The following is a 139,675-nucleotide window of genomic DNA, read 5'->3' on the forward strand; positions in this document are numbered from 1 at the left end:
CATGGAAGCAGACCCTTTGGTCCAACCAGTTCATGCTGAACATAACCCCAAACTAAAAACTTGTCTCACATGACTGCTCCAGGCACATATCCCTCCAAACATTTTCTGTTCACGGACTTATTCAAAGGTCTTTTAAATGTTGTAATTGTACCCATATCCACCACTTCTTCTGAAAGTTCATTCCACAAATGAACCACCCCCTGCGTAAAACAATTGCCGACATAAACATCCACCAAGCCGTTCGGGGATAATCCACTGATCTTCTGAGAACGCTTCTTATGCCATATGGCCTTACAATATCACTTTGTTTCAAGCAGATAAAGCTATCTCTGACCAATTCCTTGCATCAATTAAGTAATAAAGACTAAAATTGGAGTGGTACTTCACTGGGACTGCGTGTCTATCAATATTGCTGGGAAAAAGAACTGATTTTTTTTATTAGTAAGTTCTTTCAAGCTTGTTACATTTATAGCTTTGTTAATTTTCCTTTTGTGTAATAAAGTTATGTTCTTTTGTTAAAAGTACACATGCAGCCTCTGAATCACCATCACAATAACCAAAATACATAAGTAAAACAAATGTCTATCAAGCTAGGTTTCACTCTAAAATCTAACTAAATTCTATCATCAGCTGAGACCACACATTGAAGAGTCATATTATTGGGCTCAAAACATCAACTGTTTCACTCTCTCCAGATATTGCCAGCTGTGCTATGCCTTCTGTATTTATTTTTGATCTCCAGTATCCACAATATGTCACTTCTATGGTGTAGCAATTGGTTGCCTTCTCCCCATCCAGTAATGCCATAGTTTTGGCTGACATCCCAATGCAATTGCTCAGTCTCATTGATGAGATGTTAAACCAAGGTCACATTTTCTGTTTGGATGAATGTAAAAGATTTCAGAGCATTATTTCAAAAGGAAAGAAGCAAATTCTCTCAGCACCCAATAATTATCCCTTAACCAAGCAATTAAAAAATAATGACCTGGTTATTTACTTCACTTTTGGACCTTGCCGTAGTTAAATTAGCTGCTGCATTTGACGACAAAACAATTAAACGATTCAAAATAATGCATTGGCTGCATTAAAGTAAATTACATCAGCTGTATGTATGTAACATACTTCCTTTATTATGGTAGTTTAGGCAGTCAAGGTGCAACATGACTTACAGTTTCCTTGTTTAAAGAGATTCTCCTCCTCCGGACCTTCAGGTTTCAATGGATTAATTACAGCGGCACTGTAAAAGTGAAAAAAATTAATTTCAGCCTTTAACAGAACATGTTGCGCCTATGTAACAGAATATACTATACAGAACTGGCCATTTGGCTGACTAGGTTGTGTTCATTTGAGCTCCTCACATCCATTCTCATCTGTCAGCATGACTCTCTATTTGCTTTCATTGCATATTGAACCTCTTCCTAGATACAGCAGTCCTATTCATTTCAATCACTCTCTGTGGTAGTGAGTGCCTCACCACCCACTGCATAAAGTTTTCTTCTCATGAACCTCCTACTTAATCTCTTGGCAACTACCTTATATTGTCAGCCTCTTGTTTTTCACTTGCCCACAAATGACAACGTTTGCTCAGTCTCTACTCTATCACAAGCCTTTCATAACTTAAAGTACTTTTATTGGGTTATCCCTCAGCCTTCACTTCAGAGAAGGAACCCAACCTGTACACTCTGATGATGTTATACTCTAATTATCCTAATTTAAATTGTGCTGACTTTTTGTACAACTTCTCTAGTGCATCTTTTCAATAATGACAACCAGAGTATGTTGTATGCCAAGTGTATTCTAAATGAGATTTGATATTTGTTGAGCACATTTTGTCAACTTCTCAATTTTATTCACCTCGAAATAAATTCTGATCCTTATTTTGTTTCTTTTTTAAAAAGAATGGCCATTCTAACTTACTACTTTCTAGTGGTTTGCTCTCCTAACTCCTTTATTTTCTCATTTTTGAAGTAATATGCAACTTTCTTACTTAATAAAATACAACAGCTCATGCTTGTCAACATTGAAATTAATTTTCCAATTTCTGCCCATCCAAGTTTATTAATATCTTCTAGTAAAGTGTTGTATTCCTCTTCATTACAACTGATCTCCAATTTAGTGCAGTCCATATATTTCAAAATTATGCTTTTATTTGCAAAGCCAAAATTATTAAAACAAATAGTTAGCCATCAGTTGTGCCCCTGCACTGACCCTGAGAGGACCCACTCTGATAGCGAGAATTCACTGTGCTTTCTTTTTTTGTAGGATCTCTACAGTGTGGAAACAAGCCCTTCGGCTCAGCAAGTCCACATCCACTCTCTGCTGACTCATTCCATAACCTACACATCCCTGAACACTTTGGGCAATTTAGCTTGGCCAATTGAGAATGTGCAAACTCCACACAGATAGTCACCCAAGGCTGGAATCGAACCCGGGTCCATGGTGCAGTGAGGCATCATTGCTAACCACTGAGCCACCGTGCCCCCCAGCAACTTAATGATCTAATTGGTATTGCAGTGGTAATGTTGCTGGACTAGTAATCCCGTGGCCCAATGCAGTGGTCCATAGATACAGGATTAAGTCCCAACATGACAGCCAATGGAATTAAAATTCAATTGATCAATCGATCATTAAAATACAAAGCCATCTGGTCTTGTCACTGGCCACTTGGGTGTTTCCTTTCTTCCTGGTGGTGGAAATTGAATAAAGATTTGTACACCTGGTGTCCTTCACTGTGTATCACACCTGTACACACACACCATGGGTGCTGGGGAAAATATAAGCACTACCACAGTTAGACGGTGGTGGGGTGGGGGGGGTTTAAAGAAAAAGAAAAAAAAACCAGGAGATTTAAAGTCTCCTCAGTAAAACAAAAGAAGAAAACAAAAGCCATCTGGTTCATTAATGACTTTTAGGGAAGGATATCAACTGTTCTTACCTCATCTGCCTGTTGTCAACCTGCAACTCCAGGCCTACAGTAGTGTAGTTGACTTTTAACTGCCTTTTGTAATGGCTTAGCAAGTCACTCAGTTCAAGGGCAATTAAGAATGAGGAAAACAAATGTCAGTCTTGGCAGTGATGCCACATCTGACAAAAAACAAAGACATTTTTTAAAATTGGTATTCACGTAGTTTGGGACATCTGCACATGAAAAACACCAGCCAAATGCAATTTCGTGCTCTTGCTTGGAATTAACAGGAAGAATTTTATTCACTAAGTGTGTGGTTGTTACATCGCATTGTCACCCAATGGTGCCAATTCTAGCTGCGACTTTGGAATATGAAGGATTCCATTACAAAGCCAAGAACCATTTCAGGAGAAATTTGAGTGGGCTTGTTTAGTCACAAAAAGAGCACGAACAGCTGCACTCTCCCTGGCCAGGGACAAACTGAATGTTCCATTATCCATGTGGGTCAGCGATGTGGCTTTTACACCATAGATCACTAATAGCTTGGCTCCTTGAAATCCCAGAGCCAGTGAATCAAATAACGATATAACAAGCAAGACTGAAAGGTGGAATTTACTGAGATTAACTACAGAAATTGATCTACAAAACAAAATAGATGAAGTGTAATTTTATAGTGAACAGAAAAATGAGCTAATGAAAAGGAAATATGATTGAACATTAGCTCTGTATATGCATAAAGAATAGATATGAGGGGAATGTCACAGGGAATTGAAAAGAAAGATACTGGCTGAAGTGTTCAGGCTTCAAATCAAAAGTCAGAAGTTTAATAGAGTTAGAGGCAACTTGACTGAAACATAAGATTCTGAGGGGTCTTAATAGGATAGCTATAAAGGGGCTGTTTCAGCTTATATGAGAATCTGTGACTAGGGGGTCACTATTTAAAACAGATAGTAAGTCTTTTTTGTGTTTTCAGATGGTTGTGTGTGTTTTGGAATACTCTTCCTGAAAGTCCTTGAGTATGTTGAAGGCAGAGATAGAATTATTTTTATTAAGCAAATGGTTGAAGGATTATCAGGGAAGACGAGAATGTGGATAAGGTTACAATCAGATCAGAGTCGAGAGTGTGGTGCTGGAAAGGCACAGCAGGTCAGGCAGCATCCGAGGAGTAGGAGAATTGACATTTCGGGCAGAGGGGCTTCTGCCTGAAACATCGATTCCCTTGGTCCTCGAATGCTGCCTGACCTGCTGTGTTTATCCAGCACCACACTCTCGACTCTGATCTCCTGCATCTGCAATCCTCACTTTCTCCTTAGAATCAGATCAGCTATCATCTTATTGAAAAGGTGGAACAAGCTCAAGTCACGAAACTACCTACTCCTGCTCCATATTTCTATGTTCGTATATTTGTTGCAAGGGATTCTGATCTGAGCTAAATGGTGCAGTTCTGATCCTCAGGATGAATGCTTATGATTATGAACAGGAATAGGAGTAGACCATGTGGCCATTCAAGTCCACTCTTTCATGGCTAATCTGGTTGTGGTTGCAATGTCACTTTCCTGTCCCCCGCACCCCCGCCCTCGACTCAAAGCTCTGTGACTACAAAAATCTATCTAACTCAGCTTTGAATAAATTCGATGACACAACTTCATTGACTTCTGGGGAAGAAAATTCCAATGACTAACAACTCTCTGTGCAAAAATAGGTTCTCCTCTGTTTTAGATGGGAACACGCCCTTCCCCCATTCCTAAACCATGTCCTGTAATTCTAGTCTCCCCCACATTCTCCCTTTATCCACCGTATCAAGTTCTCTCAAGATTTGCAATAAAAACAAAATGAAGAAACTCAGAAGGTCTGGCAGGATCTGTAGACAGAAATAATTCTGAAGGGGGGTCACTGGACTCAAAAGACTAACTCTATTTTTCTTGCCTCAGGTGCTGCCAGACCTGCTGAGTTTCTCCAGCAATTTCTGATTTTGTTTCAGATCTCCAGCATCCATAATTCTTTGCTTTTTTTTGTCTCAAAGTTGTTTAAGATTCTGTATGTTACAATAAGATCACCGCTCATTCTTCCAAACTCCAATGAATAGAAACCCAGCCTTTCCAACCTTCTTTAATAAGACATCCTGGGCTTATATATTTTGATAGGGTCCCACATAATAGGCTAGTGAGAAAAATTAAAACACACCAGATGAGGGGTAATATAGTGGTATCAATCAAGAATTATCAGACTAGAGCAGAACAAAGGGAGTGGGAATAAATTGATTTTTTCAGGTGGCAGGTGGTAACTAGTGGTGTACTGCAGGTATCAGTGCTTGGTCGCAACTCTTCACAATATATATTTAAATGATTTGGACGAGAGAACCAATGTAATATTTATAAGTTTGCTGACAACACTAAACTAGGTAGTGGGATTGGGAGTTGTGAGGAGGACACAAGGGACCTTCAGGGTGATCTAGAGAAGGCGAGTGTGCAGGCAAACACAATGTCATTCAATGTGAAATCACACATTTTGGGGTGAAAAACTGAAAGGAAGAATATTATTAAACAGAGATATGTTGGTAAATGTGGATGTACAAAGGAATTGACACGTTCTTGTACACCAATAAGAGATGTACAGCACAGAAACAAACCCTTCGGTCCAACTCGCCAAGCTGACCAGATATCCTAGATAAATCTAGTCCCATCTGCCAGCATTTGGCTCATATCCCTCTAAATCCTTCCTATTCATATATCCATCCAGATGCCTTTTAAATGTTGTAATTGTACCAGCCTCCATCACTACCTCTGGCAGCTCATTCCATACATGCATTACCCTCTGTGTGAAATCTTTCCCCTCTCACCTTAAAGCTACGCCCTCCAGTTTTTGACTCTTGCACCCCATGGAAATGATCTTGTCTATTTACCCTATCCATGCCCCTCATGATTTCATAAACCTCAATAAGGTCATCCTCAGCCTCTGACACTCCAGGGAAAATAGCCCCAGCTTATTTGGTCTTTCACTATAGCTCAAATCCTCCAACCCTGGCAACATCCTTGTAAATCTTTTCTGAACCCTTTCAAGTTTCACAGCATCCTTCCTATAGCACAGAAACTAGAATTGCACACCAAAAGTGGCCTAACCAATGTCTTGTTCAGCCACAACATGACCTCCAACTCTTACACTCAATACACTGACCAATAAAGGCAAGCATACTAAATGCCTTCTCACTATCCTATCAACCTATGACCCCACTTTCAAGGAACTATGAACCTGCACTCCAAGGTCCCTTTGTTCAGCAACATTCCCTAGGAACTTGCCCTTAAGTGTATAAGTCCTGCCTTGATTTGCCTTTCCAAAATGCAGCATCCCACATTTGTCTATGTTAAACACCATCTGCCACTCCCCACTCCCCACTCCATTGGCTCATCTGAGCAAGATCCCATTGTACTCTGAGGTGACCTTCTCTGCTCTTCACTACACCTCCAATTTTGGTGTCATCTGCAAACTTACTAGCCATACCTCCTATGTTCACATCCAAATCATTTATATAAATGAGGAAAAGCAGTGGACCCAGCACCGATCCTTGTGGCACACCACTGGTCACAAGCCTCCAGTCTGAAAATAACCCTCCACCATCACTCTCTGTCTTCTACCTTCGAGCCAGTTCTGTATCTAAATGAAGTCAATGAAAGTAAGCAGGCAGGTGCAGCAAGCAATTAGGAACACAAATGGTATGTTGGCCTTCACTACAAGAGAATTAGAGTTCACAAGTAAGAATGTCTTACTGCAGTTATACAGGGACTTGGTAAGACTGCCCGGAATATTGTGTGCATTTTTGGTCTTCCTACCTAAGAAAGGAAGTACTTATCATAGAGATGGAGTTTAATGGAGGCTCATTAAGCTGATACTTGGGATATCAGGAGTGTCATATGTGGAGAGATTGGTTCGATTGGGTCTGTATTCACTAGAATTTTTAAAAATGAGAGGAATATGATGGAAATATGTGATATTCTAACAGGGTTCAACAGACTAGATGCAGGGAGGATGTTTTCCCTGGTTGGGAAACTAAACCAAGAGATCACAGTCTCAGGATACTGAGTAAGCCAGTTAGGACTGAGATTAGATTAGATTAGATTAGATTAGATTACTTACAGTGTGGAAACAGGCCCTTCGGCCCAACAAGTCTACACCGCCCCGCCGAAGCGTAACCCACCCATACCCCTACATCTACATCTGCATTTACCCCTTACCTAACACTATGGGCAATTTAGCTTGGCCAATTCACCTGACCTGCACATCTTTGGACTGTGGGAGGAAACCGGAGCACCCGGAGGAAACCCACGCAGACACGGGGAGAACGTGCAAACTCCACACAGTCAGTCGCCTGAGGCGGGAAATGAACCTGGGTCTCAGGCGCTGTGAGGCAGCAGTGCTAACCACTGTGCCACCGTGCCGCCCACGGTGAGAAGCATTTCTTTACCCAAAAGGGTAGTGAGCTTGTTGATTTCATTCCTGCAAATGCTGTGAAAATCAGGTCACTGGATATATTCAAGAAATAGATAAGTTTTTATATATTAAAAGTAACGAGGGGTATGAGGAGAACGCAGGAATATGGCAATGGGATACAGGATCACTCATGGTCATACCAAATGGAGGAACTGGCTCAAAGACTAATGGTCTTCATCTCCTTCTCTCTATGCCTATGAATGAGTCAAGTAATTGTATCTAATTGTTATAATTCTGAATTGTTTCTAAAGCATTGTGTGCTTTTTAGGCTGGTCAAAAGTTTACACGTTGCTGCAGATAGGGTCTGAGTAAGGTTATGTCCAGCTGCAGCAAAACATCTATACTTTTATATTTGATTCCCCTTGCAATAAATGCTAACGTCCCCATTTGCTTTCCTCAGTAATTGAATGTTAGGTATTTCAATTAATCTCCAACAGCAAAGCTACTTCTGTTTGGGAGATTACCTGGGATGGGTGGTGGGGGAAATAAAAAATGATCAGATTGGCTTCTACCCTCCATATGCCAGGCCAGTCACATCTATGGCCAAACTGAGAAAGAAGAATGTGAAATGGTCTTTAAACCAGCGATGCAAAGGCAGAGATGGTCCAAAGCACATTGCCCACGTTGACGTGGCTCCACTTTAGCTGAAAATTCAGAAATTGTAAGCATCAATGCTCCCTATCTAGCTTTCCAATCAATCTGCCTAGATCAGTCCCAAATGAGGCCAAAGTAGGAAAGAAAGTCTGCCAATATCTAGGACTCCATTCTGTCAGACACTGCATTCTTATATCACTCTTCTCAACCTCAGGACATCCCAATGCAACTGACAGTGACTGAAGTGCTTTTGTAGTAGTTATTCCTCTGACACAACAAGCATTGTAGGTAATATGCACATTACAAGCTCCCACAAATAACAAAATGCTAACAAACAGATCATATATTTAGTGATGGTGATTGAGGCACAAGCATTGACACACTAGGGCTAACCTTCAAAATAGTACTGCTGCATTTTTTTATGGCCAGCTAAGAGGGCCAATACGACCTAAGTTTCTTGACTTAGCTGAAAGCACTGCAGTGGCATGCTGACCTAGATATCAGTGCTCAAGCTGGAACCAATAGGTTCTGCCTTAAGAGGGGAGAGTCACAGCTGATCAAGCAAAGTTAGGATAAGCTACATTGAAAATTGCAGAAATTATCCATTCTCTTTCTTTGATGCTGTCTGGCGGAGACATGTATGATGCCAAGATTCAGTCAGGACAAATATTACCAGGCAGACAAACTTATTTTATGCTTTATGTTACTGCCAAAAGTGAGCTTGGAGACACATACAACATCCAAGGGTTAGAAAGCGTGTTGTTCAACACCCTATCACCTAATCCTCATCTTCTCCCAAAACAAGAAATCACAATACAAATGGCAGCAGCATGCAATACATTTTTCTTGAATGCAAGACACCTAGCTTGTGTTTTACGTGAATTTTTCACAGAAGTGGGAAAAATATCCTTTGGATATGCAGCAGAATCTGAAGTGCAACATTCTGTACATTACATCTTCAGTTTATTGAGAGTTACTTGTGATCTTCAGATGTACAAAGAAAAACATTGCATTTATAGGATGACACTAGAAATTCTGCACAAAATAAATCAAATAACCTATTCTAACTTTTACAGAAAGCAGTTCCAACAATGATTACCTCTTATTTGCAGGATCTCGTGCAACCATCACAAAAGTAGCATCTAAGACAGGATTGTAGACATCATCATGATACTTGAAAGAAAAAAACGCAATTAAATGCAATGCATTATCCAAACTCAGCTGACTGAACTGATTTCATTCTTGGCAGAATGTGTGTTTTCTGACAAGGCTAGATCAATATCCTCAGTGTCTGAAGTTTGCACATATCAGTAAATGACAACCTTTTTGCAGCTAATGGTCAGGCTGTGTCGAGTGGTTGCCCATTTGCATTCAGTGAATAATCAACAATTTGTGATATTTTTAGAATAATTGCTTTAATGCAGAATTACACAAATCAACAACTGTTTGCCCTATGTCTCTGATATTTAACCTCTAATAAAAGCTTCTCATTTTTATAATTTGGTAAGCATAGCATGCATTTTTGAGAAAATGAAGGACTGGATAATCCTCTTTATCAACTGGGATGGACCAGTTGGGTGAGTCACATACAAGAAAATCCAACCAGGAGGACTACATGTCCACAATGCCATCCATCCTAAAAGAGGCACAAGATTGGATGGTTGTACAGCTGTGTAATCCTCCTCACCAGATTTTCCAATATATACCACACACATTCAAAATTATTCATCCAAGCAATGAAGAGATTAATCTGTCTCCTCCATCTGGTCAAGCCAAATCAATATTCATCAAATCATTCAATACTTCGCATGCACATGCGGTTTGTGAACCATATTTGTCCATAGTATATTATTCCAAAATTGTTGAAAAGCCATTCAAAGAGCAGGAAATGAACAATTTCTTGAAATGCCCCAAAGATTATAACAGTTTCATTATTGAGAAGACAAAATTAATATGCTATTTAATATCCAGTGTTATCAAATAGGAGTATGTTCGGTCACAAATACTGCTTAACTTGATAAAACATATGAAAGGGCATGTGATTAGTTAAGAAACTTCAGTCCAGTTTGTTAGCCTTATCAATACTAGTTATTTGCAAAATGGCAGACCACATTAGCTTTGTTTTGATCAGGTTGTAGAGATCCATTCTTTAAACCATGAAAAGAGTTACTGGACCCGAAACGTTAATTCTGCGTTCTCTCCACAGATGCTGCCAGACCTGCTGAGCTTCTCTAACAATGCTGTATTTATGGTCAAAACAATGTTGCCCAGAGCATTTTCAGAAGAAGCGCTTACTCTATACTCATTATTGAGGAATAAAAATGGAATTAAGCTGCTGGTGATAAACAGTGCAAGAAATAGGTGGGATAAATGGACAAAGTCTTTTCCTTGGGGTGGGGGAATCGAGAACTGGAGGGCATAGGTTTAGGGTGAGAGGGCAAAAATATAAAAGAAACCTAAGGGGCAACTTTTTCACAAAGAAGGTAATACGTCTGTGGAATGAACTGCCAGAGGATGTGGTGGAGGCTAGTACAATTGCAACATTTAAAAGGCATCTGGATGGGGATATGAATAGGAAGGGTTTGGAGAGATATGTATATGGGAACAGGTCCTGGCTGGTGGGACTAGGTTAGGTTGGGATATCTGGTCGGCATGGACTAGTCAGACCAAAGGGTCTGTTTCCGTGTTGTATATCTCTATGAATCTAATTTACTGCAAGTTTCCATTCCAAGTATCACAGATGTTGTAAGAGGCTTCACCTTCAGTTTTCTCATCAATCCAGAAGCTATATATAAACCAAACTCCACTTTGTCTTCTGTGACATCTTCACCTGGACACTTACTGTCTGGCATGACATCCCTTGTTTATAAAACACAGAATGCAGAAATTGCCTTTACTTGTTGAATTGGTGTTAGTTGGACCAACAGACAATTTGAGTGATGCCTGAAGAACCAACATCCATTTCAAATCTTTGTGCGCTTAGCAATGATCGTGTTTAATTTCCTGAGGCAATTACTGGTATTTTCTTTCAGAAATTGTGTGCTAACCTGAGATACATGCATCTGGACTTCCATGGAACTTTTCCCAACCCAGGTGACATTACCAGTAAACTTTAGGTCACAGTCTGGCCGTATCATCTTTTTGACGAGGTCTGGAGAGAAAACAAAATAAAAACAGCATTTCAAATGTTTGTACTCCCAACAGAATGAGAGCACAAAAATATTAAGACAACCTGTAAATATCGTACAAAAACAAAACATTGCAGATGTTGAAAATTTGAAATAAAACTGAAAGTGCTGGAAATACTAAAATTAACTCTGTTCCTCTCTCCATGGTTGCTGTCTGACCTGCTCTGTATTTTCAATCTTTATTACAGCAAATCAAAACTGTGATAACCAGTCGCAATATTAGTGTAAGTTTATTGATTCAATGACCAAAACAGCCAAATCCATTCATTTGTACTACTACCCAGAATAAAAGAAACATCCATCAGGCTTCTCAAAATATGAAATGAAAGTCACCGAAGTCCCAGAGGACCACTGACTGTTCTGTCATTAGGGTAGTAGTGAGTTTAACCTGAGGGTCACCATATCTCGAGCAAAGGGCAAGGCTCAGAAAGCAGGGCCTTCACAGTTACCTCAGCCAGGGTAAGAATTGAACACAGGCTGTTAACATCACTCTAGTGTGCAAACCAGCAGTCCTGACAACCAAGACGATCAACCCCAATAAACTAACCTGCCTTTTGTAAACAAAACCCATTCTTAAAAATACACGACGACAGACTAACATCTAAACTGTGATCTGAAATTAAAATTATCTCCTTAATCTCACATGCAGATACATTCAACACAAAAGGACAAGTCTCTGCAGAGACGATGGATTTTTTTAAAAGAAGTGTCTGCTGACATCACCTGCACTGTAATCCGGAAATGTGCGAGCACAAAATTCCAGACCCACTATATAATCACTTCATGACCTCATGCTCAAAGGCCACACTGTGTACATGCAGACAAGCAGCACAATATTGAAATGAGTTTCAACGAGAGCGAAGTTGGGACAGGGTGGAGATAATGAAGGTGCAGCAGGGGAGGAGTGAGGACATGCAAAGGGGAGTGGCGTGGCAGTGGGGCGTGTGGGGGTTTGGGGCAGGGGGGAGGTCCAGGAACACACTTTCTCCACAACCTCCTCCTTCCCAACCATCTCCTCCTCCTTTTCCCTCTCAGCAGATGCTAACCTGTGACATGAACCTATTATTATTTTGTCATCTAGTATTTTATCATCTAATACTTTGACAAATATTTCATTAAAATTATGGATTTTCTTTTTAACATTCAAGGCTATGGACTAAATGGTGGGACTTGTGTAGATTTAGTCTACCTTTGGCTATACAGACTCAATGGACCGAAGGGCCTCTTCTGTATAGTATGATTCTATGATCAACTTGCTACATAACTTCAAGAATTCAATAAGCGTATTCAAGCATGATCTGCTTATGACAAATCTGTACTGATTCACTTTAACAAACTCAATGGCTCTTCAACATTTGATGGCTTTTTTAGTCCCCTCATGTTTGTTGCCTGGACAGCTGATGGATCAACCACCAATGACACTAACTCACCAGAGGCTAAAAGTGGAGAAATGCAGGTATCTAAGCAGTGTAGGGCTGCACAGGGGCACAAAAACAGGGAGGGGCATGGGAAGAGGATTTGAGTACAAGGATAAGAATTTTAAAATTGAGACACAGATTGGCTAGAGCCAAAGTGGGTCAGTGAGCAAAGGCAATGGGTGAATTTTGTGCTGCAGAAACATGAAAATTAAAGCAGTCTTTGCAGACCAATGGACAAGTAAATTTTATACACCACAAAGTTACAAAGCACAAGGAATGGGCCTTTTGTTATCTGTTGGAAATGACTTCAGGTTAGCACTTGATATATCTGAAAGTTAGATCCCCGACCTGACTCTATAATTGGTCCACCATTTTGGCATAATGCCTAAAAGTGACTTTGTATCATTGTAGTATTACTGAAAACACATTGGGCTGATGAAAAGAAAACATTTTATGGGACTTCTACAAAAAATATTCATATTAAATTCCTCTAAGTCATCTGGTGAAGTAACCAAAGCCAGTCTTCAATTGGAATGTACTCATTCACAAAGTGAAACGTTACAGGTACATATCCCCTGACTCCACTCCAGCATAAGTATCTCTTTATACTTTTTTAAAGTAGACCAGTAAGCTGCTTTATTAAAGAAAAACCTGTTAAAGGGTAGCATCCCCTTACAGGTGCTCAACTAAATATCCAGTAAATGCCATCCACATTGATATATTGGTTTCAGTTGATACAATAATCACTAGAAGAAATCAAGGACTGCAAATGCTGGAGTCAAAAAGCATGGCACCGGACAAGCACAGCTAGTCAGGTAGTATTCGAGAAACAGGAGAATCAATGTTTCAGGCATAAACCCTTCATCAGGAATGGAGGGGGGGGGGTCTCAAAGATAAGTAGGAGGATGGGTGCAGGGATGGAGGGGAAGGTAGCTTGGAAGACGATGGGGAGGTGCAAGTGACAGGTGATAGTGATAGGTCAGAGGGGAGGGTACAGCAGATACATGGGAAGGAAGATGGACAGTTCAAGAGGGCGGTGCCAAGTTGGAAGGAGATAAGGAAACTGATGAAGTTGACATCGATGTCGTGTGATTGGAGGGTCCCAAGGCGGAAAATGTGGTGCTCTTGCTCCAGTCGTCGGGTGACTCGGATTTGGCAATGGAGGCGGCCCAGGACTTGCATGTCCTTGACAAAGAGGGAGAGTGGACTGAAGTGGTCGGCCACAGACAGGTGGGGTTGTTTTGGTGCATATGTGCCAGAGATGTTCCAATCATACAATTTTGAGAAAAAAGCAAACATACCTATTTCATCAACAAGAGCAGTGACAATAGAAAAAGGACTTCTAGGGTTATCAGTTTTGGCATGGGTATAGCTAATCAAAACTGTAAAACAAAAAGGAAATGTTAATTATATCACACTTTCTCAATAATTAACCTTCTGAAATATTAACAAGTTCTTACTCACATAGTTATGTGCACAAAATTCAGAGGCTCTGTTACTAGTCTCTAATGTTTCTAGTCTCTAACCTTTCCATTATTGTCAATAAATCCCCAGTTCCTTTATCTTTTACCTTCTTTTCAATTGCCTGATTCAACAGACTTTTCCTTCTGTTCCCAACCCAGAATGGTATCTCCTCCTCTGATGCATTTCTTCAAACTTTTATAAAATATTTCACAGGATGTCGGCATCACTGGCAAAGCCAGCATTTGGTGGGCATCAGCAACTGCCTCAATGTCATAATAAACCACTTTTTTAAACTGCTATGATCTGGATGGTGAAGGTGCATCCACAGTGCTGGTAAGAAGGGAATTTCAAGATCTTGATCTAGTTCCTAAGATTAGATTAGATTAGATTAGATTCCCTACAGCGAGGAAACAGGCCCTTCGGCCTAACCAGTCCACACCGACCCTCCGAAGAGTAACCCACCCCGACCCATTTCTCTCTGACTAATGCACCTAATGCTACAGGTAATTTAACACGGCCAATTCACCTGCCCTGCACATCTTTGTGACTGTGGAAGGAAACGAGAGCACCTGGAGGAAACCCATGCAGACACAGGGAGAATGCGCAAACTCCACACAGACAGTCGGCCGAGGCTGGAATTGAACCTGGGACCCTGGTGCTGTGAGGCAGCAGTGCTAACCACTGAGCCACCGTGCCGCCCCAGAAGAAGTGACATTGATATTTTTCAGGGTTGATAGCTTGAGACTCAGAGGGGCACAATGTAATCCTTTAAAAACTGAAAGGTGGGAAGAATACTTGATACTTGACTGAAACATTCATCGTGAGGTATAGTGGATATATTCACCACATCTAAGCAAACTCATGCAATGTTTTTCACAGTGATGGAAGAGAATTCTTGCAGTGCAGTGGTAGTGTTTCTACCTCTGGCCTGGCAGGCCCAAGTTCAGTTACCACCTTCTCCAGATGTAAGATCATTTCTGATTAGAAAATATCTGCATTCCTTGACTGGATGCAAGAAAATCTCAACCCCAGTTGGTCTCCAACTAATATTTTTCATCACTTTAACTTTCCGTTTCTCTTGCTCAATGCTGCCATAGTCAGTGCTTCTCTGGCTCTTAATGTGCTGGTCCGTTAAAACAGTAAGAAAAAAGATCATGCTGTCTCCTACTCTTAACTCGTTCCATGCCAGGATCCTGAAATATACCACCTCTAGTCTTGCCTTCTTCCCATGTGCACAGAATTTGTAGTCACCCCTTTTTGACTTACTTCAACATTTACTTATTAAAATCCTGGGTTTTTACCTCATACAACTTCCCAAACCAAATAGAATTGTATTCATATACAATTTACTCAACATTGTTCTACAGTAATCTTATGTCCCACATACAAATTAGAAGGAGTAAGCGATTTGGCCACTCAAGCCTCCTCTGCCATTCAATAAGATCACGGCTGTTCTGATTGTTGCCTCAACCTCTCTTTCCAAAGAATAGCAAACCCCCAAACCCTTTGACTCCCCATTCATCAAGAGTAGACCTGCATTGCCTTAAAAACGTTTAACCATTTTAGCTGTGACTATTCTTGAACAAGATGACAAGCTGATAACTGGGATTTTGGACCTGAAGAAACATTGGATGTCATGTACATCAACTTCTGTACAATCGATCATATTGATCATCACTTTTATCATATATTTTACACAAGCTTTGCCATTCTAATATACCTCCCACTGAAGCAAAAATATGTAAGCAGCACTTAAAACAGGTTTAAAATGGCCAGGACTTTACCTCCAAACGAGTCAAGGTCTTCAAGAATCCTGCCAAATCTGCGGGACGAAGACATTTTTTTTTAAGGGAGTTTCAACATGAAAATACTACATGCAAACTGTTTGGTGTCAAAGTTAAAAGGTAATTGAAGTTGTAAAGCACAATTAATCAGTTGCTGTACCTTACATGCTTATGAACATTCAGGTATTTCTCCCTCAAGTTGGGTTGGCTTCCCAATGGCAGATAAGCCTCCAGGTAACTGTCTTTCATTCGTCGATGAGGCAAATCCTCCTGCTTGCTGACTAGTTGATTGCTTAATGAAGCTCTTTCCTTCGTAGATTGGAGATGGTCACTGGAAAAGGGTCACAAGAAAACTAGAATTGCAAGCAAAGCAGAATATGAAATGAAGGTGGAATGGAGGGACAGTGATAATGGTGCAGGAGACCAGGGAAAAGTCAAAAGCAAAGTAAAGGACAGTACAGAGGAGGCCACGGCAATTGTGGGTTCAGGGGTGAGGAAAACATTTTGCCTAAGAAATCTCAACAATTACATTCCTTGACTTTCAACCAGGCCTTCCACTACATGTAACTGCGTTTGCTTCGGTTAGTAGTTGCAGCAAGAAAGGTCACAAGAGTGAATGAAGGCAAAGGCAGGGAATAGGATCAAGATCTCATGGAAAGGAAGGATATAGGCCTGTACAGGTAGTGCAAATGGGCAGCAACGTGGAAGACAATAGACAATGGAGGCAACTGGAAGAATGGGATGGTAGGTAAAAGAGGTAAAATACAACAAGGGAGCAAAGAGAAGAATCAAGCTAGGTTGGACAATAGATATTGCAGGGTGTCAGATACAGATGCTGGGCAAAAGAGCAGGTTACAAGCATCATGCCCAAGTTGCTCTGAGGATCTCCTATAATGCAAACCCAGCTTGTGCCTTGAACAGGTCCCTTAGCTAATCTGCTTTTCTCTTCCCCTCAATGGAAAGGAGAATGAGAGAAAGAGAAACTTGAGGTGAACATGAAAAATGAACCCGTCCCTGGCAAATGTTCTTCTTCCCCAAACTCCATCACCCATAAACCTCTCCACATTGGCATCTTTCCTCTGTGCACTCATGTGACCCCATTCTTTCCCTGAGAATCACTCACCTTCACCTCATCACCCTCCCCAGCCTACAATTTATTTAAACACCAGTATTGCAAAACCTAATTCAAAGTGGTAAAATTTACAGGTTGATGAAAAAGGAACTATTTTTGACTATTCGGACGAGGCAGTTGAGGAATTACACAACAAGAACAGCAGAGCATATAAATGGGAAGCATCTTAATGCTTAATGAAATCACTGAATTAAACTAAAAATAGACTGGACAGCACCAATGGCATTCAAACTACTAAACCTGAAACTGAAAGAAATTTGGCAATCTTGCTGCACTTGATCATATATCCATCACATAAATGCAAAGCAGCAAAAATAGTTTATGGGAAATTATGCAATAGAGTGAATCTAATCATCTAGTCAGATATCATTCTAATATGGAGACTCTGAAGATTGAGGTAAAGGCGTGGTAATGGTGGTGGTGGGGGGGGGTGGAGTTATAGGATTAGGAAGAGAGGGAGATGATTGGGAAGTGGGGTTCAGGGTGTAACAGAAGGTGGCAGTGATGAGGTGGGGAGGAGAGGAGCGAGAAAGGAAGGTGAAATAAATCTAGGAGGAATATGTGGGAAGGTAGGGAGAAGAGAGAGAAGAAGGTGGGAAGGGGAATGAGTATGTCCTGGAGAAAGATGGAGTGGAAAGAGGTGAGTGGACTACGCTGAGCAAGGGTAGGGGTGGTCATAGTCATAGAGTCATGGAGCTGTACAGCATGGAAACAGACCCTTCAGTCCAACCTATCCGTGCCGACCAGATATCCCAACCCAATCTAGTCCCACCAGCCAGCACCCAGCCCATATCCCTCCAAACCCTTCCTATTCATATACCCATCCAAATGCCTCTTAAATGTTGCAATTGTACCAGCTCCACCACTTCCTCTTGCAGCTCATTCCATAAACATACCACCCTCTACGTGAAAAAGTTGCCCTTTAGGTCTCTTTTATATCTTTCCCCTCTCATCCTAAACCTATGCCCTCTAGTTCTGGACTCCCCGACCCCAGGGAAAATACTTTATCTATTTACCCTATCCATGCCCCTCATAATTTTGTAAACCTCTATAAGGTCACTCCATAGCCTCCAACACTCCAGGGAAAACAGCCCCAGCCTGTTCAGCCTCTCCCCATAGCTCAAATCCTTCAACCCTGGCAACATCTTTGTAACCCTTTTCTGAACCCTTTCAAGTTTCACAACATCTTTCCGATAGGAAGGAGACCAGAATTGCACACAATATTCCAACAGTAGCTTAACCAATGTCCTGTACAGCTACAACATGACCTCCCAACTCCTCTACTCAATACTCTAACCAATAAAGGAAAGCATACCAAACGCCTTCTTCACTATCCTATCTACCTGCGACTCCACTTTCAAGGAGCTATGAACCTGCACTCCAAGGTCTCTTTGTTCAGCAACACTCCCTAGGACCTTACTATTAAGTGTATAAGTCCTGCTAAGATTTGCTCTCCCAAAATGCAGTACCTCACATTTATCTAAATTAAATTCCATCTGCCACTTCTCAGCCCATTGGCCCATCTGGTCAAGATCCTGTTGTAATCTGAGGTAACCCTCTTCGCTGTCCACTACACCTCCAATTTTGGTGTCATCTGCAAACTTACCAACTGTACCTTTTATGCTCGCATCCAAATCATTTTTGTAAATGAGTGTTACGGATGTGCCTTTAAAAGATACCACTGTGGTATGTTTTGTGGATAATGGTGAGTGATAAAGAAGTAGACTCACTATTAACTGGAGTTTGGGTTGCTGAGAGACCCTGTCTTTCTATATTGTCCTTCACATTCCTCTGTTCCTTTTCCTGTCTCTCACTTCCCTCCTTTTCATTGATGATAACAGGTGAGGGAAGGACCGCAGGCAAGTTTGTTGTTCACCCAGTCAGAGCTCCGCGGCAGCCATTACTGCCTCAGAACTTGCAATCCCACTGGGGCTCATGATCCCAATATTTTGTCCAGCCTTGATTTAAGAACTGCACAGTCAACATACCTCCAGTTTTTAGATGCACCAACGATTTCCTGTAGCCTCGACCGAACTGAGCAAAAAGGAGAACTTAGTTAACATCTAATAAGATTTCCATTTGACTTTGAGAAAGTATTTTTCCCTCAAATTGTTGTTGCTGAGTCAATGACAAAGTCAAACACAAAGTAAAATGAGCGAAAAGTGGAAACCACTATTAGAAACAGAAAATGTTGGACTCACTCAACAAGTTAGACAGATTCTGCAGGGAGAATTTTCCTGAGTTTTGCTGGTAATTGAGCATTTCCTGACATCATCTTATTTTTAGAGGTAAGAGGTTCAGTCCATCAGGGAATCTGTTCCAATATAAATTGTTTATTTTTAATTATTCATGGGATATGGGGATCAGTGGCTAACCAGCATTTATTGCCCTTCCTCTGAGTGGCACGTTAGGGCCATTCCAGAGACAGTTAATTGCACCCCATTGCTGTAGATCTGGAGTCACATCCAGGCCAGATCAGGTTTCCTTTCCAAAAAGGACATTTTTACAACAATCAAAAATGGTACCATGGTCGCGATTAAACTATCTTTATTTAATTCCAGATTTTCAAGATTCTTTTGGTAGGATTCAAATCTGTGCCCCAGAGCATTAACTTGGGTCTATGGAATACTATAGTAACAACAATACTACAATGCCACCACCTCCTCAATAATAATGCACTACCTTTAAGTAAAGTTACATCACACTGGATTCAGGGTGAGCTAGCCAACTGAATATATAATTGGCTTAATGACAGGAAACAGACAGTAATGGTGGAGAGTTACTTTTCGGACTGGAGGCCTGTGACCAGCGGTGTTCCACAGGGATCGGTTCTGGGTCCGCTTTTGTTTGTCATTTATAGAAATGATTTGAATGACAATATAGAAGACATGGTTAGCAAGTTTGTGGACAATACCAAAGTTGGTGGTATTGTAGACAATGAACAAGGTTTTATAAGATTACAAAGGAATCTTGATCAAATGGGTAAATAGGCTGAAAAATGGCAGATGGAGTTTAATCTGGATGAATGCAAGGTATTGCATTTTGGTACAACAAATAAGGGTGGGGTTATACAATTAATGGTAGGGCCTTGGAAAAGCACAACTTGTCAGGCAGCATCCGAGGAGCAGGAGAATCAACATTTCAGGCATAAGTCCTTCATCAGGAATTCCTGAAAAAGGGCTTATGCCCAAAACATCGATTCTCCTGCTCCTGGGATGCTGCCTAACTGGCTGTGCTTTTCCAGCACCACCCTCTTGACTCTGATCTCCAGCATCTACAGTCCTCACTTTCTCCTTGGGTAGTATTGTAGAGCAGATGGACCTAGGGGTGCAGGTACATAATTCTTTGAAGTTTGCGTCACATATTGACAGGATGGTTAAAAAAGCATTTGACATGCTTGCTTTATTGCTCAGATCTTTGAGTATAAGAGTTGGGAAGTCATGTTGAGGTTGTACAGGACATTGGTGAGGCCTCTTCTGGAATAGTGTTCAGTTCTAGTTGCCCAGTTACAGGAAGGATATTATCCAACTGGAGAGGGATCAGAAGAGATTTACCAGGATGCTGCCAGGTAAGGAAGTTTGACTTATAAAGAAAGGCTGGATAGGCTGGGACTTTTTTCACTGGAGCGTGGGAGGTTGAGAAGCGATCTGACAGAAGGTTATAAAATAATGAGAGGTATAGATAGAATTAGAGTTAATGGCAGTTGCCTTTTCCCTAGAATGAGGGATTTCAAGATTAGGGGACACACCTTTAAGGTGAGAGGAGAGAGGTTTTAAAAAAAATGAGAGGCAATTTCTTTTTACACAGAGGTTTGTTCGCTTTGGAATGAACTCCCTGAGGTGGTGGTGAATGTGGGTATAATTAAAAGACATTTGGATAGATACATGAATAGGAACTGTATGGACCAGGAGCAAACAAGTGGGATTAGTTTGGTTTGGGATTATGTTCAGCATGGACTGGTTGGATCGAAGGTTTGTGTCCATGCTGTATGACTCTGTAACTAACTGTTTCATACCAATCTTCACAGTGTACAACTCACCATCATTCATTAATTGTTTGGAGTGCCCTGTGAAGAGAAAAAAAGGACTAAGATTTGTAACAAAATGTGCAAAAGGCTCCAAGTCACAGATATAGAACCACAATGGGACTTAAGTTGAACAAACAGTTTGTTGTAACTAACAGTATCAAAATACTTTATTCTGTTTTTGCAAAGAGTAAACATCGTAATTTTTTTTAAGTACAAAGTAAATCATGTAGAAAACTTAACAGCAGTGGAATTTGTGCAATGACCTATGGTCGGATTTCTGCCACATTCTCAGTCAACCTGATTTTATGAAACAGAAAGGACATATTTTCTAAAGGATGTAACTAGCACAACAGGAAAGGAAGAACACATAGATGTTGAACACTTGGATTTTCAGAAGGCATTTGCTACACAAGTTCATTATACAAGACTTAGGCATATGAGATTGGGGGTACTGCTGAGGATTTAAAATTTGAATTTTGGCTATTGTCACAAACAACAAACATAAGTAGATTTTTATTAAACACAAAATGGCTTTTCAATTTAAAATAACAACAAAATGGCTTCAAGTTATGATCTGACATTGCGAACATGCATTACTGCTTTGCTGAATTAGAAGATAAAGCGGACAATGGAGTTTTCATAAAATGAATCATGAGACATTAACTGACCACTCGAACTAACCTTGAACTGCCAGCATGAGATGATGACCTATGCAAGACAAGAATCATTTCCCAGGAAATATTATTGGATTAACCTGCTGTCAATCATGTCACCTTATTACATTTGATTGGTCTTTTTGTGTCATTAAGGCTGTGGTGTCTCTTTAAAAAACCTATAAATGATGTTTAATTATCAAATATAATTTCAACACAGAAGCTTTGACCTCTGTGTTGCAGGACAAAACTGTGCCAGGCTGTCTTATTTTATTAAGCTGGTAACCTTGCTTTAGACAGACTGCATTATGTTGATTCTTCTGACGATCTCGAAACTGAGAGATCCCACCTGGGATCTACATCTTCATTTGGTGCCATAACTAGTGGTTCAGCACGGACAGATCGTGAACAGCGGTGTAGGAGCCTAGAATCCTATTGAGGGTTGAGGAATTCGGCCGGCCAAGGGTGAGTATTGTATATGCATTTGGTTTTCCTCTCACTCAATGTGTCCAACCTGACCCCTCGCTGTTTATTTTCCAGTCCAGCCTGAAAGGATCGGTTTTAGCAAGGATAGGGTCAGGGGATCCTATATAAAAAGGAGTGGGGGAGAATAAGTGAAGTTGGGACCTCCTTATATTCACAGATGGTGATTTCTGGAGTTGTTGATCTCCGACCTCTGAACCCTTGTCAATTTTTGGTGTTGTTGAACTCTGAGCCTTGATCCCCAACCCCGCAACCAATTCTTTCCAACTTTCTGATTTTTTTTTGATATAGTGATTGAATTTGATCCACTTAAAGAAAGTAAAGAGAAGGTAAGGAACCTTCTCAGAATTAAGAAAACCTGATTTGTCTGGATTGGTATTGGTATTGTCTAAATCATTACCTGAATTCCTCAATGAAAAGAAAATATCGCAATATTTTATAACAAAAGTTTTGATGATTTATAAAATTAATAAGGGTTTGTGGAAGTTGGATTGGTGAATAAAAAAGGTTTGAGTCAGTTCTATAAAAGGTAAGTGGTTTTAAAATGATTTATTATATAGATAAAACAGAAGATCCATCTTCAACGTTAGTGAAAATATGTGAAAAATTTCCGGAAAAATCGGAGGCTCTTAGAAAGCTTTCTGGTGCCTTAAATAAAGCATTGGGTGATGAACAGTGCCCACTAGCTGGCCCTAAAACTATTCAATTAGTTAAATCAGCCCAGCAATTGATTTGGCAAAAATATTGGGATCAAGAACGAAATAACTAATTGGACTGGGGCGACAATTTTGTGATGAGAGCCACAAAGAATCAGTGTTATGTTCATGGCAGGATACTGCCACTAAATTGGGGATTGAATTAACTGCTGATGGTACTATGAAATCTGTCGAGGTCCTCAAAAACAAATGTGCTCCAGTTAAACGTCAATAGAAACAAAAGGAAAAGTCACTAGTGGCTGGTAAGCAAAGAGAACTGCGCATTTAGAGTCATAGAGACGTACAGCATTGGCTTTGGTTTAAGTACGGGAGACAATGAAAATTCGGATTTAGACGAATGGTGTTCTTATTTGATGCATTGCTCAGTCTTCAGGATATACGACTTTCCACCTAATTCTCAAACTCCTGTTGTTTCCCCACAGCCTACTTCCACATTTTCCCAGCCCAATCTTGATTTTGCAAATATTGCTTCCATTTCTAATTCCCAGGATGTTGTTTGTTAGCTCGGTAGCTGCTGCACGACCCAAATTATATGCTGCTGTCGTGGGCCCTTCAGCCCACTCGCCCACTCCCCAGGACACTGCTTCTGTTTCTTAGAACACTCGCAGTCAGAAAAAATGAAAACACTCCTGATCCTTTAAAAAGCTACGCATTCAGCAATTAGAAACTCTTTTGAGTCCTTCTTCTGAGGACACAGAAGGCGAAACACCTGTATTAGGAATGTTCCCTGTAAGAGAACTACCAAAGCCACAAGCTGCTGCTCTAATGCCACTATCCGTATTTATTGCCCTTGGAAGCCCGATTAAATTATATCTATGCTCAGTATTGCCCCGGACCGCCAGAAGGTGCCTCAGCAATTCGTCAATTTCCTAAGTACCACCATTAAAGTTTATGATGGTAATGCCAAGGACCTTTGGGCCCTTCTTCAACAAGTCCTTACCCGCTCTGAATATGCCCGCTTTACTGAACACATTAATTATAACAGTTTCACTGCTTTCGCTAATGCTGTGATTCAGGAACAACAGCGACAAGATGATATGCTTACTGCTGCATTTGCTATACTAGCAAAGCCTATTGACCTTGCTCGTACCCTCGAACTTCGCCCGAAAAATAAGGAGTCTGCTGAGGACTTCCTGGAACGTTTTAGAGAATATTATGGATCTTATTCCGGAGATCAAAATCAAAATTTTAATGCTGCTAATGCTCAATATAACTCAATGCTATTAAACTGCCTGCTGTCCTCTGTAGCCACAGCAGTCACGATAAACGACCAGCAATGGGTTGAAGCCACTCCTAATCAAGTCCATCATGCTATTAGGGTTTTATGGAAACAATAAGGTGAAGAGAAACCTCCAATCCGTGTAAAATCAGAATTTGTGGTCCAGGAGGAATCGTCTAAACAACTAGCCATGCGTAGTAATGGTGGCTCTGCACCCAGTCAAAACTACAGTCATGGGTATGGCTGAGGGGCTCCTCCTGGGAATACCCCTACGGGCTGTTTTAATTGTAACAGTCCATATCGCTGGGCTCGTGACTGCCCTATCTGAAGGGGGAATGTATTTGTGGCAGCGCTTACCACTGGGGCACTGTTTGCCCTAGAGGGGCATCAAAGGAAGACCCAGGAAACAACTGTGGAAATCACCCTCAGACCTGTGATAATTGTGGAAAACCTTCTGATAATAAGCACCTTTCATCACAAGCAGGAAGAGGACAGATTACCAATCTTTCCCAAAATAATCCTTTTTCCCAATGACTAAATAATTTTCTTTTACGGTTTCTGTCTTCCAAGCAGGAACCCACAGTCTTACTTAAAGTTAACAACAGATGGTACTCTTTTCTAATTGACACAGGGGTTTCAATGTCTTCTGCGAAATCTGACATGAATCTGTCAATTTCCAAACAGACAAAGAATTTATCTGGTTTCTAAGGAGAAAGCTACAAATATCCACTTTCTGATCCGTTCCCTGTTTATTTCCAAGGCTGTTCCCTGCTTCATTGCTTTGTGATTGCAACCAACTTATCATGTAACCTGATGGGACAAGACCTGCTGTGTGCCTTTCAAGTTAAACTTAAATGTTCCCCTGATGGTGCCCAACTTGATTCTGACTCATTTGAACGCCAGCTGTATGTGTCCACTAAACCACAATGGTGGTCAATTGATATTGACCCTCAAGCCTCTGCAGGTCACATTACTCTGATCGAACAGGCCAAGATAAATTTCTTGAAAACTTCTTTGCAGATTTAATTGGAACTAAATGGACTGTACAGATTTTGGCTCGTGTTACCGGTCCAGTAGGTGAGACAGATTTTGTTGAAATACCTTCTCACCTGTGGAAGCAAGGGGATTCCTCAGCCCCTCAAATCCATCGGAAAGTGAATCTGTCTCACCAAACTAAGGAACTTGGCCCTATGGTCCACCGTGCAATTACCAAGGCTGACCCACATTATTATATGCTGCAGACATTTCAAGAAGATATGACTATTCTCTATTATCCAACTCTTACCTCCTGCAATGCCACACTCCAGCATCATGAGAGTTGGCACATCCTTGACTTGGTCAACCCTGATGTACGGGCTGAGACATCCTCTCACGTTGGACTTACAGACTGTGAACCCATTCAAGTTGCTTTAAAACCAAATTTTATTCTGCCATCCATTTGCCATACCCACTAAAACAGCAGCTATACCAAGCCTTACTGCTTTAATTGATAACTTTCCTCAATCAAGGCATATTAGCCCCATGCCAACCGCCTTGTAACACTCCAATTATGGTTGTCCCAAAGCCTGGCAAGCCAGACCAATATAGGTTAGTTCAACATTAAGAGCTATGAGTGCCATTGTCCAGCCACTTCATGCCTTTGTTCCAAACCCAGTTCATACTTTATCCACCATACCATCAGATGCTAAATTTTTTGCTGTTGTCGATCTTCAACATGCTCTTTTCTCACTGCCTCTTCATGAGAACAGCCTGTACCTATTTTCCTTCACCTTTAATGGGCAGCAGCTAACATGCACTCGACTACCGCAAGGCTTCATTCATTCTCCAACCCTTATCTCTCAGATTTTACAGAAACAATTGCAGTCTTTAACCGTGACAAGTGGATCTACAATAGTTCAATACATAGACAACCTGGTTAGCACTGCTGCCTCACAACGCCAGAGACCCGGGTTCAATTCCCGCCTCAGGTGACTGACTGTGTGGAGTTTGCACATTCTCCCAGTGTCTGCATGGGTTTCCTCCGGGTGCTCCGGTTTCCTCCCACAGTCCACAAATGTGCAGGTTAGGTAAATTGGCCATGCTAAATTGCCCGTAGTGTTCGGTGAAGGGGTAAATGTAGGGGGAATGGGTCTGGGTGGGTTGCGCTTCGGTGTGGACCTGTTGGGCCGAAGGGCCTGTTTCCACACTGTAAGTAATCTAATCTACTTGTAGCCAGTATTGATGAAGAATCAAACCGCTCTGATGTTGGTCTCCTTCTCAACTACTTGAAGTACTTAGGATATGTCGTCTCTCCACAGAAAGTTTCCAATGCACTATGTCAAGTCAAGTTCCTAGGCTTTATTATATCTGCTGATTCACGCTCTCTGGAACACAGCCGCGTCACTCCTATTATCAGCTTCCCAGCCCCAATCACCGCGAACAAGCGCGCCAATGGCTGGGTATGGTCAACTTCTGCAGACAGTGGATTCCAAACGCGGCTCTCCTCATTAATAAGCTGACTCTATATTTCCCCTACAAAAGTACATTTACCCTCTCTTCAGATGCAAAGTAAGCCTTTGATGAACTAAAGCAAGCTTTGTCAGACGCTCCAGCTCTGGGAAGACCTCTTTATAATAGACCCTTTCAATTGTACTATACCATTTTGGATGACTGTGCCTCTTCAGTACTTACTCAACTTCATGGAGATAAACATTGTCCAGTTGCCTATTTTGCTACTAAACTTGATCCTATTGCTTTAGGATATCCCCGCTGCACCCAAATTTTAACTGCCATTTATCCCAGTTTACAATCCACAGAGAATCTTACACTACAACAGGACATTGTCATCTACAGTTCTCATTCAGTAGTTGCCCTCTTAGGGAATTTACAAACTCATTTGACTGCAGCCCACCAAAACCATTATGAGATTTATCCTTTAAATAATCCTCAGTTGACCTTTAAGCATTGTACTACTATTAACCCTGCTGATTTCTTAGCTCATCCTCCTTCAACTTTGTACACTTTGTAATGAGGACTTCCAAGTTTGGCCAGATCTCTCTGACACGCCAATCTCAAATCCTGATATCAATATTCACTGATGGTAGTTCCTTTATTGATCATAGAGGAACTCATCTTTCAGGCTATGCTACAGCTGATGACTATGGCTCTATCCTGGAATCTGCTGCCCTCCACAGCCCTTTTTCAGCCCAGCAAGCTGAACCTTTTGCACTCATCTGTGCTTCTATTCTAGGGACAGGGCTCCGTCTAACATTTACACTGAGTCCCGATACACTTTTGGGGTTGTACATGATTTTAGACAACTCTGGAGAAACAGAGGATTCTTGACATCATCTGGCACTCCCATCTCTCTCCGCCAGCTTGTCTCAGATCTTTTGACTGCACTCCTACTCCCAAAACAGGTTTCTGTTATCAAATGTACTGCCCATGGAACTGGCCAATGCCCTGCTGATATTGGTAACCGTGCTGCTGATGTGGCTGCAAAACAAGCCGCTTGCAACCATCTTATGGTTGTCAGACTGAAAGCTCTGACAAGGGTGGGTCTACTTCGGATAAACTAATGCCAACCATTCAAGCTGTTACTTTACAGAGGACACCTCCGAATCTGAAAGGCAGTTGTGGTCCAAAATCGGCTGTTATTGTAATCCTGTTACTAAACTATGGACCACTCCAGGTGGACAGATTTGTATGTCTGATGAACTTGCTTTCTGGGTAGTTGTTTGTATTTATAATGTTACACACAGTGGTGCTCGCTCAACGTCTGATTTGCTTTTAAACACTTGGTGGCATCTGCGCCTCCAGCAGATGGCCCAACAAGTAAGTGATGGATGCTTCACCTGCAAAGAACACAATCCTTGGAAAGGTATTCTTTGCCCTATGGGACAGACACTCCTCCCTGAGGGACTTTTTCAAACTCTTCAACTTGATTTCATTGAATTAGAAAAGTGTCAAAACTCTAAGTATGTTTTAGTTATTGTTGGTGTTTTTTCTAAATGGGTTGAAGTTTACCCTACTTCCAAAGCTACTGCCAAAACTGTATCCCACTAAAGGAGATTATTCCCCGCTTTGGTATTCCCCTTTGTCTGTCATTTTATTGGTAACATAAATGAGGAATTGTGCTCTTAACTCAGCATCCGCCATCAACTCCTTTGTGCTTATCGCCCGCAGGCTGCAGGTCTTGGGGAGCGTTGTAACCAGACTCTGAAAACTAAACTTGCAAAATTAACTTCTGAGACAGGCCTTTCCTGGGTTATTACCACTGGTTCTGTTTCACCTACGCTGCACTCCTGCTGGGAGAACTCACTTATCCCTTGCTGAAATAGTTTACGGCCGAGCTGTAAGCACACCTTAGAATGACGCCACTGCTCTTGTTCACCTTCACCATATGGTAGACGACATGTCCTCGCCTTAATTAAAATTTTGCGTGGGCTCCATTCTCCAGTATGTGCTGCTCACGAGAAGCTCCCTTCCCTTAAAGGAGTTCACAATATTGAGCCAGGCTCCTTTGTCCTCATCAAGAATTGGACACGCCGTGGCCTCCAAACTCGATGGGAACGACCCTTTCAGGTCCTCCTCACCACCCCAACTGCTGCTAAAGTGGCTGGGTGTTCTGCTTGGGTTCACATCCATCATTGTAAAGTCATTGAAATAGGGGGGAGGATGATGGAGATGAAGATGATGATGGAGATAATGAGAATTAACGGGAACTGAGAAAGGAGTCAGAACCAGACTATTAGGATATAGCTGTATTTTCGAATCATAATTTTCCTTCTGTTTTAGATATCCTAACCCTTGCTACAGAAATGACTACCAGAATCAGAATTACTTTCATCCTGATATACGGACTTGCCTTGGCCAGCATTCGTACACAAGAAGGGACCATCTATCTGTGTGATCCTGAACAACAGGAGACTGTATACCACCTATGCCAGGATGATGTTCTTGTATGCCAAAAGACTGATCCCTTCGATGTGTGGAACATTACCCAAGATGATTGTCATAATGGTCAACTACATCTACAAGATCAAACGGTCCATTTACAGAAAAAGCCCCAATGGTCTTTACCTTGTCAAGGAATTGTGTGCCAGTTTGATTTCAAATTCAAATAGACCACATCATAAAAGAGAAAAATGGGGAACATTCTCTTTTCTAACAATTTGTTTCTTGAAAGTCATAATAGAATATTTGGAGAGGATGAAGTGGTTTGTTACGCCCTTACTTTAGCAAAAGACTCCCTGACCCCTTTTATCCTCCCAAATCCTAACATGTAGGTGTGGAATGATTCTAAAGCATTTATGGGATGTAATATTTCTTTTAATTATTATCTATCCCCATTCGCTACTTGTTTATGGACTTCCTCCAATAAATTTGAGATAACCTATCCAAATTGCTACAATGGTAAGGGATGGGAGTGCACTTATGTAAAAGTGCCTAAAACTATTCCCTGTGCTATGATCAAATGTACCAGTCATCGCTGCTTCCCTGAAGGGCCTCGCATCTCATCCGTATGCCTTAGGGAGGAATGTGTCTATTACCACTAGCATTCAAACCATTTATGGGGTGGGTAATAACACCCACCTTCATTATTAAACCCCTAATGGCACAAATATCTTCCCAATTATGGGTTGGGTGGAACCATTCTGGGATAATAACCATGTCTCTTATCGAGAGACCCACCTCATTGGACTGGACAATTTTCACCCTCTATGTCCAGGATCAAACTATGTAATCATGGACTATCCAGATACTCCAGGAAGTCACAAAGATAGGCTCGCTTCTTATTGGGGAGGTCCTTCCATCATCTATACTGAACCTGGTTGTTTTTTTTTAGTCATAATAAAGCATCTAACCATCTTGTCTTGAATAAAGCAAGTACTCCTCACGCTGTAGCTGTAGAACACTTTTTCCAACTACTGTTCCCTGTCCAATTACCTGGCAACGAGATTGGAACTCCCCTGTTACACGTTCAGTCTCCCCTGAGTTTTGCGCAGAATGGAAGAATCCAAAGGCTCTATAAAACAGTAAAACTCACTCTTTAGCATATGCAGCTCTTAGTGTTTTTTTTCTGTAGGAGGATCTTCAGGAGTTATTAGTCATCAAAACTGTAATTATCTCATTTGTAGTCTCACTCTCTTGGGTAATGAGACAACTGCTACCCTATCAGAAATTAGGGACAAGCTTTCAGAATTGCACCTATTTACCCAACAAAACACATTTGCCCTTGATTACATTCTTGCAAAGGAAGGTTCAGTTTGCGCCATAGTCAAAGATAAGTGCATCATGGGGGTCAATGACCTAATCGAAAACATTACTAGGCACATAGATAACATCCATACCGTTGTCAGTCAAATGAATTAAGGTGCAGGATGGGGAGTTAGGGGATTTAGTTCATATGCAATTGGTTAATCAATATGGCTATATATACTGCTATTATTTTAGTTGGTCTTTTTGTTGGTATTGCAATTGTTAAATGTATTATTGCTAAGATAGTAGCTTCCACTAAAGATATTGATTTCACCCAGAAAATGCTTCTTCTCCTCTTAGATGAAGATGAGGAAGCACCATTGCCTGACCCTGGTCCCTATCCATGCTCTCACATTTATGGTGCGGTCATAGAATGACAAAAGAGGGGAGATGAGGATTTAAAATTTGAATTTAGGCTGTTGTCAGAAGCAACAAATATATGTAGGTTTTTAATAACCACAAAATGGCTTTTCAATTTAAAATAACACAACAAAATGGCTTCAAGTTATGATTTGACATTGTGAATCTGTGTTACTGCTTTGCTGAGTTAGCTGAATTAGAAGATAAAGCAGACAATGGAGGTTTCATAAAATGAATCATGAGACATTAACTGACCACTCGAACTAACCTTGAACTGGCAGCATGAGATGATCTACATAAGACAAGAATCATTTCCTAGGAAATATTACTGGATTAACCTGTTGTCAATCATGTCAGCTTATTACATTTAATTGGTATTTACTTGTAATTAAGGCTGTGGTGTCTCTTAAAATAAAACCTATAAATGATGTTTAATTTTCAAATGTAATTACACAATTTCGCCACGGAACACAGAAGCTTTAACCTCTGTGTTGCTGGACAAAACTGCGCTAGACTGCCTTATTTTATTAAGCAGATAACCTTGCTTTATATAGATTGCATTCCGTTGATTCTTTTGACCAATCTCGAAACAGACACATCCCACCTGGGATCTACATCTTCACTACATTAGCATGAATTTAAGGTAGAAAAGAAAATGTAGATGAAGAACTGACAGGAGATCAAAATCATTAGGGGCCTGGAAAAAGCAGGTAGGAAGAAATAATTCCCATTGGAAAGACTCAAGAAATGGAGAATACAATTCCAGGTAATAAACAAAATAACTTACACGAGCGAAATGAAGTAAAAAAAAACTTGTCATGTAGCAAGTGGTTAGGTTCTTGCTCATTAAAGAAAGAAATATCAGATTGGTCATGTGATTGCTAGAAAGAATGTAAATGGAACAGAGCCTCAGTGATTAGCGCTGCTGCCTCACCGTTGCAGGGACCTGGGTTTGATTCCAGCCTGAAGCAATTGTCTGTGTAGAGTTTGCACATTCTCTCTAGGTCTGTGTGGGTTTCCTCTGGGGGCTGTGATTTCCTCCCACTGTCCAAAGATGTGCAGGGTATGTGGACTGGCCTTGCTATATTGCCCCGTGGAGTCCAGGGATGTACAGGCTGGGTGGATTAGCCATGGGAAATGCAGGATTACAGGGAGAGGATGGGGGTGAGTCTGGATGGGATGCTCTTCAGAGGGTCAGTAGACTGCTTCCACACTATCGGGATTCTATGATGTATCATGATCACCAGTCATGTGACTACAATTAGCATAGAATACATGATTTTTATTCCACCACCTCCCCCAATCAGTGAGTAAATGAGTAAAGACATGATTATTTGTAACACAAGATGATCAGACATGTCTTTATGTAGACACATTACGATTATTGGTTCAATACCTTCAGTCAAATCTGGAGAACATCCCCCAGGGTGTAAACTCGCAGACAATGAGGTACATGACCTTATGAGAACAGAAGGAATATTCCAGTGCTTCCAAAACCTTTTAAAACAAAAAGAATATTTTGCAATGTTGAAAGAAAACTGAAGTTCTAGCCCTGCTCTCCTCAAAGATGCTCTTTAAAATATCTCGATCTATTCATTTCAGTATTTTGCAGATTTCAACAAGGTTATCTCTCACGCTTCAAAACTCTAGAGAAGAGAGATCCAGCTTTCCCATCTCTCTTCATAGGGCAGGTCCAGTTGTAAGTCTGGTACTCTTTCAATGGCAATAACATTTCAATGACTTATTGACAAGGAGACCTAGGCAATATGGCAGCAATGCACTCCAATGCTTGGAAATGGCATGCTGATCATGACTTCTGCTTCTTGAAAGTTGCTGCCTTACATGGATCTCACCATCTGTGCAGGGTTCTAAGAAAATTAGGGGGAATACTGCACCAGGATCCTTTTCTAATTTCTACATATTCCAAACTCTTACCATTTAAGAAATACTCTGCACATCTGTTTGACCGACCAAAGTAACCTCACTTTCTTCCACATTATATTCTATCTGCCATGCTCTTGCCCATTCACTAACCCTGTCCCAAAGTTACATTACATCTTCCTCACAGCACACATTCCCACTTAGCTGTTTATCATCCACAAATTTGGAAATATTACATTTGCTCCAAATCATTGATATGAACAGCTGGGGCGCCAAATGCTGATCGTTGCAGTACCCCACTCATCACAGCCTGCCAATATGACAATGACCCATTTATTCCTCCAGTTTGTTAGCCAATCATTAACTTGTACCAGTACATTATCTTTCTTCCTGTATGCTTTAAACTTTCTAACCAGCCTCTGTGGGAGACTTCATCAAAAGTGTTCTCAAAATCTAATTGTTAGTATCATCAAATAAACTCCAACTAGTTAGTCAAACATGACTTCCCATTCACAAATCCATGCTGAATCTATCTAATCAGATCACTATTATCCAAGTGTCTATTGATTTCACCCTTTATAATAGATTGACCATTTTCCCTATAACGGATATATGGCTAACAGATCTGTAATTCTCAGTTTTCTCTCTAGTTCCCTTCTTAAATACTGGGGTTAAATTTACTTTCCAGTCCACAAGAATCATTCCAGAATCTATAGAATTATTGAAGATAATAATCAATACATCAACCATCTCTGTAGATACCTCCTCTCTAACGCTATGGGATGTGGACAATCAGGTCTAGGAACTTATTAATATTCAGCCTCATTAATTCATTAATATTCAGCTGTCCAATACATTATTTTTACTAATTCTGTTCAACACCTATTCTCCCTAATCACTTGAATCTCTACACTGGGAGATTTCTTGTACCTGCCTCAGTGAAAAAAGTGACACAAAAAGTAATCATTTAGTTTCTCTGCTATTTCTCTGCTCTGCATCATAAATTCTGCTGGCTCGGCCTGATAACAAACCCACATTCCTTTTGGCTGAACATTTTCTTTTTACAATGGTTTAAGAGCCAATTTATAGTGCTTTTTTTGTACAATTGCATTCATATTCTAGAGTCCCTTTCCTATTCAGTTTCTTGTTCTCCTTTGCTGCATTCTATATTCTTCACAAGTCTTTGCTTTCAATCCTCAGCTTCCTTTGTTAGCCATGGTTAGCCATTTAAGCTATCTGAATACAATTTAGCCAACTATTTAGCTACTGCTGAGTTGCAGTGTGTAGAACCTGTGGACAAGGAGAAATGGGTGGTACCAGCAAGTGGACCAGGGGGCGGGTATGGAGATTGGATGGCTGCTTCTGGGTGGCCAGAGGGGATAACACTGTGGACTGGGAGATGCTAGTCTGTGAACTGAGGCTGGGGGAATTCGGGGTGGACTTGCAAGTATCAGTGGTCTAAGAGTGGGAATGTGGTTGGCAGCCAGTACAATGGAGGTGGCAAACTGTAGACTGGTGAGGGGGTCTTAAAGGTGACAACCTGTAGATTGGTAAGGGGTTTTGGGGGTGACAGTCAATAGGTTAGTGGGGGGGGGGGTAACAGCCTGTGGATTGGTGAAAGTGTGGATGGCAACTTGTGGATTGATGAGGGAATGTTGAGGTGAGGGGCAGCACTGACAGGCTGTAGGTTGGCGAGAGGAAGCACTGACAGGCTGTAGGTTGGCAAGGGGGCAGCACTGACAGGCTGTAGGTTGGCAAGGGGGCAGCACTGACAGGCTGTAGGTTGGCAAGGGGGCAGCACTGACAGACTGTAGGGTGGCAAGGGGGCAGCACTGACAGGCTGTAGGGTGGCAAGGGGCAGCACTGACAGGCTGTAGGGTGGCAAGGGGCAGCACTGACAGGCTGTAGGTTGGTTAAAAGCAGGCTGACAGCCCTATAAGTTGGTGAGCAGAGGGAATGGAGGCAGTCTTTAGATTGTTGGATGGCAATGGCAGTGGGTGATTCAGTTCAGTCCCCTGCCAATGGGAGCCCAATATGAATGGAATTGATTGCCATGTGTCCCGAGGCACAGTGAAAAGCTGTGTATCACGAGCAATACAGGCAGAGCTGGAGACAACTGCGCATGCTCCATCCCGGGCACGGGCCCTGGCTCGCTGCTGATATGAAATCTGAGCCCCTCCTCCGCCTGCCGCGGCTGAAGTGGTCCATCCCAATCCCAATCCCATTCCCATTCCCATAGCCTAAATTCGAGCTGTCAACTCTTAACTCCTCGATCCACCGGAAGGAGCAGTAATCCGGCCACTCACTAACCTGTAGCCCGGGTACATGATGCTCGCTTCCTCGCTTCTCTCCACCTCTCGCCGTGACAACTTGGGCGTCAGCACGCCGCCCCGCCCGTCGACGCACGTCATTGACGGACCGCCCATCGGATCGACGTCAGCATGTGGCTCCGACCACCGGCCTGACAGCCCACCGTTTCGCCCCGCCCACCAGGACAACTTCAGCGCGCCGAGCCGTCCACCAGCTTGACGTCATCACGCAGCCTGCCTCGTGCTGCTGCGTCCAGAAATTGTCCATCACCGTGGTCGCGTGGTGGACAGGTCAGGGCCCGTGACTGAAATTCAATGGGAGAGTGTGTAGGTTGGGGAAAGTGGTTGTTTTTGGCAACACTCCATATATAAACTCCTTTAATCTGATTAACAAATTACGAGGTAGCAGTAAAAAGAAGTAACAACAAGTAGTCGGGACTCAACTGCTACGTATTTTCTTCCAGTTTGAGGTTTGTGCTCATGCTGCTGCAGATCCTTTTATTCCATAGGCTTCAACATTAGCAAGATGTCTAACATCTCAAAAATGATTTGGTGTTACTTCTTCTATATCCGTAGAATTCGGTCTTGGTCAATTTGTTTCTGAAAGCCTATTTTCTTCATAATTTCCCAAATGTTTGTGAGTCCGCAATTTTCATCGGCAGCAATTTCCAGAATTTTGCAACTAATTTTTTTTTAGGCCCATTCCTTACTGTTCTATGTTTACACCTGACTAATGCACTTAACCAACACGTCCCTGATAGCGAGTTTTGAGAAGCTTTGTAGCTCAGGTTGAGGTTCTGGATGTAAGTTTGCTCGCTAAGCTGGAAGGTTTGTTTTCAGACGTTTCGTCACCATACTAGGTAACGTCATCAGTGAGCTTCCAGAATTTTGAAAAAGTATTCCTCATCTTACTCCTGCAACATTTTTATGTAAAAGTTCAAATCTATGCCTCTGTCATTTTTTTTCCCTTGGCTGTCTTATTTGAATCTGTTACAATGTTGTACATCTCTCTCATTTTTTTCCCCTCAATCTTTGCTCCAACATGAACAATCCCAGTTTTTCTAATCCAACACTGTAACTAAAATCCCACTTTCCTTGAAACATTTCGGTAAATTCTGTCTGCACTCAAGTATCTTTGTATCTCTCCTAAAATGTGGTGACCAGAACTGAACACAAAACTCCATTTGGGATTGAACTAGAAATTTATTCTGCCTTAATCATTTCTAAGTGCTCACCCACTACTGTGGTTAAATTGTGTAATTGCTGGATTTAGCCTTACAACTTTGCAGGAACTTATCTCAAGCATAGATGAACCATCTTATCTTGCTGTCAGAGCTGCTCCTTTTTTGAGGTATTTTAGGTATTGGAGCTGATGTCCTTGAATTCCAGGAGCAATAATTACTATTTTACGAGCTGTTGCATTGCCCTTCCTGACGCAGCAGTGAATCTGCACAGATACTGCCTTTGCTGTTTGAGTATCTCTGGGGGTCAGAGAAATGAACAAACAGCAAAATTCACAGCTGACCTTGGAGGAACATGTGGGGGAGAGCTCACAGCATTGGAGTAGCTGAGTGCATAGTTTTTAAGTATAGCCTTGCTTTTGTTTTTGTTTGGAAATCTACGATAGTGAGTACAATGGGTTATTTTTTGATTATATGTTTTATTGAGATCTGTCTCTTGATTAAATTTTAAAAATATAAAACAGGTACGAAGTTAACCTGGAGGAGTGTTTTTTTTAGAGCAGTAAGACAGTGTTATTTTCTGGGTCTGTAGATTGTTATGGTGCAAAGATGGCCTTTGGTGGAGTGATGCCCTCTTCCTGTCGGATGTGGGGGATTAGGGAGAGTTTACATTTATTGATGATTATGTCTGCAGTAAGTGTGTTTGGTTGTGAATCCTATCGGATTGCATGGATTAGTTGGTGCAGCAGTTAGAGGCAATGAGGAATATACAATAGTTAGGAGGTGTGATGGATGGCAGTCATAGGAAGGGAGAAAAAAATCACAGGTACAGTCAGGTAGATGGGTTACCTCCAGAAAAGGTAGGCAAATACTGCAGGAGTCTCCTGTGGCTATCCCATCGCTAACAAGTATGCTGTTTTGGAAAATGTAGGGCGTGATGGACTCTCACAGCAATATAGCATGAACAGCGAAGTTTCTGATACTGAAACTGGCTCTAATTGAACAAGGGATATGTCAGGCTCCAAGCGATCGATTGTGATTAGGGACTGTCTAGTCAGAGGCACAGACAGACATTTCTGTGGTCGACAGTGAGAAATCAGAATTATGTGTTCCCTCCTTGGAGACAGGATCAAGGATATCTTGAAGGGAGTGTAGAATACTCTCAAAGGGGAGAGGGGCCAACATGAAGTTGTTATACACATGGAACTAATGACATAGGAAAGGAAAAGGATGAGATTCTGAAGGGGAAATGTAGGACGTTACGCAGAATTTAAAAAGGAGATCCTCAAGGGTAGTAATATCTGGATTACTCCCAGTGCTACGAGCTAGTGAGGGGAGGAATAGGAGGATAGAGCAAATGAATGCATGGCTGAGGAGCTGGTGCAAGGGAGAAGGGTTCACATTTTTGGATCATTGGAATCTCTTCAGGGGTAGAAGTGACTTGTATAAGAAGGATGGATTGCACCTGAATTGGAAGGGGACTAATATACTGGTAGGGAGATTTGCTAGAACTGCTCAGGAGGATTTAAACTAGTAAGATGGGGGTGGGACCCAGAGAGAAAATGAGTACAGAGATCAGTCTGAGACTGATACAGTTGGAAAAAGGAACATTGAACGTAGAACAGTACGGGCCCTTTGGCCCACGATGTTGTGCCGAGGATTAAAATAAAATAACAACCGATGCATCCCTCAATTCATTGCTATCCATGTGCATGTCCAGCAGTCATTTAAATGTCCCCAATGACTCTGCTTCCACCACCACCGCTGGCAACACATTCCATGCATTCACAACTCTGTGTAAAGAACCTTCCTCTGACGTCTCCTCTATACCTTTCTCCTAATATCTTAAAACTATGACTCCTCATACAAGTCAATCCTGCACTGGGGAAAAGTCTCTGGCTATTGACTCTATCCATGCCTCATTATCTTGTGTACCTCGATCAGGTCAACTCTCTTCCTCCTTCTCTCTAGAGAGAAAAGTCCGATTTTAGTCCTCCTTTCTTCATAAGGCAAGCCCTCCAGTCCAGGCAGCATCCTGGTAAACCTTCTTTGCACCCTCTCCAAAGCCTCTGTATATTTCCTATAGTAGGGTGACCAGAACTGGACACAATATTCCAAGTGTGGTCTCACCAGGGACTTGTAGAGCTGCAGCAAAACTTTGCGGCTCTTAAACTCGGTCCCCCTGTTAATGAAAGCCAAAACACCATATGCTTTCTTCACAACCCTATCCACTTGGGTGGCAACTTTGAGGGATCTATGTACTTGAACACCAAGATCCCTCTGTTCCTCCATGCTACCAAGAATCCTATCTTTAATCCTATATTCAGCATTCAAGTTCGATCTTCCAAAATGCATCATTTTGCATTTATCCAGGTTGAACGCTATCTGCCATGTCTATGTCGCACTGCAGCCTGCAATAGCCCTCGATACTATCAACAGCACCTTCAACCTTTGTGTCATCTGCAAACTTACTAACCCACCACTCAACCTCCTCATCCAAGTCATTTATAAAAACTACAAACAGCAGAGGCCTGAGAACAGAGCCCTGTGGCACACCACTCAACACTGACCTCCAGGCAGAATACTTTCCATCTACAACCACTCTCTGACTTCTGTCAGCCAACCAATCCTGAATCCAGATAGCCAAATCTCCCTGTATCCCATACCTCCTGACTTTATGAAAAAGCCTATCATGGGGAACATTATCAAATGCCTTGCTGAAGTCCATATACATCTCATCCACTGCTCGACCTTCGTCAACCTGTTTTGTCACCTCCTCAGAGAACTCAATAAGATTTGTGAGGCATGTCCTGGCCCTCACAAAGTCATGCTGTGACTGCCTTAAATCATGCTATGCTTTTCCGAAGGGTCTGTTTCCGTGCTGTATATCAAAACAAAAGTCATAAATCCTATCCCTCAGAATTCTTTCCGAAACCTTACTAACCAGTCAGATGTAAGACTGACTGGTCTGTAATTTCCAGGGATTTCCCTATTACCCTTCTTGAAAAGAGGAACCACATTCGCCTCCTTCCAATCCTCTGGTACGACTCCCATGGAGAGTGAGGAAGCAAAGATCTTCGCCAGTAGCATGGCAACCTCCTTTCTTGCTTCCTGGAGCAGCCTAGGATAACTCTGGTCTGGCCCTGGGGACTTATCTACCTTAATGTTTGCCAAAATTTCCAGCACATCCACTTCATCAATCTTGATCTGGTCTAGCCTGTATCCCAGCTCCTCAAAGTTCTCATTCACAACAAGGTTCCTTTCCTTAGTGAAAATCGAAGGGCTTTTCCCCCATTTGCTCAGAATCCACGCACAAGTTCCCTATGCTAACAGTCTCCACATGTCTGCTGTGCCCTTTCTGTGGAACAATTGCTCTCAGTGTGTACTTCCCAACTCCTGTCTGATAGCATCATAAGTTCCTTTTGCCCAATTAAATATCTGCCCTTGGTAACTGCTCCTTTTCCTCTTCAAGGCTATGGTAAATATGAGGCAGTTGTGGTGACTGTCACCAAAGTGTTCTCCCACTGGGAGATCTGACACCTGTCCTGGCTCATTGCCGAGCACCAAATCCAAAATGGCCTCTCCCCTCACCAGCCTGTCTACATACTGAGTAAGGAAACCCTCCTGAACACACCTGACAAAACGGCTCCATCCAAACCATCTGCACTAAGAAGGTTTCAGCCAATGTTGGGAAAGTTGAAATCACCCATAACAACATCCCTGCTACATCTGCATTTTTCCAAAATCTGCTGGCCTATGAGTTCTTCAATCTCTCTATTGCTAACCCCCAATGAGGTGGCTGCTCCCTTACTGTTCCTAACTTCCACCCATACTGACTCAGTAGACAAACCTTCCTCAACAACCTTCGTTACTGTAGCTGTGATGCACTCTCTCATTAGCAATGCTACACCCTTTCCTCTGTTTCCACCCTCCCTGTTCTCTTTAAACGTTCTAATCCCTGGAACATCTAGCAATCATTCCTGTCCCTGTGAAACTCATGTCTCCGATTTGGCCACAACATTATAGCCCCAAGTACTGATCCATCCTCTAACTTCATCACTCTTATTTCTGACCTTCCTTGCACTAAGACAGACACACTTTAACCAATCCCTTTGTTTCATCACGTGAGAAACCTTCCAGCTGGATTCATTACATCCTGTCCCTGCCCCACCTACAACTGCCCCCCTCTCAGATAAGTAGCTCTGATTCCCACCCTCTTGCCAAACTAGTTTAAACCTTCCCAAAACACAAGAGAAAATCTCCCACCCAGGAAATTTGTGCCCCTCCAGTTCAGGTGCAAACTGTTCTTCATGTACATGTCCCACTTTCCCCAGAAGGTATCCTAATGGTCTCAGTATCTGAAGCCCTCCCTCCTGCACCAGCCTCGCAGCCACGTGTTAAGCTACATTTACTGACTGTTCCTCATCTCACTATCTCGTGGCACCGGTAGCAAACCTGAGATCACTACTCTACTCGTCCTGCTCTTCAGCTTCCAACCTAGCTCTGTGTAGTCACTTTTCAGATCCTCAATCCCTTTCCTGGCTATAGCATTGGTGCCAATATGTACCACGATTTCTGGCTGATCACCCTCCCCCTTCAGAGTCCTGTAAACCCGATCGGCGATATCGAGGATCCTGGCACCGGGGAGGCAACATACCTTCTGGGAGTCCCGTTCCTGACCACAAAATCTCCTGTCAACCCATCTAACTATTGAGTCGCCTACCACTAGCGCTTTTCTATTCTCCCCCCTTCCCTTCTGAGGCACATTGCCAGGCTCAGTGTCAGAGATCTCACCTACTTAAAAAAGTCCTGTCAGCCCTTGTTTCTCTCTGCCCTCTCTCCTCGCTGCTCTGCTCTTTTCACTCACCTTCCCGGCAGTCCTCCATTCCTCCCTCGCACCTCTCGACAAATTGAACAAGTCAAACAGTCAGGGCAGGCAGGAACAAAGCAGAGGTTCCACTGATAAATTAAACTGCATTTATTTCAATGCAAGAGGCCGAAAAGGGAAGGCAATTGAACTCCGGGCATGGTTAGGAACATGGGACTGTGATATAGCAATTATAGAGATGTGGCTCAGGGATGGACGGGACTGGCAGTTCAATTTTTCAGGATAAAAATGCTCTATGGAGAATAGAAGGGGGGGCAAGAGACGAGGGGAAAGTGGCATTTTTGATAAAGGATATCATTACGGCTGTACTTAGGGAGGATATTCCTAAGAACACGTCCAGGGAAGTTACTTAGATGGAATTGAGAAATAAGAAAGGGATGATCATCTCATTGGGATTGTACTATAGACCCGCTCCACCCTAGTCCCAGGGAAATTGAGAAACAAATTTGTAAGGAGATCTCAGTTATCTGTAAGAATAATAGGATAGTTATGGTAGGGGATTTTAACTTTCCAAACATAGACTGGGACTGCCATAGTGTTAAGGGTTTAAATGGAGAGGAATTTAAGTGTGTACAAAAAAAATTTCTGATTCAGTTTTCTGATTCACTATCTACCAGAGGAGGTACAAAACCTGACCTCTTAGGAAATAAGGCAGGGCAAGTGACTGAGGTGTCAGTGGGGGAGCACTTAGGAGCCAGCGACCATAATTCTATTCATTTTAAAACAGTAATGGAAAAAGATACTGGATCAAAAAGTTAAAACTCTAAATTGGGAGGAAGGCCAATTTCAACAGTATCAAGCAAGATCTTTCAAAAGTTGTTGGGGGTGAATGTTTGCAGGTAAAGGGATGGCTGGAAATTGGGAAGCCTTCAAATGAAATAACGAGAGTCCAGAGATAGTATGTTCTTGTTAGGATGAAAGGAAAGACTGGTAGGTGTAAGGAACACTGGATGGCGAGAGAAATTAAGGTTTTGGTCAAGAAAAAGATGGAAGCATATGTCCGGTGTAGACAGCAGACATTCAGTGAAACCTTAGAATATAAAGATAGTAGGAGTATACTTGAGAGGGAAATCAGGAGGGCAAAAAGGGGACTTGAGATAGCTTTGACAAATGAGGTTAAGGAGAATCTAAAGGGATTTTATAAATACAGTAATGACGAAAGGGCAAGTTGTTGGAGGGAATCCTGAGGGACAGGATTTACATGTTTTTGGAAAGGCAAAGACCGATTAGGGATAGTCAATATGGCTTTTAGCATGGGAAATCATATATCACTAACAATTGAGTTTTTTCAAATAGTAACGAAGAAGATTGATGAGGGCAGGGCAATGGATATGATCTGTATGGACTTTGGTAAATCCTTTGACAAGGTTCCCCATGGGAGACTGGTTAGCAAGGTTAGATCACATAGAATACAGGGAGAACTAGCCATTTGGATACAGAACTGGCTCGAAGGTAGATGACAGGGTGGCGGTGGAGGGTTGCTTTTCTGACTGAAGGACTGTGACCTGTGGTGTGCCACAAGGATCGGAGCTGGGTCTACTGCTTTTCATCATTTCTGTTAATGACTTGGATATGAACATAGGAGGTATAGTTAGAATGTTTGCAGATGACGCCAAAATTGGAGGTGTAGCAAACAGCGAAGAAGGTTACCTCAAGAGTACAACAGGATCTTGATCAGATGGGCTAATGGGCTGAGGAGTAGCAGATGGAGTTGAGCTTAGATAAATGTCAGCTGCTGCATTTTGGAAAGGCAAATCAGAGCAAGACTTATACAATTAATGGTCAGGTCCTGAACATTACTGTCTCTGCTAAGAACCCTGATATCGGAGATTCCATCGGTGTTCCGTTGGTCTGTCTGTAGGTTTTGTTATTGAAGGTGAAGTGGGTGATAGGCATAGGTCCACTAGCTTGACGATATTGTCCTTGCTGATGAAGTTGGTGGTGTTTGGTGTATGTGCCTTTGGGTCTTCTAATCGTGTAGTCAGTGTTTCCTTGGCCAGATTGATGTGAACAGGGCTGTTACATCAAAGGAGACCATTATTTCATCCTCTTCTGTCTTAGTCTCTTTGATGCTCTTCAGGAATTCTTGGTTGGAGGGAGAGGACTAACGTGAGTCTTCTAAGTGTTTTAGTCTTTGGTGTAGCTCATTCAGTTTCACCTTCAACAACAAAACCACAGACAAACCAACGGAATACCCATGGGATCTCCGATATCAGGTTTCTTAGCAGAGGCAGTAATGCAGAGATTCAAACAATCAGCTCTGCCAACCATCCAACCCAAACTTTGGATCCGCTACATGGATGACACCTTTGTCATCACTAACCAAAACAAATTAGAAGAAACCTTCAAGACCATCAATAATACCCTTACTGGCATAAAATTCACTAAAGAACTGCATTTTGGGAAAGCAAATCTTAGCAGGACTTATACACTTAATGGTAAGGTCCTAGGGAGTGTTGCTGAACAAGGAGTACAGGTTTATAGCTCCTTGAAAGTGGAGTCGCAGGTAGATAGGATAGTGAAGGTGTTTGGTATGCTTTCCTTTATTGGTCAGAGTATTGAGTACAGGAGTTAGGAGGTCATGTTGCGGCTGTACAGGATGTTGGTTAGGCCACTGTTGCAATATTGCATGCAATTCTGGTCTCCTTCCTATCGGAAGGATGTTGCGAAACTTGAAAGGGTTCAGAAAAGATTTTCAAGAATGTTGCCAGGGTTGGAGGATTTGAGCTACAGGGAGAGGCTGAACAGGCTGGGGCTGTTTTCCCTGGAGTGTCGGAAACTGAGGGGTGACCTTATAGAGGTTTACAAAATTATGAGGGGCATGATTAGGATAAATAGACAAAGTCTTTTCCATGGGGTCGGGGAGTCCAGAACTAGAGGGCATAGGTTGAGGGTGAGAGGGGAAGGATATAAAAGAGACCTAAGGGGCAACTTTTTCACGCAAAGGGTGGTACATGTGTGGAATGAGCTGCCAGGGGAAGTGGTGGAGGCTGGTACAATTGCAACATTTAAGAGGCATTTGGATGGGTATATGAATAGGAAGGGTTTGGAGGGATACGGGCCGGCAGGTGGGACTAGATTGGGTTGGGATATCTGGGCGGCATGGATGGGTTGGACTGAAGGGTCTGTTTCCATGCTGTACATCACTATGACTTTATGATTCTATAACTCACCCACACCCAGACTGTATGATTCTACAACTCACCCAGACCCATTCCCCTACATTTACCCCTGCCCCGAACACTATGGGCAATTTAGCATGGTCAATTCACATAACCTGCACATTTTTGGACTGTGGGAGGAAACCGGAGCACCTGGAGAAAACCCACGCAGACACGGAGAGAATGTGCAAACTCCACACAGTCAGTCACCTGAGGCGGGAATTGAACCCAGGTCTCTGGCGCTGTGAGGCAGCAGTGCTAACCACTGGGAGGGTGGGGGTGCGATGTTGGGGTCAGTGTTGGGTGGGGCGTGGAGCGGTGCTGGTTGGGGGTGGTGTTGGATGTGGTTGGGAGCAAGGGGGTGGTGTTGGATGGGGTCGGGGCGGGGGCGGTGTTGGGCGGGCTGGGGGCGGTGTTGGGCGGGCTGGGGGTCAGTGTTGAATGGGGCTCGGGCCTCGTGCACTGTGTGCTGCTGCAGTCTCCTGAATGGGGAACAGACTTTTAAAACTCCGAGCCCCAGAAGAAAAGCGTTTAATCGATTCACCAAATAATCAATTATCTGAACGAAATAGTGCCCGCCCATCTCATTCAGATAATCGAAGTTCCCCTGTAGATAGGAATTTCTTTGGTCATACCAAAGGTTCAGCCAGATAGATGGATGACCACCAGGAGGGACAGGCAGATGGTGCTGGAGTCCCCTGTTGCTATTCCCTTCTCAAACAGGTATACCGTTTTGGATACTGTTGGGTGGGGATGGCCTCTCAGAGGATAGCAATAGCAGCAGCCAAATCAGTGGCACAATGACTGACTCTGTTTTACAATAGAAAGGGTCAAACTGTAGGAGAGTGGTATTGGTTGAGCCTCTCTAGTCAGGTACACAGATGTTTCTGTGGCTTCAAGCGAGACTCTGGAATGGTGTGTTGCTTCCCTGCTGCTAGGGTTAAGGATGTCTCTGAGTGTGCATGGGATAACCTAAAGTGGGAGAATGAACAGCCAAAAGTAATGGCCATACTGGTACTAATGACACAGAAAGAGAGATAATGTCCTGCAAAAGAATTTACGGATTTCAGAAGAAAATTGAACAGCTGAATTTCTATGGTTGTAATCTTGGGTTTGCTCCCTGTGTCGTGTGTAGTGAGGCCAGACACTAGAAAAATAATTCAGTTGAATGCATGAATAAAAGGCTAGTGTAGGAGGGAGGGCTTCAGATATCGAAATCATTTGGATCTCTTCTAGGGCAGGATAAACGTATATGAGAAGAGGGATTGCAACTAAACTGCAGGAGCACCAATATCCTGGCAGGGAGGTTTGCTGGTGCCACTCAGGAGAGTTTTCATTAGTGTGGCAGTGGAATGAGAATCAGAGCAGTAGGTCAACATGTGGAATGATTGAGGAAGAAGGAGGAATTAATCGATTAAGTCGAATAGGAAGAATAGGCAGTGTTAGGTTAATGGATATAGTGGGACTGAAGTATATTTAATGCAAAGAATATAACAGGTATGGCAAATGAGCTTAAAGTGTGGATTAGTCCATGGAACTACAATGTTGTAGCCATTACAGAAACCTTTTTGTTGAGAGAAGGACAGGACTGGCAGCTCAATGCTTCAGGGTTTAGATGTTTCAGGCATGATAGAGAGAGATATAAAAGAGGTGCAGCAGTTACATTACTGATAAAGGAGAATGTCACAGCTACACGAAGAGAGAACATCTTGGAGGGTTCATCTTTCAGGTTTTTTTTTTGAGTTTTGAGATTTTGAGGAAGTGTTGAAGATGATTGATGAGGATAGGATAGTGGATTTTGTCTACATGGAGTTTACTAAAACATTTGACAAGGTTCCGCATGATAGGCTAGTCCAGAAGGTTAAGTCACGTGGGTTCCATGGTGAGTTGTTAAGTTGGATACAAAATTGACTTGGTCATAGAAGGCAGAGAGGAGTTGTGGAGGGGTGTTTGCTGACTGGAGATCTGTGACCAGTGGTGTTCTGCAAGTATTGGAGCTGGGACCTCTGTTGTTTGTAATATGTATAAATGGTTTGTATGAAAATTTAGGTGATCTAATTAGAAAGTTTGCAGATTACATCAAAATTGTGGATAGTGACGAAGGTTGTCACTGGAAAGTTAGGCAAAGAATGGCAGATAGAATTTAATCCAGACAATTGTGATAGGATGCATTGTGAGATGTCAAATGCAAGAGGAAAGTATACAGTTAATGGCAGGTGAATTACTATACATAGGGATCTTGGGGTCCCTGAAAGTCACATATAAGCGGATATGGTGGTTTAAAAAAAGGCATTTGGCATCCATGCTTTCAGTCAAGGCATTGAGTATAAAACTTGGCAAGTGATGTTGCAGCTATACAAAACTTTAGTTAGGCCAGATTTGGAGTATTGTGTGCAGTTCTGGTTGCCACACTATAGGTTGAATGTGGAGGTTTTGGACAGGGTGCAAAAGGGGATATTGCCTGGATTGGAGTGCCTTATCTATAGATGATTTTAGCTAGAGCATTGGGTGACATGACAGAAGTAGATAAAATTATGAGAAGTATGGATAGAGTGGATAGTCAGAATCTTTTTCCCAGGGTGGAAATGTCAAATACTAGGGGGACATAGGTTTAAGTGACAGGGAAAGTTCAAAGGAGATGTGCAAGTTTTTTTTATACAGAGTGGGAGGTACCTGGAAAGCACTGCCAGGAGAGATGTTAGAAGTAAATAAAATAGCACCGTTTAAATGCCATTTAGACAAACATGTGAACAAAAAGGGAATAGAGGGATATGGACCATGTGCAGGCAGGTGCGATTACTTTAGAATGGCATCATGATTGGCACAGATATGGAGGGTCAAAGGGTCTGTCCCTGTGCTGTACTGTTCTATGTTCTTCCACTAACAATTAATGATCTGATTCAAAAAACAAAGAACTGTGGATGCTGGGGAAATCTAAAAGAAAAATTGCTGGAGAACCCATTTGGCCACATTAAGAACACACTCAATCTGAGGTCATCAAGTCCTGTAGTGGAATTCAAACCCAGAGTTTCTGGCTCAGAGGCAGGGACACAATCTACTTCTCCACAACAGTTTCCCCAAAACATCTCCACCCTTCCCTCAAAACAACCAATCAGCATAAATTCCTTGCACTGGAAACAAGTTCCTAGACACAAGAGTTCTGTTTATTCCCTGTGATTTCAGCAGAAGAGCCTTCACAGAAATTCACTCCATTTCTGCTTTGGTGGTTTTGTGGAAGGAACAGTTTGCATTGATCGTGCTGTATATAATTTTTAACAAAGTATTTATTCTCCTCCTTTTAATTTGGTTTTAAACTTAAAATAGGAGCGTAAAGGTGAAGTCCGTGTTCAGGGATACACTGTGGTACACTATGTAAACCAAACAACTGATAAAATTATTTTGTTGGATGGCCACTTCAATTGGCAAACTTGATCTTTGGAGTAATTTTATACAGAATACCATGTTGAATGATCATGGTTCAGTGTGCTAGTTGAGGTCACCATTAAACCTTCTTGCCTGAGGCATAATGACCCTCAAGTTAAACTCACCACCAAACATCTCTCTATAATGAGAAAGCAGTCTCTGGTCCTCTGGGATTATGGTGACTTTCACTTTTCAAATTCTTAACTTTTCTCAGTGCCATGCACAAATATCTACGGAGCCATTGAGGTGAATGTATTAATTTTTAATTGTTCATACTTTTAGTAAACTGTGTGAACGTGCTCTTGATTGCAAAATGATCTTCATCAATGGATTAGGCCCATGGAGAGTACAGAAAATTAATTAATGGAATGTATTCAATATAGTTACCTAGATTAATATATCAAGGAACTAACTGCGGTACAAGCTATTTTAGGTCTCGTATCATTCAGTGATTCAGGGCTAATTAATTACTTTGTAGTAATGCAGCTTCTAGGAAAGAATGATCATAATACAATAGAATATTATGTGGAGTGAGAGTGATTTAGTCAAATATGAAACTAGGTTCCAAAATTTGAACAGTGAAAATTTGATAGGGAAGTGAGGCAAGTTGCTTCAGGTCAACTGGGAACCTTTATTAAAAGATGGTAGATCATGATGGTAGAAAAGCAACAGCAAATGTTTAACAAATTTGTTCCTTATTTGAAAATCATACATACCCTTTTGATGTCCTGTGGATGTGACCACCGCCTCAACCTGTTGTCCTCCCTCCCCCACTCCAACCTCTCACCCTCACAACGCGCAGCCCTCCAATCCCAACCTCACCATCAAGCCAGCGGATAAAGGGGGCGCAGTGGTAGTCTGGCGCACTGACCTCTACACCGCTGAAGCCAAACGCCAACTCAAGGACACCTCTTCCTACTGCTCCCTCGACCATGACCCCACCCCCCATCACCAAACCATCATCTCCCAGACCATACAGAACCTCATTACCTCAGGAGATCTCCCACCCACAGCTTCCAACCTCATAGTCCGGGAACCCCGCACTGCCCGGTTCTACCTCCTTCGCAAGATCCACAAGCCTGACCACCCTGGCCGACCCATTGTCTCAGCATGCTCCTGCCCCACTGAACTCATCTCTACCTACCTTGACACTGTCCTACCCCCCTAGTCCAGGAACTCCCCACATACGTTCGAGACACCACCCACGCCCTCCACCTCCTCCAAGACTTCTGTTTCCCCGGCCCCCAACGCCTTATTTTCACCATGGATATCCAATCCCTCTACACCTCCATTTGCCATGACCAGGGCCTCCAAGCCCTCCGTTTTTTCCTCTCCAGACGTCCCCAACAGTACCCTTCCACTGACACTCTCATTCGTTTGGCCGAACTGGTCCTCACCCTTAACAATTTCTCCTTTGAATCCTCCCACTTCCTCCAGACCAAAGGGGTAGCCATGGGCACACGTATGGGCCCCAGCTATGCCTGTCTCTTTGTTGGCTATGTAGAACAGTTGATCTTCCGTAATTACACCGGCACCACTCCCCACCTCTTCCTCCGCTATATTGATGACTGCATTGGCGCCACCTCGTGCTCCCGCGAGGAGGTTGAGCAATTCATCAACTTCACCAACACATTCCACCCTGACCTTAAATTTACCTGGACTATCTCTGACACCTCGCTCCCCTTCCTGGACCTCTCCATCTCCATTAGTGACGACCGACTTGACACTGACATTTTTTACAAACCCACTGACTCCCACAGCTACCTGGATTACACCTCTTCCCACCCTATCTCTTGCAAAAATGCCACCCCGTATTCCCAATTTCTCCGCCTCCGCCGTATCTGCTCCCAGGAGGACCAGTTCCACCATAGGACACACCAGATGGCCTCCTTCTTTAGAGACCGCAATTTCCCTTCCCACGTGGTTAAAGATGCCCTCCAACGCATCTCGTCCACATCCCGCACCTCCGCCCTCAGACCCCACCCCTCCAACCGTAACAAGGACAGAACGCCCCTGGTGCTCACCTTCCACCCTACAAACCTTCGCATCAACCACATCATCCACCGACATTTCCGCCACCTCCAAAAAGACCCCACCACCAGGGATATATTTCCCTCCCCACCCCTTTCCGCCTTCCGCAAAGACCGTTCCCTCCGTGACTACCTGGTCAGGTCCACACCCCCCTATGACCCACCCTCCCATTCTGGCACTTTCCCCTGCCACCGCAGGAACTGTAAAACCTGTGCCCACACCTCCTCCCTCACCTCCATCCAAGGCCCTAAAGGAGCCTTCCACATCCATCAAAGTTTCACCTGCACATCCACCAATATCATTTATTGTATCCGTTGCTCCCGATGTGGTCTCCTCTACATTGGGGAGACTGGGCGCCTCCTAGCAGAGCGCTTTAGGGAACATCTCTGAGACACCCGCACCAATCAACCAAACCGCCCCGTGGCCCAACATTTCAACTCCCCCTTCCACTCTTCCGAGGACATGGAGGTCCTGGGCCTCCTTCACCGCTGCTCCCTCACCACCAGACGCCTGGAGGAAGAACGCCTCATCTTCCGCCTCGGAACACTTCAACCCCAGGGCATCAATGTGGACTTCAACAGCTTCCTCATTTCCCCTTCCCCCACCTCATCCTAGTTTGAAACTTCCAGCTCAGTTACTGTCTCCTTGACTTGTCCGACCTGCCTATCTTCTTTTCCACCTATTCACTCCACCCTCTCCTCCTTGACCTATCACCTTCATCTCCTCCCCCACTCACCCATTGTACTCTATGCTACCCTCTCCCCACCCCCACCCTCCTCTAGCTTATCTCTCCATGCTTCAGGCTCACTGCCTTTATTCCTGATGAAGGGCTTTTGCCCGAAACGTCGATTTCGCTGCTCGTTGGATGCTGCCTGAACTGCTGTGCTCTTCCAGTACCACTAATCCTGTACTAATCAATGTCTACCACTTGGTGGAGCCTGATCAATTAAAACTTCATCAAGTGAACAGTTTGATTTATAGTAATTATTCTAGATTTATAAATGCGTTTTATTTTAAAGGTTATTTTACTTACGAGTTTAGGAATTTATACCATTTAAGCTTTATAACATTTTAATTTTTTTTTGCTTCTACTGTGTTGCTTTTATACTTTGCGATTTATTTGATTTTGCAAGTTATTTCAGCTAGAAATACAGAGTACGATACAAATGTGGTACAGCATTTCAACCTGTGCTTTTTCCAAGCAAAAATATTCTGTAGGGTCCTGACTCTGTTTTTAATATTTCACATGGAAAACCATATTTCAAATAAAACTGCAATATTCAGGCACACATCCACAACTTTCAGTGAGGGCTTACTGCAAAGCAAGTGAGAGGAATATGGGCCAAATGGCACTAGATTTATTTAGGATATCTGGCCAGAATGGATGAGTTGGACCGAAGGGTCTGTTTCCATGCTGTACAGCTCTATGACTCTCTTTTTTTCAATTCATTCACAGGATGAGGGTGTCACTGGCCAGGCAGCATTTATTGCTCATCCCTAATTGCCCAGAGGGCAGTTTAAGAGTCGACCACATTGCTGAGAGTCTGGAGTCACATGTAGGCCAGACCAGGTGAGGATGGCAGTTTCCTTCCCTAAAGGACATAAGTGAACCAGATGGGTTTTTCTGACAATCGACAATGGATTCATAGTCATCATTATACTCTTAATTCCAGATTTTCTTTTTTACTGAATTCAAATTCCACAATCTGCCATGGGGTGATTTGAACCCGGGTCCCCGGAACATTGCCTAGGTCTCTGGATTAACGGTCCAGCAATAATACCATTACGCCATTACTGCCCCATCTTGCTTTTAGTTATAGGTGTGATTCAGGAGGTGTTGGCAGGCATAATTTACAGGACATAATTTGCATAGGATCACTAAGATTCTCCCCAACACAAATCAGGTTTTGACCCCCAGCACGGCAATAAAACCACCCTTATTAAGGTCACAAATAATTCCTGTGTGAGTGTGACAATGGCAAGCTATTCTTCCTCATCTTTCTCAGTTTAGCTGCAACCTTTGACTAAGTTGACCACACAATCCCACGTCATTGCTGTCTGTTTTCTTTAGGTTAGATAGGACGATACTCGCCTGGTTCCATTCTTATCTATCAATCCACAGTCAGAGAACCTGCTTCTCCCAGTAATGCAATGTTAACTCTAACGTCTCTCCACCTTCTATCTTGGCTCCCTCCTAATTCTCATCTACATACCGCTGCTTAATGATATTGTCTGAAGACATAGTCAGGTTAGATTAGATTACTTACAGTGTGGAAACAGGCCCTTCGGCCCAACAAGTGCACACTGACCCGCTGAAGCGTATACCACCCAGACCCGTACTCCTACATTTATCCCTTCACCCAACATCACGGACAATTTAGCATGATCAATTCACCTAACCTGCACATTTTTGGACTGTGGGAGTAAACCGGAGCACCCGGAGGAAACCCACGCAGACACAGGGGAGAATGTGCAAACTCCACACAGAGAGTGGCCTGAGGCGGGAATTAAACCCGGGTCTCTGGCGCTGTGAGGCAGCAGTGCTAACCACTGTGCCACCGTCAGGTCCCATATGTATGCAGACAACCCCCAGCTTTATCTCATGTATGTTTGCTTCGATCTTTTCACTGTCTGATTTGTCACACAGTGTGTCCAATAGTGTGGGATAAACATTTTCTTCCAAGTGAACATTTGGGGTTTTTAAGCCGTTAGCATCAGTCACCACCACTGACTTTGTCCAGGCCATTATTTGAGTCTGAACTAGATTGTTTGCAATCTGTCTTCTCATCACACTGACAACATGGTTGCACCTCTGGAACTGAATTGCTGCATTGGCTCACCTGTTGCTGGAACTCTCGACCGTGCATTTGTTTCTTCCAGGCTGAATCTCATTGCAAAGGTCACCTGGCTGACCTCCTCGTTTCCAATTTCTGTCCATTTGTGTCATTCAAAATGTTGCAAAAACATTATTCAAAAAATATGGGAGGGTACAAAACATAACTTTTGGGGTAGAAGTGACCTGTACAAGAAGGACGGTTTACACCTAAATTGGAAGGGGACAAATATACTGGCAGGGAGATTTGCTAGAACCGCTCAGGATGATTTAAACTAGTAGGGTGGGGGAGTGGGACCCAGGGAGATAGTGACGAAAGAGACCAATCTGAGACTGGTACAGTTGAGAACAGAAGTCAGTCAACAGTCAGGGCAGGCAGGGACAAGGTAGAATTAATAAATTAAACTGCATTTATTTCAATGCAAGGGGCCTAACAGGGAAGGCAGATGAACTTAGGGCATGGTTAGGAACATGGGACTGGGATATCATAGCAATTACAGAAACATGGCTCAGGGATGGGCAGGACTGGCAGCTTAAAGTTCCAGGATACAAATGCTCCAGGAAGGATAGAAAGAGAGGCAAGAGAGGAGGGGGAGTGGCATTTTTGATCAGGAATAAGCATTTACAGCTGTACTGATGGATGATATTCCCGGAAATACATCCAGGGAAGTTATTTGGGTGGAACTGAGAAATAAGAAAGGGATGATCACCTTACTGGAATTGTATTATAGACCCCCTAATAGTCAAAGGGAAATTGAGAAACAAACTTGTAAGGAGATCTCAGCTATCTGTAAGAATAATAGGGTGGTAATGGTAGGGGATTTTAACTTTCCAAACATAGACTGGGACTGCCATAGTGTTAAGGGTTTAGATGGAGGGGAATATGTTAAGTGTGTACAAGATAATTTTCTGATTCAGTATGTGAATGCACCTACTAGAGAAGGTGTAAAACTTGACCTACTCTTGGGAAATAAGGCAGGGCAGGTGACTGAGATGTCAGTGGGGGAGCACTTTGGAGCCAGCAACCATAATTCTATTAGATTTAAAATAATGATGGAAAAGGATAGACCAGATCTAAACGTTGAAGTTCTAAATTGGAGAATGGCCAATTTTGACGGTATTAGGCAAGAACTTTCAAAGCTGATTGGAGGCAGATGTTCGTAGGTAAACGAATGGCTAGAAAATGGGAAGCCTTCAGAAATGAGATAACAAGAATCCAGAGAAAGTATATGCCTGTCAGGTTGAAAGGAAAGGCTGGTAGGTATAGGGAATGCTGGATGACTAAAGAAATTGAGGGTTTGGTTAAGAAAAAGAAGGAGGCATATGTTGGGTATAGACAGGATAGATCGAGTGAATCCTGAGAAGATTATAAAGGAAGTAGGAGTATACTTAAGAGGGAAATCAGGAGGGCAAAAAGGGGACACGAGATAGCATTGGCAAATAGAATTAAGGGGAATCCAAAGAGTTTTTTTACAAATACATTAAAGACAAAAGGGTAACTAGGGAGAGAATAGGGCCCCTCAAAGATCAGCAAGGCAGCCTTTGTGTGGAGCCACAGAAAATGGGGGAGATACTAAACGAGTATTTTGCATCAGTATTTACTGTGGAAAAGAATATGGAAGATATAGACTGTAGGGAAATAGATGGTGACATCTTCCAAAATGTCCAGATTACAGAGGAGGAAGTGCTGGATGTCTTGAAACGGGTAAAGGTAGATAAATTCCCAGGACCTGATCAGGTGTACCGTAGAACTCTGTGGGAAGCTAGAGAAGTGATTGCTGGGCAAATCCTAGCAAGACTTATACACTTAATGGTAAGGTCCTTGGGAGTGTTGCTGAACAAAGAGACCTTGGAGTGCAGGTTCATAGCTCCTTGAAAGTGGAATCGCAGGTAGATAGGATAGTGAAGGCGGCGTTTGGTATGCTTTCCTTTATTGGTCAGAGTATTGAGTACAGGAGTTGGGAGGTCATGTTGTGGCTGTAGAGGACATTGGTTAGGCCACTGTCGGAATATTGCGTGCAATTCTGGTCTCCTTCCTATCGAAAAGATGTTGTGAAACTTGAAAGGGTTCAGAAAAGATTTACAAGGATGTTGCCAGGGTTGGAGGATTTGAGCTTTAGGGTGAGGCTGAACAGGCTGGGGCTGTTTTCCCTGGAGCATCGGAGGCTGAGGGGTGACCTTATAGAGGTTTACAAAATTATGAGGGGCGTGGATAGGATAAATAGACAAAGTCTTTTCACTGGGGTCGGGGAGTCCAGAAGTAGAGGGCATAGGTTTAGGGTGAGAGGGGAAAGATGTAAAAGAGACCTAAGGGACAACTTTTTCACTCAGAGTGTGGTATGTTTGGAATGAACTGCCAGAGGAAGTGGTGGAGGCTGCAACATTTAAGAGGCATTTGGATGGGTATATGAATAGGAAGGCTTTGGTGGGATATGGGCCAGGTGCTAGCAGGTGGGACTAGATTGGGTTGGGATATCTGGTTGGCACGGACAGGTTGGACTGAAGGGTCTGTTTCCATGCTGTACATCACTATGACTCTATGATTCTATAACAGTTCAGAATCAACATTACGTAAAGTGCAAATCACAGACATTTCCACTCTGTGGCGCTCTGAGCTACCTCACTAAATGTTTTACAAAATTATAATATTGAGGCAACAGTCTGTTCCATTGTTTGGTTTTACCCAGTAATAATGGCAGGACTTGATGTAAAATTTTCAATAAGGTAAAAACAATGACTGCAGATGCTGGAAACCAGATTCTGGATTAGTGGTGCTGGAAGAGCACAGCATTTCAGGCAGCATCCAAGTAGCTTCGAAATCGACATTTCGGGCAAAAGCCTCCTGATGAAGGGCTTTTGCCCGAAATGTCGATTTCGAAGCTACTTGGATGCTGCCTGAACTGCTGTGCTCTTCCAGCACCACTAATCCAGAGTAAAATTTTAAATAGGTCACTCAGAACAGTTCAAAGGTGACTGACCAGTCAAAGTAGTCAGAACAGAAAGGGGGCTGAAGAATGAAGTGGTTTCAAGCAAGTAAATGCTGTTCGCATACTCAACACAGCTAGGACTCGAGACGTTCTAGGTGTCTTTGTCAGTTGGAAGAAGAGTTTAATTCAACTTTTTCTTTGGACTGTGGGCTAATTATTGGGGGGAAAATACTGCTTTAAATCAAGGAAACTGTTTAAAATGATGCCACTTTCAGAACATTTTATCGGAACTCATGAATTGTATCCACAAAGTTGCCTTATTCAAACAGTAGGGGAGAATACTAGACACGTTGACACCATGGGTCTTTGTTTATGGCCGTTTTGCACAGAGACAGTCTTTTGTTTGGATTTCAATCAGGACCAATTGTGCCGATTCAGGAGAACTCAACACAGTAACAACTACTCAAAAAACCAAACTCTTCAGCCCAGGAATGGGTCAAATTTTCTCTGTGAATGCATTTATCTCCTTTTTACAAGTAAAGAGACCAAAACTTTTGGGTTCTTATGGTGTAGTGGTAGTGTCCCTGTTTTTCAGCCAAGAGGTTCAAGTCCCACCTGCTCCAGAGGTATGTAATAACATCTCTGAACAGGTTGCTTAGAAAATTTTAAAGAAGACCAAAACTTCATTCAGTATTCTGGGTGTGGTATTATCATGGGCCCTGTACAGCTGCAATAAAACTACCGTATTTTTATATTCCATTTACAGAACTGGACAGTGTTTCTTTCAATTTCACATTCTTACATAGCCAAGGATAACAGATTATCCTCAAACAACTTTCTCATTGCCATAAATCTTTGTTGAGAGTTAATAATCACATCCTTAGAAGTCTGCTACTACATCTCTACCTTTTAATCCAACGTTGAGTTTATTTTAGCAAACTGTCTTCATTTTCTTAGAATTGCCTTTATTTAAGATTAAAACATTACTCCTTGACTCCTCTTCTTATTTAAGCTAAGTGGGATATTTGACAATGTTATAATTGCTAACATAATAAAAGGTTTCTTTATCATGACGCTATTGATTATTTCTGTTTCATTGAACATTATCAGATGTCGAATAGTCTGATCCACACCTGTTTGGACCTAGCACACATTGCTCTACAAAATTGCCCAAATTCACACTATGAACGAATTTTCAGGCTATCCTTCCCAATCTGATTCACCGAAACTGCAGAAGACTTAAGGTATGCAGGAAGAATTGGACAGGGAAGACCTTTCTCACCAACAGCCAAGCTACATCTTGGTTCTTGTTTATAGATATAATATCAAGGAACCATCTGACAGATGTCCCTTTCCAAGAGGACGTCAAGCATAGATGACTGCCTTTTGGACTGGTCAAAGATATTTTTGTGCATAAACCTTCCCACGAGGGACAAGTGGTACAACACAGTCCAAGTAGATGCAACATTTCACAGCAATGTGGACAAACCATCCTCTGTAAAACTTAGCATGATGCTTGTGCACTGAAGGTGTATGCATAGCTTGATGTAGCCACACAGAGAGGTACTCATTAGGAAGACAGTTGTTTGGTCACCTCTTTCTTCCTTTGTCTAGAGATTTTGGCCAATCCAAAGATGTGCAGGTTAGGTGGACTGGCTATGCTAAATTGCCCATAGTGTTCATGGATGTGTAGGTTCAGTACGGGAATGGGTCTGGGTGGGTTACTGGGTGAGGAATGGGTCTAGACCAGTGTGGGCTTGTTGGGCTAAAGGGCCTGTTTCCACACTGTAGGGAATCTATAATTCAGTGATTTTTATATCATGTTCAAGCTTTTAATCTGCTGATAAAGCAGAAGATGGTTCATGTTGAGCAAACTATACTGTAAACAAAAGAGTCTTGGAAAAATTTGCTGAGAGAGCTCTGGGAGTTCAGGTCCATTGTTCCCTGAAGGTGGTTGCACAGGTGGACAGAGTGATCAAGAAGGCATCTGGTATGCTTGCCTTCATCGGATGGAGTATTGAGTATAAGAGCTGGCAGGTCAAGTTAAAACTGTACAAAACTTTGATTCAGCCGTGTTTAGAATACTGTGTACAGTTCTGGTCGCCACATTACCAAAAAGATGTGGATGCTTTGGAGAGGGTGCAGAGAACGTTTACGAGGATATTGCCTGGTATGAAAAGTACTAGCTATGAAGAGAGGTTGAATAGGATTGTTTTCATTAGAAAAAAGGAAATTGAGGGGGACCTGATTGAGGTCTACAAAATCATGAAGGGTATAGACAGGGTGGATAGATAAGCTTTCTCCCAGGGTGAGGGTTTCAATAATGAGAGGTCATGGTTCAAGGGAGAGGAGAAAAGTTTAAGGGGGATACATGTGGAAAGTACTTTACACCGAGGGTGGTAGGTGCCTGGAACGCGTTGCCAGCAGAGGTGGTAGAGGCAGGCACAGTAGAGTCATTTAAGGTGCATCTAGACAGATACATGAGTAGGTGAGAGCAGAGGGATATAGATCCTTAGGAATTGGGCGATAGGTTTAGACAGTGGATTTGGAGCAGCTCAGGCTTGGAGGGCTGAAGGGCCTGTTCCTGGGCTGTAAATTTTCTTTGTTCTTTATGTGATCGCCACAGCATAGGAGTGAAGAATTTGCCAGACCTTTGGCAGATACAGCAACTCTGAAATAACCTTACACCAATGAACAAGTTCTTATGCATCAGTGGAGAGGGAGTGTTGCTCACATATGCTCAACTGCTGTTTCACCATGTCTACTGACTTCTCCAAATTTTAGCACAAGCCCCAGCCTTTCTGAGTGATATCCCCAGTACCATCAGGTAATCTGACTTGATGAATGAAGAGAACAAGTTAGCCCAGTTCTCACACAGAACTGCCTTGCTCTGGCCATAACTTTTGGCTAGCAAGGCAGTTTGAAATGGTCACAGATGCTCATCAATCTACACACTGAAAATGGATCCAAATAAAAAATATTAATGTCATCCATTTGTGATGACATGGTGTCAGCCATTACTATCTGGTATGGCAACTGTACCTGAAGAAGGGCTAATGCCCGAAACGTCTATTCTCCTCCTTGGATGCTGCCTGACCTGCTGCGCTTTTCCAGCAACACATTTTCAGCTCTGCAGTATCTGCAGTCCTCACTTTCTCCTGGCAACTGTATCATTCAAGGTGGTTACAGAGAGTGGTGAACTCGGCCTGGACAATCCCATCTGTAGAATCCATCTACCAGGCCCGCTGTCAAGGAAAGGCCGCCAGCATTCTCAAAGATCCATCCTACCCTGGAAATGTTTTTCTACAAACTCTACCATCGGGAGAAGGGACAGAAGCCTGAACACACACCAACTGATTTTGAAACAGTTTCTACCCTACTGTTGTTAGAATACTGAATGGACTCTCAAACTCCTAACATTTGCCTGTATCTGTGTTTTGTTTCTGCCTCTGTTTACCTATTATTTACTATCTATGCTACTTAACTCTGTGATCTGCCTTTATTGCTCACAAGACAAAGCTTTTCACTGTGTCTCGATACACGTGAAAAAAAATTCAATCCAATTCATTTTGGAAGACTTTAATTTGAGTGACTATGTCCCCATTCCTCCCAACAGACTCAGAAAAGGATTCAGTACAGCATATGGACAAGAGAAGGTACAAAGGCTGCAGATTTGATCAGGAATCTTTCTAATTGCCATCCACCTCTGTGCTGTACAGGAATTGTCAACCCTGGATTCTGTGAAATAGGACAAGTGAATCCACAATTTTGTGTCTCTGCATCAGCCACTTGCATCCAGACAGAAGTGTCTGCTCTCAAAAGTTTCTGCAGCCTTTTGGTTTGTCCTGAAGTTCTGGGTTAGGAGGCGGAGACTTTATTTAAGTGTTGGGAGGAGCCGAGTCTGCGGCAGACTTTATAAACAGCAGACTGGAGGAAAACGGGAGCTCACACCGGGAACGGAGTGTATATAGTGCATAACACGCCGATCCCGACACGAGGAGTGGTCCCAGGCTGATTTAGTGGGACGCGGATGAAGAAAAGCCTGCTCCTACTTTACAATTACCGGGCTCTCCAGAGAAAGGGCAGGAAAAGTAAGAGGCGAAAATGGCCAGTTACACTGTCCGACCAGCTACTCCCCGGGACTGCGCCGACATCCTCCGCCTCATCAGGGTGAGCTTCCCGTGTTGATCAGAACGAGTGCAATCCAGAAGGCGGCCTCTCGGCCCGTCCTGTCTGTGCTCGCTCTCTAAGCAGCAGTCGGCTTCCCTCCATCCTTCCCCCCCCGCCGCCGCCTCTGACCCTACAGTATTAGCTCGGAATGGTCTAAAGCTCTTTTGAAAACGTAGATTGAATTGACTTGAGTCATCAAGTCATTGAAATCCTTTGCCTCCAGCTTCCCCCACTGGGGGAGGGGAGAAGAATCCTTGGCTTTCCCTCATGTGGTCTCGACTCACCTTAACCAGGGAGAGCCATTGAGTCTCTGCCATCCAATGAGCTGATCCGATCATCCCTGACTCCGTTTTCCTGATTTTGCCCCATATCCGTTGATTCCCTTGCTGATGGTAAATGTCTGTTTCAACGTTGAGTATATTTAATGATCCAGCCTTCTCTGGCAAAGACTTTCACAGATTCACTAACCTTGAGAGAGAGAGAGAGAGAGAGGGGGGGGGGGGAAAGTCTTCCTCATCAGTCTTAAGTAAATTTCACCATTTGAGATCTCGACCTTTGTTCCCTGGCGCTGCCACTGAGTAGGTCGGGAGTGGGGAGAGCCGGAGGGAGGGAGGCACAATTTCCCTCCCCACCCCTTTCCGCCTTCCGCAAAGACCGTTCCCTCAGTGACTACCTGGTCAGGTCCACGCCCCCCAAACAACCCACCCTCCAATCCTGGCACTTTCCCCTGCCACCGCAAGAACTGTAAATCCTGTGCCTCCTCCCTCACCTCTATCCAAGGCCCTAAAGGAGCCTTCCACATCCATCAAAGTTTTACCTGCACATCCACTAATATCATCTATTGTATCCGTTGCTCCCGATGCGGTCTCCTCTACATTGGGGAGACTGGGCACCTCCTAGCAGAGCGCTTTAGGGAACATCTCCAGGACACCCGCACCAATCAAACACACCGCCCTATGGCCCAACATTTCAACTCCCCCTCCCACTCTGCTGAGGACATGGAGGTCCTGGGCCTCCTTCACTGCCGCTCCCTCACCACCAGACGCCTGGAGGAAGAACGCCTCATCTTCCGCCTCGGAACACTTCAACCCCATGGCATCAATGTGGACTTCAACAGTTTCCTCATTTCTCCTTCCCCCACCTCACCCTAGTTCTAAACTTACAGCTCAGTAACTGTCCCCTTGACTTGTCCTACCTGCCTATCTTCTTTTCCACCTATCCACTCCACCCTCTCCTCCTTGACCTATCACCTTCATCCCCCCCCCCACTCACCCATTGTACTCTATGCTACTTTCTCCCCACCCCCACCCTCCTCTAGCTTATCTCTCCACGCTTCAGGCTCACTGCCTTTATTCCTGATGAAGGGCTTTTGCCCGAAACGTCGATTTCGAAGCTACTTGGATGCTGCCTGAACTGCTGTGCTCTTCCAGCACCACTAATCCAGAATCTGATTTCCAGCATCTGCAGTCATTGTTTTTACCAATGTCTCTGCAGCTGCTGTGCCAAGTCACCTAAGAATCTTATGTTTCAGTAGGATACCCACTCATTCTTCTCAACTCACTAGAACAATCCCAACCTACTCAACCTCTTCTCATAAGAAAATAACTGGAATAAACCCAGTACCCGTTCTCCAAACAGCTTCCAATGCCAGTATATTCTTTCCTTGGATAAGGGACCCACACTGTTTATGGCGTTGCAACTAGTGTCTTTGGCAAGACTTCCCTATTTTAACACTCGAAAGTAATCTATTTCCCTTTCCTATTACCTATAGATGCTAATGTTTTGTAATTCATTTTTCAGGACTCCCAAATTTCTGTGTTCAGCTTTTTGTGGTCATTCCCCATTTATGTAATATTCAGCTGTCTTCTTCTTCCTGCCAAAGTGCATAATCTTACATTTCCCTACATTATTATTATGCCTATTCAATCTGCTCTGTCCCTCTGTAGACTCTGTATCATCATCACAACTTAACCTTCCGACCTAGTTTTGTCTCATCTGCAAACTTAGCAATATTCACTTCAGTCATCGAATCATTGATATATATTGGAAATAATTATAGTCCCAGCACTAATCCCTGTGGTACTCATTAGTGACAGGTTTCCATTCTGACTGAGTGTGGTGCTGGAAAAGCACAGCCAGACAGAGAGCATCTGAGGTGCTGGAGAGTCGATGTTTTGGGATAAGCCCTTCACCAGGAATCCAGATTCTTGATGAAGGGCTTATGTTCGAAACGCCGACTGTACTGCTCCTCGAATGCTTCCTGGCCGGCTGTGCTCTTCCAGCACCACACTCTTCGACTCTGATCTCCAGCATCTGCAGTCCTCACTTTCTCCTTTCATTCTGACAATGCCTCCTTTATCGTAATTCTCAGTCTTCTGTTACTGAGCCAAGTATGTATCCATGGTAATAATCTACTCCAACAAACCCAAGCCTTTGTCAAGGTTCTGCATAATGTGGAAGTGCCAGAGTTGGATTGAGGTGGACAAAGTAGGAAGTCACACGACACTCTGTGATCGTCCAACTGGTTTATTTGAAATCTCAAGCTTTCGTCGGTGACCTGATGAAGGTGCGTTACTCCGAAAGCTGGTAATTTCAAATAATCCTGTTGGAATATAACCTGGTGTCATGTGACTTCTAACAATATTCTGCATGGTTGACTAATTAGTAAAGTTAGATTACATGGGATTCAGGGTGATCTTGCAAATTGGATACAAACTTTGGCTTAACAGCAGGAGACAAAATAATGGTAAAGGGTTGTTTTTCATACCGGAGAAAATTAAAAATCACACAATACCAGGTTATAATCCAACAGGTATATTTGGACATACAAGCTTTCGGAGCACTGCACTTTCATCAGGTAGTTATCCACTAGCTATCTGAAGAAGGAGCGGCACTCCGAAAGCTTATACTTCCAAATAAACCTGTTGGACTATAACCTGGTGTTGTGTGATTTTTAATTTTGTCCACCCCAGTCCAACACCGGCACCTCCACATCTTTTCATATCGAAGCTCTGTGACCAGCAGTGTTCCACAGGGATCAGTGCTGGATCCTTTTCTGTTTTTCATTTTTACAAATGATTTGAATGAGAATATAGAAGGCATGGTTAGTAAGTTTGCAAATGACAACAAAATTGGTGGTATAATGGGCAGTGAAGAAAAGCAGTCTAAGAGACCTTGATCAATTGGGTCAAACAAATGAAGAATGGCAGTTGAAATTTAATTTGGATAAATGCAAGGTATTGCAGTTTGGTTGTATTAAAAAGGGCAGGATGTATACAATTAAAAGTAGGGGCTGTGGGGTAGTGTTGTGGAATGGAAAGACCTAGAGGTGCATGTAAATTATTCTTTGACATCTGCGTCACATATAGACAGGGTGATTAAAAAGGCGTTTGACAGGCTTGCCTTCATTGCTTAGTCCTTTCAGTGCAGGAGTTGGGAAGTCATGTTGAGGTTGTATGGACATGGTGAGGCATCTTCTGGAATATTATGTCCAGTTCTGATCACCCAGTTATAGGAAGAATATTGTCAAGCTGGACAGGGTCAGAAGAGATTTACCAGGATGTTGCTGGGACAGGAGGGTTTGAATTTTTGGGAGAGGTTGGATAGGCTGGGTCTTTTTTTCACTGCAGTGTAGGAAGTTGAGGGGTGGCCTTATAGAAGTTTATAAAATCGTGAGGGGTATAGATAAGGCTGGTGTCTTTTCCCTAGGGTGGGGAATTTCAAGACTGGGGACATATTTTTAAGGCGAGAGGAGAAAAATGTTAAAAAGACATGAGGTTCATGTGTGGAATGAATTTCCAGAGGATGTAGTGAATACTGGTACAGATCAACATTTAAAAGACATTTCAATAAGTACATGAGGATGGATATGAGCTGAAAATATGTTGCTGGAAAAGCGCTTTTCCAGCAACACATTTTCAGCTCTGATCTCCAGCATCTGCAGTCCTCACTTTCTCCTAGAGGATGGATATGAGCCAAGCACAAGCAGGTAGGACTAGGTTAGTTTGGGATTATGGTTGGACCAAAAGATCTGTTTCTGTGCTGTATGACTCTGATTGTATGACTCTATAACATCAGGGACTTGTATCTTAAGTGGCTAATGTGCAGCAACTTAATGAATGCCGTTTGAAAATCCAAATATTTTACGTCGATAGGTTCTCTTTTACTTACCTTTCTTGTTACCTCCTTAAAGAACTCTAATAAACTTGTCATGTATGATTTCCTCTTCATGAAAACATGCTGACTCTGCTTTATTGTAATTATGTATTGCTAAATGTTGGGTACTGTTACTTCTATTATAATACATCCAAACATTTACCCAATTGCAGTTGTTCAACTAACTGATGTATAGTTAGCTTTTTTTTTTGCCTTCCTGGCTTTATGAATAAGGGTGTTACATTGACAATTTTCTAATCCTCTAGGACGTTTCTGGAGTCTAAAATCTTGGAAAATGATGACCAGTGCATCTACGATCACTGCAGCTACTTCCTTTGAATACCTGGATACAGGACACTTATCAGCCTTTAAATCCATTAGTTTCTATACTACTTTTGCTCAAGCGGGCAGCATCGTGGCTCAGTGGTTAGCACTGCTGCCTCACAGTACCAGGGACCTGGGTTTGACTCCAGCCTCAGGCGACTGTCTGTGTAGAGTTTGCACATTCTCCACATGTCTGTGTGGGATTCCTCAGGGTGCTCCGATTTCATCCCACAGTCCAAAGGTGTGCAGGTCAGGTGAATTTGCAATGAGAAATTGCCCATTGTGTTCATGGATATTAGTCAGGGGAAATGTAGAGTAATAGGGAGGTGGGTCTGGGTAGGATATTCTTCGGAGGGTCTGTGCGGACTTGTTGGGCCAAATGGGATTTTATGATTCTATACTAGCTATTGTATTTATCCTGCCCCATCCCCACCCAGTGTTCCTTGATTGAGTATTTTTGAAAATAATGTTAGAATCAGAGTCACAGCGATGTACAGCACGGAAACAGATCCTTTGGTCCAACCCGTCCATGCCGACCAGATATCCCAACCCAATCTAGTTCCACATGCCAGCACCTGGCCCATATCCCTCCAAACCCTTCCTATTCATATACCCATCCAAATGCCTTTTAAATGTTACAATTGTGCCAGCCTCCACCACTTCCTCTGGCAGCTCATTCCATACATGTACCACCCTCTATGTGAAAAAGTTGCCCCTTACGTCTCTTTTATATCTTTCCCCTCTCACACTAAACCTATGCCCTCTAGTTCTGGACTCCCCCACACCAGGGAAAAGACTTTGTTGATTTATCCTATCTATACCCCTCATATTTATATAAACTTCTATAAGGTCATCCCTCAGCCTCTGATGCTCCAGGGAAAACAGCCCCAGTGTGTTCAACCTCTCCCTATAGGAAGGAGACCAGAATTCCAACAGTGGCCTAACCAATGTCCTGTACAGCTGCAATATGACCTCCCAACTCCAGTACCCAAGACTCTGACCAATAAAGGAAAGCATACCAAATGCTGTCTTCACTATCCTATCTACCTGTGACTCTACTTTCAATGACCTATGAACATGCACTCCAAAGTCTCTTTGTTCAGCAACACTCCTGAGGACCTTACCATTAGTGTATAAGTCCTATTAGATAAGATTCCTTACAGTGTGTAAACAGGCCTTTTGGCCCAACAAGTCCACACCGACTCTCTGAACAGTAACCCACCCAGATCCATTTCCCTCTGACTAATGCACCTAACACTATGGGTAATTTAGCTTGGCCAATTCACCTGACCTGCACATCTTTGGACTGTGGAAGGAAACCGGAGCACCCGGAGGAAACCCACGCAGACACGGGGAGAATGTGCAAACTCCACACAGACGGTCGCCTCAGATTGGAATCGAACCTGGGACCCTGGCGCTGTGAGGCAGCAGTGCTAACCACTGAGTCACCGTGTCGCCCTAAGATTTGTTTTTCCAAAATGCAGCACCTCGCATTTATCTAAATTAAACTGCATCTGCCACTCCTCAGCCCATTCGCCTATCTGATCAAGATCCCGTTATAATCTGAGGTAACCTTCTTTGCTGTCCACTACACCTCCAATTTTGGTGTCATCTGCAAACTTACTAACTATACCTCTTAAGGTCACATCCAAATCATTTATATAAATGACAAAAAATAGTTGACACAGCACTGATCCTTGTGGCACCCCACAGGTCACAGGCCTCCAGTCTGAAAAACAACCCTCCACCACCACCCTCTGTCTTCCACCTTTGAGCCAGTTCTGTATGCAAATGGATAGTTCTTCCTGTATTCCATGAGATCTAACCTGCTAACCAGTCTCCCGTGGGGAACCTTGTCGAACGCCTTACTGAAGTCCACAAAGATCACATCTACCACTCTGCCCTCATCAATCCTCTTTGTTACTTTTTCAAAAAACTCAATCAAGTTTGTAAGACATGATTTCCCACGCACAAAGCCATGTTGACTATCCCGAATCAGTCATTGCCTTTCCAATATATCCAGGGAAGTTATTTGTACAGAACTGAGAAATAAGAAAGAAATGATCACCTTATTCGGAATGTATTATAGTCAGAGGGAAAACAGGAAACAAATTTGTCAGGAGATTTCAGTTATCTGTAAAAATAATAGGGCAGTTATGGATGGGGATTTTAACTTTCCAAACATAGACTGGGACTGCCGTAGTGTTAAGGGTTTAGATGGAGAGGAAATTGTTAAGTGTGTACAAGAAACTTTTTATGATTCAGTATGTGGATGTACTTACTAGAGAAGGTGCAACACGACCTACACTCGGGAAATAAGGCAGGGCAGGTGACCTGAGGTGTCAGTGGGGAAGCACATTGGGGCCAGCAATCATAATTATATTAGTTTTAAAGTAGTGATGGAAAAGGATAGACCAGATCTAAAAGTTGAAGTTCTAAATTGGACAAAGGCCAATTTTGACAGTATTAGGCAAGAACTTTCAAAAGCTGATTGGGGGCAGATATTCACAGGTAAAGGGATGGCTGGAAAATGGGAAGCCTTCAGGAATGAGATAATGAGAATCCAGAGACAGTATATTCCAGTTAGGGTGAAAGGAAAGGCTGGCAGGTATAGGGAAGGCAGGATGACTAAAGAAATTGAGGGTTTGGTTAAGAAATAGAAGGAAGCATATGTCAGGTATAGACAGGATAGATCGAGTGAATCCTTTGAGTATAAAGGCAGTAGGAGTATACTGAAGAGGGAAATCAGGAGGGCAAAAAGGGGACATGTGGTAGCTTTGGCAAATAGAGTTAAGGAGAATCCAAAGGGTTTTTACAAATATACTAAGAACAAAAGGGTAACTAGGGAGAGAATAGGGCGCCTTAAAGAGCAGCAAGGTGGCCTTTGTGTGCAGCTGCAGAAAATGGGAGAGATACTAAACAAGTATTTTGCATCAGTATTTACTGTGGAAAAAGACATGGAATATATAGAATGTGCGGAAATAGATGGTGACATCTTGAAAGATGTCTATATTACAGAGGAGGAAGTGCTGAATGTCTTGAAACGCATAAAAGTGGATAAATCCCCAGGACCTGATCAGGTGTACCCTAGAACTCTGTGGGAAGCTAGGGAAGTGATTGCTGGGCCTCTTGCTAAGATATTTGTATTATCGATAGTCACAGGTGAGGTGCCGAAAGACTGGAGGTTGGCTATCGTGGTGCCACTGTTTAAGAAAGGTGGTAAGGCCATGCCAAGGAACTATAGACTGGTGAGCCTGATGTCAGTGGTGGGCAAGTTGTTGGAGGGAATCCTGTGGGACAGTATGTACATGTATTTGGAAAGGCAAGGACTGATTAGGGATAGTCAACATGGCTTTGTGCGTGGGAAATCATGTCTCACAAACTTGATTGAGCTTTTTGAGGAAGTAACAAAGAGGATTGATGAGGGCAGGGTGGTAGTTATGATCTATATGGACTTCAGTAAGGCGTTTGACAAGGTTCCCCATGGGAGACTAGTTAGCAAGATTAGATCTCATGGAATACAGGGAAAACTAGCCATTTGGATATAGAACTGGCTCAAAGATAGAAGAGAGAGGGTGGTGATGAAGGGTTGTTTTTTCAGACTGGAGGCTTGTGACCAGTGGAGTGCCACAAGGATCGGTGCTGGGTCCACTACTATGCGTCATATATATAAATGATTTGGATGTGAACATAGGATGTATAGTTAGTAAGTTTGCAGATGACACCAAAATTGGAGGTGTAGTGGACAACGAAGGAGGTTACCTCCAATTACAACAGGATCTTGACCAGATGGGCCAGTGGGCTGAGAAGTGGCAGATGGAGTTTAATTCAGGTAAATGCGAGGTGCTGCATTTTGGGAAAGCAAATCTTAGCAGGACTTCTACACTTAATGGTAAGGTCCGAGGAGTGTTGCTGAACAAAGAGACCTTGGAGTGCAGGTTAATAGCTCCTTGAAAGTAGAGTCGCGGGTAGATAGGATAGTGAAGAAGGCGTTTGGTATGCTTGCCCTTATTGGTCAGAGTATTGAATACAGGAGTTGGGAAGTCATGTTGCAGCTATACAGGACATTAGTTAGGCCAATTCTGGAATATTGCGTGCAATTCTGGTCTCCTTCCTAGCGGAAAGATGTTGTGAAACTTGAGTGTTCAGAAAAGATCTACAAGCGTGTTGCCAGAGTTGGAGGATTTGAGCTATAGGGAGAGGCTGAACAGACTAGGGCAGTTTTCCCTGGAGCAACGGAGGCTGAGGGGTGACCTTATAGAGGTTTATATAAGTATGAGGGGTATGGATAGGATAAATAGATAAAGTCTTTTCCCTGGGGTCGGAGAGTCCAGAACTAGAGGGCATAGGTTTAGGGGAAAGATATAAAAGAGACCTAAGGGGCAACGTTTTCATGCAGAGGGTGGTACGTGTATGGAATGAGCTGCCAGAGGAAGTGGTGGAGGCTGGTACAGTTGCAACATTTAAAAGGCATCTGGATGGGTGTATGAATAGGAAGGGTTTGGAGGGATATGGGCCGGGTGCTGGCAGGGACGAGTTGGACCAAAGGGTCTGTTTCCGTGCTGTATATCTCTCTGGATATCCCTCAGGATTACCTCCAAAACTTGCCCACCACTGATATCCGGCTCACCGGTCGATAGTTCCCTGGCTTGTCCTTACCACCTTTCTTAAACAGTGGCACTGCGTTAGCCAAATTTCAGTCTTCCGGCACCTCACCTGTGACTATCGATGATACAAATATCTCAGTAAGGGGCCCAACAATCACTTCCCTTGCTTCTCATAGAGTTCTCGGGTACACCTGATTAGGTCCTGCGGACTTATCCACTTGTATCTGTTTCAAGATATCCAGCACTTCCTCCTCTGTAATATGGGCACTTTTCAAGATGGCACCATTTGTTTCCCTACATTCTATATCTTCCATGTCCTTTTCCACAGTAAACACTGATACAAAATATTTGTTTTGTATCTTCCCTATCTCCTGCGGCTCCACACAAAGGCTGCCTTGATGACCTTTAAGGCGCCCTATTCTTTCCCTTGTTACCCTTTTGTCCTTAATGTATTTGTAAAAACCCTTTGGATTCTCCTTAATTCTATTTGCCAAAGCTATCTCATGTCCCCTTTTTACCCTCCTGGTTTCCCTCTTAAGTATACTCCTACTGCCTTTATAGACTCCTCAGAATTCATTTGATCTCTCCTGCCTGTACCTGACATATGCTTCCTTCTTTTTCTTTACCAAACCCTTAATTTCTTTAGTCATCCAGCATGAACTACAACTACCAGCCTTTCCTTTCACCCAAATAGGAATATAATGTCTCTGGACTCTCGTTATCTCATTTCTGAAGGCTTCCCATTTTCCAGCTGTCCCTTTACCTGCGAACATCTGCCCCCAATCAACTTTTGAAAGTTCTTGCCTAATACTGTCAAAATTAGCCTTCAATTTAGCATTTCAACGTTTAGATCTGATCTATCCTTTTCCATCACTGTTTTAAAACTATTAGAATTATAGTCGCTGGCCCCAAAGTGCTCCCCCACTGATACCTCAGTCACCTGCTCTGCCTCATTTCCTAAGTGTAGGTCAAGTTTTGCACCTTCCCTAGTAGGTACATTCACATACTGAATCAGAAAATTTTCTTGTACATTCAAAACAAATTCTTCTCCATCTAAACCCTTAACAGTCCTTCCCAGTCTGTTTGGAAAGTTAAAATCACCGTCCATAACCGCCCTATTGTTTTTACAGATGACTGAAATCTCCTGACAAATTTGTTTCTCGTTTACCCTCTAACTATTAGGGGGGTCTAAAATACATTCCCAATAAGGTGATCATCCCTTTCTTATTTCTCAGTTCCACCCAAATAACTTCCCTGGATGTATTTCTGGGAATATTTTCCGTCAGTACAGCTGTAATGCTATCCTTTATCAAAAACACCACTCCCCCTCCTCTCTTGCCTCCCTTTCTATCCTTCCTGTAGCATTTGTATCCTGGAATATTAAGCTGCCAGTCCTGCCCATCCCTGAGCCATGTTTCTGTAATTGCTATGATATCCCAGTCCCATGTTCCTAACCATGCCCTGAGTTCATCTGCCTTCCCTGTTCGGCCTCTTGCATCAAAATAAATGCAGTTTAATTTATTAGTCCTACCTTGTTCTCTGCTTTAGCCCTGACTGTTTGACTTGCTTCTTTTCCCAAATGTAGCAGTCTCAGATTGATCTCGTTCCTCACTATCTCCCTGGGTCCCCCCACCACCTTACTGGTTTAAATCCTCCCAAGCAGCTCTAGCAAATCTCCCTGCCAGTCTATTCGTTCCCTTCCAATTTAGGTGCAATCTGTCCTTCTTGTACAGGTCACTTCTACCCCAGAAGAGATTCCACTGATCCAAAAATGTGAACCCTTCTCCCATACACCAGCTTCTCAGCCATGATTTCATCTGCTCTCTCCTCCTATTCCTACCCTCACTAGCTCGTAGCACCTGGAATAATCCAGATATTACTACTCTCAAGGACCTCCTTTTTAATTTCCTGCCTAACTCTCTGTAATCTCCCTTTAGAATCTCAACCTTTTCCCTTCCTATGTTGTTTGCTCCAATGTGTGCAATGACCTCCTGCTGGCCCCTCTCCCCCTTTGAGAACATTCTGCAGTTTCTCTGAGACATCCTTGATCCTGGCACCAGAGAGACAACACACCATTCTGATATTTTGCCGCTAACCACAGAAACATCTGTCTGTACCTCGGACTAGAGAGACCCCTAATACAATCAATGTCTTGGAAGCCGACGTACCCCTCGTTGCATTAGAGCCAGTGTCGATACCAGAAACTTGGCTGTTTGTGCAACATTCCCCTGAGAATCCATCACCCCCTACATTTTCCAATACTTGTTTGAAATGGGGATAGCCACAGAAGACTCCTGCACTACCTGCCTACCTCTTACCTTTCCTGAAGTTAACCCATCTATGTTACTGTATCTGAGACTTTCCCCCCTCCCTCTAAGTGCCATCCATCACACCCCCTTGCTCTTGTAAATTCTTCATTGCCTCTATCGTTCCAACTGATCCATTCAACCTAATAGGATTCCCAACCAACAGCATTTATTGCAGATATAATCCTAAACTCTCCCTAAACTCCCACATCCAACAAGAAGAGCATATAACTCTACTAAGGACCATTTTTGCTTCTTCCAATCTGCAGACCCAGAAAACAGCACTGTCTTATTCCTGCACAAAACACTGCTCCAGGTTAACTTAGTACTTATGGCTTATATTTTTAAGTTTAATCAAGAGACATATCTCAATAAAGCACAGAATCAAGAAAGAACCCATCCTACTCACTATTGCAGTCTTACAGCAAGGCTATTGGGTGGTGGGGGGGTGGGGGTTGTGCATGATGGCTCAGTGGTTAACACTGCTGCCTCACAGTGCTGGGGACCAAGGTTCGTTTCCAACCTCAGGTGACTGTCTGTGTGGTGTTTACACATTCTCCCAGTGTCTGCGTGGGTTTCCTTTGGGGTGTTCTGGTTTCTTCCTACAGCCCAAGATGTGCAGGTTAGGTGATTTGGCCATGCTAAATTGCCCATAGTTTTTAGGGATGTGTAGGTTAGCTGCATTAGTCAGGGGTAAATGTGGGATGGTGAGGTGGGGTTGGGTGGGGGAGTGGATCTCGGTAGGTTGCTCTTCGGAGAGTTGCTGTGGACTTATTGGGCAGAAGGGCCTGTTTCCACGTTGTAATTCTAGTTCTATACTTAAAAATATTCACTTATCTGTTTCTGTGCTTTGACCTCTCCCAAACAGGTTCACTGCTTTGTCAGTTAGTAGTGTGGGTTTTTTTCTCTCTCTCTCTCTCTCTCTCTCTCCCCCTCCTGCACTGTCCTGACCATGTGCTGCCTTTGTCTGTTCCTCTCCTTTTAAAAGTGCTGTTGTTTTGACTTTTTTTTTCTCCAAAGTTCCAAAACAATGCAACAGCATATAAAACAGTAATTGCTGTTTCTGGAATTCCAGGAAATCGCCTCCAACACCTAAAATACCTCAAAAAAGGAGCAGCCTGTTATAGCCAGAAATTTTTCCTGTCCTCCATGTTGGATTATCCAGAATCCTGCCTACTGTGAAGACTGCTATTTCCTGGTTCTCCACTATTATTTCTCCAGCCTTATTTTCAACGGCCCAATGTTCACTTAGCTTATTTTTCTTGTTAAAATGTTCAAGGAAGCTGTGCTATCTATTTTGTATTACTTGCCATTTTGTCCTCAGGTTATTTTCTGCTCTTCTTGGGTCATCATTTGTTGGTGTTTAAAACTTTCTCAATTCTCTGGTTTATCACTATATTTTTCCACATGGTATGATTTCTTTCAGTTTGATACTTTCCTTATTTTATTTGGTTTATCATGGTCAGTTTATCCACTACCTAGAATCCTTTTTCCCTCAGTCAAATACATCTGTAGCGTGTGTCATGAGCTAGTTTCTTAAATGTCTGCTGTTGTTCCTCAATCATATTTTCCGCTAAACTCCTTTCCCAGTTCATTTCAACTAGATCTACCTTCAACTTTATGTAATTATCTTTTACTTAAGTTGAGGTCAGTTGTTTGACACATTTCTCACTCTCAAACTGAATGCTACATTTTACTGTATTATGATCACTGTTCCCTATAGGATCTTTCAATCTTAGATCATTTAGTCAAACCTACTCCATTTATACCTCCCCAGATTGAAAAAAAAATGCCTGAGTTTTGGTTGGAGCCACAACGTGTTGGTCTTCAGAGGAAAAAAACTCCTGAATAACCTCTATGAATTCTTTCTCATGGTTCCTTTGGCAATTTTATTTTAAATATGAAGATTAAAGTCACCCGTGATTAATGTACTGCTCTTTTGACATGCCCTCATTATTTTCCTGCTGTTAGGAGGACCATATACCAATATCATCTTCCCCCTTGTTATTTCTTACCTCCACACACATGTCTACATCATACAATCCTAGATAATTTCTTGCATATCGTACTTATTCCATCCCATACTAATAAGGCTACCAAGCAACCTTTTCCTTCCTGCCTTTCCTTTTGAAAAGTTACAAACACCTGAATGTTTGATGCCCAGCTTTGAGCTGCTTATAATCATGTCTCCTTAATGGCTATAATATTACACCCATCGATCTCTATTTGTGCCATCCCATCGATCTCTATTTGTGCCATTAATTCATTTATTTTTTTCTGAGTATTATATGCATTTAAGTTGAGAGTCATTAATTTTGTCTTTTACCATCTTGTTTTACCCCCTTTTACTATATATGCTATGATGTTTTAATGCTTGTTCACTCAGTTCCTTCCTTTCCCACCCTGGGTGTCATTATCAAAAATGTTTTCAGCATGCTGCTATAACTCTTTACTCTGTAAGCATAGTTCTGGTAAGAATTGCTCTTTCCCAATACTGGTGCCAGTACTGGTGATTAAAACATCTCCCCCACCAAAATTATTGACTTAATTTACTCTGTTAAAAATCACACAACACCAGGTTATAGTCCAACAAGTTTAATTGGAAGCACACTATCTTTCGGAGCGCGGCTCCTTCATCAGGTAGTTGTGGAGGACACAATATAAGACACAGAATTTATAGCAAAAGTTTACAGTGTGATGTAACTGAAATTATACCTTGATTGTTTCTGGCGTCTTTCATCTGTTCGAATACCATGATAGTTTCACTTCTTTCATGTGTAAATCACAAAATGTTTATTTAAAAGTTGCATTCTCAGGTTAACTGCAACAATTGGTGTTAGCACGACAATATGTTGAAGGTGTTAGCCCCCTGTGTTCTCTGTCTGTGCCATAATGTTCAGACTGATTCTAATCTAAAAAGTGAGATAACAGAGTCTTACATAAATTCATGTAGTTTTTGAGCAAAGTACAATGTAACTCTGTAAATACAAATTCACCCCACAAACGTATATGTATCTGTGTGCATGTGGGTCTTTGTGTGTGTGTGTGTGTGTGTGTGTGTGTCTGTCTGGATTAGGGGGTTGTGAGTGAGAGAGAGAGTGTATATGTGTGTGTATGTGAGTGTAGAGTGTCTTAAATCTGTGAGGGGGTGCATGTGTGAGTGTATGTGTGTGTGTTGTGTATGTATCGTGCAATGGTGGTCACCTGTAGTGTGACATGAACCCAAGGTCCTGGTTGAGGCCCTCCCTACAGGTATGGAACTTAGCTATCAGCCTCTGTTCATCCACTTTTTGCTGCTGCCTGTCCCAAAGTCCGCCTTGGAGGATGGTCACCCAACCATTGGGTGACCATCCTCCAAGGCAGACTTCGGGACAGGCAGCAGCGAAAAGTGGCTGAGCAGAGGCTGATAGCTAAGTTCCATACCTGTAGGGAGGGCCTCAACGGGGACCTTGGGTTCATGTCACACTACAGGTGACCACCATTGCACTACACAGACAGACAGACACTCCTATACACAAACGGACACACATATACACAGACATGCACACGGACATTCATAGACACCTTTACAGACACCCACACTCACGCATGCATCCCCTCAGAGACTTACACCACTCTACACTCACGCACACATGTATACACTCTCTCTCACAGACACTCACAACCCCCCAACCCAGACACACACACACTTCTACAGACACACATACTCACACATACACTGCCTCACAGATTTAAGACACTCTACACTCACATATACACTCTCTCTCACACTCACAGCCCCCTAACCCAGACACAAACACACATACACGGACCCACATGCACACATATACATATACGTTTGTGGGGTGAATTTGTACTTGTAGAGTTACATTGTACTTTGCTCAAAAACTACATGAATTTATGTAAGACTTCGTTATCTCACTTTTTAGATTAGAATCAGTCTGAACATTATGGCACAGACAGAGAACACAGGGGGCTAACACCTTCAACATATTGTCTAGCTAATACCAATTGTTGCAGTTAACCTGAGAATGCAACTTTAAAATAAAAGTTTTGTGATTTACACATGAAAGAAGTGAAACTATCATGGTATTCAAACAGATGAAAGATTCCACGAACAATCAAGGTATTTCTCAATGTATAATTTCAGTTACATCACACTCAAACTTTTGCTATAAATTCTGTGTCTTACACTTCTGTCCATCACAGCCACCTGATGAAGGAGCAGTGCTCCGAAAGATAGTGCTTCCAATTAAACTTGTTGGACTATAACCTGGTGTTATGTGATTTTTAACTTTGTACACCCCAGTCCAACACCGGCATCTCCAAATCATCATTTACTCTGTGCCAGGTTTCCTGCAGCTGTTTCATAAGCTTGGATTTTTTTCTTAATTTAGCTTCTAAATCGTCAGAAGCATCTGGGCGAATACCAATGTGATCAACAGCAACTGGATCCCTCCACTCCTGCAAGTTTCCATCCAGCCCTGAGGAGATTGCTAAACACTGACACCAGGCAGGCAACTTACTACAGAGCTCATGCTCACAGCTCCACAGAACCATCCCCTAATTATAATGTCCACTACTGTGTTTCTATTTCCTCCCAACTTTTGAATGGGTCCCTGCTTTGTGGTGCCTTGATCAGTTTACTCAGCCTCCCAGTATTCCCCGCAGCTTGCAAGACCTAGTAATAATGAGATAATTGCTGGGACAGAGGCTCATCGGGAGCTGCTTGTCCAGTTCCTGTACCTGCCTCACCTATAATCACATCCTGGTAAATTAGCTAATCTAAGGGTGTGACTACCTCCTGGACAAGAGTATTCACGCAAGATTCTTTCCCCCCTCCCTGCCGTGGCACAATGTCTGCAGCTCAGACTCCAAACTCCGAACTAAAGTTACACAAACCTACTGTGGCCGCAGTTGACCTTTGGTGTCCAGCCACCCCCACATGCTGCAACTCCAGAACATCACCCTGACCTGCTGTCTCTATAAATTTATTTAAGCACTAAATCACACCAGTGTTCTTGATATTGAGTCACCATTGGAATACGTTTTAAAACTATTTTTAATTCACTAATCAATCCTGTACCGAAAAGCTATTTTTAAGAAAAAGGACAAAACTACAGACCTTGGCACAAACCGAATATGTTACTTTTGCTTTAAAGGACAGAAATACTCACCAATATTACACACTTGAAACTCTGATACGTTCAGATTCAGCACACCATACTAATTTGGCTACCTATATACGATTAAATCATAGCCACCTTGATTCAGTTCTTTCACTTCCCCTCAGTCCTGTTCACATTTCTTTAATGCAGGCTAGAAGTGATCTAGTTTGTATTAATGGCACCATCCTCTATCTGTGTGCATTTCTATTGGATGGGTGGGGCTATGAAGGCACAACACATCACAGACAGTGTGTCCATACAGAGGTACTCCCAATGTTAGAAGCTGACAGACAGCAACAGAGGCAGAGGGAAGCTAGAGTAGACAGACAGCATCAGACAGAGAGGGGAGACATAGACAGATAGACAGGCAGCATCAGAGATGGACAAGAGAGAGAGGCATTACTCTGAAAACGGGATCTGTTGGAGAAAAGTCTGCTAGCTATATGATATGGAGTTGGTGAGGAGACAGCAACAGATTGGCAGGAACCTGGTGGGGTGTGAGGGAAGGAGGTGAAGAGATACTTTTCCCCAATTCATTAACAGGCAAATCAAGAGAAATAGGAGCAAATCCAGTGAAAGGAAGGAGAGAGGGTTCAGACAGCCAACTCAGGCTGCAGCAGAAAGAAGGAGACTGTGTCATGGAGAGGACTAAAGTAAAGTCAAAGCATCAGAATTTCTGGTCATTGTTGAAGATATTTTATCCAATAGTCCCTACGTTTTAAAATGCAAATATCCTGTATGCTGTTTTGTGTTTAAAGGAATTTGATTTCCAAAATATTTGTTCTCTGTTCTCTCTTTGCACTTATTGTGTAAAGACAAAAGAGGTCTTCACCTTTTATTGTCTTTCATGACCTAAAGACCGCTCAAAGTGCCTTACAGGAGTTCTGTTAACAAACAAAGTTCTGAAGAAGAGTCCTATTGTTCTCAAAATTGTAACAGTTTCTGACTGCATGGATGTTGCCAGATCTGCTGAGTTTCTTCTGCACTTTATTTCTGGCCTCCGCTGTCTGCAGTAATTTTCATTCACTTCACTGCTAAATCTGTACACCAGCAGATGAATTGTGTCGAACAGCATTGCTCATTAAGATGAACACTTAGCACATCCCTACCTTGTTCTGAAGTATCATATCCTCCAAATCACTTATGCATGTCACAAACAATAGTGGTCCCAGCACAGATCCCTGTGGGACACCACTGGTCACAGGTCTCCATTTTGAGAAATTCCCTTCCATTACTACTCTGTCTCTTGTTGCCTAGCCAGTTCTCTAGAAGAAAGTTAGGACTGCAGATGCTGGAGATCAGAGCTGAAAATGTGTTGCTGGAAAAGCGCAGCAGGTCAGGCAGCATCCAAGGAACAGGAGAATTGATGTTTCAGGCATAAGCCCTTCCGACGTGTATTCTCCTGTTCCTTGGATGCTGCCTGACCTGCAGCGATTTTCCAGCAACACATTTTCTGCTCTGATCTCCAGCATCTGCAGTCTCCTCACTTTCTCCTCGAAGATTTTAACCTACTGCGAATCCTCTTGCAAGGATGCCTTCCTTGAAGAAGCTCTCTTCCTCGAAGGGCTTATGCCCGAAACGTCGATTCTCCTGTTCCTTGGATGCTGCCTGACCTGCTGTGCTTTTCCAGCAACACATTTTCAGCCAGTTCTCTATCCATCTAGCTAGAATACCCTGGACCCCATGCGACTTCACTGTCTTCATCAGCCTACCATGAGGAACTTTATCAAACACCTTACTGAAGTCAATGTATATGACCTCTCCATCCCTTCCCTCATCAACCAAGTTTGTCACCTCTTCAAAGAATTCTATTAGGTTTGTAAGACATGACCTTCCCTTCAGACAACCTTGCTGCCTATCACTGATAAGCCCATTTTCTTGCAAATGGGTATATATCCTATTCCTTAGTACCTTCTTCAGCAGCTTCGTATCACTGTCAGGCTCACAGATCTATAGTTACCTGGATTATCGCTGCTACCCTTCTTAAACAAGGAGTCAACATTAGCAATTCTCCAGTCCTCTGGGACCTCTCCCGTGTTCAAGGATGCTGCAAACATGTCTGTTAAAGCCCCAACTATTTCCTCTCTTGCTTCCTTCAGTAACCTGGGATAGATCCCACCCAAACCTGGGGACTTGCCTTTTAGAATACACAACACCTCCTTGCTCCTTATGCCAACTTGACCTGGAGTAATCCAAGATCTATCCCATACCCCAACATCCGCCATGTCACTCTCCTCGGTGGATACCGATGCAAAGTATTCATTAAGAATCTCACATATTTCTCTGACTCTACGCATATCTTTCCTCCTTTGTCCTTGAATGGGCCAATCTTTTCCCTATTTAACCTCTTGCTCCTTATAAAATAATTAAAAGGCTTTGGGGATTTCCATAACCCTGCTCGCTAAGGATATCTCAAGGCCCATTGTTGCCCTCTTAATTTCTCATTTCAGATTGGTCCTACATTCCTGATATTCTTCCGAGGCTTTGTCTGTATTCAGTCACTTAGAACTTATGCAAGCATCCTTTTTCGTCTTAGCTAGTCTTACAATTACACCTGTCATCCATGGTTCTCTAATTTTGCCATTTCTATCCTTCACTTTCACAGGAACATATCTCTCCTGAACTCTGATCAACCTCTCTTTAAAAGCCTCCCACATATCGAATGTGGATTTCCATTCAAACAGCTGCTCCCAATCTATATTCCCCAGCTCCTGCCAAATTTTGGTCCAGTTGGCCTTTCCCCCCCAATTTAGCACTCTTCCTGCAGGACTACTCTCATCACTGTCCGTGAGTATTCTAAAACTTACGGAACTGTGAACTATAATCCCAAAATAATCCCCTACTGAAACTTCAACCACCTGGCTGGGCCCATTCCCCAACACTAGGTCCAGTATGGCCCCTTCCCAAGTTGGACTACTTACATACTGCTCTAGAAAACCCTCCTGGATGCTCCTTACAAATTCTGCTCCATCCAGGCATCTAAAACTAAGTGAATCCCAGTCATTATCAGGAAAATTAAAATCTATCACCATCACCCTGTTGTTCCTACATCTTTCCATAATCTGTTTACATATTTGTACCTCTATCTCTCGCTCGCTGTTGGGAGGCCTATAGTACAGTCCCAACATTGTTACCGCCCCCTTCCTATTTCTGAGCTCTGCCCATGTTGCCTCACTGTTCGAGTCCTCCATAGTGCCCTCCTTCAGCACAGCTGTGATATCCTCCCTGACCAGTAATGCAACTCCTCCACCCTTTGACCTCTCTCTCTATCCCACCTGAAGCATCTATCCTGGAATGTTTAGTTGCCAATCATGCCCTTTCCTCAACCAAGTCTCAGTAGTAGTAATAACATCACACTCCCAGATACTAATCCAAGCCCTAAATTCATCTGCCTTATCTACTACACTTCTTACATTAAAACAAATGCACCTCAGACCACCAGTCCCTCAGCATTCATCCTCTGCCTACTGCCTATTCTTCCCCTTAGTTACACTGACTTCATTATCTTGTTCCTTACAGGCTTTAGTTACTCACTCCTTACTGTCCATTAACCACCTCATTTGGTTCCATCCCCCTGCCACATTAGTTTAAACCCTGCCCATCAGCGTTAGCAAAAGCACCCCCAAGGACATTGGTTCCAGTCCGGCCCAGGTGTAGACCATCCAATTTGTAATAGTGCCACACCCCCAAAACCGGCCCCAATGTCCCAAAATATCTGATAGCATGACTCTGAGGTCCTACTTTTTAACTTGGTTCCTAACTCCCTAAATTCTTTGTGTAGGACCTCACCCCATTTTTTACCTATATCATTGGTGCCTACGTGCACCACAACAATTGGCTGTTCACCTTCCCCCTTGAGAATTTTCTGCAGTCAATCGGAGATATCCCTGACCCATGCACCTGCGAGGCAACATACCATTTGGGAGTATCATTCAAGACACAGAAATGCCTATCTACTCCCCTTACAATTGAATCCCCTAGGACTATAGCCCTTCCACTCTTTTTCCTGCCCTTCTGTACAGCATGGTGCCATGAACCTGGCGACTGTTGCCTTCCCCTGGTGAGCTATCTCCCCCAACAGTATTCAAAACGGTAGACCTGTTTTGGAGGGAGATGACCGCAGGGGACACATGCATTGCCTTCCTGCTCTTTCTTTGCCTTTTGGTCACCCATTCCCTTTCTCCCTCGGCAATCCTAATGTGTGGTGTGACCAATTCACGAAACATTGCTATCTACGACCCCCTCAGCATCATGTATGCTCCAAAGTGAGTCCATTCCGCAGCTCCAGTGCTGTCATGAGGTCTAACAAGAGCTGGGTACACTTCCTACACGTGAAGGAGCCAAGGACATCAGCTGTGTCCCACATTGAGCAAGAGGAGCATAACACGGGTCTGAGATCTTCTGCCATTTTTAAATTTAAGTTTTATCTAAGTTGAGACTAAAGTTACGATAAAGGAAGGAAAAGTATTTTTATCAATTTACCTTAACTTAACAAAACCTTTACCTTATGCACACACCATAGAGTCCTTTTTTTTTGGTTAGAGGAAGAGGTGGGAGACACTACATGGATAGTATCTCGGGTTCAGCTGCTGCCCGAATATATCGGCTTTTTGAAAAATTGTTTACCTTCCCGGCAGTTCCCTGGTTCTTGTTCTCTCCACCTTCGCTGCAATTAAAATGGAGGCCACAGACTCCCGAAGGAAGCTTTTTAAACAGTTTGCTTACCATCCCAGCAACCCTGGTCTGCCCTCGCTGCAATTAAACAGGGACAGACATTGCTGGTGTTGGAACCCCGATGTGCACGTGTCCCAGAATTGCACAATATGCATTGCAACAGAATAGATGATGCTGTAATGTTGTATACAGGAACCTCAATTATCTGAACGAGATGGGTGGGCACTATTTCAATCGGATAATTGATTATTTGGTTAATTGATTCAATGTCTCTGGGGCTTGGAGTTTTCTGAAGTTTCTTTTTCCTTGCTCTGCCTGCCTTGCTCCCTTTCTCTGTCTCAGGGTTTGTTTCTGAGCAGACACCCAATTGTGTGCAAGGGACCTGCAGCATTGCTGAAGCCTCCCACTATCTCCAACCTCCCCGCCCCCACCACCACCCAGTTCAATGGGATTGACACAGGTCAGCTCCCCGTTCAGGAGTCGAGGCAGCAGCATATCATGTGTGATCCCCTGTTTCTCCCCCACCCACCCATCTGCCCCCAACCCCGTCTAACACTGCCCCCTGGCCATTCCACCGCTTCCCACCCCACCCTGTGCGGCCCCAGCTCTGTCAGCCCCCATGAGCTCCCCCACCCTGTCTCCAGGGCAGCCAGATTGGACACCAACAGTAAGACTGCTTGTTGCCTTTGGGGGTGAGTGTCAAAATAGCGAGCGCAACCACACACACACACGCAACCACACACGCAACTTTTTACTGCAACGTTTTGACAAGTCCCACCTGTGCCCTGTACAGGACAATGTTGGAGAGATTATGTGGAGAAGTGGGGTTAGGGTAGACCCCTGTGGAGAACTTCAGGGAAAGTGTGGGGAGAGAGCGGGAGGTCAGTCCTTTGGAGATGGTGCCTGGGCTCTCATTTTTGTCCAGGACTGTTCTTGCCTGCATTTTAATGAGCCGAGATAGTTTTTAATCATTGTACACAAAAGACTCCATCAATGTTGAAACAGCTCTTTGATGTAATGTTTCTATTGGGACCTTGAGATCATCTTCGGATAATCGAGATTCCTCTTTAACTGGTGTTTGATCCACACAAGCTTCCAGACTACTTATCACCATATTCCTCTCCTTATTCCTCATCTGACTTTCTCTTAAGTCCAGCTATGCCATGCAGATTTAACCGTCTCATTCTTTGTGAAGTGTTTTAGGAGATATCGTAAATGTGGAAGACACTGTTTAACTGTAAGTTACTTGGCCTGTGTAATTTGATCCTCTTCCTTTCCTGCGTCATCCCAAGACCTGGGGTGGTACTCCAAACTTGCAAGCCCTGTTTGCGGAGCCACTGGATAAATGAAAGATCCTACAATTTAGAAGAATATTGTTACTAGGATGTTACATTGAAAGGGAGTGTCTGGAAGCAAAAAAAGTGAGTTGTCATTTCAGGGCAGCAACTTTTTTAAATGATGAAGAGTTTTAAATCTGAGCCTGTCATATTGAGGGTAAATAGTGTGAGGCCTTAAATGTTCTGTTCAGTGTCCATGACCAAAGCCTCTTGGAAACAGTGTACAAATGACGATCTTGTTAGTGAGAAAAAGTTTGAACATCTCTATTTGCGGTGGCTCCCTGGTATCATTCTTTTCTGTCAGGAGGCCCTGGGTCTAACTCCCTCCCCAGCGTGTGGTAAACTTACAGAAGGGCCGTCTTTCAAAGGAGACATTAAACTGAAGTCTTGTCTGCCTCTCGGATGCTAGTAAAGGATCCCAATTCAAAGTGCAGGGAGGTTCTTCCTGATATCCTGGCCCATATAATATTTTTTGATCAACACCTAAGAACAGAGGGATCATTAACACGTTGCTGTTTGTTAGACCTTGCTGTGCACCAAGTGTCTATTGTTTCTTCCACTACAAGGATATCTACTGTTGAAGTGCATCATCAACTGTACAATGTTTTGTGATTGTGAAAGATTCAATACAAATTCAAGTTTCTTTCCTGAGCCTTGAGAATAGGTAAATGGTGAAAACTGCTTAGAGCAGCTTGGTGAGCAGGATTTCTTTAAATAGTAGTTAGGAGAAAGAAAGGACTTCAGATGCTGGAGAGTTAGAGTTGATAAAGCATGGCATTGGAAAAAGCACAGCTGGTTAGGCAGCATCTGAGGATCAAATGTTCTGAAGAAGAGTTATACCCGAAACGTTGACTCTCGTGATACTGTCTGACCTGCTGTGCTTTTTTTCAGTGACATGTTTTATCAACTTTCAGTAGTAGTTAGCCTTGAGCACAGTTTGAAACAAAATCATCATTGCAAAACAGAGATGTAGGCTATAGATAGTAACTAATAGACAAGGTCAGGATTGATGTCAGAAAGCACACTATAGTTCCCTTTATTTTTGGAACCATATTACAAGCAGGACAGTAATAAATCTTTGATTTTATTAAAGGGGTCTTAGTTACCAGTGCGAGGAAGAAATTAAAGGATTTTTTCATAGATTTAATAGGCTTCTGATGAAACTGAACTTGCTATCTGCAAAAAGTCAAAGTATTTTGGTTATGTTAGATAAACTACAATGATTACCAAGGTTGGGTGTAGTTTGTGTACATCTGACTTGCTGCACACAGGGGGCTAGTATTCTGATGTCTGGGCCTTAAGCCTTGAATTCTGTTCCAGAACATCTTTAGCACTCAGTTCTTTTCTATATGATGCTCCTTCCGATCTAACCTTTTTAAGCTTTGATTCTCTTTTAATGATCTTATGTGGCCTGTTGAACATGTACAAATGCAAGTTTTTATTTTTGACCATTATTTTATGGAATGTGTTGCTGCCTAATATTTGTTTCCATCCCCAATCATAAAACCATAGGACCACAATCCCCCTGAACTGAGTGGCTTGCTGGTCTTTTCAGGACCATTAGAAGTCAATCACATTGTAGTGAAGTCCAGAATCATATGTAGGCCTGACCCGATGAGGATGGACAATATTCTTTAATGAAAGTGAAATGAAGTCTGAGGGTGCATGTAAGTTGTAAACCATTTTACTTAACTTAGAAGTTAAAATGCCTCCAAATGTGGTCTTCAAGAACAACTGGCATAGGGTTATTTCAAAGGAGTCATGAGTTTTTTTTTAAGAATTTGGTTAAATAGAAGAAGTCAATGCAGTTGATCTGAATACAGTTTCAGAAGGTTCAGTGGTGAAGAAGGCATTTGCCTTCATTGGTCAGAGCACTAAGTATAGGAGTTGGGACAATAGGTTGTGGTTATACAGGACATTGGTGAGGCCACTTTTGGAGTATTGTGTATAATTATGGTCACCCTGCTACACTGTAGAATATTATTAAATTGGAAAGGGTGCAGAAAGATTTAGAAGGATGTTACCAGGACCGGAAGGTTTGAGTTATCAGGAGAAATTGGGACTTTTTTCCCTGGATTGTCGAAGGTTGAGGGCAACCTAATAGAGGTTTATAAAATCATGAGGGCCATAGATAAGGTAAATAGCAAAGGTGTTTTGCCTAGGGCAGGGGAATTCAAAATTAGAGAGCATAGGTTTAAGTTGAGAGGGGAAATATTTAAGAGACCTGAGGAGCAACATTTTCACGTGGAAGGTAGTTCATATGTGGAATGAACTGCCAAAGGAAATGGTAAATGTAGATACAGTTCCAACATTTAGAAGACATTTGGACAGGTACATGAATAAGAAAGGTTTTGAGGGATATGGGCCAAATGTAGGCAAATGGGATTAGTTTAGTTTAGCAACATGGTCGGCATGGACTAGTTGGACCTAAGGGTCTGTTAACCTGCTGTATGACTCGATGAATCTAAAGAAAAGGGGCATTAGCAAACCAAATCGGTCTTTACTAAAATTGATGTTTACTGAAACTACTTTCAATGCATGGTTTTATTAATTGATTTTAAATTTTATCAGCTGCTGTGTTGGGATTTGAAACCCACTGCCAGAGCATTAGCTAGCATTAGTTATGATTACTAGTCCATTGGAGTTACATCATGCCACAATCTTCTCCCATGTTGTAAGACACAGGTTTCCAATTTTGAGACGGGGCAGTAGTGGCAGTGGGGATGCCAATCTTGGGTGCTAAATGAAGATATCAGGTAGCCACAAGGATGTGAAAGTAGGGAATCCCTCGAACAAGTTACAGGTTTGGTGATGACTATAGATTTGTATTCAAAGCTTGGGAGAAGATTTGTAGCTCGGGTGCTCGTTGTTCTGGTTCTGTTCACCGAGCTGGGAATTTGTGTTGCAGATGTTTCGTCCCCTGCCTAGGTGACATCCTCAGTGCTTGGGAGCCTCCTGTGAAGCGCTTCTGTGATGTTTCCTCCAGCATTTATGGTGTTTGTATTTGCCGCTTCTGGTTGTCAGTTTCAGCTGTCCGTTGCAGTGGCCGGTATATTGGGTCCAGATCGATGTGCTTATTGATTTTGAATCTGTGGATGAGTGCCATGCCTCTAGGAATTCCCTGGCTGTTCTCTGTTTGGCTTGTCCTATAATTGGGACAACACTACTATTATAGGACAAGCCAAACATAGAACAGCCAGGGAATACCTAGAGGCATGGCACTCATCGACAGATTCAATCAATAAGCACATCAACCTGGACCCAATATACCGACCACTGCAGCGGACAGCTGGAACTGACAACCGGAAGCAGCAGATACAAATCACTATAAATGCTGGAGGAAACATCACAGAATCGCTTCACAGGAGGCTCCCAAGCACTGAGGATGTCACCTAGACAGGGGACAAAACGTCTGCAACACAAATTCCCAGCTTGGCGACAGAACCACAACATAGATTTGTATTGTTGGTTATCTTGAAACCAAATTTGGAAAAACAAAATATCTGCAAGCTAAGTGGAATAGAAGGAGAAATAAGAGGTTAACATACTTCTTTTGGTACTATTTAAATGTGATAATTGTTAAAAATCTGAGAACAGAGAGTTATGGAGCTGTTGTCAGTTTTTCCCATCTCAATGTGTTAAGCTAGCTACCACAAGTCATTCCTCAAGCATGTAAATTGGAATATGAACGCAATGCTGTACTTTTATACGAGAATAATTGAGGAGTTTTAGATCAAATATTCAAGTTTGTGGTTCTTTTCTAGGAACTTGCTCGGTATGAAGAAATGGAAAATGATGTGATGTTGACTGAGAAAGGTAAATCAAATATACTTGCAACATTTTCCTCATAGAATCATTCAAGTTGTGGTGAACATGCTGATAATTTGTTTTGTAGATCTGCTTGAAGATGGTTTTGGGGAGCATCCATTTTATCACTGCTTTCTTGCAGAAGTGCCAGCAGAAGATGCAACTCCTGAAGGTAGGCTTTGTTTTGTTTAGCCATTGACATGACTTGGCAGTTTTCGTTTTTGTTAATCTGTTTTAAATTCGGTGTTTAGTTGCATATCTGTTTGCAGATGTCCACAAAGGAAGTACGATTTTATAAAACCCTACTGTGGCATACATATTAACAAAAGGGCTATCAGAAAATTTGTTTTAGATCAATATTGACGTGTCTATATACTCATGTTGGCTGTAGGAGAGATTGTGAAGATTGTCATTCCAGCATTGATTGCAACAGGGTTCACCAGTCCGACATATGAAACCAGCACTCATCTTGTCGAGTGAAATGTTTTTATTTCCTTATTAACAAGAACTCTTCTTCCTTTTTCAGAGATGCAGACAAAGAATGAATATTTTTAATGTATTAAACCATACTGTTTGGTTAAGTAGTTGAGAGGCTACTAATATGAAAATATTTTTTCAACTGGTGTGTGTCTTGGTAATTATACTAATTCTTCTCATAAATATGTTGAGGCTTTTCATAATGGTCTTCCAAGTCAACATTTGAATCCAGTTTCTGCACACATTTTGAATGCAATGTTTGAACAGGATGTGCAAGTCACACGCTGAATTAACAAAACTGAATTTAATAGTATGAATGCAGAGAAACAACATCTCAATCTATTTTAAGACTAATCTGAAAACAACTTTATGCAGCAGCAAAAGATTCACATCCAAGTCTGAGTTTGCTGTGTAAGCGCATTAGTGTTCTTGTAATCAAGTGAAGTGGTCCAAAAGTTGAGCTAGATTAATTGATTTGGAGATGCCGGTTTTGGACTGGGGTGTACAAAGTTAAAAATCACACAACACCAGGTTATAGTCCAACAGCTTTAATTGGAAGCACAATCTTTCGGAGCGATGCTCCTTCATCTACAACCACCTGATGAAGGAGCATCACTCCGAAAGCTAGTACTTCCAATTAAACCTGTTGGACTATAATCTGGCGTTGTGTGATTTTTAACTAGATTAATTGAGTTTACGTAATTATGAAATTTACCTTTTTTATTGTTTAAATACCACTTCTTATTTTTAATCATGTTGAACAAACTTTTTTTTAAACTTTATCCCCAATCTTCAGGTTACAGTCTATAGCTTCGCCATGTACGTGGATCTAGGTTTGTACGTAGGTAGGCAGGCTGGTATCTGAAAGATCTATTAAACATTAAGTGGTCTTGATAAGGAGGTAAGGCTCAGAGGGATATGCTACTTGCAATTTTCTTTTAAAGAGGGCAAAGCATGGTCGATCAGAACTGTTGCATGCACTCTCATTTCAGAAATCTCTTTAAATTGTTTGCAGGGCTCCTCGTGAAAACAAGACAAAGTGATTAATTTACAGTTTTACCAGAAATTGAAGATGGTAATTGGCAAAACAAGGATGGATTTGGGGTGGACACATGGTACCCTTCTGATCTGCTGTGTAGAATCAAACGTTTGTTAACTTGCCATTTCAAGTATGTACTTAATGAGTAGTTTAGCTAACTTCTGATTTTAGTGGCACAGTATTTATTGAATCTTGTTGGCATGTATGTATCTGATCTATTTTTACAGGTTTCAATCTGTCATTCCAGGAGATAGTCACCATAAAATGTTCACTTTGCTGTAAAATCTTTATTTTTGACCATTTAAATTCAGCAGTTTCTAAGCGTAGATTAAAATATATAAAATAGTATAATGGCTACATCACTAGTTATTAATAGCAAGGCATGAACTAATAATAGAGGGCAGAAGTGCAACCCATACCATAGCATTTTGAGAAACTGAATATGATTCGTGCATGTAAAATAAAACTTGGATATTGAATATCCAAACTCAGTTTAAAAAAAAGAATCTTTTCGTTAGTAATTTAGAAAAAAATAACAAATAATACACTAATCCTTTTTTTTTAACCAAAGAGGCCTGTCATCCTTGGCTGCTCTCTCCATTGTGACACCAGTTCAGAACAAAGTGATCTATTTTAGTTACCTTTTTTAGGGCATCTCAGATCATTCAAATCTTGGGTCATCCAGGGATGGATAATGACTCTTGGCGTTGACAGCAACATTACATTCCACAAATAATGTTTTAAAAGTTCTGAGGTTGAGATCTCATAAATGGGGTAGTTCTGACCAATGTATATCCCTCCAGCAGAAGTAGACAATCTGATCATTGGCCTCATTGATTGTGTGACTTTGCTGTGAGCACACTTGCTTGTAATACCTGCATAACATTGTCTTTACTCAATGGCCCTGAAATGCTTGGAATGCCCTGAGGTTGAGAAAGGTGCTTAAAATAATCATGAAATCACTTCATGGTGTCACTGCTTTTTTTTTCGAAGTGATTCAATCCTACAACACCCATCCCTCTCACCCCAAACTGCATTCTGGTATTAGCGCACCCACCACCCCAGCTTTTTACACTTTTGACAGCTGTACTTTGAACCTTCTAAGTCCACACTCCAGATTTGCCTCCTAAATTTCTCAAAGGCAGCACTCGTAGTTATTTGTGAATCAGAAGCTAGCGCTCTCAGTCTGACTCAAGACTTGAGGCATGTGATCTAGCCTGAGGGAGGTGTTAGTCGGTAATAGATTCCATCTCTTGGATGAAATATTAAATTGAGCCCTGTCTTGTCCGTTTCGAGTGAATGTGAAAGAGCCTGTTGCACGAAACGATGAAGAAAACCCCTGATGAAATTTTATCAGGGCAGCAACATTATTGAAGTGGGTTATGAGTTGCTTATCAAGTTTACTGTGGCTATTGATCTATTCAAAAAGGCTGCAATATTTCCTGTTTTGCAATGGTGACTAACTTCAATTCATTGTTTCACAGCCAATGTGGCACATCCTGAGCTCATGAAAGACAATTTCACAATGCAAATTTATTAGTTTCCTTAAAAACTGCATATACTTAACTGAGTGCATACAAATGTGGACTCCACATAACGTTTTGGGGATTCACCTTTCATTCCTTAAAACTGTTGTATCTGAAATCCTTTTCTAGGATACAGTATTGTGGGATATGCTATGTACTACTACACATATGATGCTTGGACTGGAAAATCACTATATCTTGAAGATTTCTATGTAATGGAAGAATTCCGAGGTAAAGTAAAACTTTCTGTTTTGGAAAGAAGACTTGCTAAGTGATGCAAATGCCTATTTGCAAAAGGGGCACCCAGGTTTAATTGTCTGTATCATTAAAACTAATTTTAGCTAATGCAAGAATATCTTGCATTTATTATTGCAAATTTATCATGTGAACACATCGGAAAGACTGCAGGAAATTCATGAGAATGGTTCTGGGGATGAGGAACTTCATTTACAAAGATAGAAGTCAGGACTGTTCTCCCTAGATAGGAGAAGGCTGAGAAGAGATTTTGATCAAAATAATGAGGGGTCTGAATAGAGTAGATAGGGAGAAACTATTACCACACGTGAAAGGATCAAGAATGAGAGGGCACAGACTTAATGCAACTGGCAAAAGAAATACATGAGAATTGAGAAAAAAAATTCCATTCCAGAAGGAGCTCAGGCCTGGAATACACTGCCTGAGAAGGTGGCGGAGGCAGATTCAATTGAGGCATTCAAAAGGAAATTGGGCACTAAGGTGAAGAGGGAATGAGCAGAGCTACAAGAAAAATGACACTGAACTGCTCATTCAAAGACCTGGTGCAGGCATTTGCCAATGCCCTCCTCTGAGAGCAATTCTATGATTCTTTTAATGTTAAAAATACAGATTAGATGCCTCTAACATTTCTGTGTTGTAGATTTTAAGACCTCAGTAGGGAATGTATGGTGCTCTGCTCTGCTTGACAATGAGTCCGAGGCCATGAGTACAGATTCTGGACTAATGCTTCATTACAATGCTGACCAAGTGTTACTTCGCTGGAGATCTATGACTCGAGAGATGTTGGTTCAATTGTTGAATGAAGGTCCTCTCTCTGCCTGCTGAAGTGGAAGTGAAAACAATTCCATGACACTTTGAAAACCCTGGCTAATATCACCAAAATGTATTAACTGGTTTTTGGTCAACTTTTTCTTTGAGCAAGGCTGCACAGTAACAAAGGCTACAGTTTTTTAAAAAATTGTTCACGGGATGTGGGTGTCACTGGCTAAGTAAGCATTTATTGCCCATCCCTATTTGCCCTTGAAGGTGTTAAGGAGGGAATTCTAGGAATTTGATCAAATGATATTTGAGGGAACAATGAGAGTTCCAGTGAGTAGTGTGAAGGGGAACTTGTAGGTGCAGGTGTTCCCATGTATCTGCTGATCACACATTTGACAATGTCTTCTATCACTTTACTGATGGTCAAGTTTAGACTAATGGGGTGGTAATTGACAAGTAGATTAACTCCTGTTTTTTTTTGTTGGCACAACATATCTGGGCAATTTCTAAATTGTTCAGTAGATGCCAGTGTTGTAGTTTTACTGGAACAGGTTAGCTAAGAGTATGACAACTTCTAGTGCACAAGTTGTCAGTACTATTGCCAGTATGTTATCAAGGACCAAAGCATTTGCAATATCCAGCACCTTCAGCCACTTTGTGGTATCCTGTGAGGTGAATTGAATTGATTGAAGCCTGGCATCTGATGCTGGGAGAAAATGAGGACTGCAGATGCTGGAGTTGAAAAGTATGGTGCTGGAAAAGCACAGCAGGTCAGACAGCATCCAAGGAGTAGGAGAGTTGATGCTTTGGGCATAAGCCCTTCATTAGGAATTACATCTGTGATGCTGGGGACCTCAGGAGTGACCAAGGTCACTCATCCACTCAGAACTTCTTACTAAACTTCATCTTTTTTGTGCTTGATTCCCCCAGCATTGGGGATGGGGATATTTGTAGAGCTTCCCCATCCAGTCCATTATTTAACCGCAGCGCTTAGATCTGATCTGTTAGAACAAAGAACAGTACAGCACAGAATAGGCCCTTTGGCCCACGATGTTGTGCCGAACATTTCTCCTTAAGCACCCATCCATGTACCTATCCAATTGCCGCTTAAAGGTCACCAATGATTCTGACTCTGCCACTCCCACAGGATCGCATTCCATGCTCCCACCACTCTCTGGGTGACATCCCCCCTATACCTTCCACCCTTCACCTTAAATTTATGTCCCCTTGTAACACACTGTTGTACCCAGGGAAAAAGTTTCTGACTGTCTACTCTATCTATTCCTCTGATCATCTTATAAACCTCTATCAAGTCACCCCTCATCCTTCGCCGTTCCAATGAGAAAAAGCCTAGCACTCTCAACCTATCCTCGTATGACCTATTCTCCATTCCAGGCAATATCCTGGTAAATCTTCTCTGCACCCTCTCCAAAGCTTCCACACCTTTCCTAAAGTGAGGCGACCAGAACTGCACACAGTACTCCAAATGTAGCCTTACCAAGGTCCTGTACAGCTGCAACATCACCTCACGACTCTGGAATTCAATCCCTATGCTAATGAACGCTAATACACCATAGGCCTTCGTACAAGCTCTATCCACCTGTTGGTGGTGGGTCACTTAGCTTTTCCTGGCAAGTGCATGCAAGCAGTCATAGAGTCATTGGAAACAGACTGTTTGGTCGAACTCATTCATGCTGACCAGATGTCTTAAATTAATCTAGTCCCATTTGTCCACTTGGCTCATATCCCTCTAAACCCTACCTAATCATACCTGTTTGTAGTTTCAAACCCAACTTCATGGTGACCAAAAAATACATAATTGACTGATTGTAAATGTCTTCAGGTTGTCCTAGGATATGTTTCAGTGCAATATAAATGTTTGCATTGATAATTGAACTCAGTGTCACAACACAGCCAGGTGAAATGTGCAGCTTGAACCTAAATATGTATATTTACAAGCTATGACTTACAAATATGCACATTACTCATGTTTGTTTGGAGATGCACCAAAGCCTCTTATAAAAACACAGATGGGGGGCATCTTGTGGCATGGTGGCACTTTTGGAACAAGAGATCTGGGTTCAAGTTCCACCTGCCCCAGAGCATCTCTGAACAGGTTGGTTTAAAAAAAATCTATAAGCACATATAAGTCCCCAGTTGTGGACCACCAAGCGGACATGTAAACATCCAAATGATACTCAATTAACAGTGAACACTTTTTAAAACCAGATTATGGGGTGGGCACGGTGGCTAAATATAGGGTAGGGGAATGGGTCTGGTGGGTTACTGTTTGAAGGGTCTGTGTGGATTTGTTGGGCTGAAGGGCCTGTTTTCATAATGTAGGGAATCAAATCTAATCATGCCTCCAGTCAAGCACTAGTCTATTATTCACTGGCCTATTTCCCAAGGAACTGTGGAGAATAAACTGTGGGCGGCACGGTGGCACAGTGGTTAGCACTGCTGCCTCACAGCGCCAGAGACCTGGGTTCATTTCCCGCCTCAGGCGACAGTCTGTGTGGAGTTTGCACATTCTCCCAGTGTCTGTGTGGGTTTCCTCCGGGTGCTCTGGTTTCCTCCCACAGTCCAAAAGATGTGCAGGTCAGGTGAATTGGCCATGCTAAATTGCCCATAGTGTTAGGTAAAGGGATAAATGTAGGGGAATGGGTGGGTTACGCTTCGGTGGGTCGGTGTGGGCTTGTTGGGCCGAAGGGCCTGTTTCCACACTGTAAGTAATCTAATCTAATCTAAACAAAACTGATAAGGTCCTAGGGAGTGTTGCTGACCAAAGAGACCATGGAATGCAGGTTCATAGCTCCTTGAAAGTGGAGTCGCAGGTAGATAGGATAGTGAAGAAGGCGTTTGATATGCTTTCCTTTATTGGTCAGAGTATTGAATACAGGAGTTGGGACATCATGTTGCGGCTGTACAGGACATTGGTTCGGCCACTGTTGGAATATTGCGTGCAATTCTGGTCTCCTTCCTATCGGAAAGATGTTGTGAAACTTGAAAGGGTTCAGAAAAGATTTACAAGGATGTTTCCAGGGTTGGAGGATCTGTGCTACAGGGAGAGGCTGAATAGGCTGGGGCTGTTTTCCATGGAGCGTCGGAGGCTGAGGGGTGACCTCATGGAGGTTTACAAAATTATGAGGGGCATGGATAAGATAAATAGGCAAAGTCTTTTCCTTGGTGTAGGGGAGTCCAGAACTAGAGGGCATAGGTTTAGGGTGAGAGGGGAAAGATATAAAAGAGACCTAAGGGGGCAACTTTTTCACGCAGAGGGTGGTACGTTTATGGAATGAGCTGCCAGAGGAAGTGGTGGAGGCTGGTACAATTGCAACATTTAAGAGCCATTTGGATGGGTATATGAATAGGAAGTGTTTGGAGGGATATGGGCCGGGTGCTGGCAGGTGGGACTAGATTGGGTTGGGATATCTGGTCGGCATGGACGGGTTGGACCGAAGGGTTTGATTCAATGCTGTCCATCTCTATGACTCTATGACTGATAAGATTTATAGAGACCAAAGTCCCAGTGTGACCAACTCCTTCAGCATTCCCTGTCTAGTAAATTTTCTTCAGGCAAATTACCTGGGCTATAGTAATGTTTTGGATTCCCTTTGCAGGATATGGAATTGGTTCAGAAATTCTGAAGAAGATCAGTCAGGTAAACAAAAAGTGATTCCTATTTACTATCTTTCAGCTTCTCTTTATAGCTACTTTTCTCAAGGAATGAGAAGGCACAAACATTTTTGTTGAGGGTGAGAGTTCTCCAAATTTTATTCTTGATGTGAGAGCATTTTTCTTTTTGTTGATATAAGGGATATGGGTGTTGCTGGCTTGGCATGCACTTATTTCCCATCATAATCATCCAATTGCTGTGGATCTGGTATCACGTATCAGTCAGACCAGGTAAGGTTTCCCAAGTGACAGTGGTATGTGGTTGGCATTAGACCAGCACTTTTTTAACTCAGTACATTAAAATTTCACCACATACCATGGTGGGATTCAAACCATAAAGATTAGCCTGGGGTTCTCAATTGCTAGTCACCACTTCCCATTCTGTTGGTCTTTTGAGTTTTAGCCTTCGCAATCTGAGCAAGGAAAACTAAAATAGCTTCGTAAGAGTTAAGAAAAGGTAACTGCGGAAACTCATCCCAGTTCTGGTACACAAAGCCCTAGAATGAAGTCTTTGGCCTTGATGAATGGGAATGAAATTAATGTAATGAGGTGTGCCACAAACCAAAAGCATAGAATGTTGGAAATGGATGGAAGATACCTCCTCCTGCAAGTTCTCCTTCAAGTTCATCACCATCCTGACTTAGGATCGCTGGGTCAAAATCCCAAGACCCCCCCCCCCCCGCCTCGCTCGTGACATTGTGGCCACAGCTACCCACCCTGCCTCTCATTGACTGCAGCAGTTTGAGAATGAAAGAAACTCCCCACCACTTTCTGCAGGGTAATTAGGAATGGGCAATAAATGCTAGCCATCACAAGAACTCTTAAGAAAAAGAGACTATTTTCTTCTTCTTTCGTCCTCTCTGTCCGCATTATTCAAACTATTTAAATATAATGTCGTGCTTCAAACATTCTCTTGGGACAAGACAGTGCCCCTTTAATATGCAAGTTCATTTTTTCCTCCCCAGCATAATTTTCCAGATTTTGGGTCTGGGTTTCAGGCAACTGGGAGCTGAACCCTTCATTGAGCTTTTCCTGGATTTTACTGTGCTGTTCATATTCGCCTCCAGGAAGATGCATTATTCATTAATAATCCCTGTTAATCCATTACCCTCTGTGCGATATAAGTCCTTTCTACTAAGAGTCTGTATAGAAATGAGGCCCTGGATTGTGCATATGTTATGGACAGAGGTCTTGTGACTTTTCCTGCTGTATTTCATGTTCTCTTAATGCCAAATGTTGAGATTTATTCAAAAAGTACTTTGAGGCATGGAGTACATAAGTGAGTGGTTTCGCTCAATCTTTATAAAATAACGATTAAGCCTTTGTTAAGGTATTGTGTTCAAATACCTGGAATGTTAAGCATTTGGGGAAAGGCGCAGAGAAGATTTTGTAGAAGAGTCATTCAACATAGAAACAGGCCCTTTGGTTGACCATGTCTATGCCGACCAATAAAGACAAACTAATGTTATGCTTCAGACATTCTCTTGGGACAAGACAGTGCTCCTTTAATATCCCATTTACCTACACTTGGTCCTTAGCTACTATGGTAAAAAAAATGACTGCAGATGCTGAAAACCAAATACTGGATTAGTGGTGCTGGAAGAGCACAGCAGTTCAGGCAGCATCCAACGAGCAGCGAAATCGACGTTTCAGGCAAAAGCCCTTCATCAGGAATAAAGCTACTATGCCCTGGCATTTTCAGTGCTCAGCCAGATGCTGCTTCATGTTGCGAGAGTATCTGCCTCCACCATGTGCAGACAGCATGTTCCATATTTCTGCATATAGTATTCCATCGGCCTCACTGATTAGATTCCCTACAGTGTGGAAATAGGCCCTTCAGCCCAACAAGTACCATACCAACCCTCAGAAGAGTAACCCAGACCCATTTCCCTCTGACTAATGCAGCTAGCACTATGGGCAATTTAGCATGGCCAATTCACCTGGCCTGTACATCTTTAGACTGTGGGAGGAAACTGGAGCACCCGGAGGAAACCCACACAGACACAGGGAGAATGTGCAAACTCCGCACAGATAGTCACCCAAGGCTGGAATCGAACCTGGGACCCTGGTGCTGTGAGGTAGCAGTGCTAACCACTGAGCCACCATGCCACCCAATATTTTACAATTCTACAAGGTACGAGACACTTCAGTTATATGGAGAATCTGGAATTGTTCTTCCTGCACAAATAATTGAGATTTGATGAAACTATCCAAAATAATGAAGGGTATAGTAGGAAACTGTTTCCACTGACAGTATAGATGGTTATTGGAGGACACAAATGGCAAAAGAACCGGGGGGGGGACATTTCAATGTTATTTTTAAATGCAGTGCTCTGGATGATGATACCTAAAAGCTACTTCAATGGTAACTTTCCAAAGGGTATTGGAAATTATCTTGCATAAGACACCTAATTCAGCCTCAGCTGAAGTTTGGTGTACAGTTCTGGGCAGCAATCTTTTTTAGATAAGGTATGAAAAATTCCAGTAAGTGCAGGAAGAGATATATGAGAAGTTCCAGGGATTTCTGTTCTCAAGATGAATTGGAGAAACTGAGACTCTTCTCCTTGCAGAAGATAAGGCTGAAAGGAGATTCAAAATCAGGAGGTCTGGAAGGAGTAAATGAGGAGAAAATGTCCATTCTGATCGAATCAAAACAAGAGGGTACAGATTTTAAATCAATGTTAGAAGGAAACCAAAATCTGAAAAATCCTTGTCTCTCACATAGTGCTTGGGAATGCACTTACCTGAGTGTGGGGGATGAAGAAGGGCTCATGCCCGAAACGTCGATCCTCCTGTTCCTTGGATGCTGCCTGACCTGCTGCGCTTTTCCAGCAACACATTTTCAGCTCTGATCTCCAGCATCTACAGTCCTCACTTTCTCCTGAGTGTGGGGGGAGGGGGGGGGGGCCGGGGCAAGTTCAATCAAAGTTTGCAGAGAGGAATTGAATTATTATTTGAAGAGTACAGTTAAGGGTGAAAGGTAGGAAAATTGCATGAGGTGAGGTGCTCATTAAGAGTGCCAATTATACATGATGGGACAAACCTCCTCTTGTTCTGTAGTAATTCTGTGAACTTGAAGGAAAGAAAATTATGAAGCTATGGGGCTAGAGTAAGGCAGTGAGGCTAATTAGATGGCTCTACCAAAGTACCAGCACAGATATAATGATATAATGGACTAAATGGTTGCTTTCTATTGTGTGTGGATTTTTTGAAAGGAGCCATTGAATAAATTGCCATTGGATTTGTACTTATGGGAACAAACTTGTGTTGAGAGTAAACTCTGCTGTGTCTCAGGTTGCTATGCAGCATCACTGTAGCAGCATGCATTTCATTGTGGCAGACTGGAACCAACGTTCAATCAACTTTTACAAGAAACTTGGTGCTACTGATCTGTCCAAAACACAGAGATGGCATCTGTTTGAGATTCCAAAAAATCGCTTGGTTAAAATGGCAACTGAAGAATGAGTTGGAAGAGCAAAGTCCAATTACAATTGTATTTCTTCCCAAAGAACCTTAATTAACAAAGTTATATAATTGTTGTAAATTTAAGACCCTAATTTGATTTGTTTTTATGCTTAATATAGAATCACTTCCTACAACAGTCATTTTGCAATGTATTTTTTATTTAGAACCTTTTTGCAGTCACATTTATGTTGTTGAGCCTGTGTTATTTAATCAACTATTTTGTGCAAAACATTGCTAATAAACCTATATAGTGTGTGTGTATATATTATATACACAAGAATTAGTAAATTGCAGGTTTATGTTGCTTATGCCAATTGATAATATTTCTGTCCTGTCGGGAAATGCTGAGCTATAACCGTGTTTTAATGTGTATATATATAGCTTTATTTGGATATGGTGTTGATATTGATGAAAACTGGGTGCTAAATAAATCACTTATGTTTTACCAAAATGTTGCTTCCTTCCTGTTCAACTCTACCACATCTCCACTGACTTCACTTCTTTTGATTTAATGTCATGAGATTTATAATCCTGAGTCCCAGGCTAATACTCTGGGTACCGTATTCAAACTCCTCTTTGACAGAAATTGAATTTAATTCCATATTTGTTAATTGAGTTTGCAAAGTTAGTCTGACAGTGACCACGAAACCACTGATTTTTGTGAAAACCCATCTAGTTCACAAATGACGGGAATCTGCTGTGCTTGCCTGGTCTGATCCATAAATGACTCCAGGTCCATAGTAATATGGCAGAGCAAGCTACTCAGCAAGAGCATGCCACTATGAATGAAACTGGATGAATCACCTGGAAATGCTGATGAGAAACCCAGCCATGTTTATGAAAAATCCTCCTTGCTAACACTTGGGGACTCACCAAAATTGGGAGAACTGACCCACGGATAAATCAAATTATCTTAAGGCAGTAAGTATGACTATGTTTCTAGACACCACCGTCACTGTCTCTTGGTATATCATGTTCCATGGCAATGTTGACCTGCCAGAGGTTGTGGCATAATGCTACTTAGCCAGGAAGGAGTAACACTGGGAATCCTAAACATTGACTCTGGGCACAAAAACATCTCATAGCATCAAATTAAACATGAGCAAAGCCCCTGCTAATTCCACAAAACTGTCCTCACTCAGTGGATAAATCATTACTTCTCCATGTGAGCACTGCTTTAAAGAATCACTGAGCATGGTAAAAGCCTGGAAAACACTCTTTGGGTGGGTGGGGGTGAACATCAATGACCATCACCAGAGTGACTTGCTAGCATCACTAGTGACCTGGTTGAGTCTTAAAGGACCGTAACTGCTAAATAAGTGCAGCAGGCCATAAGGGAACCAAATGCGATGAAAATGTTTGTGATCTCGTTTTCGCTAATCTACCTGTGACTGTTGAAGAAAACACTCAAGACTCGGACCTTGCGAACTGATTAGTAACATTAGCAAATAACGTTAACTTTTCCCCAACACTGATAGACATGTCTATCACAGTATTGATAAGAGGGAGCCCTGCACTTTCATGTGAAATGCTGCCTTCACATTGAGATATACTCCTCATTGTGTTGTTTGGCACTACTACCATACTAAATAGACTAGATTTCAAACAGACCTAGCTGCTCAAAACTGGGCATCCATGAGGTGCCGTAGTTCATCAGCAGCAGAATTGAACTCAATCACAATGTGTAATCTAACAACACAATATATCTCTCAACTTGACCTTACCACAAAGCCGGGGAATCAATCCTGCAACAGTAAAGAGTGCAGGAGAGAATGACATAAAGAATGCCATTCTTACCTGATTTGGCCTACATGTGACTCCAGACCCACAACAATGTAGTTGACTTTTAACTGCCCTTTAGGCAGTTAGGAATGGGCAATAAATGCTGACCCTGAAAATGTCAACCTTCTCCTGAGGTCCCCAGCATTACAGATGTCAGTCTCCAGCTATTTCTGTTCATTCCTCATGATATGTAGAAACAGTTAAAAACACTGAAAGGCCCTGACAACATTCCAGCAATTGTCCTGAAGACTTATGCTCTAGACCTAGCTGTGTCCCTCACCAAGCTGCTCCAGTATAGCTACAAAACTGGCATTTACCTGTTAGAAAGAAAATTGTCCACTTGTGTCCTGTCCACTAAAGTGGGACAAATTCAACCCAACCAATTATCATCTCATCAGTCTGCTCTAGATCATCAACAAAATTTTTATAATTGATGCACAAGATATGGGTCTCACTGGTTAGGCTGGCATTCATTGCCCACCCCTAGTTGTCAAGAGGGCATTTAAATGTCAACCACATTGCTGTGGGTCTTGAGTAGACCAGATAAGGATAGCAGCTTCCTTCCCTAAAAGACATTAGTGAACGTGAATGTTTTTTCCTAACAGTTGATAGTGGTTTCAAGATCATCATTAGACTTTTGATTTCAGCCTTAGGTGGTAGAATTTGAATCCAATATACCAAGGCAGGATTCAAACCTAGGTACCCAGAATGTTACCTGGTCTCTCAATTAACAGCTTAGTGATAACACCACTGGGTCAATGCCTCCCCAGCAAACTAACAGAATGGATCTTCAACAGTGCCATTGAGCAGCACTTACTCAACAATACCCTGTTCAGTGACAGTCAGATTGTATTCTGCCAGGACCACTCAGCTCCTGACCTAATAACCACAAAATAACTACAAAATAACTAAACTTGAGAGCTGAGGTTAGAGTGGTTAGTCTTGACTGAGTGTGGCATCAAGTTGAAACTAGAGTCAATGGGAAAAGTGGGAAAACTCTCTATGATTAGAGTCATATTGAGTTGTAAAGAAAGATGGTTGTGATTGTTGGAGGTCAATCATCTCAGCTCCAGGACATCTCTGCAGGAGTTCTTCAGAACATATCTTGGCCAAACTATCCTTAGCCACTTCATCAATTACTTTTTCTCCATCATAAGATTAGAAGTGGGAAATTCATTGATGATTACATTATTTTCAGCAGCTATTCAGATACCAAAATAGACTGTGGCCATATGGGGTCATATAGCATGGACACAGAGATCCTTCGATCCAACCTGTCCCCGCCGACCATGTTCCCAAACTAAACAAATCCCACTTGCCTGCCCATATCTCTCCAAACCTTTCCCATTCCTGTATTCACCCAAATGTCTTTTAAATATTGTAACTGTGCTTGCATGCACCATTTCCTCTGGCAGTTCATTCCACACACGAACCACTCTGTGTAAAAAAAAAGTTACTCCTCCACCACTACTGTCCGTCTCCTACTGTCGAGCCAACTTTGTATCCAGTTGGCAAGCTCACCCTGAATCCCATATGATCTAACCTTACTAATTAGTCTATCATGCAGAATCTTGTCAAAGGCTTTACAAAGTCTATGGAAGCAATATCTATCAGTCTGCCTTCATCAATCGTTTTGGTTACTTTTTCAAAAAATTCAATTTCCCTATTCCCTATCCCTAATCTGTCTTTGCCTCTCCAAATGTATGTAAATCCTATCTTTCAGAAACACTGTTAACAATCGATCCACCAAGTGGATAAGTAGTAGCAAACTCTTAACATATAAGCACCAGACAATGAATGCTTACAAGCGAGAACCTATCTCTTCTTGCCACTCAACGATATTAACATTACAAAATACATGCTTTGCAGACCTTAGTTGCCCTAATTAACTGTTCCTCTCCAAAGAGCAATAGCTGACCTGGTGTCCAGTCTTCCCTTGGGAAAGGGTTTTAGGCTCCTGCATGATTTTCTGTTATTTTACTGTCACTCTTTGGACTAAGAAAATTCAGCTTTCTTGTTGATGACCATCCTGCCTGCCCATTTACTCTTGGAAACTAACGAGTCCCAATTTAGAGGGAAACAACAGTATTTACATCAGATGTTTCACTCCCTCACAATTTCCAAACAAACACGACAGACTTTTGTTTTGCGACATAGTCCCACACACATCAGTGACATTTCAGTGACCAACTATTCTGACTTGTAATGATGCTGGTGAGTGACAAATTTTGGCCCAAAAACTTGGGGAGAAATCTCCCACTCTTAATTCAATTGTGTCATGAGATCTTTTATGTCCACTTGAAAGGGAAGAGGCAATCTCAGTTTAGCTTCTCAGCTGAATATGACACCTCCAACTGTACAGCACTCTCACATTGAAAAGTTGGAATGGATCACGCGTTGAAATCTTTGGAGTGCAGCTTGATTCCAAAACCTTTCAATTCAGAGGAAATGTAGGGGGAGCAGGTGTGTGGTGAGTGTGCTGCCACTGAGTCAAGGCTGATGTATTTGGTGCACAATTGAGTTGTTACCATGCTTGGAAAGGTTAGTGAGTGTTGCCTCACAACCATCAAACTTACGGCAGGACAAAATCTCAAATGACAAGTTCCTTCGTTGGTCATACCTCCTGCATGGACGATCACATAATTGCCAGGCAGATCTTCTACGGGGACCTGACTCGCAGCAAATGACATCAAGTGGTTTAAATAAAACAAGGACACCCTAAAAAGGTCTTGCAAACAACATCTCTGCAGAACATCGAGAAAGGTGGAAGGAACGGCTGTACTAAAATCAATAGTGTGATGGAGGCAAGTTCAATTGAGGAATTTGATTACTGTACGAGAGGAAAGAATTTCTAGGGTGCAGAAATATAATGGGCAGAATCCAGGATTATTACAAATATTAGGACTGAACTCTATATTTGTGAAACTAGCAACCCCAAGGCACAGTTCAGCAGGACCTAACCAGATCCTTCCTCAATCAGAGCCCAGCAACATTACAGGTCATTCTGCTATACCGCTCATTTTGTTAGTGCAAATGGCTTTAATGTGATTTACAAATTGTAGACGTTGTTTGGATAACATGAATTTTCTACTGAATAGGTACAGCAATTTTCTTTTAGCGATTTTCTACAGCGCAAATTTCTGTAGTAGGTTTCCATAGCACAATTTTCTATAGCGCAAGGTTGCAGAGGAACACAACATTATAGCAGAACAACCTGTATCTGATATGTCAATTCCATGTACCACACAGGGCTATGGGGAAAAGGTGGGGGCACAATAGTCCCCATCTGTGCTATAATAATTCTATAGTTCCTCACTGTCAACAACTCTACCGACTTTCATATCATCCGCAAACTTGCTCACCCAACCTTCTAGCCCCTCTTCCAGGTCATTTATAAAAATGACAAACAGCAATGGTCCCAAAACAGATCCTTGCTGAACACCGCTAGTAACTGCACTCCAAGATGAACCTTTACCATCAACTACTACCCTCTGTCTTCTTCCAGCCAGCCAATTCCTAATCCAAACCTCCAACTTACCCTCAATGCCATACCTCCAATACCAATGCCAAAGTTGGGGTTAGAGTGGTGCTGGAAAAGCACAGCAGTTCAGGCAGCATCCGAGGAGCAGTAAAATCAACTTTTCGGGCAAAAGCCCTTCATCAGGAATACAGGCAGAGTACCTGAAGGGTGGAGAGATAAATGAGAGGAGGGTGGGGGTGGGGAGAAAGTGGCATAGAGTACAATAGGTGCGTGGGGGGAGGGGATGAAGGTGATAGATCAGGGGGGAATGTAGAGTGGATAGGTGGAAAAGAAAATAGGCAGGTAGGACAAGTCATGGGGACAGTGCTGAGCTGGAAGTTTGGAACTGGGGTTAGGTGGGGGAAGGGGAAATGAGGAAACTGTTGAAGTCCACATTGATGCCCTGGGGTTGAAGTGTTCCGAGGCGGAAGATGAGACGTTCTTCCTCCAGGCATCTGGTGGGGAGGGAGCGGCGGTGAAGGAGGCCCAGGACCTCCATGTCCTGTTATGCAGTTGGTATTGCTTAAATCTCCTATACCTATACACTGACAAGGCAAATTGATGAAACATTGGGAAATATTAGGATTTAGAAACTTAACTCCCAACTGATTAAGAGCTCCAGTAGAAAGTTCTCTGCATAGGAATCTTCCCCCAAGCTCTTAGGGTTATGGGGTAGAAAGTTTGAATCTTCACAGACTCAAGATCCTGTGTAGTTTTTACAGCGTAGATTCCAAATATACAAGTTCATGGGTTTAGTGCACAAAGCACTGGTTTCTAAAGAAAATTAAGCCACACTCATAATCAAGGGACTTTTCCAAACTGCGTTTCACCCAGGGAAAGACAAATAGACAGGATTATTCTACTGTGCACCATTACCCAAGCAGCTACTGCCATGGTGTCAAAAGGTCAGAGGTGAGGCTGAGGTTGTGATGAAGGTTCATAATATTGTTTGAGAGCTTGGGTTCTAAAGTGGAAGAGCAATGTAAAACTTTAAGCTAAAATTATATTTTTGTGTTTTAAGGGGAAGACCTGGTTTTTTGTTTCATTTTAGATTTATTCTGAGAGGGGTGACAAGGTATATGAGATTTTACTTGTTTACATGTATTTAAGTTGCTTCTTTAAACCCTCGAGTGAACAGTTTGATGGATTAGGACAAAAAGGATAGAAGAGAGCGAAAAAATTCTGCTGCCTAATGACAGCAGTCCAGTAACATATAACGCCAGAATGATCCAGGTAATATGCAGGATAATTCAGAGAGAGGTGGTCTCTCACAGCAGAGGCTCTGTTATTAACAGTCTCCAGGCAATCTAAGCTGAAAAGAAGTCCTCTCAGGTCAGTTTAAAAAATAGTAAAAGTAAAGCTCCAGAAGCAGAGGTATTTAGGTGTCATCTGACAAGGCTTTTGAAGACAGGAGTTTAAAGATCACATGTTAAGTAAGTTAGCAGCTTATATAAGGGTGTCAAAGACAGCCAATATGTAAATGAAATTGCATAAGTAAATAAAATACTTGGATCGGAATGAATCAAATAAACTTAATGGGAGGTTTCCTTGTGCTGTTGGGGAGGTTTTAAACAGGGGCACAGAGTAGATATAAAATCAGGAGCAAGGTCCACTCAGAACTAGAAGGAATGCTAGGAGGTGGTCGAGTAGGTGGTGCTGGCAACTATGCCATAATTGCAGCCTGTTGCACCCGATGTTGTCTCCTCTACATCGGGGAGACAGGACGCCAACTTGTGGATCGTTTCAGAGAACATCTCTGGGACACCCACACCAACCCACCCCACCGCCTTGTGGCTGAACACTTCAACTCCCCTCCCATTCCGCCAAGGACATGCAGGCCCTGGGTCTCCTCCACCGCCAAACCCTTACCACCCGACGCCTGGAGGAAGAATGCCTCATATTCTGCCTTGGGACCCTGCAACCACACGCAATCAATGCGGATTTCACCAGTTTCCTCATTTCCCCTTCCCCCAACATTATCCCAGTCCAAAGCCTCCAACTCGGCACCGCTCTGCTGACCTGTCCACCACTTTTGCCATCTATCTGCTCAACCCTCCTCTCCACCCTATCACCTCCTCCCTCACCTTCATCCACCTATTGCATTCTCAGCTACCTTCCCCCCACCCCACGCCCCCTCCTGTTTATCTCTCAACCTCCCAACCCAGTAGCCTGATGAAGGGCTTATGCCCGAAATGTTGATTCTCCTAGTCTTCAGATGCTGCCTGACCTGCTGTGCTTTTCCAGCACCACACTCTCGACTCTGATCTCCAGCATTTGCAGTCCTCACAGTCTCCCAGTTCAGTAGGTAGAGAAGACATGAGCGGGTTAGGGCACATGAGAGGCGATGGCCTGGTGATATTGTTGTTAGACTACTAATTCAGAAAGGAACAGTGAGGTCTGCGGAGGCTGGAGATCAGACTTGAGAGTGCGGTGCTGGAAAAGCACAGCAGGTCATGCAGCATCCGAGGAGCAGGAGAATCGACATTTAGGGCCGGAGCCCTTCATCAGGAACTTCACCTACTAATTCAGAGAGCCAGGTAATGTTCTGGGGAACCTGTGTTCCAATACCACCACGGCAAATGGTAGAATTTGAAATCAAATAACCTGGGAATAAGAGTTTAATGATGACCATGAAACCATTGCAGGTTGTCAAGAAAAAAAAAACATCTGGTTCACTCATCCCATTAGGGAAGGAAATCTGCTGTCCTTACCTGATGTGGCCTCCATGTGATCCCAGACCCCACAGAAATGTGGTTGATTCTTAACTGTGTTCTGGGCAATTAGGAATGTTGAATTAACACTAGTCCAGCCAGTGATGCCCATCTCCCAAGAATAAGTGCATTTTTTTTAAGGAAGTTTAGAATGCAGAGTTGAATCTACAGGTAGCTCTCCTATAACATCATAGTTGAGTTCCAGCGAAATAGAAATAATGGGGCCGATGGAAAAAGTGGAGTGAGGGGCAGACCAACACACAAAATATCACTCTCGATTGCTCAAAAGTCACACAAGTATAGTACACCCTGAATGAAGGTTTAAATCGTATTTGTTAACAAAACAAAGGTAAATTTAATAAATTACATTGAAAAAATATTGCTGCCCGGCTGCATTCTGCGTTGTAATTGTCCTTTGAGAGCTGCAACTGCCTCTCAATTTCCCTCAGCATGGAAGACAAAAGAGAAGTGGAAAGCTCTCGTGGTGCTGCATCCCGGAATTCATCGCCTTCATCTCCAGCTTCCATTTCCTCCTCAGCGACAAGCTGTTGTAGAGAGGTCTTCACGGTGGGAATCAAGCAGCTCTTCAGTCTCCTCACTTCCCACTTTTTCAAAGCCAACCTGCTTTGCAAGGACAACGCATTGCTCTTTAAGTCCTGGGAGCTCCTCTGATGGTTCAGATCCTTTAAAATCTTGAAAAAAATTCTGGGAGGAGCTGCTGCCAAACTGTACGCAGCCAGGCCTCCACAATAATGTCAACAGCATTCTTAATATTAAAACTCTTCCAAAATTGAAGAATACCATCCTTATTATCATGGTCTGTAGCTGCAATCAGCCTCTTGAATGTGTAGATTATGTGATGTACAGGTACAAGAACAAATTAGAAAAGTAAATGGTATGTACAAGACTAATGCAGTCCTGCAGGAATTGTACATGGCTTATCCAGGAATTATGCAAGAATATTCTTGTCTCAGAGGGAGAGCAATGATCGTTGTTTTTAGTATGCTTTCCTTTACTGGTCAGAGTATTGAGTACAGGAGTTGGGAGATCAAGTTGCGGCTGTACAGGACATTGGTTAGGCCACTGTTGGAATATTGCATGCAGTTCTGGTCTCCTTCCTATCGGAAAGATGTTGTGAAACCTGAAAGGGTTCAGAAAAGGTTTACAAGGATGTTGCCAGGCTTGGAGGATTTGAGCTATAGGGAGAGGCTGAACAGGCTGGGGCTGTTTTCCCTGCAACATCGGAGGCTGAGGGGTGACCTCATAGAGGTTTACAAAATCATGAGGGGCATTGATAGGATAAATAGACAAAGTATTTTCCCTGGGGTGGGGGAGTCCAGAACTAGAGGGCATAGGTTTAGGGTGAGAGGGGAAAGATATAAAAGAGACCTAAGGGGCAACTTGTTCACGCAGATCGTGGTACGTTAATGGAATGAGCTTCCAGAAGAAGTGGTGGAGGCTGGTACAATTGCAACATTTAAAAGACATTTGGATGGATATATGAATAGGAAGGGTTTGGAGGGATATGGGCCAGATGCTGACATGTGGGGACTAGATTGGGTTGAGATATCTGGTCAGCATGGACGGGTTGGATCAAAGGATCTGTTTCTGTGCTGTACATCTCTATGACTCTACTTATTAGTTTAATGTTTGACATGACGCTGCTCAATGTATTGTACTGTAGCTCTCACATGCTCTGACGACAACTGATATCTGTGCACGTGCATAGCAGCTTGAAAACTTCGGCGCTGACATTAACACATATACAGAACAAAGCATGCAAAACAATCACCACTGGTTGCAAACAGAGGTAAGCATTCTCGAAAATACCGTTCCCTAATTCTTCAGCGACATTATAGCTACATCAATCTCCCGAAACATATTTTAGGTGAGAATTACCAGTACTTCAACTCAAGGAACTTGACTGGTAAGGCAGACGAATGCAGAGTATTGATCAGTATGTAGGAATATGATATGTTTGCAGATACGGAGACATGATTGAATGACGGACAGGACTGACAGCTCAACTTTCCAGTGTATAAAAGTTTTGGGTAAAATAGGTTGGGTAATTACAGAGGTGGATGAATGCATTATTAATAAAGAATCACTGCAGTAATGAAGGTGGATGTCCTAGAAAAGTATTTGAATAAGGCCATCTGGGCAGAGCTTAGAAATAAAAACAGGGCAATTACCTTGCTGGATTAATGTAACAGTTTTATTTGATGTGTGTAATAAACTCATTGAAATAAATAACTGCGTTTCTTTGTTAAGTGTGCATTTGCAACTACTTCTGTGAATATGTTCAGTTACTGACCTGAATGGTAAACAATAAGCAAAAGTGAAAAGTCTGTCAAGCTAGGTTTTACTCTGGGTTAAGACTTGTCCAGGATTACTGACATAGTATGATGGAGATGGGAAGGTGGCAGGAACTGGGTGTCAAAGGCAGAGCCTCAGTGAAAAGACTATCACGATCACTGGTGGTGATAGTGGCCTTTGAACTCAACGTGGGGAGCCTCAGTCTGGTGACTTGAGTCAAGGCCTTAATTAGCAGCTTATTTCACAAATTTTATCCAGATGCGGGGCTGAATTTGGGAGGAGGGGGAGACAGGAAGAGATTTATGCGAAGGGAAGAACTGAAATCAACATGCCCATTCTAAAAGATGAGAGACTTAACAAACAATCCAGGTCTTTTTCAATATATAATTTCAATTACATCACACTGTAAACTTTTGCTATAAGTTCTGTGTCTTACAATCTTATTCTCCACAACCACCTAATGAAGGAGCAGCATTCCAAAAGCTAGTGCTTCCAATTAAACCTGTTGGACTATAACCTGGTGATTTTTAACCAGAAGAAGGAGATCTTCACACGGTGGAAAAGTGCCCCTTGAGAGGCATTAGGCCCAGTTTATTCCACAAAACTGTGCTGAATTTAAAGAGTGAGGTGCATCAACATAGGGGAATGAATGAGATCCATGGAGTCTGGAGTATTTTTTTGCTATTTTAGATGGAATGTTGTGAATTTAATATTTGCTCAGCCTTGAGGGTTCTGAAGTACAGAAGCTGTGCTAATGTAATGAAATAGGTGTACCTTGTTTACTTTTGAAAATGAGGCTTTACTCCAGATAGCTCCAAAGGTCCTGGAATTCCTAGCAGGGTTGGATTCACATCACAAGACTGACATTAACTGACAATTTAACTCCATCGGCCAGTATGGAAATGACAAAATAGGAAACTGACTGGCAAGCAGGAGCCAGAGGAAAGCAAATGTGACAGCACTTTTTAGAATTAGAATTAGCCTTATTGTCACATGAACATAGTGAAAAGTTTACAAGGTGCCATTTACGACGCCATCTTACGTACAAATGATAACTAGGGACAGATGTTTAAGTAGCAATTCTTTGGTGTAAAATGAAAGAAATTAAGAAGTAAAAAATCCTGCAGAAGAATAAAATAGAAAAGTAAGGAAATAATAAGTACACAATCTGTAGTCCTTTTACCCCAATCCGTGTAATTCCATAGTATGATGGAGATGGGAAGGTGGCAGGAACTGGGTGTCGAAGCCAGCAACTCTGAGTAAGGCAGAGCCTCAGTGAACTCAACTCTGTGCCGGACCTTGCCTTCAGTCCACATGCATTGGCCTCACCTCAAGTCTGCACGTCGAGGTCTCACCTCAAGTCTGCAATGGGACCTCATCTTGACTTGCTTTTAGCCAATGACACCAACTCCAGAATTTCCAGCAGAGTTTGGACAAAATTCTGGGAATACGGCGAGAGTCCATTATTCCACCCACTCTGGTTTTCAGTTCTGCAGAGCCACAAGCAGTGCTTGCACACAAGTGATCAGGAAGACATTGAAATGTCAGCTGCCAAGAAAGACCGGCAGAAACTTTATCCAGTGGGAAAATTCAGCAGAACAAGTTCATCTGCCTAGTTGAGTGCATCCTCTTGCTAGCTTTCCTAGTGATAAGTGCTGGAAGGGGAAGAGGAAGGACACTGGGGGTAGAGTGAGATACAGAAAGGTTAAACACAGCCAGTTGGAGCGCTGTGAAGTGTTGTATATCAGTGTAAGAATCTGATGGAATTAATACTGAGGAGTGTCTTAAACAGCACCCATAATGTTGGTATCAAGTGGGCCTCTAGGGAAAAGAGTTGAGAATGTCATGGAACGAGACCAGAGATCCAGGTCTTCCTCCTAGTCTCTGTAACAACGTCTCTCTGTCATACCAATGTAATCTGTATCACAGCCAAGAGAGAATGAATTTACTATTTTATAGTCTTGTAACAGACACCGTTTATTATTTGTTTCTCTAATTCCTTTCCTTTATGAAAAAGACATCAGTTTGTTTTGGCAAACCCTGTTTGTCAAATTCAATACTTTTTAAAATGAGCCGCAGCAGATTCCTTAGGGTAAAAACAAGGTAGGTTTTATTAATGCGTGCAAAACCTAAAGGTGCAACACATGCACACACATGTACCGCATACATCCAAGGAAGACAAAAGTATAAAGGAAAGAAGTTACAAATAACTTAAAATCAAAGATATTGTTAATAGTTCACTTGAATTAGGGAGTCCCATAAGTCAATGTCAAATGGAGTTCATTTTGCAGAACTCCCTTTTGCAGGAGCTCAGGGGACAGTGTCACAGCTGTAAACTGGTAACCGGTTCACTCTGCAGAAGAAATGCAGGATTCATTTGAGAAGTCAGACTTTTGACAGACTATTGAGATCACATACAGCAGTTACCAAAGCCTGGAGCTGCTTTTGTTGTTTTCTCTTCTGGTGTTACAAGCAGGCTGAGAAACAAAATCAAAGTTGAATAATTAAACATTTAAAAATGGAGCGACTGTTCCCAATGTATTCAAAATGATGCGTAAAGCCATCTGTATGTGTGTAAATGAGTTCAATGATGTTGTGCTTTTCTCAGTCCGGCTCCTGGTGTGGATTACTTTGGAATTATCAGTTACAGTCACATGACTGGGGTGTTGGGCTGAGGCACCTTAGTTAAAGGGATTGGTTTAATGACCCCTTTGATGAGCTTCAAGTTTCTTTCAAACTGGATATAATTCAAGGAGAGTGGCATTCCAGGAGGATGATGGAAGATTTTGTCCTCTCATTACTGTTGATCAGCATGTTGCAGAAATTGTGGTACCTGGCACCATGTGGTCAGTGACATCTATGTTGCTAGGTGTCCATGTTTTAAAACAAACATTTACCAAGAGATTTAAAAATCAAGTTTAGAATCACTTCTCATGCCTTTCTGGTATAATAGCTCTAACTAATTGTTATTATGCAATAAACTACTTCTTGGTTCTCTTGTAGTGCAGGACCAAGAGACCTTCCTGATAAAGGGCTACTGCCTGAAACGTTGGTTTTCCTGCTCCTCGGATGCTGCCTGACCTGCTGTGCTTTTCTAGCACCACTCTAATCTTGACTCTAATTTCCAGCATCTGCAGTCCTCACTTTTGCCAAGAGACCCAGGTTCAAGTCCCAACTGCTCAGAGGTGTGTAATAACATTGATTAGAAAAATAGATTTTTTTTTTAAAGTTTCAAGGCCCTTTTGTGGCACAGTGATAGTGTCCCTATCCCTGGACCAAAAGACCCAGATTCAGGTCTCACCTGCTTCAGAGATGCGTAATAACATCTCTCTACAGATTGATTAGAAGTATAAGTTAATAGAGAGAAAAAAAAAGGTAACTATTACCTTTCAAGACAAGAGCCTCTTCTGGCTAGACCAAGAAGTGGTTTTCCTCTTTTATGTTCGACCCTATGGATTCCTACACTTAAAGAGGACTGTGGCAGCAAACTGAAGAACAGACTTGGTTTGAGTTGACATACAGTGAGCATATCTCCCAAAGCTCCAAATTCATTTTAAAAATGAATAAAAACATTTACCTGCCATCTTTTACTTTGGGCAGCATCCACTTCAGGAATACCTGCAATGTCATGTCTGATGTCAAGATATTGAGTTTACCTCAGAGACCCCACATCTCACTTCACCTTAGCTTCACAGCCTATGAAAATTATTTTCATAAATTATTATTCCCCAGCATCTACTGCTGTCTGGGGGAGAGAAAGACCTGGATCACTTCTATCCTTTCTGTGGAGAAGTGTTCCTGGATTTCATTTCTCATCAGCCTAGCTCTGGGATCAAGATCACGTCCCCTTACTCTGGATCTCCCCCACTACAGAAAGTATTTCCTCAGTATCTCTATGAAGTTCTGCTTTAAAGATTTCAATCAGATCATCCCTTAACCCCTTTATACAAAGGAACAATTTCTAGCCCCAGCACATAACCCTTTAGGTCCTGGAATTATCCTGCCTTATCTAGCTATCTTTATGACATCTGCAGTTTGAACTTGGCACTGTTGATGTTTATAGCTAACGGGGAAACAAACTGATCTTTAAATCAAAACAGAATAATGTTCCTGATAAGTCGGGAGAAAACAGTCTTATCTGCTTTTGGAACAATAAATATAGTCTTTCAAAGCGTTAGTGCTTTGTCTATTTATTAACTTTGCCTCTGTTATCTGCATTGTAGAGTTTGCCCATGTAACTCTTTAAATGTTTGTTCCAGATTTATGGCTGGTCTTGTGTAATTTTATTAGAAAGATAAACAGCCACACTGAAAAATAGAATAGTCAAGATTTGCTTCTATTTTTATTTTATCCCTTCTCTTTCCGTATTCCAGTCCGCCAATGGGAAAGTATAACAGTACAATGTGACAGTGCAGTGTTACAACTGATGCTCAGTGTTCCACTGAAGTGAATTTGACAATTTATTAAATGCTTCCTCCTTAAGAGATTTTCTGATTCAATGGAGAAGATATTAATACTGAATTCTCTTCATTGTTTAAGACATTGAAATGAGATTACTACTACTGAGCCAACAGCAAAGTTAGAAAGTTTTGAGGGCAAGCCACACATTTGTCCCCTTCCAAGTCACTCACCATCCTGATTTGAAAGTATATCACCATTTCTTCAACGTTAATAGTTAAAGGAGCAGAATGTTTTTCTGTGGCTATAGATGTGATTCCAGGATGGTGTGTTGACCCCCCCTGGTGCCAAGGTCAAGGATGTCACTGAGTGGCTGCAGGACATTCTTTTAGGTGGAAACTGAACAGTGCAATAGAACATAGAACATTACAGCAGAATACAGGCCCTTCGGCCCTCAATGTTGTGCTGATCTGTGAAATCAATCTGAAGTCCATCTAACATACACATTCCATTACCATCCATATGTTTATCCAATGACCATTTAAATGGCCTTAAAGTTGGCAAGTCTACTACTATTGCAGGCAGGACATTCCATGCCCTTACTACTCTCTGAGTAAAGAACCTACCTCTGACATCTGTCCTATATCTATCACCCCTCAATTTAAAGCTATGTCCCTCATACTAGGCATCACCCTCAGAGGAAAAAGGCTCTCACTGTCCACCCGATATAACCCTCTGATCATCTTGTAAGTCTCTATTAAGTCATCGCTCAAACTTCTTCTCTCCAAAAAAACAGCATCAAGTCCCTCAGCCTTTCCTCGTAAAACCTTCCCTCCATACCAGGCAACATCCTGGTAAATCTCCTCTGCACCCTTTCCAAAGCTTCCATATCCTTCCTATAATGCAGTGACCAGGACTGTACGCAATACTCCAAGTGCGGCCGCAAACCAGCTGTCTTTACACAGAATTTGGTATTAAAATTACAAAAACGCCACATGTCCTTAATCAGATAAACAATGATAAAATGGCAAAAGTTAACAAAGGAAGAGGAACTCATTGACAGGTCTCTGAACATTTGACTAATTAAGCTACATGCACATCAAAGTGGGAAACACTGATTCAGCCAGGCCCCAAATTGCTTTAGCTAGATAACCTCCCCTTTTAACAGTACATTATAACGAGAGACTAGTGATCAGGTAACCTTGCTCAGCTAATGTGCCCAGTATCATTGTCCTACAAAATGGCTTTTTCTTTGAAAATCATCTTAGATTCCCAAAATGCAAATTAAATTCATAATATTCCCAGATCTCGAGCTCCAGAGAACACACAAACATTCAATCCATGACAAGTAAGTGTACACTCAAATTAGAGTATAAAGAGTTAACCTTTTCACCAACTTCCATTCTGTCTCTCTCACTCTCTCTCTTTCTCAATGTCCCTTGAACCCTTCAGTCAATAAACGTAATTTACAGAAGAATGTTTTCTCTCTCTCACTCACACATAAACATCTTCCAACTTTCTTACTGTGTCGACTTCAGCGTTTGTGTTTTCCTAGCCTGTAAAGGTCATAAGACATTCATATTGCACAACGGTCAAGATGAGGGAGCTGAGCTTCATAAATTCAAATCTGCTCAGTGTGGTACACATAAAAATGTAACAGGATTGTTCTCTTACATGCACATTCCACTCGGCTTATTAAATTACAAGTTATTTTCCTATTGAGTATGAGCTTTGATGAAAGTCTTCAATATAAACCAGAAATTCAGTTATCCAACATCCAACTGTGCGCTGCCTCCAGTCCCTGGGGTGAGAAGGAAGTACTGCCACACGTTCCACAAGTGAACAAATGTTGTCACCTTATTTACACCGATTCATTGACACTAAAAACAAATGTCCTTAATTCTCCTGAACAAATGGGCTCTTCCCCCACCCCCCTCCCTGTAGTCAGGCACTTTCCCGCATCTCCTTAGCAGGTGTGTAAGGCTACCAACTTTCTCATCCACACCAGGCCACATCCTAGTAAATCTCCTCGGAACCCTTTCCAAAGCTTCCACATCCTTCCTATAATGCGGTGACCAGAACTGTACACAATACTCCAAATGTGGCCGCACCAGAGTTTTGTACAGCTGCAGCATGATCTAATGGTTCCGAAACTCAATCCCTCTACCAATAAAAGCTAACACACCGTATACCTTCTTAACAACCCAATCAACCTGGGTGGCCACTTTCAAGGATTTGTGCACCTGGACACCGAGATCTCTCTGTTCACCCACACTACCAAGAATCATACCATTAACCCAGCACTCTGCATTCCTGTTGCTCCTTCCAAAATGAATCACCTCACACTTTTCCACATTAAACTCCATTTGCCATCTCTCAACCCAGCTCGGCAGCTTATTTATGTCTCTCTGGAACCTACAATATCCTTCATCACTATCCATAACTCTACCGACCTTAGTGTCATCCGCAAATTTCCTAACCCATCCTTCTATGCCCTCATCCAGGTCATGTATATAAATGATAACAACATTGGATCCATTACAGATCCTTGCAGTCGCCCACTAGTAACTGAACTCCAGGATGAATATTTCCCATCAACATCTGTCTTCTTTCAGCTAGCCAATTTCTGATCCAAACTGATAAAACACCCTCAATCGCATGCCTCCGTATTTTGGGCAATAGCCTACTGTGGGGAACCTTATCAAACGCCTTACTGAGGTCCATATACACCACATCAACCGGTTCACCCCCATCCACCTGGCTGGTCACTTTCTCAAAGAACTCAATAAGGTTTGTGAGGTACGACCTACCCTTCACAAAACCGTGCTGACTATCCCCAACCAACCTATTCCTTTCTGATGATTATAAATTCTCTCTCTTATAATCCTTTCCAACACTTTACCCACAACCAAAGTAAGGCTCACAGGTCTATAATTTCCAGGGCTGTCTCTACTCCCCTCCTTGTACAAGGGGACAACATGTGCTATCCTCCAGTCTTCTGGCACTATTCCTGTAGACAATGACAACATAAAGATCAAAGGCAAAAACCCAGCAATCTCCTCCCTGGCTTCCCAGAGAATCCTAGGATAAATCCCATCTGGTTTAGGGGACTGATCTATTTTTACACTTTCCAGAATTGCTAACATCTCCTCCTTATACACCTCAATCCCATCAAACTACTTGAACAATAGCATTTTCAGTCAATATTTGGAAAGTTAAAGTCCCCCATAACAACTACCCCATTACTTTCGCTCCTATCCAGAATTATCTTTGCAATCCTTTCCTCTACATCTCTGGAAGTTTTCGGAGACCTATAGAAAACTCCCAACAGGGTGATGTCTTCTTTCCTGTTTCTAACCTCAGCCCATACTAGATCAGTAGATGTGTCATCATCAAACATACTTTCTGCCACCATAATACTGTCCTGAACTAACAATGCCACATCTCCCCCTCTTTTACCTCCCCTTTTCTTATTGAAACATCTAAACTCCCGAACCTGAAACATTCTGTCTCTGCTCTATCCATGTCTCCAAAATGGTCACAACATCGAAGTCCCAGATACCAATCCATGCTGCAAGTTCGCCCATCTTATTCCGGATGCTCCTGGCGTTGAAGTAGACATACTTCAAATAGTCTTCCTGCCTGCTAATTCACTCTTGCAACCTTGAAACCAGCTTTATGATCTCTCTACTCTCAACTTTGTGTACACTGGAGCTACAATTCAGGTTCCCATGCTCCTGCTGAATTTGTTTAAACTCTCCAAAGAACGTTAGCAAATATGCCCCCCAGGATATTGGTACCCCTTTGGTTCAGGTGAGGACCATCCTTTTTGTAGAGGTCCCATCTTCCCCAGAATGAGCCTCAATTATCCAGATATTGAGTTGGTCTAAACTAATTCATGGGGGGGGGGGGGGTGGGAGGAGGAGGAACTTGGACTGTAGTTCAAGTATACAGGAGGTTGAGAGTAGTGAGGTAGGAATTAAGGTTTCAATGTAACAAGAAAGCACCAGCAAGCAAGAAGTTGGTGTGAAGTGTGTCCACTTCAATGCCAGGACCATCTGGAATAAGGTGGATGAACTTGCAGCATGGGTTGGTACCTGGGATTTTGATATTGTGGTCATTTCAGAGACGTGGGTAGAGCAGGGTGTTATGGACTAAGCCAGACCACTCAAAATATTCTTACGCACACAGCTCAGACCATAACTTTACAATTTGTTTCAGTAAGCGTACAGTGAAAATTACCCGGAGTAAGTTAACGAGGTTGACAACTAGATTTTAAAAAACAAAAATTCATTCACAAAATTACACAATGAAACACAAAGAACAGAATAAAGAACCCCTACAGAACTCAACCTATCCAACTAGACTTAATTATGCTATTCCAAATATACACAACAGTCCCAATAAGCAAACACCAGTATAAATGGAACACATACTTACAGGTGGAAATTGAAGGGCAAAAAAGAGACAGAGTTTCCACATAGCTCCCTGTTGAACTTCCAAGCAGTTCAAGACTGAACTAAAACTGCTCAGCTCAGTTAGAGAGCTGACCATTCCCCTTTCTTTATACGGTTCTCTTCTAAAACATGACCACTTCGGCCTGAAGTTTCATCTGTTTACATATAAACAAAAGGCCCCTTTTATCTCTGTACCAAACCAGACTGATCGGAGCCCAATCTAGTTTACTGCCCCTCTGAAAAAATCAGGGACAGAGTCTCTTTGAACCAAGGAACAGCTTTCAGGTTAAAAAAAAGGAACTAGCTTTGTGACAAGGGACAGGAATGGTTATTGCAGGTTCTGGGATTTAGAGTCTCACTAAGAACAGAGAAAAATGGTAAAACAGGGAGGGGGGGGTGAGGTGTTGAGGGGTGGGCTGGGATTGTTAGTCAAAGTTGCAGAAAAGACGTTTGAAGACTTGTCTACTGAGGTAATATGGGCTGAGGTTAGAAACAGGAAAGGAGAGGTCACCCTGTTGAGAGTTTTCTATAGGCCTCCAAATGGTTCCAGCGATGTAGAGGAAAGGATTGCAAAGCTGATCCTCAATAGGAGCAAGAGTGACAGGGTAGTTGTTATGGGGACTTCAATTTTCCAAATATTAACTGAGAATACTATAGTTCAAGTACTTCAGATGGGCCAGTTTTTGTCCAATGTGTGCAGGAAGATTTCCTGACACAGTATGTAGACAGGCCAACAAGGGGCTAGGCCACATTAGATTCGGTACTGGGTAATGAACCCAGCCTGGTGTTAGATTTGGAGGTAGGTGAGCACTTTGGTGATAGTGACCGTAATTCGGTTATGTTTACTTTAATGATGGAAAGGGATAGGTATATACCACAGGGCAAGAGTTATAGCTGAGGGAAAGGCAATTATGATGCAATTAGGTAAGAGTTAGGATGCATAGGATGGGGAAGGAAACTATAGGGAATGGGCACAATTGAAATGTGGAGCTTATTCAAGGAACAGCTACTGCGTGTCCTTGATACGTATTTACCTGTCAGGCAGGGAGGTGGTTGTTAAATGCAGGAGCCGTGGTTTATGAAAGAAGTTGAATCCCTTGTCAAGAGAAAGATGAAGTCTTATGTTAGGATGAAATGCGAAGGCTCAGTTAGGGTGTTTGAGAGTTACAAGTTAGTCAGGAAACTAATTAACATGAGAAGTCTTTGGCGGATCGGATCAAGGAAAACCCTGAGGCTTTCTATAGGTATAACAGGAATAAAGGAATGACTAGAGTAAGATTAGGGTCAATCAAGGATAGTAGTGGGAAGTTGTGCGTGGAGGCAGAGGAGATGGGGAAGCGCTAAATGAATACTTCTTGTCAATATTCACACTGGAAAAAGACAATGTTGTCGACGACAACACTGAGATACAGGCTACTAGTCTAGATAGGATTGAGGTTCACAAGGAGGAGGTGTTATCAATTCTGGAAAGTGTAAAAACAAATAAGTCCCCTGGGCCAGATGGGGTCTATCCTAGGATTCTCTAGGAAGCCAGGGAAGAGATTGCAGAGCCTTTAACTTTGATCTTTATGTCTACAGGAATAGTGCCAGAAGACTGGAGGATAGCAAACATTGTCCCCTTGTTCAAGAAGAGGAATAGAGACAACCCTTGTAATTATAGACCTGTGAGCCTTGCTTCAGTTGTGGGTAAAGTGTTGGAAAGAGCTATAAAAGATAGGATTTATAATCATCTAGAAAAGAATAAGTTTGTGAAGAGTAGGTCATGCTTCACAAACTTTATTGAGTTCTTTGAGAAGGTGCCCAAACAGGTGGATGAGAGTAAAGCAGTTGATGTGGTGTATATGGATTTCAGTAAGATATTAGGTAAGGTTCCCCACTGTAGGCTATTGTACAAAGTACAGAGGCATAGGATTGAGGGTGATTTAACAGTTTGAATCAGAAGTTGGCTAGTTGAAAAAAGACACAGGGTGGTGGTTGATAGGAAATATTCATCCCGGAGTTCTGTTACGAGTGGTGTACTGCGAGGATCTGTTTTGGCTCCACTGCTGTTTGTCGTTTATATAAATGAACTGGATGACAGCATAGAAGGATGGGTTAGTAAATTTGCAGATGACACTAAGGTCGGTAGAGTTATGGACAGTGACAAAAATGTTGTCGGTTACAGAGGGACATAGATAAGCTGCCGAGCTAGGCAGAGAGATGGCAAGTGGAGTTTAATGCAGAAAAGTGTGACGTGATTCATTTTGGAAGGAACAACAGGAATTCAGAATACTGGGCAAATGGTAAGATTCTTGGTATTGTAGATGAGCAGAGAGATCTCGGTGTCCATGTACATAGATCCTTGAAAGTTGCCACCCAGGTTGATAGGGTTGTTAAGGCGGCATATGCTGTGTTAGCTTTTATTGGTAGAAGATTAAGTTTCAGAACCATGAGGTCATGCTGCAGATGTACAAAACTCAGGTGCAGTCACATTTGGAGTTTAGCATACAGTTCTGGTCACCGCAATATAGGAAGGATGTGGAAGCTTTGGAAAGGGTTCAGAGGAGATTTACTAGGATGTTGCCTGGCATGGAGGGAAGGTCTTATGAGGTAAGGCTGAGGGACTTGAGACTGTTTTCGTTAGAGAGAAAAAGGTTGAGAGGGGACTTAATTGAGACATACAAGATAATCAGGGAGTTAGATAGGTTGGACAGTGGGAGCCTTTTTCCTTGGATGGCGATGGTTAGCATGAAGGGACATAGCTTTAAAGTGAGGGGTGATAGATATAGGACAAATGCCAGAGGTAGTTTCTTTACTCAGAGTAGTCGGGACATAGAACGCACTACCTGCAACAGTAGTGGACTCGCCAACTTTAAAGGGCATTTAATGGTCATTGGATAGGCATATGGATGAGAATGGAATAGTGTAGGTTAGATGGGCTTCAGATTGGTTTCACAGGTAGGTGCAACATCGAGGGCCAAAGGGCCTTTACAGCGCGGTAATGTTCTATGTTCTATATCCAAATCCCTCCCTCCCGCACCATCCCTGTAGCCATGTGTTCAATTCCTTGCCTTGCTAGTACGTGGCATGGGTAACAAACCAAAGATAACAACTCTGTTTATTGTAGCTCTAAGCTTCCACCCTAGCTGCCTGAATTTCTGCCTCATGTCGCCATGCCATTTCCTACCTATGTTGTTGGTGTCTATGTGGACCACGACTTGGGGCTGCTCCCCGTCCCGCACAAGGATCCTGAAAACATGATCAGAGACATCTCAAACCCTGGCACCTGGGAGGCAACACACCAACCGTGAGTCTCTCTCGTTCCCACAGAACCTCCTATCTGTCCCGCTAACTACGGAGTCCCCAGTGACTAATGCTCTGTTCCTCTCCCCCCTTACCTTCTGAGCAACAGGGACAGACACTGTGCCAGAGACGTGTACCCCATGGCTTACCCCTGGTAAGTTGTCTCCCACAATGATATCCAAAACTATATGCTTGTTATTGAGGGGAATGGCCACGAGGGATCCCTGCACTGTCTGGCGGTTCCCTTTCCATCCCCTGACTGTCACTCATCTACCCAGCTGTGACTACCTCCCTGCAACTCCTGTCAATTACCCCCTCTGCCTCCTGAATGATCCAAAGTAGATCCAGGTCCAGTTCCCTAACGTGGTTTTCGAGGAGCTGGAGCTGGCTGCACTTCCTGCAGATGAAGTCAGCAGGGACCCTCATAGTGACCCTTACCTCCCACATTCTACAGGAGGAGCATTCAACTGCTGTAATCTCCATTTCCACTGTTTTAATATCCCAAAGAGACTATTGAAAAAAAAACTACCAACTTAACCAATCTGGCACACACAAACCTTTTTTTAGTTAGAGGAGGAGGATGGGTGGGGAACATTACCTAAGTAGTATTTCGGGTAAAGCAACTGACCAAATATATTAGTTTACTTACTCAGTAGTCCTGTGTGCTCTGCCTATTCAGGAGTTAAGTCTTCAAACGATTAATTTACGTGGTATGGAGGGAAGGTCTTACAAGGAAAGGTTGAGGGACTTGAGGCTGTTTCATTAGAGAAACGATTAACTTACCTTCCTGGCAGCCCCTTGGTCCTCCCTCCCGCTGTAAAAATGGAGGCCCGTGGTGCTTGAGGTGGCTCAGTGGTTAGCACTGCCTCCCTACAGTGCCAGGGACCCAGATTCAATTCCAGCCTCAGGCGACTGTCTGTGTGGAGTTTGCACATTCTCCCAGTGTCTGCGTGGGTTTTGTCCGGGTGCTCCGGTTTCCTCCCACAATCTAAAGAGGTGCAGGTCAGGTGAATTGGCCATGCTAAATTGCCGGTAGTGTTAGGTGCATTAGTCAGAGGGAAATGGGTCTGGGTGGGTTACTCTTCAGAGGGTCGGTGTGGACTTGTTGGGCCGAAGGGCCTGTTTACTCACTTTGGGAATCTAATCTAATCTTAAATGGTCAAAGACTGGAAAGTGTTGATGTCCTAAGAAACTAGGGTAATGTTGTCATTGAAACATGCAGATGCAGCAAGCAGTTAGGAAGGCAAATGATATATTAGCCTTGGACTGACTTTGTGTAATCCACCTTGTTTGAAATAAAGATGTATAAAGCTTCAAATGTATAAAACTTTGGTGACACCACACCCAAAGTATTGTTTGGTTCCATTTACCTAAGCAAAGATGAACTTTCCATACAGAAAATGCAGCAATGATTCTCCAAACTGATTTCTGGGATGAGAAGGCTATCCCATGAAGAAAAATTGAGTAGTCTGGGTTTATATTCTTGACAGTTTAGGAGAACTATAAATCTGCAAAATTCTTAAAGGCGAGGCAGGGTAAAATATTTTCCTGCTCACTGGGGAGGTCTGTAACCAGAGGAAAGAGTGACACCAACTCACCGATACCTCCCACTGCCACTTGCTTGGCCACGACCTCACCTCTCATCACCAAACTATCATCTCCAAGACCATCCACAATCTCATCACCTCAGGTGATCTCTCACCCTCCACCTCCAACCACATCGTCCCCCAAACTCGCACCGCCCGATTCAATCTCTTGCCAACAAAACCACAAACCTGATTGCCGTGGTCAACTAATTGTCTCCGCCTGCTCCTGCCCCATTGAATGTTTCTCAGCCTATCTTGACTCCATCCAGTCCCCCTTGGTCCAGGAACTCCCTACATACATTAGAGGTGCTACCCACGCTGTCCACCTCCTCCATTACTTCTAATTCCCTGGCCCACAACACCTCATCTTCACCGTGAACATCTATACCTGCATCTCCCATAAGGCAGGCCTAAGAGCCCTCCAGTTCTTCCTCTCCCACCGACCCACCCAGTCCTTCTCAACCGATACCCTCATTCAATTGGCAGAACTGGTCCTTACCCTCAACAACTTCTCCTTTCAATCCTCCCATTTCCTACAAACCAGAGGGGTGGCTATAGGTATCCGCATGGGTCCTTCCCTGTAGCATACATGGAATAATCCCTCTTCCACACCGGCATCGACCCCACCTTTTCCTCCATTATGTCAATTACTGTATTGGTTCTGTTTTGTGCTCCCAAGAAGAGCTTGAGCAGTTCATTCACCACACCAACACGTTCCACTGTGACCTCAAATTCACTTCCTTTTCCTGGACCTCTCCTGACCAACTATGCACCAATATCTACTACAAACCCACCAACACCCACAACTATCTTGACTACACCTCCTCCTAACCCCCTCCTGTAAAAATGCAAGCCTCTACTCCCAATTTCTCTGCCTTTGCTCTCAGGGTGAGCAATTCTACTCCAGGACATCATAGGTGTCCATTCACATCAAGGAGGGTAATTTTCCCTCCCCAATGATCAACAGTGCCCGCAGTCATGTCCCCTCCATTTCTCACACATCCCCCCTCAAAGCCCCCCATCCCAACAAAGATAGTATCCCCCGGTCCTCATATTCCACCCCATCAATCTCCAAAATCCAACGCATCATCTGCCACTACTTTTGCCAACTACAGTCAGACTCCACCACCAAAAATATATTTCCCTCCCTTCATCAGGAAGGGCTTTTGTCTGAAACATTGATTTTCCTGCTCCTCAGATGCTGCCTGACCTGCTGTGCTTTTCCAGCACCATACTCTCAAATCTAATCTCCAGCATCTGCAGTCCTCACTTTCACCTAACTCCTTTGTTAGATCCACAACCCCTACCAACACCCTTTCCACTCCTGGCATCTTTCCCTGCTACCGTAAGAGGTGCAAAACCTGCGCCCACATCTATCCCCTCACCTCTGTCCAAGGCCCAAAAGGATCATTCCAAATCCGGCAGAGATTTACATGTACACCCTCACCTGTTGTATCTGGTGCTGTTGATGTTTTCTCCTCTATATCAGAGACCAAATGCAAACTCACGGAATGGTTCAGAAAACATCTCTGGTCTGTACGCACTAATCAATCCCACTCCCCTGAAGACATATCCATTCTGAGCCTCCTCCACCGCCTACATAAGGCCACCTGCAAACTGGAGGAGGAACCTCTTTTTCCTCGGGAGCCTACGACCACATGGCATGAACATTGAATTCACCAGTTTCCAAATCTCCCCATCCCCGCCCCATCTCATCCCAGATCCAACTCTCCAACTCAGATCCACCCTCTTGACCTGATTAAATTAGATTACTTACAGTGTAGAAACAGGCCCTTCGGCCCACCCAGACCCATTCCCCTACATTAACCCCTTCACCTAACACTACGGGCAGTTTAGCATGGCCAATCCACCTAACCTGCACATTTTTGGACTGTGGGAGGAAACCGGAGCACCCGGAGTAAACCCACACAGACACGGGGAGAATGTGCAAACTCCACACAGTCAGTCGCCTGAGGCGGGATTTGAACCGGGTCCCTGACGCTGTGTGGCAGCAGTGCTAACTACTGTGCCACCTATTGATAGAATATATAACAGTACAGCACAGTACAGACCCTTTGGCCCTCAATGATGTGCCAACCTTTTAACATACTATGAAACTAATCTACTGACCCATTTATCATACTATGAAACTAATCAACTAACTTGCATGTGCCTACCCAAGAGTCGCTTAAATGTCCCTAAAGTTTCTGACTCTACTATCACTGCTGGCAGTGCATTCCACACACCCATCACCCTCTGTGTAAAGAATCTATCTCCCAAAACCTTCCACTTAAAGTTATGCCCCTTATGATAACCATTTCTGCCCTGGGAATGTTTCTGACTATTCATTCAATCTATGCCTCTTATCATCTTGTACACCTCTATTAAGTCACCTCTGATCCTTCATCGCTCCAATGAGAAAAGCCCGAGCTCCTCAACCTTTCTTCATGAGAGATGCCCTCCAATCCAGGCAGCATCCTCGTAAATCTTCTCTGCACCCTCTCTAAAGCTTCCACACACTTCCTATAATGAGGTGACCAGAACTGAACACAATATTCCAAGTGTGGTCCAACCAGGGCTTTGTAGAGCTGCAGCATAACCTCGCAGCTCTTAAATTCAATCCCCCACTAATGAAAGCCATCATGCCATATGCCTTCTTACCAACCCTATCAACTTGGGCGGCAACTTTGAGGGATCTATGGACATGGACTCAAAGATCCCTCTGTTCCTCCACACTGCCAAGAATCCTGCCTTTAACCCTATAATCTGCATTCAAATTCGACCTTCCAAAATGAATCACTTCACACTTTTCCAGGTTAAACTCCATCTGCCACTTATCAGCCCAGTTCTGCATCCTGTCAATGTCCCATTACAACCTACCTATCCTGGTATATCCCTTTGTTGACTCTTTACCTCATCATAGTATCATTTGTAAATTTAGCTCCACGCATGCAGTCCATCCATCCAAGTGCCTGTTATAGACTGTAAATTATTGAGGGTCCAGCTCTGATTGTGGTGACATTCTGCTGGTTACAGTCTGCCAACCTGAAAAAGACCAATTTATCCTACTCTCTGATTCCTGCTAGCTAATCAATGCTTTATCCTTACCTAATATGTTACCGCTCATACTATGAATTCATTTTTTGTGGAGTTATCTTTGATGTGGCACTTTACTAAAATCCTTTTGAAAATCCAAGTACAGGACATCCATAAGCTCCCCTTTATCCACCTTGCTTGTTACTTCTGTAAAATTGTTAATTCATTCATTAAACAGGACTTCCTTTTCACAAAACAATGTTAATTCTGTCTGATCTCCTTATGCTTTTCCAAATATCCTCTTATAATGTCCTGACAAAGAATTCTGGGAATGACCTAATGGCAAATATTAGGCTAACTGGTCTCTAGTTTTCTTTTAACCTTCTGTCTTCTTCCTTTCTTGAGTAGCAGTGTTCTAATCCACTGGGACACCTGCAGAAGCTAAGGACTGTATTAATTACAGTCACTATCTCTGCAGCCATTTCTTTTAAAATCCTAGGATACAGGTCATCAATTCAAGGGACTTTTCGACTGAAGATTTAATTGTGTTCCCAGCACCTTTTCCTTGGTACCTCACGAAAGTATCTCACTTCTCTTCACCTCTTGATTTTCAATTCTCTTTGGGGAGTTTTCTAAGTCTTCTACAGTAAAGAAAGACACAAATTACTTTTCCAAAGCCTCCTCCATTTCCTGGTTTTCCATTAGGAATTCCCCAGACTCAGTCTCCAGAGGACAAGCACTAGCTGTCATTACTCTTTTCATTTTTTTATAGATATTTTTATTAGAAATTTAACATTTTTACAAGTTTACAAAAATAAACAAAACTCTCAAGTACAAACATTGATACACAATTAAATCTTAAATATATAATAACCAAAATTTAACAAAAGAAAAGTACCGAGAAAGAAAAAGAAACGGAACTCAACTAACTACTAATCTAACCAGAGTGTATATTTAAGTCTCTTACATTATTCAAATAAGAGAAAGAGGGAGAAAAAAAACCAAAAAAAAACAATGGTTAACATAGAAATTGGGTAGCGAGATACATGCTTGGATTGTATTAGCATCAAATCTGACAAAATCCATATTCGTGCAGGATTCCTCTCCTAAGGGGCCCCAGACCAGCCAGGTTCGTAAAAGCCCTTGTTAGGATAGCCGAAATATTCATATAATTCTGTATTCATATAATTCAAGAAAAGCTGCCATATTTTATAAAATAATTTGGTCTTTCGGTGCACCATATTTGTAAGGAAGTCAAGGGGAGTACATTCCATAATTAGTCTGTGCCAATTTGAAAGTCCAGGGGGGCCCTCAGCCACCCAGTTTACCAAAATATTTTTCCTTGCACAGAAAGAGAGAATAGAAAATAGTCTCTTCCCGTACATGTCCAGGGAGGGAAAGTTCGAAAAGCCCAAAAGGAGAGATACCGGGTCCACTTTAATTTCCATTGCTAAAATTTCTGTCAGGGTTCTTGCTACTTTAGTCCAGTATCTACGGATCTTATGACAGGTCCATAGGCAATGTACAAGAGTGCCCACCTCTATTGTACATTTGGGACACATTGGAGATGCTCCTGCCTTCAATTTTGCCAATTGATCCGGTGCTATATGGGCCCTATGAAGTATCTTCGGCTGGATAGCCTGAGTTCTGTTGCAGATGGTGATTCTTCTAGCTTTTTCCCAAATGTCATTCCACGTTTCTATGGAGATTTCTAGTCCCAAATCCTGATCCCATATTTTAAGCAGATTGTCTATATCTCCCGATACTTCATCATGTAGTAAATGATAAATAGTACTGATGGAGGATACCCCCATTGGTCGTGGTACTCTACATTCTCTATCTGATTTATAGAGACTATCTAATAACGTAGTCTTCTTCTGTATATAATCTCGATTTTGGAAGTATCGATAGAGGTCTCCATTAGGTAATCCAAATTTCTGACGCAGCTGTTCAAAAGACATCAGGACCCCATCTTTAAATAGGTCCCCTAGACATGAGATATCCCTGGATCTCCAGAGTTTAACAGTGGTTGGAATCCCCATGCTCCCACTATCGGCGCATAGGGGGATGTCTTATGTGAGTTGCCTACATTTTGCCGCATTATATTCCAAGCTTTAATTGTGTTTAGTATTATAGGGTTTTTACAGTGATCCGTAATGATTTTCCTCTTGTCTGAAAATAAAAGGTTAATAAGTGGGCATTTTACTTGAGAAGCCTTGATGTCCAGCCAGATTGGGTCTTGTCTGATCCACAATCAATCAGCTATGTAACTTAATAGGGAACTTAACTGATATTTCCTAAAATCTGGGAAGTCCAATCCTCCCCTTGCCTGTGGCAGCTGTAGCTTCTGCAGCTTAATGAAGAGCCGTCTATGATTCCAGATAAAGGAACCCAACCAGCCATATAATTTACGTAGTGCCAGCTCGGCAGCATCACCAGAAACATTCTCACAGGGTAGAGGAGACTGGGCAGGACATTCATTTTAATTAGTGTTATTCTACCCAGCCAGGAAACTGGAAGGTCTCCCCATCGCTGGAGGTCCTGCCTTATCCTGTCCAGTAAATGCACAAAGTTAGCCTTGTATAACTGACCAAATACTGGGGTAATAAAAATGCCTAAATATAAGAAACCCTCCAGGGACCAACGAAAGGGAAAAAGGGATCCGTCCACTAAGTGGGGTGTCATAGCAAGGCCACCCATTGGCATAGCCTCCGATTTTGAGAAATTAATTTTATAGCCTGAGAATGCACTAAATGTATTAATAACTTGGATAAAGCGAGCTACGGACATCAGAGGATTATGAGGAATAGAAGAACATCATCTGCATAAAGGGTAATTTTATGTTTACCCGTACCAATCCTTGGGGCTGTTATATTAGGATCAGCCCATATAGCTTCTGCTAGTGGTTCAATTATTAGCGTAAATAACAATGGCGAGAGAGGACATCCCTGAAGGCAGCCCCTAACCACACTGAAGCTATCCGAACCTAATCCATTGGTAACCACAACTGCTTTGGGATCACTATACAATGTTGAGACCCATTAGGTAAACACCTTTCCAAGGCCAAACCTTTCCAATGTGTAAAACAAATATGACCATTCAACCCTATCGAACACCTTTTCCGCATCTAATGAAACTACTACTCCTGGTATCTTTCCCTGATGGCAGGCTTGAATCATATTCAAAACCCTTCCTAATATTATTGGATTATCTACGGCCCTTAATAAACCCCGTCTGATTCTCCTTTATGATATGTGGCAGTACCCTTTCTAGTCTCAATGCTAACATTTTAGAAAGAATTTTAAAATCTATATTTAGCAAGGATAATGGTCTGTATGACGCACAATCTTCTGGATCCTTTCCTTTTTTAAGGATAAGAGATATTTGCCTCTTTCAACGAAGGCGGGAGACAGCCCTGACTATATGCATAGTTATACATGTACATAAGCGCACCAGCCAATATTTCTGTAAATTCTTTATAGAATTCAGCTTGAAAACCATCTGGGCCAGGTGCCTTACCGCTCTGAAGTTGCCTGATTGCGTCATGTATTTCTTGGACTGTTAGGGGAGCATTTAAGACCAATGCCTGTTCCGGAGTTAGGCCTGGAAAGGTCAAATTTTTTAAAAATGATTGCATCATCCTAGTCCTATCTTCACAATCCTGCGATTTATATAAATCGGAATAAAATTTTCTAAAGATTGCATTTATCCTTTTATGATCATGAGTCAAAATACCCTTACTTTCCTTGATAGACGTGATAGTTTGAGGGGCCTTTTTTTTCTTTCCAAGAAATGCTCAGTATCTACCCGGTTTGTCGCCAAATTCATATAACCTTTGTTTTGCAAATAATATTTCCCTCATAGCCGTTTGAGTAAGCGTAGTGTTTAGAGCTGTCCTAAGGGCCGTAATCCTTTGCATTTGATAATAGAAGGTCTATCAGCATATGCTGTTTCAGCTGCTTTTAAGCGAGCTTCGAGCAGGTGCTGTTGTTCTCCCTTTAACTTTTTCTGGGTCGCTGATGATCAAACCTCGCGTGTAAGCTTTGACGATCCCCCACATCATTGATGGGTTGCTAGCTGTACCTGAATTAATTTCTAAAAAAGTTTAAAATTCTTGAGAGAAGTACTTTACAAATTTACTATCTTTCATTAGGAAGGGGTCCATACGCCAATGCCGAGGGGATGTCCCGTTGTTCCTCGCCTTGATTTCCATATATACAGCAGCGTGGTCGGAAATTGCCATGCTACCTATTTTACAGGATGATATGGAATTTTAAAAAATTGAGGGGGCAAAAAACATATCAATTCTGGTATGACATTTATGTGGATTGGAGTAAAAAGAAAAATCTCTGCCCTGTGGATAAAGACATCTCCATACATCTACTAATCCTAATTCTTTGTTCAAATCCACCAATTGTCTAGATCTGGGAGATACTCCTGCAGTAATCTTGGGAATCCTATCTATTTCCGGATCCATAATACAATTAAAGTCTCCCCCTATAATTGTATGACAGGCACCAAGAACCATCAATTTTGAGAAGGCTTCCATTATAAATTTAAAGGGGTGTGCCGGGGGGCAGTACAAATTTAAAATCCCATATTCCTCTCCATTTATAAGGGCTTTAATCAGAATATATCGTCCAGATTCGTCTTTTATCTGATTTAGGATTTTGAAAGGGAAATTCTTCCGAATAAGAATAACAACTCCCCTACTTTTTGAGCTAAAAGAAGAAAAAAAGGCCTGATCAAATCCACCCTGTCGTAATTTCAAGTGTTCTTTATCCAACAGATGTATCTCCTGTAGGAGAGCTATATCAACTCTTTCTTTCTTGAGATTTGATAATATTTTCTTCCTTTTGACTGGCGAATTACTCCCCTTGACATTCCAGGTGCACCACTTAACCGACTGATCAACCATAATTGTCCGGGCAAATCAGAGACCCCTTGGGAGGGGAAACCCTATCCAGAACATCCTGAGCATAGAGCATATAAAATTCACAAAAATAAAGGCTCTCTAATACACTCACAACAGTATAATAAAAAACTATTTCTAAATAATAAAAAAAATATTTAAATGGAGATTTTCCCCCTTGTTCCCAGGGGTGTCACTTTCTTTCCAAAGGTCCATCGTATCCTCTCCCAACCAATGCCCCACCCTTGACCCAGGTGCTCCTCAATAGGATGAGGAGAATTCACACATAATACAAAGCTAGAGTTAGCAGTGAGCACCCTACCCCCACCCCCCCAACCCACACCAACACCTGGAAATATTTGGTAACGTTAATACCATGTATAAACATATATAACTATAAAATTACAACCTCAACAAATAATAATTAAATATAATAATACAAAATAACAAGGGAAAACAACCCCGCTCCTAGAGACAGAGCTAAAACAGAATAAGGTAACCACCTCCCCCCACCAACATTAACCAAACCCCTCGGCTTATTTATACACATATATACACACATACATACATATATACACATACACATATACATACATAGAATAATAAATAAAAAACCCAAGGGGGGGTGGGGGAGAAAATCGTTACATAGAGAACAAATAAATAAACCCCTCTCCCCACCCCCCAAGATAATCTTAAACAGTAAGGTAAGAAAAATGAAAAAGGCGGGGGGAGGCAAACCAACATCCATTATCTCTTACAATTTATCTAAGAGAGTCCAAAAATTCCTTAGCCTTTTCCGGCGATCCAAAGTTATACATGGATCCTTCATGGTTAAAGCATAGCGTCGCTGGGTAGCGTAAGGAGTACTGAATATTTAAGTCCCTTAAACACTTCTTCGCCTCATCGAATGCCTTCCTTTTTCAGACCAGAGCTGGGGAAAAGTCCTGGAATAGCATGATCTTGGATCCTTTATAGATCATGGCTTGAGAATCTTTTCCAAGATTTCTAGAGGCTTCTAGGAGTATCTGCCTCTCCTTATTATGGGCGGCACGGTGGCACAGTGGTTAGCACTGCTGCCTCACAGCGCCAGAGACTCGGGTTCAATTCCCGCCTCAGGCGACTGACTGTGTGGAGTTTGCACATTCTCCCCGTGTCTGCGTGGGTTTCCTCCCACAGTCCAAAGATGTGCAGGTCAGGTGAATTGGCCATGCTAAATTGCCCGTAGTGTTAGGTAAGGGGTAGATGTAGGGGTATGGGTGGGTTGTGCTTTGGCGGGGCGGTGTGGACTTGTTGGGCCGAAGGGCCTGTTTCCACACTGTAAGTAATCTAATCTAATAGCTCTGCAGCCGGAACAGGACCGGGCGGGGACGCTGGTTCAAGCTGGGCCCACGTATTGCGACCCAGTAGGCCCATTCTACCCTTACCTGGCCTGATCCAGCTTCCAGATTTAAAAGCTGTGGCAGCCACTGCTCCAGGAATGCTGTAAACTGGCCTTCCTCTTCCCGTTCGGGAAGGCCCAGCAAACGAATATTTTTTCGACTACCTCGATTATCGAGGTCATCAATATGATTCTCTAATCGATCCACGGCCGATTGCGCTGTAGTTTCGGAGGTCACGGCCTTTAGCTCCGCCCCTCCGACTCGGCGCTCCATTTCTTTAATGTCTCGGTCGTGCTTTTGCAGCACGGTCGAGAGTGAGTCCCATCGGCTCCGGGATTCTTCAATAAAAGCGTCGATCTTCGCATCCAGTTTAGAGATGATTTCCACAAGGCTCGCCACTGTTGGTAAATCCCCCGGGGCGGCTGCGGATGCCTCTGCTGTAGCTGGAGAGGGTGGGGGAGGGGATCCTGCTTGCTGAGAACTGGGGGCTCCCTTCCCTTTAGTCATTTTTACTAAAGATTAGATTGTTTAAATTTAATACTAAGCAACTAATTACATTAAACAGCTATTTTAAATGATTTGGTGAGTGTGGTGGGGGTGGGTGGCCCATTTTGTCCAAGTCTCGGGAGGAGCACTATAGACTCAGACTTGCTGGGTCACCGCCATCTTGGATCCCCCACTCTTTTCATATTTTAATACTTGGTAACAACTCATACGCATATTTGGCTGCTTAATAAGAGACCATGATGTTTGTATTAGCATGGATAGAGGATGGGCTAACTAATAGAAGACGAAGAATTGGGATAAGAGGGGAATTTTCAGGAATGGCAACCAGTGCCACACGATCAGTGCTGTAGCCACAATTATTTACAATAAGTGTTAATGACTTTGATGAGGAAAGTGAATGTATTATTGTCAAATTTGCAGATGACAAAAAAAAGGCGGGAAAGCAAGTGGCGAAAATGACAGAGTCTGCAGAGGGATGTACCGTAGATGGGTTAAGGGAGTGGGCAAAAATGTGGCAGATAGAATATGTGGGAAAATGTGAGGTTACATACTTTGGCAGGACAAATAGAGGAGCTGAATATTATTTAAATTGTGAAAGACAGCAGAAAACTACAGCGAAGATGGATTTTGAAGGCATTGTGCAAAAATCATAAAGTGTAGCATGCAATGAAAACTAAATAGGACATTGAACAGTATAGCACAGTGCAGGCCCTTCGGCCCATAATGCTGTGCTAAGTATTTATCTTAATCTAAGATCAATCTAACCTACACACCCCTCAATTTACTGCCATCTATGTGCTTGTCCAGCAGTCGCTTAAATGTCCCTAATGTCTCTCGCTCTACCACCACCGCTGGCAGTGTGTTCCCCACACCCACCTATGTAAAGAACCTACCTCTGACTTTGCCCCTACACATTCCTCCAATCACCTTAAAATTATGACTCCTCATGATGCCATTTCTGTCCTGGGGAAAGGTCTCTGGTATCTACTCTATCTATACCTCTCACTACCTTGTACACCTCTATCAAGTCACCTCTCTTCCTCCTTCTCTCCACTGAGAAAAGCCCTAGCTCACTCAACATCTCATAAGACAAGCCCTCCAATCCAGGCAGCATCCTGGTAAATCTCCTCTGCACCCTCTCCAAAGCATCTACATCCTTCCCGTAATGAGGTAACCAGAAATGGACACAATATTCCAAGTGTGGTCTAATAGGGTTTTATAGAGCTGCAGCAAAACCTCACAGCTCTTAAACTCAATCCCCCTGTTAATAAAAGCCAAAACACCATATGCCTTCTTAACAACCCTATTAACCTGGGTGGCAACTTTGAGGGATCGATGTACATGAACCCCAAGATCCTGCTGTTCCTCCACACTTTACATTTATCCAGGTTGAACTCCATCTGCCCCTTCTCAGCCCAGCTCTGCATCCTGTCAATGTCTTGTTGTAGCCTGCAACAGCCCTCGATACTACTTACAACACCACCGATCTTTGTACCATCAGCAAGCTTACTAACCCACCCTTCTACTTCTTCATCAAAGTTATTTATTAAGGATACAAAGAGCAGAGGCCCAAGAACAGATCCCTGTGGGGCACCACTGGTCACTTTCCATCCACTACCACTCGCTGTCTTCTTTCGGTGAGCCAATTCTGTATCCAGACAGCCAAATTTCCCTGTATTCCATACCACCTAACTTTCTGAATGAGCCTACCGTGGGGAACCTTATCAAACACATTACTGAAATCCACATACACCACATCCACTGCTCGACCTTTGTCAACTTGTTTCATCACATACTCAAATAACTCAATAAGTCTTGTGAGACCTGACCTGTCCCTCACAAAGCCCTGCTGGCTGTCTATATTCAATCAAACTACATTTTTCCAAATAGTCATAAATCCTATCTCTCAGAATTTTTTCCTGTACCTTGCTTACTACAGATATGAGACTGACTGTAATTCCCAGGATTTCCCTATTCCCTTTCTTGAACAAAGGAACAACATTTGCCTCCCTCCAATCAGCTGGTACTACTCCCATGGAGAGTGAGGATGCAAAGATCATCGCCAGAGGTGCAGCAACCTCATTCCTCATTTCCCGTTGTAACATTGGATGTGTCTGGTCTGACCCTGGGGACTTAACTATCTTGATGCTTCCCAGAATTTCCAGCACATCCACATCTTTAATATCAATCTGTTCAAGCTTATTAAGCTGGTCCATGGTGTTCTCACTATTAACAAGATTCCTCTCTCTCGTGAATACTGAAACAAAAAACTCATTTAGGGCCTCCCCTACCTCTTCAGACTACAAGCACAAATTCCCCCCAGTATCCCTGATGGCCAGTGGCCCCCACCACCTCTCTCTGATCATTCTCTTATTCCTCATGTACATGTAGAATGCCCTTGGGTTTTCCCTAGTCCTTCCCACCAAGGCTTTTTCATGCCCCCTCCTAGATCTCCTCAGTCCATTTTTGAGTTCTTTCCTAGCTACCCTGTAATCCTTTAAAGCTGTGCCAGATCCTCGCTTCCTCAACCTTAAGTAAGCTTCCTTCTTCCTCTTGACGAGAAGCTCCTCTTCTCGTCACCCAAGGCTCCTTCACCTTACCATTCCTTGCCTGTCTCAATGGGACAAAGTTAACCAACACTCGCAACAAGTGCTCCTTAAACAGCCTCCACATTTCTGTTGTGCCTTTCCCTTAGAACAATTATTCCCAATTTATAATCCACAGCTCCTGTCTATTGGCAGTATAATTTCCCCATTCCAATTAAATACTTTCCCATACCCTCTGCTCCTATGGCTATGGTAATGGTGAGGCAGTTGTGGTCACTGTCACCAAAATGCTCTCCCACTGAGAGATGTAACACCTGCACTGGCTCATTGCCAGCACTAAATCCAATATGGCTCTCCTCCAGCTGGCCTACCTACTTTATTGAGTCAGGAATTCCTCCTGGACACACCTGATAAAATCGGCTCCATCCAGACCATCTGCACTAGGGAGGTTCCAATCAATGTTGCGGAAGGTGAAGTCATCCATAACAAGAATTCTGTTACAGCTGCACCTTTCCAAGATCTGCTGTCCAGTCTGTTCTTCCATCTCTCTGCTGCTATTGGGGGGTCTATAGAAAACACCCAATAAAGTGACTGCTCCTTTCCTGTTACTGACTTCCACCCATACTGACTCAGTAGACAAACTGCTGTGATGTACGCTCTAATTAACAATGCTACTCCACCTACTCTTTACCTCCCTCCCTGATCTTTTAATAAGATCTAAACCTTGGAACATCCAGCAACCATTTCTGCCCCATGAAGTCTAGATCTCCGTTATGACCACAACGTCGTAGTTCCAAGTACTGATCCATGGTCTAAGTCTATCATTCTTATTCCTGACACTCCTTGCATTGAAACAGACACACTTTAACCCATCCCTTTGCCCTATCAACTGTGTTTCCTTCCTGACAGACTCTCTGCATTCTATTTCTGCCCATGCAACAACTACTGCCTCCTCTGATGTGTAGCTCAGGTTCCCATCCCCCTGCCAAACTAATTTAAACCCTCCCGAAGTGTCCTAGCAAATCTCCCGCCCAGGACATTGGTGCCCTTCCAGTTTAAGTGCAACCCGTCCTTCGTGTACAGGTCCCACCTTCCCCAGAAGGTACTCCAATGATCTATGTATCTGAAGCCCTCCCTCCTGCCCTGGCCTGTAACCACATGTTTAGCTGCACTCACTCCCTGTTCCTCGCCTCACTAGCACGTGGCATTGGTAGTAATCCTGAGATTACTACTCTGCTCATCCTGCTTTTTAGCTTCCAATCTAACTCCCTGAATTCACTTTTCTTGGCTATGTCATTGGTGCCAATGCGCACCACGACTTCTGGCTGCTCACCCTCCCCCTTCAGAATCTTGTTGACTTGATCAGAGACATCCCGAACCCTGGCACCTGGGAGGCAACATACTTTCCAGGAGTCCTGTTCTCAATCACAGAATCTCCTGTCCGTTCCTCTAACTATTGAGTCTCCTGCCACTAGTGCTTTTCGATTCTCCCCCCTTCCCTAAGCCACCGAGCCAGGCTCAGTGCCTGGCCACTATGGCTTTCCCCTGGTAGGTTGTCCTCCACAACAGTATCCAAAACGGTATACTTATTATTGAGAGGAATGGCCACAGGGGTTCCCTGCATTATCTGCCTGTTCCTTTTCCATCTCCTGACTAACCCATCTACCTTTATCGTGTACCCGAGATGTGACTACCTCCCTGTAACTCTCAATTACTCTGTCTCCCACATGATCTGAAGTTCATCCAGCTCCAGTTCCCTCACACAGTTTCCAAGGAGTTGGAGTTGGGTGCACTGCCCACAGATGAAGTCAGTGGGGACACAAGTGGTGATCCTTACCTCCCACATTCTACAAGAAGAGCATGCAACTACCCTAACATCCATTCCCAATGTTCTGAATTGCCGAACAGACTATTGAAAAAAAAACTAGTAACGTTACCGAATTGGCGCACAGAACTTTTTTTTGGTTAGAGGAGGAGGATGGGTGGGAGACACTGCTAAGTAGTGTTTCGGGTAAAACAACCACCCAAATATATTACCTCACTGACACAGCAGGCCAATATCAGTCATTACTTAAAAGGGAATATTTTTATTCACTTGTGGATTGTGGGCATTTATTGCCTGGTCCCAGTTACCCTTGAGAAGGTGATGGTGAGCTGCCTTCTTGAACCACTGCTGTCGATGTACAATTTTGAACAGTATTGGATGGGAGTGTAATGGAGTATAAAAATAGGGAAGTCTCGCTAAAACTATACACTTAAGATTTCAGGGCCATCATGTTCCTGCTAGAGTGAAGAGCAAGGGCAGCAAGTCCAAAGAGCCCTGGATGTCGAGGGATATCAAGAGTTTGATGATGAAAAAGAAGGAAACATATGTCAGTTACATTAAAACAGCAGAGAAAGGAAAGTATAGAGAATGCAAGAGGTTGCTTAATAAAGTAATTAGGAAGGCAAGGAGGGGCCATGAATTTTTGGGTGGGCAGATGGCATCAAAGAGAACCCCAGGATTTTGTAATTATATTATGAGTAAGAGGATTACCAGGAAAAAAAGTGGGACAAAAGGGGCTGTGTGTGGAGTTACTGTGAGTGAGGTCTTAAATGAATATTTCTCATCTAAAGAGAAATACATTGTAGCTGGGGTTTCAGTTGGGATGGCAATGTCAAAAACATGTTAAGATTAATAAGGAAGAACTATTAGATATTTTAGCAGGCATATAGATGCATAACTTCCCAGGATCTTCCCAGATTTAGCCCAGGCTGCTCTGGCAGGTAACGGAGGAGATTGCTGGGATCACAATGGAGATATTTAATACTTCACTGGTCATAGGTGAAAAGCCAGATGATTGGGGATTGCCAATGTGGTTCCTTTGTTCAAGAAGGTCAGCAGGCACAGGCCTGGCAATTACAGACCAGTTAGTCTGACATCAGTGGCAGGGAAGTTATTGGAAAAATTCTGAAGGACTAAATTAATCAACACTTGGAAATGCAGGGCTTGATTAGGGATAGCCAGCACAGATGTATTGGTGGGAGATCCTATCTGTCTATTATAATTGAGTTTTTTGAAAAAGTCATTAAATATATTAATGAGGATAATGCAGTTGAAGTGGTTTACATGGGCTTCAGTCAGGCCTTTGACAAGGCCCTACATGGAAGGCTGATCCAAAAGATAAGAGACAGGGAATCCAAGGTAAGTCGGCAAACATATTCTGTTACAATCACTGATCTGTTGCAAATTCTGATCTGTTACAAATACTGGCCTTGACATACAATTAGGAGGCAAGGGATGATGGTGGAGTGTTGTTTTTGAGATTGGAAAGCCTGTGACCACAGTGTATCACAGGGATTGGTGCTGGGACCCTTGGATGTGAATTTGGAAGCTATGATTGCTAAATTTGCAGTTGACATGAAAATTGGTGATCTTGTTGATAATGAGTAGAATGGTCTCAGCTACAGTCTGACAGCGACATGTGGTAAATTGGGCAGAGCAATGGCAGGATGCAAGGCAATGCATTTCAGGAGGTTGAATAAAAGAAGGTATACGTAACGGTAGGTCCTTCGGGAGTATTGAGAAACAAAGAGACCATGATGTAGAAGTCCTTAGATTCCTGAAGGCGTCAGCATAGGTAGACAAGGTGGTGAAGAAGGTACATGGGATGCTTGCCTTCATTAGTAGGGGATTAGAATATAGGAGCAAGGACGTCTTGTTATAACTTTATACAACATTGATTAGGCCACAGATGGAATACTGTGTGTAGTCCTGGTCACCACACTGTTAGAGAACACAACTACACTGGGAGGGTGCAGAGGAGATTCACCAGGCTGTTGCCTGGGATTAAAAGTCTCAGTTGCCAGGGATACTCAATGGACTGTGTTCGTTTTCCTTGAAGCTGAGGGTGGATCTGTTCCATTGTTAGCTCTAGAACAAACTACTCTGAGAAATTGTTCCGGATACTGCAGACTACATGAACTAATTTTCTATGCTGCCTTTGTCAAACTAGTTCACCCAACCAACATAAAGATTAAAGTGATCTGGGATTATTGCAGGTGACCTTTCTTTTACACAGTACATTTATTTCTTCTTGTAGACTTTGTGCTATGACATAACTACTGTTTGGTGACCTACTGTAAGTGACCTCTCACCTATTTTCCACTTATACTAAAACTGATTCTGTGTCTTTTTTTTGAATTAAGGTCACTGTACTGATTGCATTTGTAATTAACAGAGCTACCCACCTCCTTCATATTTAAATTCTAGCCTTGCTCACCTTGCAACCATGTCTCTGTAATGGCTATACAGATCCTAACCTTGCTCACCTTGCAACCATGTTGTGTTATGACATGGTGGTGAACCCTTCTGTTAATTAAAACAAACACCCAGAAAAGTTCACCTTGCCTTGTTACCTGTTAAAATATGAGTGACAGAGAACTCCCAAATTCCACTATATAAAGAAAATAATTCTCTAATAATAATAAAGAATTATTCTTTAATAATAAAATTTATTCCTTAACTCTAAAAGTGAACATTAAACAACAACTATTCAGAACTCTAAGCCCCCCTTTCTCTTAACTGCTTATTGCCTGCCTCCAACTCTGTAACAATATGCTGTTCCAAAAAGACACTTATTAAAATTATATCAACTTAATTTCAAAACAGCAGCTATCATCTTCGGTGTCTGTCTTCTTCCAGCTGAAGATATCCCTGGATCGTTTTCTTTCTTTTTACTGCAAATATGTTTCATATGAAAAAGGTAACTTTGATATAGTGTGTTTCCTAATTTCCTGGTTCTCTCTCAATGGCAGTTGCTCTAATTTTCAAAATGCCTGCATTTTTATATCCCCAACGTTAGATCATCTCATTGGTTCGATGTTGGCAAAACAATAAATTCAAACTCAATTGGGTTTTAGTATCCTGGGGCATAATTTAAACTCATTGGTTAAATTCAAATTGTTGTCAAAACAGCAACCACCTCAGGTATCCATTTCACAGCCAAATTTTCCAGTACATTCAGACTGCCATCTAGTCATAATCACACAGGTGTTTGTAAGGCCTCAGATTCGAACAGAATTCGCTCCCATTTAAAGGTACAGTCCACGCTTTCAACTTCATAACATTTGTAATATATATTCAGATCCCAGCCTTGCTCACCTTGCACCTTGCTTATCTCTCCACCCCCGAGGCTCCCAGCCTCATTCCTGATGAAGGGCTTTTGCCTGAAATGTCGATTTTCCTGCTCCTCAGATGCTGCCTGACCTGCTGTGCAGCAGCACCACTCTAATCTTGCTCACCTTGCAACCATGTCTCTGAAATGGCAATTCATGTAATGATGAGTCTTTCCTATTGCTGTCCTGAATGGCTTGATTTGACTTATTCTAGTTGTACACAGCTTTTGTTAAACCACAACTCTACAGTAATATAAAAGCAGAATATTGTGTATGCAAGAGATCTGAAATAAAAACAGAAAACTCTGAAGAAATTCAGCAGATCTAACAGCATCTGTGGAGAGAGAAAAACCAAGCTGATGCCTGGATTTTCTGATGGACAGTTGATTCTTCAGCACAGATGGGTGCGTCAAGATCCTGTGGAATCCTCTTCATAGCAGACTCAGAGAATTGCCTATAAAATTGAAATCTCTGCTGGGAATTCCCCTGCATTTCCAACCCTCTGAAAGAGTCCAGTTAAGATCTACTCAGGAAATGTCAGTCACTAAAAGATTAAAATTCTAGTCTAACTCCTGGGCAACTATTAAAATGATCCACCAACCTAACAGAATCATAGCCCTATTTTCCTCCAGTAGCACCAACTACCAAATCTGACAATCTCACCATGCCTACTGAGACCTTGACACCTTTCTGTATGTGTGTGGCGGGGGGGAAAGAAGAAGAGATGGTGCGACAAGGGTGTCACCCTATCAGAAATCAACATCACATCTCTCCATGCCCAAGACCTGTACACCTCCCTCACTGCCAAAACTTGACAACCCCCGACTCCCCTTCAGTCATGATGCGCACCTCGACTCCAGAACCCCAAAAAACTCACCTGTCTGCCCCAGGCTTCTTACGGGATCAGGTCCAACCCCAGCCACTGGACTCGATAGCTCTCTCGCCCCCTCGGAATCTGACATCTTTGCCTCTGACCAGACCCTCTACCCCAGAGAACTGACACCCCCCCCCCCCCCCCCACTTCCTACTACACCCACATG

General features: G+C 42.7%; 2 protein-coding genes across 6 annotated transcripts in view; one reads left to right on the plus strand and one right to left on the minus strand.

Annotated features, from left to right (window-relative positions):
* The window catches only part of LOC140486063 (acyl-coenzyme A thioesterase 9, mitochondrial-like), a 75,589-nt gene extending 40,622 nt beyond the window's left edge, over window positions 1-34,967 (minus strand). The window contains exons 1-10 of one of the 4 annotated variants that reach the window (XM_072584675.1): window positions 34,860-34,967; window positions 32,065-32,165; window positions 21,010-21,036; window positions 18,959-19,004; window positions 15,999-16,169; window positions 15,839-15,876; window positions 13,892-13,972; window positions 11,032-11,135; window positions 9,084-9,157; window positions 1,170-1,237 (exon numbers count right to left, since the gene is read on the minus strand). In XM_072584675.1, the coding sequence (XP_072440776.1) occupies window positions 1,170-1,237; window positions 9,084-9,157; window positions 11,032-11,135; window positions 13,892-13,972; window positions 15,839-15,876; window positions 15,999-16,169; window positions 18,959-19,004; window positions 21,010-21,036; window positions 32,065-32,165; window positions 34,860-34,960 (811 nt within the window). In that variant the 5' untranslated portion in view covers window positions 34,961-34,967. Of the gene's footprint in view, window positions 1-1,169; window positions 1,238-9,083; window positions 9,158-11,031; window positions 11,136-13,891; window positions 13,973-15,838; window positions 15,877-15,998; window positions 16,170-18,958; window positions 19,005-21,009; window positions 21,037-29,996; window positions 30,076-32,064; window positions 32,168-34,859 lie in introns of those variants that run through there. The other 3 variants (XM_072584676.1, XM_072584678.1, XM_072584677.1) reach the window with 3 other exon arrangements.
* A 24,236-nt stretch (window positions 34,968-59,203) lies between these two features.
* Window positions 59,204-97,497, plus strand: LOC140486066 (diamine acetyltransferase 1-like). 2 transcript variants are annotated; one of them, XM_072584681.1, is made up of 6 exons: window positions 59,204-59,472; window positions 85,808-85,859; window positions 85,939-86,022; window positions 89,022-89,123; window positions 93,527-93,567; window positions 96,876-97,497. In XM_072584681.1, the coding sequence occupies exons 1-6, from the start codon at window positions 59,407-59,409 to the stop codon at window positions 97,044-97,046; spliced, it is 516 nt and encodes a 171-aa protein (XP_072440782.1). In that variant the 5' UTR covers window positions 59,204-59,406; the 3' UTR covers window positions 97,047-97,497. The 2 variants fall into 2 exon arrangements, with proteins under 2 accessions (XP_072440782.1, XP_072440784.1); XM_072584683.1 differs by lacking the exon at window positions 59,204-59,472 and adding an exon at window positions 82,007-82,127.
* Window positions 97,498-139,675: the final 42,178 nt, after the last annotated feature.

Source organism: Chiloscyllium punctatum, chromosome 15 (assembly GCF_047496795.1).
Source record: "Chiloscyllium punctatum isolate Juve2018m chromosome 15, sChiPun1.3, whole genome shotgun sequence".
Taxonomy (NCBI): domain Eukaryota; kingdom Metazoa; phylum Chordata; class Chondrichthyes; order Orectolobiformes; family Hemiscylliidae; genus Chiloscyllium; species Chiloscyllium punctatum.

Coding starts and splice junctions, on each gene's coding strand:
- LOC140486066 (XM_072584681.1), top strand. CDS start 59,407: ATGGCCAGTTACACTGTCCGACCAGCTACTCCCCGGGACTGCGCCGAC. Junction 59,473..85,807: donor ACATCCTCCGCCTCATCAGG/GTGAGCTTCCCG, acceptor GTTCTTTTCTAG/GAACTTGCTCGGTATGAAGA. Junction 89,124..93,526: donor TGTAATGGAAGAATTCCGAG/GTAAAGTAAAAC, acceptor TTCCCTTTGCAG/GATATGGAATTGGTTCAGAA.